Here is a 144179-nt window from a genome sequence, read left to right on the forward strand (position 1 = left end):
GCCAAGAAGCCATGTAATCATTCTTAGAGTCTGAAGGTGGGTAGCTACCACTGGCTTTGTGAAGATGTCAAAAAGGGAAAAAGAAAGACGAAAACTGCTGCGCATAAATATAGTTTCAACTACAATGCATGGTGCGTGTGTTTTTTTTTTTTTTTTTTAAAAAAAGAAGCTTCTGTAAATCTCATTGTGAGGGAGTATGCACCTTCTGTATCCAGTGGCGTAGCGTGGGGGGTGCAGGGGGGGCGAGCCGCACCGGGCGCAACATCTGGGGTTAGGGCAAATCCATGGGTTAGGGGGCGCAAATCCACGGGTTAGGGGGCGCAAATCCACGGGTTAGGGGGCGCAAATTACTTGCCTTGCCCCGGGTGCTGACAACCCACGCTACACCACTGTCTGTATCTACGGACACTGAAATAAGCCCCTTGTGAATCAGAAGCCACACAATATTCAAGGCTGCGTCAGATGCTGATAAAGTTAATCCCAGTTGTATTGGGCATCAGTGTAATAATGCGCGCAAAGGAGAAATTGCACTGTGAACTTCTTTTTTTATATATAAATATTTATTGAATTTTCCAATTTTATACAAACACAAAAAGAAAAAGAAAAAGAAAAATATTAAAAACAAATCAATTTCAATAACAGTTTTTCAATAACATGTTTCTTTGACTTCCTCATACCTCCCCTTCTTGTTTTCTAGTTCAAATTGTTAATCCAGCAAATCCTAATCTCTTAACATTCCTTTTAACTAACACCTTATTTTCCAATCAACTTTTTAAATTTTATGACTTAAACAATATTAATCCCAGTTATTTTTATTATAACAGCTAGAGACCACATAAGTTCAATCCAGCATCTTTCAGAGTTCATTAATTTTGTAATATTTCTGTAAATAGTCCTTAAATTTCTTCCAATCTTCTTCTGCCGACTCTTCTCCCTGGTCGCGGATTCTGCCGGTCATTTCTGCCAGTCCCATACAGTCAATCAACTTCATCTGCCATTCTTCCAGAGTGGGTAGATCTTGCGTCTTCCAGTGCTTTGCTATAAGTATTCTTGCTGCCGTTGTAGCATACATAAAGAAAGTTCTGTCCTTCTTTGGCACCAAATGGCCTACTATGCCCAGGAGAAAGGCCTCTGGTTTCTTCAAGAAGGTATACTTAAATACCTTTTTCATTTCATTATAAATCATTTCCCAGAAAGCCTTAATCTTTGGGCACGTCCACCAAAGGTGAAAGAATGTGCCTTCAACCTTCTTACATTTCCATCATTTATTATCAGGCAAATGGTATATTTTTGCAAGCTTGACTGGTGTCATGTACCACCTATATATCATTTTCATAATATTCTCTCTTAGGGCATTACATGCCGTAAATTTCATACCGGTGGTCCACAACTGTTCCCAGTCAGCAAACATAATGTTATGTCCAACATCTTGTGCCCATTTAATCATAGCTGACTTAACCGTTTCATCCTGTGTATTCCATTTCAGCAGCAAGTTATACATTTTTGACATGATCTTAGTTTTAGGTTCTAGTACTTCTGTTTCTAGTTTAGATTTTTCCACCTGGAAGCCAGGTGAACTTCATGCAGGCTACAAAAGATTTTTAAGAAGCCCCCTAGCAGCTCACCTGCCACTGTACCTTCTCATTGTTGTCGAGCCCCCCTGGCCTGTTGCCATTCTAAATCAGGGGTCAGCAAACATTTTCAGCAGGGAGCCTGTCCACTGTCCCTCAGACCTTGTGGGGGGCCATACTATATTTTGGAAAAAGAAATGAACAAATTCCTATACAGTGGTAACTCGGGATGAGAACGGGATCTGTTCCGGAGCCCCGTTTGCATCCCAAACGGAACGCAAGACACGACGGCGCTTCCACGCATGCACGTGATGTCATTTTGAGTGTCTGCGCATGCACGAGCGGCAAAACCCGGAAGTGACACGCTCCGTTACTTCCTAGTTGCCGCGGAGCACAACTCAAATGCGCTCAACCCAAAGCACATTCAACTCGAATACCCCACAAATAACCCAGAAATGCATTTTAAATAAAAGCACACATTCTACTCAAGTAAAAACACCAGGCAGGCCCCACAAATAACCCAGAGATGTATTTAAATAAAAGGACACATTCTACTCATGTAAAAACACGCTGATTCTTGGACCGTCTGCAGGCCGGATTTAGAAGGAGATTGGGCCGCATCCGGCCCCTGGGCCTTAGGTAGCCTACCCATGGTCTAAATGTTACACTCACCTTGCGATCTGCAATGTTCTCCAGCAATGCCTTTGCCACTTTGCTATATGTATCATGGGTGCTGTCACTCTTGTTTCCAGCTCCAGGAATTTCTTGATAGCTTGGTCCTATCCATATGATAAGTGAGAGATTCCGTTAGAGTTTGCATTAAGTTCACACGGGACGTGACTTGAGAATATGTTCTTCGTCACAACCACCTGTTAAGCTTTCGGACCCAGGCAAGGCACACTTTTGAGTTGTGCAGGAATGTCTCACCTGCGTGTGTGCATTGCATCTAAGTGAGTATGTCTCTTCCCAGTTTTGGAGTTAGTGCCTTGTCTTGGGACAGCATGCTGTGCCTTCCTCCCCTCTTCAAATCCTGCTCAGTCACCCCAGGCTGTGTAGTGTTATGAGTTTGGCAGAAGGGGAGGAATAGGCTGCATGCCAAGACTCTTCTAATTCAGGGATCCAGAATGTGCTAAAATATAATCCAGGATTCAGATTCCAGGAACAGCCAGGCTAACTTTCTGGTAAGGGGATAGCCTAGGCAATGGGCCAAGTAAGGGGACAAAGGAAGTGGGTGGGGACCCTCCTTCAATTCGCTGGTAGTTAAAAAGACAAAGGCCAGAGCCGAGGGTGATATGAGTCTGAAGCAAAGAGTTGAGGGGGGCAGAATGCTTGATTTCTGCTTGAATCCAAGCCTACATTTAGGGCCAAGCAAGTCCTTCTTGGGGTGGTAATGCTGTGTTAATGCTTCATCAAAGGCTTAGGTTGTATATAGCGTGTTCTCCTTCATGGAGAGCACGTGTTGCGGTGGGGGCCGCCAGGACACTCCAAAGTTGGGGGCGGGCTAATTGATCGTTGGCCACTGATGTGATTGGGGCTTCCCTTGTTGTTGGGAAGAAGTTAATGTTGCCATTTATTGATTGACAGCCAGAAATGCTAAAACTCCTTGCACGAGGCTAGGGCTTCCTCTTTTCGCCCGTGCAGCGGATTGCCCGTCCCCCCCCCCATAGTTAGGGTTGTTCGCTTTGACCTTGCTATGCCTGTCATGGGGTCGTCTGCTCTTGGGGCAGGGGCCCGGTAGGAATTTTGTCCATCTGGCTGATTGGTTGGGGCCATTTGGTTTTTGCCTACTGCGTAGCAAATCGTCGCAACTTGTAAGGTTGAGGTTAGGCATTGGTTTATGGTTTGGTTGGTTGAGGGGCATGGATTGGCTGTGCCTGCCCCTCTAATGCTGCTGCTGCGAGGGATTCCGTTAAAGGAATCGGGGGCTAACTATTGCTTGTCCACTCTGTCAAGGGGGCTCGGGCCATAGCAATGAGCTCCTGGTTGCATTTGGGCTGAGGGCAGGTTCCCTGCTCCGTCGCTACCCCCAAGTGTATTCCCCTTTTCTGACTTTCGCATCGTGCGGAATGTCAGTCTGTCCCCCATGGTGGGGGCAGATAGTCACAACCAATGCCTAAGCAACCACTCACATTTTTGTATTTTAATAAAGTTGTGGCCAAAATTATGCCAAAAACCCTAAACAAAAGATTCTGTGTGATGTGTGAGTTATTGGGGTGGCCCTGGGGACCTCGACACGCAAATGTGTAAATGTCAGACGGCAGTGGACCCAACCCCATGGTAGGTCGCCAGGAACGGATAAGATAAGGAAAAGCCCTTACCATCTGCCTTTTATTCAATATTTATAGAGAGAGGCTTGGAACACAGTCTCTTGGATAATGGCGTTGTCCCGATTGACTCTCCACCCCCTTTTTCTCCCACTTCCTCATTCATCATCATCTCCCCTACGGGTGGCGCTGAGGGCCCTTTGCTTCTGAGCTCTTTGCTCTCCTGTTTTCAATGCCCACCATGTTCTGGGAGAGGGGGGCATCTAGAATGCTTTCTAAAGACACTGTGTCCATCCGCTGTTGTCCTCCTGGTGGTTCCTCTTCCTTGCATGTTGAGGTCCCCAAGCCACCCCCTAAATAAATGACAATTCACACAGAATTTTTTGTTTAAGGTTTTTGGATATAATTTTGGCCACAACTTTATTAAAATACATAATGTGAGTGGTTGCTTAGGCATTGGTCACGACTATCTGTCTCCACCCAGGGACAGAACTGACTTCCGCAACCCTGTGAAAGTCAGTAAGGGAAAACATTTGGGGAGAGGATGGAGCTGGGCACCAGACCCTCACCTCTCCCCGCATGCTTGCGGGGCCCAAGCCCCTTACCAGGAATTCGGACAAAAGCATGGCGAGCCCCTGGATTCCTTTAATGGAATACCCTTGTAGCAGCAGCATTGGAGGGGCAGGCACAGCCAATCCTTACCCCGCCACCAACCAGTTTTAACCAATGCCTAACCGCAACCTTACAAGTTGTGACGATTTGCTACGCAGTAGGCAAAAACCAAATGGCACCAGCCAATCAGCCAAATGGACAAAATTCCTACCAGGTCCCTGCCCCAAAAGCAGACGACCCCATGACAGGCATAGCAAGGTCAGACACACAAGCCCTAACTTAGGGAGGGTGGGCGGGTGATCCGGTGCACGCAGCAAATGTAAAGGTAAAGGGACCCCTGACCATTAGGTCCAGTCGTGACTGAATCTGGGGTTGCGGTGCTCATCTCGCTTTATTAGCCGACGGAGCTGGCATACAGCTTCCGGGTCATGTGGCCAGCATGACTAAGCCGCTTCTGGCAAACCAGAGCAACGCACGGAAACACAGTTTACCTTTCCGCCAGAGCGGTACCTATTTATCTACTTGCACTTTGACGTGCTTTCGAACTGCTAGGTTGGCAGGAGCAGGGACCGAGCCACGGGAGCTCACCAAGTCACAGGGATTCGAACCGCCGACCTTCTGATCGGCAAGTCCTAGGCTCTGTGGTTTAACCCACAGCACCACCCGCGTCCGGCAAAAGGGAATGTTAAATGCTGTGTGCTAAGTATATAAACCCTCAAGCCATCCCACACATTGGCAACATCATAATTCGCCCAACAACCCAGAATAGCCAATCACAATCCTGGACATTGAAACTATCCCACCCAGCAACCCACTGCAACACGTGCTCTCTATGAAGGAGCACACGCTTTGTCCTCCTCTCCCATTATTTCCCAGCTTTCCCCCTCATCTGCCTCTGAGCTGTGACCTCCCTCAAACCCCTGTTGTAATTCTGAACTGTCTTCCTCTTCTCTGGAAGGGTCAGGCTGGGGAGGCGGTCTCCACCATTCCTCCTCTGCCCAGTCCTTGATAGTAAATAAACAACATATCATAAAGACACCACAGTCTCCTCTGTCCATCAAGGAAACATGAACCTTGGGTAAGCATTGGGAACCCCTGGAACCTCTCACTGCTTGGGGATTGGAGGTGGTGTGTAGCAATATCAAGTCCTTCTGCTGACTCCAGCGACAGCCAGGGACCAGTTGGGACTCCTGGCTCATCATTGAAGCCTGCTGAGATCAAGGAAAGGAGAGAGTCTCTACGTGTCAGATTTGGCTCCGGTCTGGGCCGAAGGTTGCCATGGGACTCGTGACATTTCAGGTGGGCAGCTGTTTAGTGAAGAAGTCTGGATTATAAGGTTAGCCACTGGATGTTTTTTCTCCAGGAGTTGATATCAGTCTCTGTGGATCCATCAACCTGCATATTATCACTCAAGCTCTCCATGATTTTGTAACATCAAGGAAGGTTTCAACATTTTTATGCTTTCAATTCCACAGCAATAAATGTTCCATATGTTTGAAATATGCTAATGTCCCCCTCCATTATTGTCTTTCATACAATTTTGTGATACTACTTGGATTAGTTTAAAAGACGAGTTGTGACTAAATGTTCAAGGTTTTAAAATAGTCTTCGTGCTTGAGACCCGGGGGTCTCAGGGCAGTTCACAGAATAAAATCAAGATATAAAACCACAAAATACATTATGAAAACAACAACAACAACCCAAAATCCACCCCCATATTTTTTAAAGGGCATAGGATGTAAATCAGATCAATTTTATTAAAACACTTGGCTTCCCATAAAGCATCCTGAGAGGTGTAGTTTATTAAGTTTCCCAAAAATTAGAGTTCTGTGAGGGGAAAACAGCAGTTCCCAATGTTCTTGGGAAAGTTTATAAAAATCTGTTAAATTCCTACCAGTTTCAAAGGTAGTAGACCCCTGTTTATCAGGTGTTGCAGGCAAACACATCTTTTTATCTCCATCATGTCTTGTTTGTGAGTTTCCTGTGGGCATTTGGTCTCTACTGGAGACAAAATGCTGGTCTAGCCTGGTAACATGTGGGAGTGTCTTTTGGGCTGTCCATAGACACATATTTACAGCGGTAACGTGCATGTCCCTTTTTAGAACAAAACTTTACCCTGAATGCTTAAAAAACTTCTTATGTAGTGCATTGGTATAATTCAATGGATTTTGAAACCTGCGGTCTCCCTGCCCCCACGGTTCTGTGTTTTACCCAGCAAGTTTATATATATATATATATATATATATATATATATATATATATATATATATACCTTTCACACATGTCACTGATAGATAGTGAAGTGCTGGCCAGCTGGGACCAAGGTATAATTTTGTGGCCATATGCTTTCAGTTTAGTTACTTTTGAGGTGTAATTGGTGCATTCACATCGAAGGGAAGTTTTTTCAGCTCAGCACTTTAAGCTGACTCATGTCAAGCAAATAGCATGTTGTTCCTACAACGTTTAACCAAACACGGCTATGGAAAAAACCAAAAAACCGCTCTATGGAATTTCCTGGCCTGCATATTCCTCTGCATCAGATGTGGCTCAGAATTTAATACGTGCAATCTGGGCTCAAGGTTTGCTAGATGCTGCTTCCTCAAAAGTTAGACATTTTTTGGGGGGAAGCTCCTTCTATGAGATATGCACCAATTCTCTCAGTAATTCCCTCACTGTATGCCAGGGCACTCTTGTCACCAGAGGAGGACTGCTGGTGTGCAATGATAATGCACTAATGAAATAATTAAAAGCTCATTGGGGCTCCCTTTATCCATTGATCTCTGCATGATCTCTGGCCACGAAGCCTTTCAATCTGCCTCCGCTGGGGTTATGCTGCAGTCCCTGTAACTGGATCATTCAATCACTCCCAATGTAGAGATGTAGCAGATTCAACTGGCCTCAGAGGAGACCCACCCAGCATAGTGACTTGTGCAAAAAACACCCACACCCCACAAACATGTGTGGTGTGTGTGTGTGGTTCTCTGGCACGACAATTTGTTCTTACTCTTAAACCTAATGTTTTAGGTGTGAGCACAAAATGTGGTCCTGATTTTAATTTAGGGGAGGAATAGAAGCCCTATGCAAGTATTACTCACATACAGACTAGAGGAGGACCAGTGCCGGATTTACATAGAAGCTAAACAAGCTATAGCCTAGGGCCCCACTCTTTTGCCCCCCCCCAAAAAAAAAATTAAAGGGAAAAACAAACTGGATGTACATTCCCAAAATATAAGATAAAAACAAATAAAATAAAACCTACATACAGCAACCATGTTTTGTGCTGTGTAGGCTCCTATGATGTAAGTAATGGGCCCCGCCTGCTAGCCTGCTCCCTAAAATATCACTGGTTCGCTCATTTCTATATATAGGGTGCCTACATTCTCAATATGCAGATGATACCCAGCTCTACCTCTCTTTCAAATCAGAACCAGTGAAGGCGATGAAAGTCCTGTGTGAGTGCCTGGAGGTGGTTGGAGGATGGATGGTGGCTAATGGATTGAGGTCGAATCCTGACAAGACAGAAGTACTGTTTTGGGGGACAGGGGGCGGGCTGGTGTGGAGGATTCCCTGGTCCTGAATGGGGTAACTGTGCCCCTGAAGGACCAGGTGCGTAGCCTGGGAGTCATTTTGGACTCACAGCTGTCCATGGAGGCGCAGGTCAATTCTGTATCCAGGGCAGCTGTCTACCAGCTCCACCTGGTACGCAGGCTGAGACCCTACCTGCCCGCGGACTGTCTCGCCAGAGTGGTGCATGCTCTAGTTATCTCCTGCTTGGACTACTGCAACGTGCTCTACGTGGGGCTACCTTTGAAGGTGACCAGGAAACTACAACTAATCCAGAATGTGGCAGCTAGACCGATGACTGGGAGCGGCCACCAAGGCCACATAACACCAGTCTTGAAAAAGCTACATTGGCTCCCAGCACGTTTCCGAGCACAATTCAAAGTGTTGGTGTTGACCTTTAAAGCTCTAAGTGGCCTCGGCCCAGTATACCTGAAGGAGCGTCTCCACCCCCATCATTCCACCTGCATACTGAGGTCCAGTGCCAAGGGCCTTCTGGCGGTTCCCTCATTGTGAGAAGCAAAGCAGAGGGCCTTCTCAGTAGTGGTGCCCGCCCTGTGGAACGCCCTCCCACCAGATGTCAAAGAGATAAACAACTACCTGACATTCAGAAGACATCTTAAGGCAACCCTGTTCAGGGAAGTTTTTAATGTATTTTTGGTCTTTATGGAAGCCGCCCAGAGTGGCTGGGGAAACCCAGCCAGATGGGCGGGTACAAATAAATTATTATTATTATTATTATTATTATTATTATTATTATTATTATTATTATTACATTCTGCATGGACTGGTTGCACTGCAACATGTGCAAATGGCTTTAGATACCTATTAGGTCCATAAATTACCATATAGCATATATTCAACACAAAAAACAGTGACAATTTGTTGTTGACAAAGGACAGCTGGACATATAAAGGGCCCCATTACCTTCAGTAGCTTAGGGCCTCATCAAACCTAAATCTGGCCCTGAGTAGGACTGTGACACCATTGGATCACTGCCTTTTTTAATAGCCATGCATTGCACATGAATTCGTATAGAAATGGCTGCCTTTCTCACATGTAGGAGGGGGGTGGTCTGTACAATCAAGATTATCTGATGGCTGAACTGGTACAGTCCTTTAAGAGTTTTACTACTTCGTCTTCTGTTCATGTAAATCAGGTCTCTGTGTCTAAATTCAAATCAGGGGACTCGTTTGCAAAATCTCTATTGCAATTAATCCTTGTGATTATTCCTGCATGTGTGTTTGTATTCATGAATTAGGGTTCAAAGTAGGCTAAGCCATTGACTATTGAATCCCTAATGGTCCTTTTAACCTTTCTTATTAATTTTAATTAGAAAGCTTTTCTATTTTGTGGTTATTGATTATTTGCAAAGGGCATATTTTGAAAGTATTGTTTAGATCGGGCATTGCTGACACAGCTATAACCATAAAGGGCCCTGTAATTTTTGAATGTAAAATAAAATTTGTTATTAATTGCAGCCATTAGGATTTTATTTTGCAATAAACCAAGCTGTAAGAGAACTTTAGAGGACTAATATTGCCATAAAATAAACGAACATATGGAAATAAATTGCAAAAAAAGGTCTAACAATGTACTTTGGCAAGATTTCACTCAGTGTGCCCACTGTTATGTGAAGAGTATCTCTTCTTGCTAACCAATTACTAGATTCAGTAGGAGATAACCTCTTGTAAGCTCATTGGTATCATCAAAGAAAATAATTCCATGGCCAGATCTTCACCCCTCCAATAATTCAGAGATGACAAGGAAGGCATAAGGTAAAGGTAAAGGGACCCCTGACCATTAGGTCCAGTCATGACCAACTCTGGGGTTGCAGCGCTCATCTCGCTTTATTGGCCGAGGGAGCTGGTGTACAGCTTCCAGGTCATGTGGCCAGCATGACAAAGCCGCTTCTGGCGAACCAGAGCAGTGCACGGAAATGCTGTTTACCTTCCCGCTGGAGAGGTACCTATTTATTTACTTGCACTTTGACATGCTTTCGAGCTGCTAGGTTGGCAGGAGCAGGGACCGAGCAACGGGAGCTCACCCTGTCGCGGGGATTCGAACCGCTGACTTTCTGATCGGCAAGACCTAGGCTCTGTGGTTTAACCCACAGCGCCACCCGTGTCCATTTTTCTTGCCTAGTTTTAATCAGCACTGACTGGCTCCAGAAGGGGGCAAGGTTGGGCATTTGCCAGAGTCCTAAGACCAACAGAAATCCCACTCTTATTTCCACTTTGCACAAGCCATCCTAGAAGATGAGAAATCACTGTTTTCGATGCCCCCATCTTTTTCATGTGCCATGCCCTGAAGCGCCACCCAATTCTGGCACCAATACTGCTTTTAGTGGCTCTGTTCCAGTAGCAGATCTTGGGGTCTCAAATTTCAGCGATGCCCCATGCGGTGCCAAAATTTGCCACCCTTCTGCCTCTCTAGCCCCATTCTAAATCACAGTAGCTATGTCCCTGGCGGTGCCCCCAAGACTCTGACTGAACTGGCCGTGCTCCCCTAAATCTGCCTTTGCCTGTTCTAACACCACTAGTTGTGCCCCACTTTGCACCCCACCACAGATGGCTGCAGTATGGTGTATTCATTCACTTTTGGGTAGCTTGCTTTGGACTCATTGAGAAAGACAATACAGTCATACCTCGGGTTGAATGTGCTTCGGGATGAGCGTGTTCGAGTTGCGCTCCGCAGCAACCCGGAAGTAACGGAGCGCGTTACTTCCAGGTTTTGCTGTTTGCGCATGCGCAGACGCTCAAAATGGCGTCACACGCATGCGCAGAAGTGCCGAAATGTGACCCATGCACACGCAGGTGCGCAGACACAGGTTATATTTGCTTCTAATGCGAACGGGGCTCCGGAACGGATCCCGCTCACATCTAGAGGTACCACTGTATTTTTTGGATTAAGTATGTACTGGGAGGAAAAAACAACAACACAATTGTCCTGGGGGTTTCCAACAATTCAAAGCAAATATAATCAATTTTAATGTGTAAAATGGCAGGTTGTGCAGCATTATTTATTAACATCATTTGTGTTAAACCAAAATGGTTAAAACATTACCAAAAATATCCTACAATAAACACAGCAAGAAAGCATTCCAACAGGACACTCCAAGAAAACAAAGGGTCAAAAAGCAGCATATACGGTAAATTCAATAAATAAATAAATTCACCCAGACCACTTCAAGGGTGATCAGGATGAAATGCCTCTATTCCCCCAGATGTCATGCTGACATGTGATTAACAAAAATAATAATAGAGTTGTGTCATGTGAGCTAGTCGTACTCCAGAACTGGTATCCACCTCCCAACATGTACACATACAATTTCATTTCGGTAGGAGTCGAGGTCTAACAGGTTAAGATGCATGCTTGCAGAAGCAGTCGGTTTTGAGGAATAGTTAGCATTTTTTATTTTTTTTTATTTTTTTGCAGTACTGCTCAATTACCATGAGCAACAATTAACCGTGCAAAGATTATGGGGGACAGAAAACGTCGACTGTTCTGCCAGGGCATTCCATTTATTTATTTATTTATGACTGCCTCACCTACGCTTTGGGGCTTTGCCAAAACCCCGCGGATTCCTCTGGGATGATGACGAGCTACATTTGTGGGATTTCAAATTACAGTAAAAGGAAATTGCACAGTGACCCTTCTTTACACTCGAGCAATTAGCAAACCGTATAATTTTCCGTTGGAAAGGGAATGTACGACCTGCCTTGGAGAAAAAGAAGCAGCCTTTGGCAGCTACAAATGATTCTTTTAAACCGAGCAGATTGATTTAGTTAGTAATTCATAGCAATCATTACTGAGTAGTCACTAAATCCCCGCTTTAACCCCCACCTCCTCCTCCGTAGCAAATGCTTGGGTTGAAAATGGCACATGCCTGTACATAACAAGATGAACTGTCTTCAACATGACCCAAGTTAATCCTTAAAAAAAGGCAAGGAAACCCCAGACCTCGACATAGGTTCTTTTAGAGGGCTAGAGGATGTTTAAAATTCCATTTGAGAACATTTTCCAGTGTGCCATTCAGGGCAAGTGGAAAACTGTCAACGGAGCTTTGCACTCAAAACAGTCACAAAGGGGCTGGTTTGAGAGGTGTGCATAACAGACTCCTATTCCACTATTCCTTTGTATACCAATTAATATTTCCTTAAAAGATTTCCTTTGTTCAACATATGCCATGGGCTAATTCTGCAAAGGATTATGAAATATCATGAAATATTTGTCTGTTCCTGAGCACTGAAATGATCTCCCTGAGGCACAGTGTGTATGGAGGTGCTGGGCTGGCCAGAAAAACAAGACCCCCCTCTCAGCCTCAGTGATGTGGTTCAAAGGAAAGCAGAGCAGTATGTTGGGCACCAGTTTGGCTGCAGGAGTTGCTAGAAGGAGGTGTATAAGATGCTATCCAACCATCTTACGGACTCCATTCTGGATTTGTGCAGGGTTTACTCCTCAAGCTTTTCTTTGAGAGCCAGTCTGGTGTAGTGGTTAAGAGCTGTAGACTCGTAGTCTGGGGAACCAGGTTCGCGTCTCTGCTCCTCCACATGCAGCTGCTGGGTGACCTTGGGCCAGTCACACTTCTCTGAAGTCTCTCAGCCCCACTCACCTCACAGAGTGTTTGTTGTGGGGAAGGAAGGGAAAGGAGAATGTTAGCCGCTTTTAGATTCCTTTGGGTAGTGATAAAGCGGGGTATCAAATCCAAACTCTTCTTTTTTTCTTCTCCTGAAGATGTCCTGCAAGGTTTAGAATCAGAGTTTTCCTTCTAGATGGGCTCCTTTCCCACCTGGTTGATGAGCCCCATCTGCCCCTCAATTTCCTCTTCAACACGTGCAGAAACTGCCTTCTTGATCGTTGGAACCACTACTGGTCTCATCTGCTCAATCTGCTGGAGCCTGTCTTTGAATGCAGGGGAAGTCCCTAATTCACCAAGGGGTTGAGACCCATTGGTTACCCTCATCTGGTTTAGCTGGCCAGTTGAAGCCGTTCCTGGAGTGTGGATGCTGTCACATACTGACAACTTTTAGGAGTCACAGGTATCAGGAGTCCAAGTTCCCAGCTTGATAACACAGTAAAGGTAAAGGGACCCCTGACCATAAGGTCCAGTGATGACCGACTCTAGGGTTGCGGCGCTCATCTCACTTTATTGGCCGAAGGAGCCAGCATACAGCTTCCGGGTCATGTGGCCAGCATGACTAAGCTGCTTCTGGCAAACCAGAGCAGCGCACGGAAACACCGTTTACCTTTCCGCCAGAGCGGTACCTATTTATCTACTTGCACTTTGACGGGCTTTTGAACTGCTAGGTTGCCAGGAGCAGGGACCGAACAACGGGAGCTCACCCCGTCGTGGGGATTCGAATCGCGACCTTCTGATTGGGAAGTCCTAGGCTCTGTGGCTTAACCCACAGCGCACCCGCATCCCTTAATAACACAGTAAGCATAGGTAATTAAAAAGGAGGATTTATTGCAAAAACAAACAGATAACTCCGGAAGACTCTAACAAAGCCTCCAGCATCATTACTCAAGATGACCCTTCTGAAGACTTATTCCACAATCGACAGAAGATATTGAACATACGACCCTTATGTCTCTTGTTTTGCTTCCTATCTAACAGCCCTTCCATTCAGTGACTCTTCGGACTTAGTGGGTCAGCTGCACCTCCTTCCTGTTCTGAGAGGCTGTCTCTGAGACTGTTTGCGCCTTTTTGTGCTTCCTGCGAGCCTTGGGTGTGTTCTAGCCTGTAATGGAATACTCCTACATGCCCCATGGCCTCCTCTGGCAACTGGAACAGCTACGCTGCATTCCCGGGAAGGGGTCCTGGTGTTCTGGGATTCACAGCTGCTCTCTTGTGAGCACCCGGTGTTTACAGAGTAAAAGCAGCACAGACGGAGGTGAGGAGGTATCTGGGCATACCTACTTTATTTCTACTAATTACAGATTAAAGAACATAACAAACAGGTATGAGAGGAGCAGCCCTCATCCTGTCTCGTCGCAAGACGGAGCAGAAAGAAAAAGTACAATAGTATCAGAGATGGAAGTCACACAGACAGGCTTCCTTTCTCACAGAACAGAAAGTAAACAATAGGATAAGATGATCCTTGCAATGGGAGGAGTGAAATACTAACAGCCTGCTCTCATCTACTGCCTTATCAGCCTGCCTGTCAAGGTTAGGAAGAGCCGAAGTCTGCAAATGCCTGCTCTCCCCTGCCTGACTAACATCTAAGGCTCTCTGTTCCTGGCTGCTTTCTGCAGTTGGCTGCAAACCTTCGCTTGGAGCTGGCTCATTCCTGACACCAGGTGAGAGCTGAGTGCAGGGTGGGGACCAGAGGCGCACAAACTACCCCAGAAGGAGCACAACATGTCCCTCACCTCTACTACCCCTAACCATCCCTCACCTAACACCCCTAACACCCCATGTATAATATAGATATTACAGTGGCATAAAATTGAGTACTGTGGTTTAAAGATGCCTGAACTGCATGTGATGAGCATGCATCAGGATGGAAATCCATGGCAGCTGGAGCAGAACAGGGTTGCAGGGGCAGACATTTAAAGCCATGCAACTCCTGGCGCCTCTTCCCAGGTTCTCAGTAGTGGTAGGATCCTCTGCAGACAGACTCCTCTGATAGACATGGGAAAGGGCCACAGCTCATTGGTGGAGCATCTGCTGTGCCTGCAGAAGCTCCCACATTTGTTCTTTGGTATCTCCATATAGATCTGGGAAAGAAGCCTGTCTAAAATACTGGAGAGCCATGGCCAGACATTGCGGACAATTTTGAGCTAGATGGACCAATGATCTGACTTACTATAAGGCAGCTTCCTATGATCCCCACTAAGGAAGTGTAACTTAATCACATGAGGGGCCCTAGGAAGTCACACAACCTTGGGAGCAGGGCTAAATGTGAACCCATGCAGACCCATCCAACTCAGATTGCTTCTTAGCACAGATAGTGGCCAAAGAAGACTAACCTTTCAACCTGGATAGAGAAGAAGCAATAGAAAACTATTGGATATGCAGTCCTTTGTAATAAAATTTCCGTGATTAATCGTATTTGTTAACATCTTGTATCTGTGGTTCGCTTATTTGGTAGGCACATATTTCTAAGAATTCTCTCTATCCGCCAGAGGTCACAGAATCGTCATCCTAATTCCTGTTGCCAATCTTGTTTTATCATGTTTTTAATATTCTGTTGGGAGCTGCCCAGAGTGGCTGGGGAAACCAAGTCAGATGGGCGGGGTATAAATAAAATAAATAAATAAATTATTATTATTATTATTATTATTATTAGTAGTAGTAGTAGTAGTATTAGTAGTATTAGTATTAGTATTAGTATTATTAGTATTAAAACCTGCTTCCAAGAAGAAGACTGAAGGAGAGAGAACATGCTTGGAAAAAACTACTCTCCTGGTAATCTGTGACGAGATTTGTGATATGAAGATGGGGAAATGCTACAAAAGTTTTTTATTTATTTTAGCCACCTTCCCATGACTTCATCCCATGACACTGCTAAGATGTTTAATGGTGTAGTACCATATGGCCCAGGCCAATCATGCATCTGTTTTCCATTGAATTGTTGCTTAGTAAGACTGGGGTGTCAGTCAGTTGGGCATGACATAGGAACATATGAAGCTACCTTAGACTGAGTCAGATCTAACTCAGTATTGTCTACACAGACTGGCAGCAGCTCTCCATGGGTGCAGACAGGAGGTGTTAAAGATATGAGTTTAATATGGATAAAATGTCATGCTTGAATACATTGCGTTCAAAAACTTTTTGCAAAGAGGAGTTTGCATTAGGCACAGGAGGTTTCACTCTGGAGAATGCGGCAGAAAAGGTTGAATGTTTTTATCCTAGTCTTTAGACTAATCGATCATCCCAGAAACTGGAGTTGCAGATCTCTCACTGCAGGATGATGAACTTACGATTTCTCTCTCTTTCTGGAAGCAGAGAGAAGACGGTTACTGAACTGTATTAAGGACTAAACAGAAGAAGGGACCACATTCTAGTTTGTTTAAGAACAATGTGTTATTCTGTATTTTGTAACATTTGTTTGTAACTATTTTGAGACTGTTTCCAGTAAAGCTTTGAAACTCATTCTTGTGGTGGAGAGCAGATGCTTTTCTACTCGAGCCAAGATCTAGATCAGGGATTCCATTGCAGCCTCTCTTAACAGAAGGCTTTTTTCCAACAATACCTGGATCTGCCAGGGATTGAACCTGGAACTCTCTGCTTCAGAGGCAAGTGATCTACCACTGAGTTACAGGTAAAGGCACTGTGACCACCATTAATATTGCCTAGTGAACCACCCCATTGGTCACCACTGCTCAGTAGAGTGGTTTGTAGCATATTTGTGGGGCAGTAGCATTTGTGGGACGCGGGTGGTGCTGTGGGTTAAACCACAGAGCCTAGGACTTGCCGATCGGAAGGTCGGCGCTTCGAATCCCCGCGACGGGGTGAGCTCCCATTGCTCGGTCCCTGCTCCTGCCAACCTAGCAGTTCGAAAGCACGTCAAAGTGCAAGTAGATAAATAGGTACTGATCTGGCGGGAAGGTAAACGGTGTTTCCGTGCGCTGCTCTGGTTCGCCAGAAGCGGCTTAGTCATGCTGGCCACATGACCCGGAAGCTGTACGCCGGCTGCCTCAGCCTATAGAGTGAGATGAGCGCCACAACCCCAGAGTTGGCCACGACTGGACCTAATGGCCAGAGGTCCCTTTACCTTTGCCTAGCATTTGTGGGTTGATTTATAAGGCTCTCTCTCACCCACACCCACACACCCATACACACACCCACACTCCTTACATTTAGAGGACAACCTTACAGTTCTTGCAAAAGGAAGCCAGCTAGAACTCTGATTCCTGCTAATTTTGTTAAACCATCTGACTTCTGTCTTCTTTGAGCCAGTTTGGTAAGCTCAGCTTTTATTCCAAATGCAAGCTTTTGTTTTCTCCTTCTCGGAAGAGTCTAATTGATTCAGCTGCCGTCTGGGTGCCCGGGATAAGTATTTGTTTTGCCGTTGCAATCAGTATGGGTAGGACACGACTGCATGGTGCATGTTGCATTATTCACTTTCATCTACATGCAGTTCAGGGATGGCAGGCTTCTCACTGCTACCTTTATGTTGGTTCATCCGATATCCTAGTCTGGCTGGTACAGTGGGAAGCCTAGGAGATCAGCTGTCATGCTGTCGGCCTCCTGCTGAATCCAGGGAGGAATACAGAATGGGGGCGTGCTATGTTTAACAGGGAATCTTTCAATGCGGGAAGTTTTTCGCCAACAAAGGGCTTCTTCCCTTTCTTCGGGGCTTCCTCCTATGACAACAGGGAGAGCATTGCAAATCCATGTGGTCAAAACAGGGTGAACCCCACAGAAGCGGATGGGGAAGGGAATAGGCATTGCGCTTTCGCTTGCTCTTGTCTGATGGGTCCCAAATTAGGTTTCGTTCCATTTTGTTAAAGAAGAACAGCAGCAAATGCCATGTTAAAATGAACTTGCAAAGCAGGACAGGGCACATTTTTGGCCCTGGGCACTGCATGCACTAAGGGGCAGGATGTTGTGAATTGCACACTCGCATGAGTGCACACGCAGTCTCCCAGCCTCCCTTTCTGTCTCTTCCACACACAAACACACACACACAAATGCTTTATCCTGAGGGAAACCACAAAATGGCACCTCCCTCCTTGCCAGTGAAGAAAGAGTGAGTGAATAATAATAATAATAATAATAATAATAATAATAATATTTCATTTATATCCCACCCTCCCCAGCCGAAGCCGGGCTCAGAGCGGCTAACAACAGTAAAATAATACAGCATTCTAAAATCAATTCATTATAAAATCAGTTTAAATCAAATTAATGGCAACCATTGGGCTAGAGTTCTGTGAGGATTAAAGATCTATACAGTGGTACCTCGGGTGAAGTACTTAATTCGTTCCGGAGGTCCTTTCTTAACCTGAAACTGTTCTTAACCTGAAGCACCACTTTAGCTAATGGGGGCCTCCCGCTGCCTCTGCGCCGCCGGAGCATGATTTCTGTTCTCATCCTGAAGCAAAGTTCTTAACCCAAGGTACTATTCCTGGGTTGGCGGATTCTGTAACTGAAGCGCATGTAACCTGAAGCGTATGTAACCCGAGGTACCACTGTACCGGAATCTGTCATCCCTGTGGATCCTGCTACCTGAGGCAATCACCTCACTTTGCCTCATGAGTGGGCCAGCACTGGATCCATATGCATCCACGTGCCATTTTGCATGCTACATCTGGAGACAGTCCCCACCCCCCACTAACTACAGCAACATATTATAGGATAAATAGATTTATCTCACGTTTTTCTGCTTCTGTATCATTTCAGCCCTCACAGTTCTGTTCACGATCTTTCTTTCCAAATATGGAATCTAAAAAAGGGGGGTGGGCATCTTACAAGATAAGCCACAATCATTCCCTTGAAGATTTCTGCTCCCCTTCAACTTTTGGAAGTCTAGGAGCTTCCAAAGCTTTGATGCATATAGCTTTCCCCTAATTATAGGTGACGCATGCCTTTGTTGGCCATCGGAAAGACACCACTAATACTATAAGCTTAACGGCTGGACATTGCACTAAATGCATGTGTTGTTTCTAAAATCTATATATGTATATCAGTGACTAGTGCCGAGATGGTAACTGCAGGCAGAGAAGAAAATTATAACATTAATGGTCACAAAAGAAGCAAAAGAAGAAAGGAAAGCAAAACCATCCTGGATCTCAAGAAAAGCCAAATTAGCTAGTAGCAATGGCCAAAATTCCAAAGTCATCATTGATCATGTTGCCACTGATCCCTTGACCAGGGTGGGATCGGATGGCTTTCTTTATGTGGCATACAAGAGAAAGCGGAATTTTTCATTGTGGTGCGTTTCAAAGAGTGTTTCTGAAATGCTATCTTGTTTCAGTCTCCTTTCAGGCACAGAAAAGCAGCGCAGCGCAGAGCTAAATGGGCTAATTACCTTTGCAACTCGGAAAAGAGGGGAAAATGCAAGAATCTCGTCTTTATCTCCTCTGATTTCAGAACCTGACATGGGGCTTTTCAGTTCCACACATCCCTTTAAATAAATGCCTAATTAGATAACTCACGGAGTCAACTGGTAAACGAGCAAAGGGCTGGCAAAGGGCTGCCTCCGTCCCCCCTCTGCCATTCATGCTCCTGGAAATTAAAAATGAAAGAACCCTTTGAACAAGTGTCAGGGGGATTTCCCCCCCCAATTTAAACCTAGTAGCTTTTTTTCTTCTTTGGCTTCAGATTTATTGTGCATAAATATTATTTTTGTGTGGGAAAGTGCACAAAACAAGCCTTCTCTACCCCTGACCTTCTGCAATGAGGCCATGTTGAAACTGAGATCCTGATTATAGGGAGGATTCGAAACATGCTCACCTGAACACACGGAGAATGCCCTTCAGACTTTCCTGCTCAATGTGAGAAGATGAGGAGTGGAGGTGGCAGGGACTGTCAGCATAGGCATGGAAGAATTCCTATTTTCCCCAGTTTTTCATTTTTCCAATCTTAAGTTCATTGCTCCACATTTTGACATTATGCATATTTTTTTTAAGTCCTTCTGAAGATTCATCAGCATTTCAGTTTGAATTTCTCCTAATAGACATGTTTGTATAAACTTTTGTCCAATATATACATTTTTGCAAAGTATGTTTCCCTAATATATATGCATCTGCATGTACGCTGTACCTTAGTATGCACATTTTTGTACACATTATATGGCGGGATAACTGCACTGCAAAATTCAGAGAAAAGCGAATCTTGAAGGCTGGCTTCGTTTGGGTCCATGTATGGCTTGGGGAGTTGGGGACGCGGGTGGCGCTGTGGTCTAAACCACAGAGCCTAGGGCTTGCTGATCAGAAGGTCAGCGGTTCAAATCTCCGTGATGGGGTGAGCTCTTGTTGCTCAGTCCCTGCTCCTGCCAACCTAGCAGTTTGAAAGCATGTCAAAGTGCAAGTAGATAAATAGGTACCACTCTGGCAGGAAGGTAAACGGCGTTTCCATGCGCTGCTCTGGTTTCGCCAGAAGCGGCTTAGTCATTCTGGCCACATGACCCAGAAGTGGACAAACGCTGGCTTCCTCGGCCAGTAAAGTGAGATGAACACTGCAACCCCAGAGTCGGCCATGAATGGACTTAATGGCCAGGGGTCCCTTTCCCTTTCCCCATGGCTTGGGGAAGTGCGAATTTTGTATATTAAAATTTAAATGCGAACTGAAGCAAACTTCTCCTCCATCTCTAGTTGGGGAAGAGGTAGGTGAGTCTGTCTTCACATTCCCTCCAGATTTTCTTCCCACCTGCGTTCTTTTAATGCCTGAATAGGACTACGGAGTCACCAAGATTGCAATCCGATATGCATTTGCTTTAGAGTAAATGACACTGAACTTAATGGAACTTACTTTGGAGAAATCATGAACAGGATTGCACAGTGAATTGTGAGTCACTTGGCTATGGAAGTAATAAAGGCATTTATCAAGTGAGTCACTGAGTAATAAGAAAGAGAGGAGTGGAAAAGAACATATGCATTATTCCTGGCTGTGCTTTTGCTTTCAGAGTAATACCTTTTCAGCACCCATTTTCCTTCCTCTTATTCATACATATTATCTTACCTAGAATCCTTTTCTGCAGTCTTCATCTATTTTATTTCCTTATTTTTAGTTATCTGTGTGACTTAAGGAAGTGCTTAAATTGGCAAAACCATTCTATGCTTTAATTTGATGTCTTACTTGCCTCTCTGACATTACAGAATGCCCTAAAAATTACCCAAAGTTGCCTTTGATATAACAAGTGTGTGGGTGTGGGTGTAAGATAGATAGATAGATATTTGTGTGAAATTCTGTACAGTACCGTGGACTGATCTGGCAGCAAAGGAGAGACTTATCAACACCAACACAGGCTTTACCAGTCCTATCCCAGATGATGTACTCTTTGCTTCAACCAATTATGTGAGTGTCTCAGGTGTGTGAAGGCAATTGCCAGAGGTGGAGAAAAGAATATTTCTGTGCCAAAGGGGACTGACAAAGCCATCCCCTCCCCTTTACTAGTAACCAGGAAAAGAAACACAAAATGAAAAATTGCAAGTGATATTCTAATGGTTGTCTTATATGAACAGTCACAAGAATGGGAGAACTGAGATATAATGCAATGCCCATAATAATGTGGTAGCATTGTTAAAGACATTAATTATATTTGAATTAGCAACACAGAGTTCCATTTCAATTCGCAGACTTTATTTAGCTATCTCCAAAGCAACCAGTGTCAGAATGGCTACAAGCCTGTCTTTTAGCTGCGAATAGTGGATATTTAGGTCTATTTTTTTTTAATAATAATTTTTTATTAGTTTTCAATGTGGGTATTTAAAAACACAGAGAAACATATATATTAATAATTAAAACTGACTGACCAAGGTTACAAGTTGCATCCTAAGTATGGAGCAGTAATTTATTATGAATACACACACACACACACACACAGTGGTACCTTGATTGTCAAACGGCTTGGCTCCCGAATGCCACAAACCCAGAAGTAAGTCTTCTGGTTTGCGAACGTTTTTTGGAAGCTGAATGTCCGACGCGGCTCCTGCAGTCAATTAGAAGCTGTGCCTTGGATGTCGAACGGTTCAGGGAGATGGACTCCCGGAACAGATTACGTTCAACATCCAAGGTACCACTGTGTGTGTACATACACACATACCCCACCTTTCCACCCACCAGGCTCCACAATGCACCTAAACATTGTATAGCAAAGCAAAGGGGGGAACCAAAAACATTATCATAGCAGGAAATCAAACTGCAGCGACAGCAGCAGCCCAATGCCAGAATCAAAAGAGAGAAACTTAGTTATTGCTTATGTTAAATGGAATTACTGTATTTTTCCATGTATAAGACTAGGTTTCCCCCCTAAAAAATAATGTCCAAAATTTGGGTGCGTCTCACACACAGAGAGATTCCCCTCCCATTTTCCTAAATTGGAGTCCCCCCAAATAGCGGGTGTCTTATACATGGGGGTGCCTTATAGACAGAAAAATAGGTAATATGCCATCTAAATCCCACAACTGAAGTGACCAAGAGTGCCTCCCTCAGGAAAGATGGCCATGATTTAGGCACTGCCCTTCTTCTAATAAGACAGCAGGAGGATACAGAGCAGGACTTCTGGAGACTACCTGTGCTCTTAGGTAAATTCATATGGGCAAATGGCTTTAAACAGCTGAGGCTCTTTCCCAGCAGACTTTTCTCATACAAGCATGTGATTGGATGCCAATGCTATTGTGTTCTACTATGAACAGCAAATTAAAGGAAGCGGGCCATGGAAAACAGGACTAACTATGCTGGCTGAACAAACCTTATGTGGGATGTACGAATCAGGTGCAGTCAAACACAACATTGCTAGAGTAGACGTGAAGGTTGTCTTAGTCCTCCAGCCAGAACTTCTTGCTTTCCAGGACTGAGACGAAACTTCCTATGCGTAACTTGAGACGGGCATGGCCTCTCCTGAAATGGAATGATCCAGAACCACAGGCTGGCAGCCATCTTGTCTTTCTTGTCTCTATCGATGCCATCTTAACAACAGCACTACTAAGATTCACCCTTGGCTCCAGGCCAAGAGAAGAATAGGGGGGCTTTCTCTCATAAGGAGATAGTCACCACATTTAAACTATGTTCTAACTTTTTAAGTCTGCCTTCTGAGAACCTTTGTGTGAACAGATGGTTACTTGTGAGTAAATGTTTTATACTTTACAGAAGACTGTGTAGCATCTTGTTTTAGGAGGGATTAAATGGGGAAAATACCAGGAAATATTTACAGAGACTCCAACAAGTCTGAGCAAGCTATCTGCTGTGAGTGTGTTTAAAAAGGGGAATGTTAACTCTGCTGATTTTGTTGAACTTGTAAAGACAAGTTGGGACATGGGTGGCACTGTGGGTTAAACCACAGAGCCTACGGCTTGCCGATCAGAAGGTCAGCAGTTTGAATCCCCGCGATGGGGTGAGCTCCCATTGTTCGGCCCCTGCTCCTGCCCACCTAGCAGTTCGAAAGCACGTCAAAGTGCAAGTAGATAAATAGGTACCACTCCAGCGGAAAGGTAAACGGCATTTCCGTGCGCTGCTCTGGTTCGCCAGAAGCGGCTTAGTCATGCTGGCCACATGACCCGGAAGCTGTACACCGGCTCCCTCGGCCAATAAAGTGAGATGAGCGCCACAACCCCAGAGTGAGTCACAACTGGACCTAATGGTCAGGGGTCTCTTTACCTTTTAAAGACAAGTTGGGATAGGATATCTTAGACAATATATCCTCCCCCACATCCCTAAACATTCCCACACCTTTTATGTAAGAGGCAATCAGGGTCAGATCCTGAGGGCCAGCCAAAGGATGGCCATTTTCTCTGTGGTCTGTTCGTGAGCTTCCCTGGGACCTCTGGCTAGTTATTGTGGGTAAGATTAGAAGGATTCAGGTGAACCCTCTCACACATTACAATTGTGCGCGAAGAAGCTATGCCCCCAAAGCACACAGAATCACAGAATTGTACCCCTGCAATGCAGGAATCTTTTGCCCAATGTGGGGCGCAAACCCAACCCCTGACCCTGAGATTAGACGTTTTATGCTCTACTGGCTGAGCTATCCCAGCTTCAGTACCGAGAGTGATACTCCAGATATGTGGCCTGTGTGTGTGTTATTGTGTAGCTGGTGGATACGTTGCTGACAGGGGCTGTGGCCACTGGGTGTGATCCTGCTCAGCCTTCAATATGTGAGGAGTGTTTCTCTCAACACTCCTAATCATGGACTAGGTAGTCCTTTGGCAAAATAGTTCCTATGGTCATCTTAAGATCACCACCATGCCATAGCATAGCTCATTTTTAAATAGCAGCTGCCAGCGTGGTGCCAGGGCTGAGGTTTGGAAAATAAAGCTTTAAAGATACCCTGTACTTCCCTGTACACGTCTCTTGACCTGATATATATAGGAGGGGCATGTGTGGTTTGGACCTTCTTTTGCGTGAAAAGTGCAAACCTACCAATACCCTCTCATTTTTAAAGAAGGAAAGAAGCACAGAATTATAGAACCACAAGTAGGACCTGCAATGAAATGTTGCAGTGTAGAATGCTCTTGCTCAGGGTTCCATCCATTCATCCATCCAGACTTTTTCTGGATACTACATTCTGTTCTTCCCAGGCCCAGTTTTCTATATTCTCACAACAACAGCCAGTTAGCATTCTATGACCAATGAGCTGTTCCCGCTCCCCAAAGTATTTTTCTGAAGGTTTTTTGTTTGTTTTTTGGTACTACTGAAAAACTTCTGTTTCTCCTCAAACCTGTTGATGCCTCCTTCTTGAGCATGTATGGTGCCATTTTGGCTACGTATGGATTGACAAAGTGTATGAGTTCCAGAATCTATGCTTCCAGGTGTCGTAAGAAAGCTGCAGAGATAGTGCAAGATAGTGCGCACCCCAGAAATGATCTCTTTCAGCTTCTGCCTTCTGGAAGAAGGTACAGGGTTATAAAGACTAGGACTAGCTGCCTGAGAAACAGTTTCTACCCAAATGCGATTTTGGTTTTAAATGCAGTGTAAGGAGTCTCTATGGGAGTATATTGTATTTAAAAATGGGGTATCAGAGTTTTTAGGGGGTTAACTAGGTTGGGATAGCTGGGATAGCTGGCTTGTTGGTTTTTGAATGTCTGATGTAGATTTTTTCAATTTTGTTGTTCTGTATGGGACAATGACAATAAAGATTATCATATCGTATCGTATCATACCGTATCGTATCATATCATATCATATCGAGTTTGCTATTAGCAATAGGATTATGAGGAGACAAATATATAACTAAGGGCAGATTCATTGCCTGTTTTCAAGCCCAGCCAATGCTCATTTAAAGCATATTACCTCTCTGGGCACTGCATTTTGCTAAATTTGGGAATTATAGCTCTATGAGGGGTACAGCACAGCACTTTAAATAAATGCGGATCAGGCTTGTTTGATCAGAACAAGTCACAGACATCACTGTGAACTAGGACAGGCTTCCTCAGCCTCGGCCCTCCAGATGTTTTGAGACTACAATTTCCATCATCCCTGCCCACTGGTCCTGCTAGCTAGGGATCATGGGAGTTGTAGGCCAAAAACATCTGGAGGGCTGGGGTTGAGGAAGCCTGAACTAGGATAGCCAATGATACTTCCCATTCCAGAGCCCAAAAGTTTAGCCTGCTATACAAAACCTACAAACGCTGTCTTGTAGCACTCCCTTGTGACCCACCAACGCAGCCTGCCAGGATTTTGGACTACAAAAATCGGGAGGGGAATTTCACATGTTCAGCGGGATGTCATGTATGACTGGTAGACTGTGTTCAGTATACTGGGTCACCAGTTCTACAAGCAAATGCTGCTCATATCATGACACAATATGCATGCCCACATTCATATTTTATGGAATCACCAATGAAATCTCATCCTGAGCTAACGGATCCCTGAAATCTCACCTTAAATGAAATGCTGGTGTGAGTTTGTAGGCCTGTATCACACAAAACATCTGAGGACTTTCAAGGGAAACAAAACTCTTTTTTGGTGCAAAAATCCCCACCTTAAGCTCTGGAAAATTCTATATTCATGTGTTCGTCATGTGACCATGATGACTGGAGCAATAAACGTGATATCTAATATTCATGCACTCAGGAATCTACAGGGCACAGGAAGCAATCTTTAAACTTTCAAATACCATCTTATGCTTATGAATGGCTGATGCACGCATCCAGTCCATTTGAGCTACAGTGGTACCTCGGGTTACATACGCTTCAGGTTACAGACTCCGCTAACCCAGAAATAATGCTTCAGGTTAAGAACTTTGCTTCAGGATAAGAACAGAAATCGTGCTCCGGCGGTGCGGCGGCAGCGGGAGGCCCCATTTGCTAAAGTGGTGCTCCAAGTTAAGAACAGTTTCAGGTTAAGTACGGACCTCCAGAACGAATTATGTACTTAACCTGAGGTACCACTGTACTACATTGCTATTCACACAAAGTTGTGCACTTATGTTTTTTTTTTTCTAATACAGCAGGCAGAGTGTTGGATTTGGGTCAAGAAAACTTGGGTCCAAGTCTTCACTCCTCGATGAAGTTCACTCATCAACCTTACAGAAGAAACAACAACAACTGGGGAGTTGTAATGTAGTATTAAAAATTATAGAACATCTAAAGTCAATGGGAATTTATAATCTCACTAAATTATGTGTAGCAAAATAGGTAAAGAATTGAAAAAAAAAATGGAAAGAAGAGGAAACCACCTGGAATTTCAGAATGGAAAGTAAGACTTCAGTGAGCTTCACCCCCAACCCCCCCAGCAGCAACTCAGAAGCAAGGAATACTTTGCAAGTGAGGCTAAATAAAGATTTCCCTTTGAGAGGTGTTGAGGATGACACAACAGAAACTTGGTCCTCTTTGTTCGCCATTGAAGATCTTCAGACCAAGGACACTCAGCCTTGTTTGGGGGATCTAATATCCGATGTGAAACAAGGAACGCTTCTATTGTGGCTGTCACCAGTGGCTCTATTAGAAACAATCAATGCTTTTCCAAAGCTACATGGTGCATGATGTAATTCCATTTTCTCTCTGACTGCAGGAAAGGGGAAATCAAGTAATTAAATGTGAGAAATCACAGAACAGAGAGGGGGGCCTTTTCTGCTTGGCTACATTCCCCAATACAGTTGCCCAGCCACAGAAGACAGAATTCAGGCGATGGAAAGACTTGCACAGCTTTGGACAATAGCGGACACTGCCCATGAATGCACCATGTAGCAAACACAGTTTGTTGTCAGGAACTAACAAGCCAGCCATGTCCTGCTCAAGTGGCACGACTTCCCATCAACTTGAATAGGCCTGACGGCTAGTAGGCCTCCGTCAAAGAGATATGCTTTATGCTCTCAGATCTCATTGTCTTTGCATTCAAGTGGCTAGGCAGGAGGCGTGCCCACCAAACCAAAAGTATGGGGCAAGAATAGCAAGGGGGAAAGGAAGACTAAAGATGGGCTTCTAAAAGACAGTTTGAAAGACAGCTGAAATTTGGAAACATTGGGCCTCCTCTCGGCTCCCCCCTCCCAAAAAAAAAGATTGTTCAAACTGCACAAAAACACATTTCCAATGAAAAGTGAAAGGTTGGGCTGGTAATCTGGGCTTTTGTCTTTCTGACTCCTCAATATTCCTTTTATTAAGCCACGAATAAGATAAAATCACATACTCAAAAATAAGGGTCTGGTGACTTATGTTTCAGTGTATCTGAAGAAGTGTGCATGCACACGGAAGCTCATACCAAGAACAAACTTAGCTGGTCTCTAAGGTGCTACTGGAAGGAATTTTTTTATTGTGTCAAAAATATTTAACTATACTTTGCTATATTTAATAAGCACTTTCCCACCCACCCAATTTTTACTGGAAATGTGCAGAACCCCTATGGAAATCTCATGAGTTGCCATCAGGTCTGCGGGGGGGGGGGGCAGCCAGGTACACTTGCCCCAGGCCTCGGAGGGCTAAGCTGACGGGGAGACATCACCAGGGGCATTCCACTCTTATGCCAAGAACACCCTGTGCCTTCCAGCCAACCAGGAACGAAACAGCCATGGGCAAATTAGTTTTGCAAGCATGGTTGAGAAGTGCACAATACTTGATAGATCAGTGTAGAGTCTAAAAAGCTTCTGAACTTTCGTTTTTCCTCTGAATTTAAATTTTAGCTGGTTTATCAGCGCTACCTTGCTATCTTGTATAACCGGACTGGCTGCTCTTTTGTTTGAGTTTCTAACTTTATTCAAACAAGAATCCTGCCCCAGGCCTCAGACAAGTTCTGCAGGGGCCTGGTTGCAATAATTGCTTTCCTCTTAATTCCTCAGTCGTTTCTCCCAAGCAGGAACCTCCAAACAAATTCACCTCTGAGTTTTGCTTTAGGGTAGATTTAAGGATACAACACAAGGCCCAAGTGTATGGAGAGTTTCTTCACAGCCACTGGACTCCCATGAATGTACCCTGCACTGGTGTATCTGGTTCATTTGATATGCTTTAGGTGAATTCCAGTAGCAATGCTAATTTCTACCAAAACCTTGCAGTAATTTGCACCAGCTGTTGTCGTGTATTTTCCAAATGCATTGGAAGAATATTGAATAGCTCCCAAATGCCCTCCAAAATAGCAAGGTCTTAACTTGCCACCTGAACCTGCTACTGAAGGAGCCAAGCAGTCCTGCTTCGGGAAGGAGTCATTCCAACATGGCAAAGGAGAACATTTTGCAGGAGAAAAAAAAGTTCACAAAACATTCCCTTCCTTTGTTTGTGATCAGAATTATACAAGCTTGGTCCACCCGCTCCTTTACATCAGATTCATTAAAAAAAAAAGATCCTTATCTACAACAAGAAGGGTTTAACTCAGGCATCCCCAAACTCGGCCCTCCAGATGTTTTGGGACTACAACTCCCATCATCCCTAGCTAACAGGACCAGTGGTCAGGGATGATGGGAATTGTAGTCCCAAAACATCTGGATGGCTGAGTTTGGGGATGCCTGGTTTAACTCATCCAACCCCAATGTACCATCCTTTATTTATTTGTTTGCCATGTGTCTATGTAGCACATCTTATGCTATGGCAGAAGTTTCAGGCCCCATAGGAAAGGACTCTGTTGTGTGGCTCCTTATGAAAGATTGGACATGTCATGCATCAGAATGAAAGTGATAATTCTTTTGGGCTTGAGTGGCGATTAGGCAATGGGTAAGCCTTTGTTTGGATGGAGAGGAGGTATCTGAAGGGATCTGAAGGTGTGGATTCTGCCCATTAAAGGGATCTGAAGGTGTGGATTCTGTCCAATGCCTGGACGTGGGCTAGGGCCATGTCACAACCCCAACAGGGACCCATCGGGAGCCCCCTATTTGATGTAAGTCAGCCTTTCTCAACCTGTGGGTCCCCAGATGTTGTTGAACTACAACTCCCATCACCCCTAACTAGCAAGGCCAGAGCTCAGGGATGATGGGAGCTGTAGTTCAACAACATCTGGGGACCCACAGGTTGAGAACCGCTGAAGTGATAGGGCTCACTATTGGTGGGTTTACCCTTAGACAGGCTCCCTGCAGACGGCCGTGAGTCAACATATAGCCTGGACTCCACCCAATGCCTAAGCCAAACCGCTCATATCTGTAAACAATGAAGTTGTGGCCTATTTGAGCCCATAAACCAAAATAATCATGTCCGTGTAATTATTGTCCATAAGGGAACTGTGGGTCATGGGGCCTTGGCACGCAGTTGGTATCTGAAGGGTGCGACAAAACCTAAGAGCAATACTAGTTCAGCATCCCATTCTAATAATGGCCAACCACTGGGACGCGGGTGGCGCTGTGGTCTAAACCACTGAGCCTCTTGGGCTTGCCGATCAGAAGGTCGGCAGTTCGAATCCCCGCAACGGGGTGAGCTCCCGTTGCTTGGTCCCTGCTCCTGCCAACCTAGCACGTCAAAGTGCAAGTAGATAAATAGGTACCGCTCCAGTGGGAAGGCAAACGGCGTTTCCGTGCGCTGCTCTGGTTCTCCAGAAGCGGCTTAGTCATGCTGGCCACATGACCCGGAAGCTGTACACCGGCTCCCTCGGCCAATAAAGCGAGATGAGCACCGCAACCCCAGAGTCGGCCACGACTGGACCTAATGGTCAGGGCTCCCTTTGCCTTTACCTTTATTGGGAAGCACAGAGGCAGGCTTAGCCCTTGAAGGACAGGAAGTATAGTTGGGACTCCACTTTAGGAACCAAAAGGTCTTGCGCTGGCCCTCCTTCCAGTGTCAGCATCTCCAGGTGCCGCACAACTTTGTTTTTGGAAGAGCTGCCTGACCTGACGAACCCTTCCCATCTCATTCTGAACATTACCTTGGCAGGGTGGGAGGGAGAGAGCCTGAAAATGAATGGACTAGAAAACAAATTAGTCTCATGCAATAGATCTGTTGCTGATTGTACTTCTTCAGACTGCTGGTACGGAATTAAGTCTTTTAAAGCTGAAAATGCCCCAAAAGTAGCATTGAAGTGGCTTTACAGGGCTGGATTTAAGTTTGATGAGGCCCTAAGCTACTGAAGGTAATGGGGCCCTTTATACATTCAGCTGTCCTTTGGTAACAACAACTTGCCACTGTTTTTTTGTGTTGAATATATGCTATATAGTAATTTATGTACCTAATAGGTATCTAAAGCTATTTGCACATGCAGAATGTAGGTACCCTATATATAGAAATGAGCAAACCAGTGATATTTTAGGGAGCAGGCTAGCAGGCGGGGCCCATTACTTACATCATAGAAGCCTACACAACACAAAACACTGCTGCTGTATGTAGGTTTTATTTTATTTGTTTTTTATCTTATATTTTGGAAATGTACACTCAGGTTTTTTTTTTCCTTTAATTTTTTTAGGGGGCCCCCAAGAGAGTGGGGTCCTAAGCTATAGCTTGTTTAAGGTAAAGGTAAAGGGACCCCTGACTATTAGGTCCAGTTGTGACCGACTCTGGGGTTGCAGCGCTCATCTTGCTTTATTGGCCGAGGGAACCAGCGTACAGCTTCTGGGTCATGTGGCCAGCATGACTGAGCTGCTTCTGGCGAACCAGAGCAGCACATGGAAACACCGTTTACCTTCCCGCCAGAGTGGTACCTATTTATCTACTTGCACTTTGATGTGCTTTCGAACTGCTAGGTGGGCAGGAGCAGGGACCGAGCAACGGGAGCTCACCCCGTCGTGGGGATTCGAACCGCTGACCTTCTGATCGGCAAGTCCTAGGCTCTGTGGTTTAACCCACAGTGCCACCCGTGTCCCTCTTAGCTTGTTTAGCTTATACATAAATCCAGCACTGATTTAGTGCCACCCTGACCCACCCGATCTGATAAGCTACCAAAATGCTGGTGAAGGGAAGATGGTTCTGCTAATGTTACTCCCCCCCCCCCCCCGGTTTCACTGTGGCATGGTACAGCCCAGAAACATAGATCCCGTGAAATTCTTGCTTGTCTTTTTTAATGCAGTTGTTGTTGTTGTTTAGTTGTTTAGTCGTGTCCGACTCTTCGTGACCCCATGGACACTTAATGCAGTTACAGAGCTGTATAATCTTATTTTTTCTTCTTTTTTTCAATGAAACATTGAGCACTGAGGAGCGGGGGAAGACTTCTGTAATTAGGTGGCAAAATCCTGTGAATCTGAGCCAGAACTATTGGTAGTAAAACTGAAGTCAGTCTAGCTCATTTTGATTACTCTTTTTTTTTTTTAAATAGATAGCTTACGAGGAGGCTATCACCTGCTTTTTTATATAAGTAACTATGTTTGACATTTCAATTTAGTTCTTACAGCTTCTAATACATTTTTTATCTTGTACTCTTCTGCAGATAATTTACTTCCCAGTGTTTCTGTGTAACAGCAGCTAGGATGAAGAAAATGTTCTCATTTATGTGTAAATTTTGTTAACAAACTCATCTGCATAATCACATTTCTGCCCAACTATTGTGTTGTACACTAGCCGGTTTTTAAACTTTGAAACAGGTCAGCTCAACGTCTTCACAAACCAAAGTGAGAACATCAAATAATAATCTCATTTGGCTGCAAGGGTACCGCTGTCATGGAACTAAGATGGCATATATGGCTTAGGCTTTGTGACAAATGATAATTTTTTAAGAGAGTTAAAGGTGACACGATAGAAGCAGCATATTCTGTAACGTACACGTGTATTTCTCCTGAACCACTGTCATCTCTATTCGAACAGCGTTTTGAAACAATAGGAAATCTTGCCAAACAGGTGAGCAGAGATGATAGGCATATATGGTCCATGAGCAATGACAGTTGTTTTAAGTGACCTTTGGTGCTCTGAAAAAACTGCTGCTGGTCTCCATCTTTCCTGTTCTATAAATGTTTAAGGTCTTGGCTACATGTTACACACATCACATGAAAAACAGCCACATGTAAGGCAGGTTCTTGACTATTCAGAATTCTGAAGAGTCCCCTGAAGGCAGGGAGAGACAGGTGAGATATTTCTCTACCTGTCTCACCTGTTGTTGTTGTTGTTGTTGTTGTTGTTATAATTATTAATATATATTTATTTATATCCCACCTTTTTACTGACAGGAACTCAAGGCAGCTTACATATAATAAGAATTGATAAAAACTTAGAAAAAGCAATCATTAAAGAAACTCTCTCACTCTATGTATATATTTATATACACATACAGTGGTACCTCGGGTTACATACGCTTCAGGTTAACAGACTCCGCTAACCCAGAAATAGTACCTCGGGTTAAGAACTTTGCTTCAGGATGAGAACAGAAATCATGCGGTGACAGCACAGCAGCAGCGGGAGGCCCCATTAGCTACAGTGGTGCTTCAGGTTAAGAACAGTTTCAGGTTAAGAACGGACCTCCGGAACGAATTAAGTACGTAACCAGAGGTACCACTGTACAGGGACGTGGGTGGCGCTGTGGTCTAAACCACTGAGCCTCTTGGGCTTGCCAATCAGAAGGTCGGCGGTTTGAATCACCGCGATGGGGTAAGCTCGGTCTCAGCTCCTGCCAACCTAGGAGTTCGAAAGCATGCCAAAAATTGCAAGTAGATAAATAGGTACTGCTCTGGCGGGAAGGTAAACAGCATTTCCATGCTCTGGTTTCGGTGTTCCATTGCGCCAGAAGCGGCTTAGTTATGCTGGCCACATGACCTGGAAAAACTGCGGTCAAACGCCGGCTCCCTCAGCCTATAAAGCAAGATGAGCGCCACAACCCCAGAGTCGTCTGCGACTGGACTTAAGTGCCAGGCATCCTTTACCTTTGCCTTTATATACACATACAAACATACACATACACATACACATACACATACATACATACATACATACATACATACATGGGAGTTGTGTACTCCCTATAACGAGCCCCAGTCAGCAATCTGGCTGCAGCACTTTGAGCCAGTTGAAGTTTCTTAGCCCTTTTCAAAAGCAGCCCCACACAGAGCATGTTACAGAAATCCAAACGGGATGTAATTAAGGTGTGTGTCACCTGTTGCTTATCAGTCTTTCTTTTGCTTATATTATTTTTGATATTCCTTATTTATTGTAATGCATTTCTATCATGCCTTTCTTCCATCATGGAACTCAAGACTGTGTGGTTCACTCATTGAGGTATGACCAGACCCTGCCTTGATGAGCTTCAGTAAGGAGTTGGTCTCAGACCATTTCTCCAGAGCTCTGCAGCCTCCTCAGCTGCCTGCGTTTTCTGCTCTGAAAAAAAGCGGGAGGAGTTACCTCATGATTTCTTCCCCTGGCCTTGACTGAGGCAAAGTGCAGACCAGCAACGAAATGATTTGTGGAATGCATGGCCAAACCACCTCTAAAATAAGCACAATTTCTCTGAAATGTTCTCTCCCCACTGATAATGTTTGAATGCAATTTCTTATTTGATTAACTGATGGTTGTGATGGCAGGGGTGGGGAAGAGAAATTCAGAGCAGCACTAACAGGAAAACACAGACTTTGTGACTGAGTCAAAGCCTAACACTTTATCTCTTATGCCACACTAACTTTCATTTTAGCACCATGGCAGAAGCCTGGAGTGGTCCAGTCCTACAGCATTCTGGGAACTTGGTTGTCATCTGTCTGCCTTGGGAGACAAAAGAGGGGCGTGCCTTTGAGGTTAAAGTCAAATGGTTGTAAGGTTACAGTGCCTGCTGTGGCTGTAGAGACTGATACAGGAGAGACATGTTTCATTGCAGGTGGGACAGATGAAGGTGTCCGGTTGTGCTCCTCCCAGTGGTCATTCCTCCTTTGGTCACTGTGGCGTTTGCCCATTCCTTGTGATTTTGTTGGCACAGGGGGATGGAAATGGTTAATGTAGATTGACCAATGAGAAAGCTCAGAGGCGGAGCCTACCTGGTTTTGAGGCTCAGCCCACGGGTTTTAGGAGATAGAGGAGTCAGAGTTAGACAGAGCCAGTAAAAGGCGAACATAGCGGTTGTGACAGCTAGAGTGAGAGACAGCGATAGAATTGAGAGAGAAGAGTGTGACAGTGTGAGATAGTGCCACATCTAGTTAAGGGCGTGCATTTGAGAAACTGTTCTGAATATATTTAAAACTTGTTTGTTCTTCAATGAACTTTAATCTTCCTTGTTGACTTTACAACCTGACTGAGACTCAGTATTTCACCAGAAGAAACCTGGTTGGTGGCAGCGGAAGAATAAAGCAGTGGTGTACAGGTCAATAGTCCGTGAAATGACCAGGGGCTCTGTATGAATGCCACATTTACCAACCCTTTTTTGCCATTTGTGCCACAAGTCAGCTCCACCATACGAGGGGGGCATTCTGGTGAACAGCACAGAACCTATTTGCCTTGTTTTTCATCTCTTAGAATCATAGAGTTCTAGAGTTGGAAGGGATGCTGAGGATCATCTGGTCCAACCCCCTGCAATGAAGAATATGCAGCTGCCCCACGTGGGGATCAAACCTGTGACCTTGGCATTATCAGCACCATGCTCTAACAAACTGAGCTAGATCTTGATTGCTGAAAACAAGCACTGGTGTGTCAGTTAGCAGGCGAGACAACAGAAACTTACAAATCTCTGCTGACTGTGTCTCTTGTGACACATCTGCAGCAGGTTAGCCAGCCATATAATCAGGGGTGCCAACTTGAATAAAATATTGTGGGGGGCAAGGAAGCCCTGCCTTGCATAATCAGTCACATGACATGGTGCACTGACACCATTTGAATAGCAGTGCCCATCAACTTGGGCTGTGTGTGTGTGTGTGTGTGTGTCCCTCAAATATTTTATGGAGGGGCAAAGACCCCTTGGCCCCTAGGAGTTGGCTCCTATACATATAATATTGTCTGGATTTTTTTTGCTCTAGAGCAGGGGCTGGCAACCTAAGGCCCGTGGGCCGGATGCGGCCCAATCGCCTTCTCAATCCGGCCCACGGATGGACTGGAAATCAGCGTGTTTTTACATGAGTTGAATGTGTGCTTTTATTTAAAATGCATCTCTGGGTTATTTGTGGGGCCTGCCTGGTGTTTCTACATGAGTAGAAGGTGTGCTTTTATTTAAAATGAATCTCTGGGTTATTTGTGGGGCATAGGAATTCGTTCATTATTATTTTTTCCAAAATATAGTCCGGCCCACCACATGATCCGAGGGACGGTGGACAGCTCAAAAAGTTTGCAGACCCCTGGTTTAAGGCTTCCTGAGCTTTTATTTTCTGACTTCATGGTGACTCTATGCAAGCAAATAATGTTTAAGGGATGGATAGATTACGAGGCTGCTGAAACAGAGGTGATAAATTTCATCAGGCCTCAGCCCTGTACGAATGCCACAGTCACTGCTGTGGATACAGGACCTGACTGTCTATCGCCAGTCACTTAGGTCATTTGCAAGGGATTCAACGGTGGGGTTAATGTCACAGTGGCAGACATCTTTGTAATGCAGAGTTGGTCCGCCAATGGGCCTGGTGTCCAAATCCAACTCCCCTTATAGAGCATGTCCTTGGGGATCCTGCCATCTTCCATTTTGTAGACATGCCCAAGCCAGCATAGATGTCACTAAGACATGCTGGGAATGTGGGAGAGCAAAGTGCTCTGGGAACTTATGGAAACAGGATGGGATAGGCAGTGCCGCCACTGGGAGTAGCCCAGAGACCACATTCGTCATGCCTGGTCCTGTTTCCATGGCTAGATTAAGGAATTGTTATCCTTCAAAGCAGTCCAAGACGTTTCTGTCACAAAATAGCGCTGAAACATATGGAGTAACAATTACATAAGGCATCGATGGCGTATTAGCTAGATTAAAGAATCACAAATTTCGCAGGTTTGGGGGCAAGAACAAGCTAAAAAGAAACACTCTGTGCTTATTTATTAACCAGTTGTCTACACACAGCATCTGTTTACATTAGTAACATAATTACTGTGATAATAAGCTCATTGATTTAGTATCTGAGGAAATAATCAATCAGGACATCACATTTGTCTTCCTTTACTTGACAGCCCATCTTCCACAGTGAATAGACAATGTTAATCCTTGCCATTGTTTCAGAGAAACAGAGTAGCAACTGAAAGAAGCCTTTAAAACAGGGACAGCAGATCCTGAAATGTAGTTTGTGACAGGGAGGAAGAACCATCAGGACCCGGGCAAAATGCTGTCCCTTAGGCATGGCACCATGAAACCCAGTATCAGTCATGCAGAAAGCATATGCAGTCCATCAGCAAGAACATGAGCAGCCACATGAGTTTAGCTTCTACTCAGTTCAGACTGAACAAAGGAGAGGAAATTTGTGGAGAATTACCCTGCTTTGTATGTGGAGAACCAGCTTCTATTTACCACTGCTGATTCGCCAAGTGTGGGGAGGAGTTCCTATTTTCCTCCCACTCCCAACATTGTCTTATATTTCAAAACCTTCTAACCACTACAACCATAAAACTATTCTATACAGTTTACCAATGCCTTTGAATATAAGCCAGCTGTGGTACTTCATACGTAGTGCATAACCAGCCCAACACACTTTGTAAGTAAATTAAAATATCACAATGTTCTTTATTTATTACTGTTTATGAATAATACTGTTTTTAGATAATAAATAAGGTAAATATGGTAATTGCGCATAAGAGTGATGTGGCTGAAGTAGTGCCTGAATTGGCTTTACATTTCTAAAAAGTAATCGGAAAAGGCTGTTGGTGGATAAACATTTTCTAAACTAGCACTATTAGAAGTAGAGTGTCACCTAATGAAAGAAAATCTATTATTCACATGACTTTTAATCCACAAATCGCTTACAGTGCAATCCTATCCATGTCTACTCAGAAGAATATCCCATCAAATACAATAGCATTTACTACTAAGTAAGTGGGTATAGGACTGCAGCCTAAATCAATTAAATCTGCATACATTTGCATACCAGTAGAAAGGCAGTCATTCTGGAAAAGGGGGGGGAGTACCTTGCTTTTAGATCACATATGTAATTGTAGACACATTGAATTAGGTGATATCTTAGAAGAGATATGTTTTCCATTGTGTGAGGAAAGAAGAATACGTCTTCTAAAATGTTGCCTGTTATCACAATTTTTTGTAAGCACCTCGATTTTAAAAATCTGAAGGCTCTTTAAAAAATAAAAAGTTCTACCCAAATAACTGGAGACATCTTTTAAATTGAGCAGAAGATTTTCAATTGACTAATCTGACCAATGAACTGACTAAACATTTCAGCCCTGCTAGTAAACTGTCATTCATTTATCAGCCTCTTTATGGTATAATTTAGAGGGAAATGCATTAAACTGAAGTGGTACTGATCATTCTGAGACATATAACATTGATTCATGTGGGATTCTAATGTGCTGTTGCATATATATATATTGGTTAAATTCTCCTTTCCTTTGGCCTTATAGCATCTCCTTAAAAATTCCACGCTTACAGGATCCTGTCAAGGCCACGTCTACGTACATGTGGTGCTCTGATGCGCAACACTCCCATCCCCCAAGATTTAGGATGCAGTTAGAGATTTTGAGAAGCTGTCTTATGGAAATGGAGTCATTCTCATGTGGTGAAGGGTCTCTCATGCCAGCATAACACCTCTTTAGTCTTGGGCTGTGACAGCCAGGCGCAGCCCCAGATTCCTAACAGTAGAGTTAAGGCATATAAATATAGACTTTGATATATGTTGACCAGAAAAGGCACATTACCGCAATGAGGAGGGAGGCAAACATTGAGGAATGGGGCAAGGCATGTTCTATGGTTTATATGTAGTCCATTGTGTTGGGACAACTCTACGATGCCCTCTCTTTAAAGGAGCATGGGAATGACCCTTTGTGCTGTAGAAGCATAAGCTCTCTTTGGTCTATGGTTCTAATCTCAGGCACTCTGTTTTTAGAACCCAAAAACACAACTACTGCTAATTGCTATTTAGCTCTCATGTAGCAAGCATCATCCATCATCCTCCAAGCGGTATATACACAAGAGGGTATCATTATTGCTATTTTAAGACATCGGCTCATCAATATGTTGACTCTGATATATACTATAAAGTTGGAGTCGGCACAAAAAGGAATTTCATTGAACCTACCAAGAAAGTGTAATTTCCCACATCTGGGAATTGCCTCTCAGAATGTATGGGGGAGCGGAAACACCTCCAATCAAATGGTTTTTCCTAAAGATGCCACGTTAGGAAGGGACACTGAAAGCTGACTTTCTGCCTTCCCAAATAAGCTGCACTTTTATCTGACATTGACTCAGGCCTTTCATTTCACTTGCTACCAGAACCTTTTAAAGATGGAGGGCCAGGGATTCAGCATAGCACTTCCTGTATGCATAGCTTGTGCTCCCATGAATACAGTCCCTGGAAAGAGAAGCCCATATCTTTAAGAGTGTTGATGACCTATGCTGCTATTGTACAATGGTACCTCGGGTTACAAACACTTCAGGTTACAGACTCCACTAACCTGAAATTAGTACCTTGGGTTAAGAACTTTACCTCAGGATGAGAACAGATATCTTGAGGCAGCAGTGAGAGGCCCCATTAGCTAAAATGGTACCTCAGGTTAAGAACAGTTTCAGGTTATGAACGGACCTCCGGAACAAATTAAGTTCGTAACCAGAGGTACCACTGTACTTACATTACGAGAGCGACCAAAGACAGGTTGTTCTTTGTTTCCTAACCAGATGCAGTCTTAACAGAAGTGTGGCCTCACAGCTAATCTAAATTCTAAATTCTGGAAGGCTGACAGCTGGCCTCTTTCTGCTGATCAAGAAACTCTGAAAAGCAGTGGTTTGTGCTGTTGGTTGTCCTCCTTGATTCTTCAAGAAGATTTTAGGCTTGCATACAAATGTTTTATATAGCTATATATTCCACTATCTCATTTTTTTTAACATTGAAAGAAAGGCCTTTTAAATCAAATAAAAGAGGGAGGGCTTGGGTGATGTGTTGCGTGGGCCTAATCATAAATCAGGTATTTATTGACATATGCCAGTGACAGCTGTAAAACATCCAATTTTCCCCCTTTAACTCCATTGGATAGAAATCTTGAAAGGTCTGTTCAAAGCCCAGTCTCTTCTCATCAGACAAATGAAGTTTATTCAGTTGTAATCCCTCAGCCACAAAGTTCCCAAGACCACTTCAGGTAAACAGAGGCTTGCAAAGTTTGCACCATCAACATCAAAGCTATTTTGATATCTCTTCTGTGCATGGCTTGTGGCCCTTGACATCGCGTAAGTGTTTACTGACACCTCTTCCACTGAATATTTTTAAGTGCTAAACATTAAGATGCTGGGCAGGGATCTTTTTATATGAAAAGTAGCTGCAGGTGGACAGAAGCATGATGCTTCTTAAGGAGTCATTCCTGAAATTTTATGGTGGTCAACAACCTTGGCCTTTTGTACTTTTTCTTTGCCAGTGACCCAGATCACACAAATTCCATTGCTACTTCTGTGGGGGGTTTTTGGGGGGTTTATTTTTACCACTGCCCAACTTTTTCTAATCTCACAGCTACCCACCAAACCTCAGGCTCCTGACATTTCCAAGCAAATCGTGTGGCAGCAGTGTTGGCTGACAAGTGTGGTAGCTCTGCATTTTCAGAACAGCTTGATTTACACACCGTAAGAGAATAACGTTTATCTCAAAGCTTCAAAAGACCCATTGGCTTCTGCATATGGACCTACTCTCAAAAGTACAACTAGATGAGGTCACCTAGCAGCTCTAGTTCCTCTTCCTCTGGCAAAATATCTGAGGAATTATTTGATAAGAATAGCAACATTTCTTAGTGGTCCCCCCCCCAGCCCATCCCCAATTATTATATATTTTGTACGTAATTTCAACATCAGTTAGCTGATGTCAGATTGTGATAACAGCTGTGAATGTGAAACAATAATTAGCTAGGTGAAAACACACTTCTTGTGGTTTTTGTTTCTTCTTTCTTTTTAATTTTTTTGCTGACTGACATTCCACCAGAGGCCTGGGCAGTCCCCCCTTTGCACCCTGCCCTCCTCATCTATTGAATGAAATCACAGCAACTGCTCCACCATTGGGATCAATATCCAGGCCATTATGTTGGCAAAAGAAGCAGCAAATCACATTTAGCTGGATTGTCAGGCTCATTATTATAAACAGATGGCAGCCCTTGCACTACAATGCGGCCGAGAAAAGACTGACATCATTTCACATTAAAATCTATAATGCTAATACACATCGCAGAGTCTTTGTAGAGGTCCTGAGTGCATTAATCTTCTGAATGATTTGCCAATGTGCATGCTGGTTGAGGTGTTTTCTCACTTGACTGGAATTAAAAAGATGGTTCTTTGACTGAGAATGGTTAACATTTATCCACACAGATTGAGCAAAGTTAACATGCAATCTTCTTTACCAGTTACGTCCTAATAGGATTGAATGGGTTGTTTTGTGGGAGCAAATGTTGCTGCATTCCACAGCTGAGCTTTTCTTTTCTTTCTGTCACAACAGTGATGCAAGGATCAGCTGATCCTTTGCTTAATTACAAAGTATGAACTTCAGCAAATGACTTCTTGGGAAACTTACGAAACAAAGGGCTTGGCAAGATGTGCTCTCACTTTCCTACGCATCAGGAAGAATCTCTGTTTTCTGGTAGAACACTGTCCTTGCATTGCTTTAGGGGCGATTATTCGGAGGATGCTTGTAAGGACAGCTTTGTGTATTTGCACACACGATATGTGCAATATAGTCTCTTTCCCATCTCCTGAGAAGTGGATTCATCTTGACTCTAGTGCACATCTGTAAAAATATATAGTCACTCTACGCTAGAACAGTTTCCCCCTTAAACTCCTGTCCAGATAATTAATGTTGTTAAGCATGTTTGAACTGCAGTATTCTTTCATATTCTGTCAGATCTAGCCCCAGCTGGTCTACCAGCTATGGGTTCTTTTGGGGAGATGTGACTTAGTGACTTTACTCCATTCTCTGGTGGCCACCAGACTGGACTTACTGCAATGACCTAAATGTGAGGTAGTGATGTATGGAAGTGAGAGCTGGACCATAAAGAAGGCTGAATAATTGATGCATTTGAATAATGGTGCTGGAGGAGACTCTTGAGAGTCCCATGGACTGCAAGAAGATCAAACCTATCCATTCTGAAGGAAATCAGCCCTGAGTGCTCACTGGAAGGACAGATCCTGAAGCTGAGGCTCCAATACTTTGGCCACCTCATGAGAAGAGAAGACTCCCTGGAAAAGACCCAGATGTTGGGAAAGATGGAGGGCAAAAGGAGAAGGGGACAACAGAGATGGTTGAACAGTGTTCTCAAAGCTACTAACATGAGTCTGACCAAACTGCGGGAGGCAGTGGAAGACAGGAGTGCCTGGAGTGCTCTGGTTCATGGGGTCCATGGACACGACTAAATGACTAAACAACAACAAAATGTGAAGTTGCCCTTGAAGACTGTTTCAGCTGGTACAGAATGCAGCAGCCAGACTACTGTTGGCATATAGAACACCTATCCTGTTCTAAAGCATCTGAACAGCTTTATTTCTGAGCCCAATCTTTGGCACTCAGGTCGGTGTTTAAAGCCCTACAGAACTTGAACCTCAAATATTTGAAAGACTGAAACGATCAAGGGGATGAAGTGGCCACAGTGTTAGTAGCCACAATGGCTATGCTCTGCCTCTATGGTCAGAGGCAGTAGTGCCCTGAATACCAGAGAGCCCTCCTTGGCTGGGGAGGTTGTTTTGCTTTCTTTCTTAGAGTCTGAGGACTTTCTCCTGGAAGCCGTGTCAGCCCTTCTTTTGCTGTTGGAGCCAATGTTTGTTTAATTGGGCACAACCCCTTTAATTTCAGAAGGTGTTCCCAGAAGGAGTAGGGCTAACCACCCAGCCTGAACCACATCCCTGTTTTAACAAATATTCTGGTGTCTTTTTTTAAAAAAAAGATATTTATTGAAGTTTTACAAAAACATAAATTTAAAAAGGTCATATAAAAAGAAAAAAATACAAAAAAACATAGAAAAATACATGAAAAAGAAAAAAGAAGAATAAAAACAAATCCATTTTTTGTAACCCTAACTCATTATCTTATTTCCTTGGCCTCCTCACCCCTCCCCTTTTTGTATTCCCATTTAAGTAATCAAATCAGCAAATCCTTACCCTCTTTCGTTTATCTTAACTCTGTATCTTAACATATTATAACTCTATATTTTCATCCATTATCAATTCAATTTTGCATACTCTTGTTAACTTTGTTGCTAATGCCACTTATTTTCAATCCAACATCATTTTAACATTCATTAATTTTACAGTGTTTCTGCAGATAGTCTTTAAATTTCTTCCAGTCTTCTTCCACCAACTCTTCTCCCAGGTCTCGGATTCTGCCAGTCATTTCCGCCAATTCCATATAGTCCATCACCTTCATCTGCCACTCTTCCAGGGTGGGTAAATCTTGTGTCTTCCAGTACTTTGCAATCAGTATTCTTGCTGCTGTTGTTGTGTACATAAAGAAAGTTCTGTCCTTCTTTAGCACCAATTGGCCGACAATGCCCAGAAGGAAGGCCTCTGGTTTCTTCAGAAAGGTATATTTAAATACCTTTTTCATTTCATTATATATCATCTCCCAGAAAGCCTTGATTCTTGGGCACATCCACCAAAGGTGAAAGAATGTACCTTCAGTTTCTTTACATTTCCAACATTTATTATCGGGCAAATGGTAAATTTTTGCAAGCTTGACTGGGGTCATGTACCACCTGTATATCATTTTCACAATATTCTCTCTTAAGGCATTACATGCCGAAATATTCTGGTGTCAAGCCATTTATTGTAAGTAATTACTTGCATCTTAAATTGGGCTCTGAAATGAATTGGAAGCCAGTGCAATCAGAGCAAGACCAGTGTAATATGGCTGGAAAAGTGAACACCAGAATTTTGTCTGTCTGCAGCATTTTATGCCAGCTTTAGTTTCTGAGCACTCTTTGCCCTTCACAGAGTGCATTGCAATAATTCTAATCTGGCTGTTTTGACATCTGTGACTAGTTCTGCTTTCTGCAGGAAAGAGCATAACTGGTGGACCAGATGAAGCTGGCCAAAGGCAACCAAGACAGCTGGGAGCCTTCAGAGGGAGGAGAGTACAGTCTTGTTCAGAATGACACCCAGATATCAGTTCTACTTAGTCCAAACTTTGTACATGAAGCAGTATTTACTTCTGACCATTGCCTGAAATAACACTGAATGAGACACACATTTCCAAATGTGTCCACCTCATTGACACTTTTACAATTTTTAGTACACTTAAAAAATACCAAAAACTTGGCTGCGCACCTAAAAATGTGATGCAGAACTGTTCAGTAAGCTGCAAGATTGAGAGACTGGCCATGGAAGAGTTATTTGTAATGGCTGAATAGATTCACACACAAACACACATACACACACAAAATAAAGCCAATTTCACTTGTGCAATCATGATTCAGAATTCTGACATGGAATTAAATTTTAAAATCACATATCTGCTTTTTTGGGATAAGTGTCGCAAGCATGTTTTGCTCCTGTTTGGGAAGGCGGAGATATCTGTGAAAATAAATGGGAAACTTTTTCGCATCCGTATCGTACCCTAGCACTACTTGCTATTAGCAGAGTTTCCCAGATGGCTCTGAGTGTTTCCATACTGTCAGTTTAAGTGAGAGCGTATACATGATATGCTATTCAGGCAGCTTGCCTTCCATTATTAGGTGATTGCTTGATGTGATAAGAGAGAATCCTCTGTAATAGTGGTTGCATATTAAAATAACCAAGCAATCACTGCAGCCAAATGTTACTTGTGAATTCACCTTTAAAGAACACACTCTTTAGGAAAGCGAACTAGTAAAAATGTAATTACATTTTTATTAATTTTTCCAGATTTCCCCCTCACACACACATTTTATTTTACAAAACATTTCCTGATTATTCTGCTCCGTGTTACATGGAAGAGAAGGAAAGGGAGCTATGAATGTAGGCTGACTGTCGGGTCGGGAGTGGAGGCGGGGAAGCAACCACATACTGACAACAAGATTTATTAGAATAATCTTCCCAAAGGTAATGCTGAAATCCCAATCAATTAACATATTTAAAACAAGATTGGACAAAGCACTAGTAGATGTATATTAGAGAACAATTCAACATTGCCATGGGACTAGGCTAGAAGACTTTAAAAGGTCCTGCCAGTCTCCAGAGAGATCTTTAAACTATTATGAACGATGAGAAACACCATTACATTTCAATTGTTCCTTCCTAAGGAACTGGCCCAATTCTGTACATATGAACGCATTAAAAGAAGCAACATGGGGAATGGAACATGAATAAAGGCATACTCCAAGACCCTGAGGCAAAATACAGGGCGCTCATCCTGAAATAATATCAAACCCTACCCCATACTTTGCAAGTTCCTTGCAATGATGTGACCAGCATCTTGTTCTCTTAACCCCTGTCCATCCCGGTTGGGGGAGGCCAGTCCAGGGTGGGTGGTTCCAAGGTGTGATGAATGCATCTTTATATGATGGAGGGGTACGTTCTTCCCTTAAAGAGGCTGCAGTGCATCCACTTCTGAACCCTACGGTTTGTAACAACTACTGTCTAGTCACAAATGTCCCCTTCTTGGGTAGGAGAGGTAGCAGAGCAGTTGCAGTTGCTAGGAGTTCCTGCAGGACAGAAATTATCTGGGCTCATTTCAAACTGTGCTGAGGCAGAGTTTGGGAATGAATCAGCCTTGGAAATGGGAGTTTCCTGTTCCCATTTCCTCTCAGTGGCTTCCAGTATCATAGACAACGGCAGCCTCCTAAACCGGCCCTGTGGACTGGGTATTTGAGGCACAAAGGGATGTGGGTGGTGCTGTGGGCTAAACCACTGAACCTCCTGGGCTTGCCAATTGGAAGGCTGGCAGTTTGAATCCGTGCGATGGGGTGAGCTCCCATTGCTCTGTCCCAGCTTCTGCCAACCTAGCAGATCGAAAGCACGCCAGTGCAAGTAGATAAATAGGTACCACTACGGCGGGAAGGTAAACAACGTTTCTGTGTGCTCTGGCTTCCCTCACGGTTTTCCGTTGCACCAGAAGCTGTTTAGTCATGCTGGCCACATGACCCAGAAAGCTGTCTGTGGACAAACGCTGGCTCCCTTGGTCTGAGAAGTGAGATGAGCGCCACACCCTATAGTCGCCTTTGATTGGACTTAACCATCCAGAGGTTCTTTCTTTTTGCCTTTTATTGGAGGCACAGCTTTACAGCAGTTCTGCTTCAACCTATTGGACCATGTCCAGATAATATCAATGGCAGACTGTGTTTTGGCCACATGATCTTCACACTATGGTGTCTCACGGGTCTTTGAACTTGTTCTCGGTTTTGTTCAATGATAAAGCCATTTAGGGGCAGTTCTATTTCTCCATAAGAGAGTCAGGAGAGGCTGTGCATGATCTCGATCATTGCCTGGGTGCAATAGACCAATAGACCAAGTTTGAACCCTGAGATGATGGAGGCACCATGGGCCAGTGGTTTCTAAGTTTGGGAGATTTGTCGGTTGCTTGTTCTGGACAGGGCTGCACTCTGAAAGAACAGGCTAGTAGTTTGAGGTGCTCCTGGATCCATCTTTGTTGCTGAAGGCTCTGGTTGCCTCACTATCTTTTACCAGCTATGACTCATACTCCAGCTATGGTCATTCTTAGATGGGGATAGTCTGGGCATCCAAGAATGAAGTTATAAGAAACAAAAACAAAACAAATCAGTGCAGTTTTGAAATAAGTGGTTAAAATCCCAGTCCGTTGGGTGGGGTACAAATAATAAAATTATTATTATGCAGTTTTCAACAATAGTGTCCAATTGTATCCAAACATAGATGAAAACCTGCTCTTTCATCTCAAGAGCCATTGTGCAAAATTTGGTTACAATATTTTAAGAGACATCCAAATGCATAATGAAAAGACAACTTCACAAAATATATATTGGACATTGCACAGGATGTCTGGAATTTGGTAAAGGCTGACATTCACATCTTCCAGAGCTAGGCGGCCATGCTAGTCTGTTGCTGAAAAACCACAGAGCATCACGTGGCACCTCAAAAGCTAACAAAATTATTATGAGATGGGCTTTCATGGGTCAGAGGTGAGTCAACTTTGTCAGAGGCTTGCGCCAAAAACATGAGAGCATGTCTCACAATAAAATCACTGTTATTTAAGGTGCATGTGACTCTTTTGTCCCCCACATAGACTCAGGTCAAATTTATGAATATCCCCAAACTCAGTGATACACTAGCAAATATTGAACATCTTTAGAATCGCTGACAAAATTCTCTCAAGCCACATTTTGATAAGAAGTTTTGGGGCTTGTAAAAGCCTACCTCAAAAGAAAGGCAAATTTTTAAGTCTGACACATGCACGAACGCACGCGCGCACAAACACACACACCGCAAATTCTTCTCCAGCTCAGAACCAGGTCTGCAGACCCCATTTTGCTCCCCATGGAAGTACCAGGAGCATGAAAGATCCTTAGTTTAGTGGCCAAACTCAAATCAGCTAAACTAGGACCCTGCATTGGATTACACTTGAATTCTGTCATCTTTGAGATGAACCCATTCCGAGTCAAGCCAGAACTTTTCCATTGCTAAGTGAAACGGTGAACAAACTTTGTAGCGAGCCTTCAATAAAAATTAGTAAGGCTGCTAGGGGACAGGTAAATTTGCCTCAAGATCCGAGCTGGCCTTCTCTGCATTACAACATAAGGCATGTTATAATAAGATGCAACATCCGTGTCATGCAGCCAAACACTCTAAACAATGAAGGAAAAATGTATTCTAGAGATATTGTGTAAACAATGCATTCCAAGCTGTTTGTGAGCCATTCACACCCATAATCCTCTCTTGTGTACCATTGACAGAGTGACCTTCACCCTCCCTGGCACATCCATCATCCCGTGAACTTTTCATGCAGTACCAACCTCATCTCATCCTTCCAAACAAACCTTTGTCCAGGTCCCAGCTTATCACTCATTGGGGGAATCTTGTGTTTGCACAAATATTTATCTGTGGTGGTGGGGAAATGGAAGAAAGATCGCAAGTTCAGCACCTTTGAATGTTAGTGCTGATGGTTAGGCTTTAAAGCTTATCTGTCATCCTAACCTTCACTGTATTTAATAAACCACTTTCATTTTTGCTTGACTACGCAATAGAAGTTGCCTTGGGAATTGGTTACATCTGAAATGAGCTTCGGTGATCTGTCTTTTGTGAAGGAATTCGACAATCTCTTTTTTAAAAAAAAATATTTATTGAAGTTTCAAAAAATTACAAAAATAAGAAAAAAATAATAAAACAAAAAATACAAAATACTGAAAAATAAAAACAATTAAAAACAAATCAATTTTTCCATAACTTATCTTTCATTTACTTATTTCCTTGACCTCCTCACACCTCCCTTTTTTGTATTCTAGTTCAGTTAGTTAATTCAGCAAATCCTTTCCATCTTTGTTTTTATCTTAATCATTTATCTTAATATATTGTAACTTTACATTCTCACCTGTTAACAACCCATTTTTACATACTCCTTTATAACATTGCTGCTAAAACCACATAACTTCATTCCAGCATCCTTCTAACATTCCTTAATTTTACAATGTTTCTGTAGATAGTCTTTAAATTTCTTCCAACCTTCTTCTACCTATTCTTCTCCCTGGTCTCGGATTCTGCCAGTCATTTCCGCCAGTTCCATCACCTTCATCTGCCATTCTTCCCTGGTGGGCAGATCTTGTGTCTTCCAATACTTTGCAATCAGTATTATTGCTGCTGCTGTAGCATACATAAAAAAAGTTCGGAATTCGACAATCTCACATATTTTCCTTATGCATATCCCCTCCCCCCATTGTGCCCATATTGTTGTCTACAGAATGTACTGAAGACACAAACTGAGAGCCCGTGTAGATAACTATATTGGCTGAAATGTTTGGAATGAGCAGACTTGAGCAGGTGAGACTAGTCTTTAAGCAGTTCTTGCTGGTCTATTATGAAATCAAACCTGCCTTGCAAACCACCACCTGCCATTAATCCAGTTAGAAGAACAAAAGGATGGTCCTTGTTTATGTTTCCGCTACAAGGAGTGGAAAGGGGATCACACCCCCAAGGACAGGATAGGGGAACTGGCTTTGTTAAAGGGGGCAACTGGGAATCCCTCCTCAGCTCCTTATAGGTCCACTAATAGTAGAAAAGAAAAGCAAGATGTCAGCCCAAGAGACGGAAGGGGGAAAGGGCTTGAACTCAACGTGACCTTGCATCCCACAGAAGCAAAAGCCAAGTGATGAGTCTATAGCAAAGGACCTACTGCAGGGATTTTTTTAAAAAAAATAATAATCCATAAATATATTGGCTAAAGTTACATTTTTAATCTGCTCTGCACAAACTGCGGGTTCAAAAAGCTGAATGGTGTTTCGGTGGGATGGAAAGCTCTTGGAAGTCACCTTCCAAAAGTGGGCAACAGATCATACATGCACGCACAATCAATCACACACACTTGACACAGGCATAATACAGAGACACACAGACTCAGCTCTCCCATCAGTGGACCCATCTCATCCTCCCTTATATTCTTCCCTCTTCTAGCTGGGTACATAATCCTTATAGGCTACTCCTTTCAAGTGTTGCCCAAAGTGAGTGCATTCTGTGCTTTTCTGTTTTCTTTGGAGGGAAAATGTAAACCATAAATATCTTCCAAGAAATTTTGCTGCAAGATGTGCAGCCCAGATGGCACCTACCTCCTCCCTGTTAGGACCAACTACAGTGGTACCTCGGGTTAAGTACTTAATTCGTTCTGGAGGTCCGTACTTAACCTAAAACTGTTCTTAACCTGAAGCACCACTTTAGCTAATGGGCCCCCCTGCTGCTGCCGTGCCGCTGGAGCACGATTTCTGTTCTCAACCTGAAGCAAAGTTCTTAACCTGAAGCACTATTTCTGGGTTAGCGGAGTATGTAACCTGAAGCGTATGTAACCTGAAGCATATGTAACCTGAGGTACCACTGTATTGAAAAACTGCTCCAACTCCTGTCTTCACCTATCTGTTCTCACTTCATGGTGCCACCTGAAGGAGGTCACTTCACCTTGATGCACAGCAAGGCCAGCCCTGATTCTGCATTGAGAAAAGCTGAATTCTGCCATATATGTCTAAGAGCCGTATATTAAGCAATCGTAGATGCTTGTGTTTATTTCTGCAATTCATGGTGCTTCTGCCAATAAGAGGGGAGGAAAAAAAGAACCAACATTATCAAGGGAATGAAGTGACTCTTCAGTAAAGAAAGGTTGCAGCATTTGGGACTTTTTTGTTTAGAGAGAAGGCTATAGGAAGTGACATTACAGAAGTTTATAAAAAAAGATTGTACACGGCCTGGAAACAGTGGATAGAGAAAAGTTCTTCTCGCACTGTCACAACACTGGAACTCGTCGACATCCAATGAAGCTGAAAGTTAATCATAATCATAATAATTTATTAATTATACCCTGCCCATCTGGCTGGCTTTCCCCAGCCACTCTGGGAGGCTCCCACCAGAAAATTAAAAACACGATAAAACATCAAACATTAAAAACTTCCCTAAACAGGGCTGCCTTCGGATGTCTGCTAAAAGACAGATAGGTTTATTTCCTTGACATCTGTTCCACAGGGCGGGTGCCACTACCGAGAAGGCCCTCTGCCTGGTTCCCTGTAACCTCACTTCTGGGAGTGAGGGAACTGCCAGAAGGCCCTCTGCACTGGACCTCAGTGTCTGGGCTGAACGGTGGAGGTGGAGACGCTCCTTCAGGTATACAGGACCGAGGCTGTTTAGGGCTTTAAAGGTCAGCACCAACACTTTGAATTGCACTCAGAAACGTACTGGGAGCCAATGTAGGTCTTTCAGGACTAGTGTTATGGTCTCGGCAGCCACTCCCAGTCACCAGTCTAGTTGGAAAATTCTGGACAGATAAAAGAAGGTACTTGTTCATGAAGCATGTAGTCAGACTATGGAACTTGTTTCCCTAGGAAGTGGTGATGACCACTGTTATGTACTAAAGTTCTCACCCTGGGCCAGCAGGGGGATACTGTAGATAGTTATGCAAATGAAGGATCGAAAGTGACGTTCAGTGATTGGATAGTTTTAGAAAGTTGCTACAGTAACGTGGTACTGGAGCTCTATATAAGCAGGCTGACTGAGCCCTTCAGTTCAGTTCTGTCCTGGCCTGTGAATAAACAAGAGCCAGTGTGGTGTAGTGGTTAAGAGCGGTAGTCTCGTAATCTGGAGAACCGGGTTCGCGTCTCCGCTCCTCCACATGCAGCTGCTGGGTGACCTTGGGCCAGTCACACTTCTCTGAAGTCTCTCAGCCTCACTCACCTCACAGAGTGTTTGTTGTGGGGGAGGAAGGGAAAGGAGAATGTTAGCCGCTTTGAGACTCCTTAAAGGGAGTGAAAGGCGGGATATCAAATTCAAACTCTTCTTCTTCTTCTGTTTGAAGAATCGCTGTGTCGTCTGATATGTTCACCCACAGCTTAACAACCACCAGCTTGGGTGGCTTTAAAAGAGGGTTAGACAAATTCATGGAGGAGAGGGCTGCCAGTGGCTACTAGCCATAATGGAGGCAGCAGTGCTTTCAAATGCCAGTTCGTGGAGACCATGGGAGGGAGAGTTCTCTTGTGCTCATGTTCTCTCCCTGGTTTCCCACAGCCATCTGACTGGCCATTGGGAGAACAGGATGCTGGTCTGGCCTGAACCAGCAGCAGGGGCGTCTTACCCACAGAGGCTGGTGGCGCATGGCACCAGGATGCCAAGTTCTGGAGGGCGCCAGGGAAGAGGCAGAGGCTGGATGCGGCGCCTCCCAGCATCAGCTCTAATGGAGGGCATTCTAAAAAGACTTTCCAAAATAACAATATAATAATGCATAAAAAGACACTGCATCCTACTGGTACAGACACAACTTCATACTGTGGTGTTGGTGGGTATGCACACACATTTTTGCAAGTCTTCTTAAATTAACACATTATGTAAGTGGCAGATATTTTTTAATGTTCCCAAAGCTGATTGCGAAAGACACTAATAAAAATGGTGCCCAGGTATATCAAATATAAATATCCTTCTAAAGGCCTCAATATTTCCAAATTTATTATTCTCTGTGCATCTAATAATAGCCAAGAATAACCTGTGCTCTAGGTAACGCATAATATTTGTTTTAATCTTAAAACAACACAGCCTGCCATTTCTAAATGATGTTTTCATTCAAATGAAACCAATTTTGGGAAGGCTGTATTTTAGATTGGATACAACTGGAATTCAGAAGTCATGACATTTACTATATTACATTTTTAGTTATTGCAAAATCTCATTCTGAAAGATTTTCCCTGAATCATTTGCCTTTAAAATGTTAATGTGTCACTTATCCAATAGTTTCCTTTAGAAAAGAGCAATAAAAATGAGAAAGATCCCAGGTGTGGGTGAAAATAGAGCATTAAAGACACCAAACCAACAATGAAGCTAGCACATATGTGCTTGCAACACTCAAATAATAAAGTCTGCCAGTGTTGATAAACTGAATCCAATTTTGTGATTCTTTATCACAGTAGTACATAGGATGGTGTCCTTTAAGCTAAGGTATCCTTTAACTGAGGTCTAGCAATGAGGTGGAAAACCTGTTTCTGGACTTCATCACTTCAGACTGGTCCTTTATTCCAAATAAAATGAAATAAAAATCCCTGCATGTAGAAAGCTAGTATCTCTGGGAGAACTCAGACTAGAATACTTCTCACTGGCATGTAGTTTTCTATTTGCAGAATCTGGCCTATTAACATTAATTGTAACAGTTTCTAAAATGTGCATTTTTTTTAAAAGCTGGGCAGAGCAATCCTAAACCCCAATCTGTGCTGCTGGGGGGAGGGGTAGGAGCCCAGATGAAGTTGGCACAACAAAAAATTGAAATAATATTCACAAACACACACCCTTTCTGCCCTGTCTGGCTTCAGGCCCATTCTTCCTCAGTCAGGAGTTCAGATTGCTGCCTAACTTTCGACTCAGTACTGTTACAGATGTTGCAGATGGAATCCCTGACCTGGACTTTGTTCAGAGCAGAAAAGAGTTTGCTCTGCACCATCAGAATGAGTTTCAAAGCTTTACCGGAAAAAGTATTTAAATGGTTACAAAGAAACTTTACTAAATACAAAATAGCACATTGCTCACAAACAGCAAGCAATGCAGTCCAGTCTTCTTTAAGTCTTCAATACAGTTCAAAAACTTTCCTCTCTCTGGTCCCAGAGAAAGTTCCCCAGCATCTGAACATCTATGCTGCTGCTGGCTCCACCTCCTGCAAAGATGCTCAGTTCTGAAGTTTCATCTCATTCTGAGAGAGATCTTTCCAGTTCATGAATCATCAGTCCGCATACTCCAGCTTCTTCTTGCTGCCTTTACCTAGAGACAAACCTCTCTGGCCTAATGCAAACCTCTATATAAGTTTGGTTTTTTAAAACTTCAGTGCATATAAAAATTACATTTTATGCATGTTAAACTTATATCTGTAACACTTATGACAAGCCTTAACTGCTTTTTATGTGGGTAAAGTCTTGGCAGTTGTATAAAGTATGCAAAATGAAGTATTTGCAAAGTCAGAAATGGAGAGCAGGAAAAGCAAAATGACCCTTTGCTGTCTGATAATGGTAAGATGATCCCGCCCCCCAAAGCAAAAGCTTTATGTATAAAGACTGCAGCAAGACATGCAATACCGTAATTAAGACACTAAGGCAGTGGGCCCCAAACACTCCCCCACCCCACGGATCACTTGAAAATTGCTAAGGGTCAGTTGATGTAGCAATTTTAGTGCACAGTGCTAGGTGCTGTATGATTCTTAATTGAATTTTTATTGCTTCTTTTATTTCTTGAATATTGTACAGTAGTCCATAGAATCATTCTGCCCAATAGATACCTTTTTGCAAGCACTTTTCTTTTAAATAATAGACTTGTTTATTTTATTTTCACTAAAGACTCTCCTCCCTGCAAGAGAGGGGAGTGGTTGTGGCCGGGAGCCGGACTCCGCCTCAAGCAGGGGGCGTTTGCCCCCTGCCTCCCACTCACCTGGCTGGCGCCCATGCCCTCGGCCAGGCACCCAACCAGGTCCTTCAAGGGGGTGTGTACAGCAGCCTAAATTGCTGCGGTGCCAGCCTCCAGCCCTCACTTTTCGTCGTCCTGTCGCGAGTCACCCACCCTCCACTCCCTTAGAGCAGGGTTTCCAGTTTTCTTTTGGCCTTGCTATGGACCTTAGGTTGGTCGCCCTGGTTGTCCGGGGGGCCTGGTAGGAATTTTCCCATTTGGCATTAGGCTTTTTGGTTTTTTCGCCTACCTTGTAGCAATCGTCACAACTTTCGTGGTATTGGTGGGTAGGTTAGGCATTGGAATATGTTGCGATGTGTGGAAGGGCTAGGTGTGGCCATCGCCTACGCCTTCAATTTTGGGGTATTCCGTTAAAGGAATCCGGTGGTCGTGTATTCTGTCCGATGCCTGCTTGGCGGGAGGCCATGGCACGACCCTCGGTGACATCAGGGGAGAGCTTATAGTTCCAACAGGCTCCACCTACTGATGAATAACCCCCCTTTGTTTTTTAGACTCACCCCTCTCTGAGTGGGTGGAGTCAGCTGACGTAATCCAATGCCTAAGCCAATACCTTTTCACTTGCTGTAATCAATAAAGTTGTGGCCTTTTCTTGCCCATTAACCATATATCACGTGTCCTTGTGTTTCATTCCACTGCGCGGGGTTCGGGTCCTCGAACCACAATATATGCATCCTTGCACATACTTTCGCCTAGTCTACATGCTATCTGCTTGGAGAAGCACATCACAAAATTTGGAAGAATGTGAATTTGTATGGATAGTGAAGGGAATTGATTTTCTCCCATATCCTTAGAGTGATCTGGTAGAGTGATCTGGCACTCCCCTGTTTTTTGCAGTCCAATGCAGGCAACCCAAAGTTTGTTATGTCACTGGCATAATAAAATGGCTGCTAGCCTACAATTGAAGAAGGTTGTTAGCCTGTAATCTGCTTGGGGGCTGAAAGGGTTACAACATATTAATGTTTCAATATTTTAATGTTGTATTTTAATCTTGTTTTTAAGTTGTATTCATTCAACTTGTTTTTATTATTGCTTGTTAGCCGCCCTTAGCCTGGCCTTGGCTGGGGAGGGAGGGGTATAAATAAAAATTATTATTATTAAACATATGCACTCTGATGTGCTCAGAAAAGGGGACTTGGGGAGATGAACTCTTTTTTTGCCCCTGAGACCATTGGTTCTGTATTTAGATTTCTTACGTCGGTCATCTCTTGAGTTTATTGTTGTTTTCCTATAATATGGCACTTTTTGTTATGGTTTTATTCTCTTTTTATTTGTAAACCTAGAGAAATTAGTTTATAAGGTGCCTCATAAATAAACAGAAGTTGGGCTGAAGTCCCACCAAAGTTTTGACCCGGTTCATAATAAGCTCATTCTGCCACCAGCTCTCTCTGCCATAATCACAGCCACTATCTGCTAGCAGAAGCATGTCCTGGCTATGGCGCACTATGGGAAATGTAGTTCCCAGGGGAACTACATATATCCCATCCATTATTTGCCTCTGACAGGGAAGGCACATTCTGAAGGAAGCCAAAGGCTAGCAAAATTTCTCAAGGAGGTTTTCCACAGGTCTGGAGACCTCTCAGTCAAATAAATGAGCTGTGGGAAGGGCATGCTATAGATCAGCCAGCTTTTACCTACACAATACTTTGTTTAGGGCAGAATCTTTTCCCGGAAGCTCTGGCAGGGTATTCAGAGAGCATAATGAAAGACAAATTCCATAACACCAAAGAGAAAAGAGTTTGCAAGGAGATCACAGTGTTGACCTCTGACCTCATTAGCATTCCCTCCACTTTCCCCTCTCGTCTCTTTTTCCCTACTTCACAATTGCAAGGTTGCTTATTGTATGCACTGATTTCAGCTGTGACCCAGAGAGTCACTTCTTAAAGTGGTTTTCTTCACCCCTTAAATAGTCCTTTAGAAAGATGCTTATGCATCCGAAAAGGAAAAGGTAAATGAGTAACACTTTGGGCTTGGGGGAGTACATTGAAGATGCGGGGGGGGGGGAGAGAGAGACACCCATGGTGTTTTCAGGGCTTATATTAGGAACAAATAAAAATAAATTAAATTTATTAGTGCCCCCCCTTCAAGCAGCATTGGTGTTTTGAGTATGTCATTTTTTTTAAAATGCAAACAATAATTGCACACAAAAAGTACATACAGTGGTACCTCGGGTTACATATGCTTCAGGTTACATACGCTTCAGGTTACAGACTCCGCTAACCCAGAAATAGTGTTTCAGGTTAAGAACTTTGCTTCAGGATAAGAACAGAAATTGTGCTTTGGCGGCGCAGCGGCAGCAGGAGGCCCCATTAGCTAAAGTGGTGCTTCAGGTTAAGAACAGTTTCAGGTTAAGAACGGACCTCCAGAACGAATTAAGTACTTAACCCGTGGTACCACTATATGTACATTTGTTTTAAGACTGAAGTACTTTTAAGGTTGGTCTAGATATAGGATAGTTTTTCAGACTGAGAACAATTGGTTTGACTTCACTTAGTGTTCTTTTTAAAGAGACACCACCCTTAAATGCAAAGTTAAGTTCCCTAACATAGAATTAAGTTTCCCATCAGCTGTTTATCAATATGCCCTCAAATTTGAGGGTGGGGGGATAATTTGGCATGTGAGTTTTCCTGAAAATTATAAGCTGGGACATTTTCAAGCCAAAACCCTCCAATTGATGGGGGGGCATTCTTCCCTGGCTCAGATAATAATCCAAGTTGGAGAACAAGTCTAAGACCTTGCCCCACTGCAGGGCTCTTCATATTTGGGAGGGTTGGGGGCCCCAATGTTAAAAAAAAAAATCAGATCCAAGCTCAGATCCAGCTTCAGTGGCCGCCTCTTCCTCCTTCTGGCATGGAGAAGAAGGAGGGGGAAGCAGTTCCCGGCATGCCACAAATGGGAAGCCATTGCAGAAAAGGCCCCTTCTTGTGTTACCACCTTCTGGTCCTCTCTCAGAGAGAGCACATGAAGAAGGGCCTCATAAGATGATCTCAGGGTCTGGGTAGGTACATATGGAAAGAGGTGGTCCTTCAGGTATTGCAGTCATGAGCCATTTAAGGCTTTCTAGGTCAAAACCAGCACTTGGACCCAGAAACAAATTGGTAGCCAGTGCAGTTGGATCAGGATTGGTGCAATATGCTCAAACTGTCTTGCCCCAGTGAGCAACCTGGCTGTTGAATTCTGCACATCATTTTAATATTTGTTTCTCTTGGCACACGAAATACTGGTAGTGGGAATCCATCACAAAATCGTTACTGGGTTTATCAGTTCTGTGCTCACAGTTTGTTTGGCATAAGCTGCTACAAAATGTAACACAACACAGTAAAATGTGTGAAATGAAAACCAGGGTTTTGTCACTTTTCCACTATACATATATCAACACATACTAGTTCAATTATCCAAATTAAAATAAATATTTTGCTGCTTTCCACCAGCATAGACTGATGAAAATAGACTATAATACTACCTTTCCAATTAAGTTTCCAAAGAAATCTACTCCAAAAATAGCTTGGAAATGTTATAGTAAACCACACATTGAACAGTAAATTTCAGAAAATAATCACACATATATGAAGAATATTTATTTTATAGGCAATATATTGCTTTTAAACGACTATCCTCAGTGTGTTATCTTGTTGACAGAGCAAAAAGCTGTTTAGGAAGAAAATGTCAGGGCATTTATCAAGTTCAAGCATGCTTTGTCTGGTTTGCAAAGGACTGCAAATCAAGTCAAATATCACAAAATACCCAGGGATCACTGTTGTTTATGGCAAATCTTATTTAGACAGCATCCAAAGTGTGAACATCGCCAACGATCAAAGTGCTATTCCTATGATGACCCAAGACCACTGGATTAGAAATAATGGTGAAGCTCTTCAGCAATTAACCTGAAAGGAAATAATGATCTCCAACATATTAGTTCAACACCAAATGCAATTTGCTCCAGAAAGAAGACAACAATTGAGAGGCTGATCTTAACTTTGCTTTTGCTTGGAGAAGATCAGCAGAGGAACTGACGGGCTGTAGCTCTCCTGAGGACCCCCGTTCCACTGATGTGGGGCTCTGGACGAAGCACCGGTGTTGTCTCTCACTACTGGGGCTTGTTAGGCTGCAAAAACTTGAAATAGAAAGAAAGGTGCACGGCGTGTATCCTCCCCTGGCATTTTTAAACAGATGAACCAAAAAGGATCTCCGTTTACCACTTGACTCCTGACACTATGCAGAGTCAAAAAGAATATGTCTCCCACAATGTCTCCCACAGGAGACTTATCCAGTGGTTTCGTCCATTGTCCATGATCAGAGATGGTCTTTACGTTAGGCAAGTTGGATCCTCCTAACAGAGGGTCCATGTTGTGCTCGGCCCTGGAACTCTTCCCCAACCGGCTTGTGGGTGGGGCTTTCCCTGCTCCAAGCCAGTGGTGCTACAGTTATGCCAATGGCCTTTAGCCAATCAGCAGCGTGGCAAGGTTGGGGGTATTTATTTGGCAGTGTGATGTAGGGACCTCCTTTTGCTTCACGCTGCCGAACAGAGCTGGGGATCTTCCTCATCTGCATCATTCGAGGCCATAGCTATACCCCTCCTTAGCTGATTAAGCTTACAAATTTCTTTGCCTTATTTATTTACTTCTTTTACCCTTCTTTTACCCTTCTTTTGACGCGGGTGGCGCTGTGGGTTAAACCACAGAGCCTAAGACTTGCCGATCAGAAGGTCGGTGGTTCGAATCCCCACCACAAGGTGAGCTCCCGTTGCTCGGTCCCTGCTCCTGCCAACCTAGCAGTTCGAAAGCACGTCAAAGTGCAAGTAGATAAATAGGTACCGCTCCGGCGGGAAAGTAAACGGCATTTCCGTGTGCTGCTCTGGTTCGCCAGAAGTGGCTTACTCATGCTGGCCACATGACCCGGAAGCTGTACGCCACGACTGGACCTAATGGTCAGGGGTCCCTTTACCTTTACCTTTTATTCACTTCTTTTACGCTTCTTTTATCTAGCCTTTCCTTCTGGTGCCTGATCCTTCCTCCCCGATCGCCCCACAGGCTCCACTGCCTGCGTGCTTTTGCTGTTTCTGCTTACCTCCTTTTACTTCATCAGTTTGCTCCTTATTGCCATGTTCTAAAACTCGACAACCCCACCCTACTTGATCGCCTTCCTCCATTCACTCTTAGCTTTGGCAACTTTAGCCTGATGCGGTAAATGCAGGTTGAATAGCAAACTGGCCAGAATTGGCCACATGCTGAAGCAGCTGCAAATGCCCATATTTTCTTCTCTGCAGTAGTTTCAAAACTACTTGAAAATGTAATGGAAGACAGTGATCCGGCTGCTTTACCCCAGGCCTTGAGGTTTTGTTTTTCTTGAGCTTTTTCTTTCTTTCAACATATCTTTTTAAAGTTAGGATAGCCAGGAGACAAACTACTTTTCACCTCTGGCGTTGGTGGAATGAATTATATACCACATACACTCTCAGTATAAAGGAAAGTCAGTAACGGTGCAATTCTATACATGTCTACTCAGAAGTAAGCCCCAGGAAATCGAGAAGGTGGCCTTTGCCAAATGGTTGTCATCCAGCCTCCTTGCCACTCCTTGAAGTATGGCGTTAATATCACTGATGGGTATTACAGGATTCTTGTAGGATCTACAGGTTAATGTGTATGAAGTGTTGCAAACACCCCAAAGCATGCATTTCCTTAATGACATTATTGCAATATATATAGAAAAAATCCTCAAATATTTATACTTTTATTTTTTACAGCTTCTCTGGTTCTATATGCTCAATTTGAATCTCCAAATAACATGTAATCTTCCTCTGCTCTTTTAAACCCAGCATTTCTTTCCCCATTCTCCTGAATTGCTGGAACTGTTCAAAATCTTTCTATAGTTCATGGTGCATGTGTGTTTTAAGTCAATTTGAGTATTTCAGTATCCCATATCTTTCATAGTAATTCTGCTTCTGTGAGACTTTGATTACTTTTCTATGTACTTGTGAAAGCTATTATTGCAATAGTGGGGATGCGTAGGACTAGGGTTTGTTTTTCAACTGACACACAATTCTGAGCAAAGTTTAGCAAACACACCACTGGGTCTAACTCTATTTTGTTGACTTGAAACAACTCTTCCATTATTCCTACCACTTTCTTGAGCCCCCACCACATGTAGGAGAAGCCTCTCTTCACTCTAAAATGAAATGCTAACTTGCACAGAGATTCAACACATGGGAATTGTTTGATAAGTAAGCAACATCTTATCTGGAATATCCTTTTTTCAGCCCTAGGTAGGGTCATATTTCAGCCAGCGGCCCCCTCCAACGCTGATGCAATCTTCTCCGAAATTGTTGGGGCTCCAAGTAGTAGATGAAGGACAGTACTCAGACTCTTAGTTCAGTTATTGCCAAAGGTTTTATTCCAAAATTCACTACAGTGCCCAAACAAAAATCAAACTACATGTTTACACTGTTCAGAAATTCATTGCAGAGCTCTAAAATACATGATTGGGGTAAGTTAAGATGTTGTCCCAACAGTTGACTTGCCCCCTGAGCTCACCGTTTGAAGAGCGGGGTTGGCACAGTCAATCACATGGTTGTTGTCCTAAGCCGTGGGACTGGGCAATAATAATAATAATTTATTATATATACAGTGGTATCTCGGGATAAGTACTTAATTCGTTCCGGAGGTCTGTTCTTAACCTGAAACTGTTCTTAACCTGAAGCACCACTTTAGCTAATGGGGCCTCCTGCTGCTGCCGCGTCGCCAGAGCACGATTTCTGTTCTCATCCTGAAGCAAAGTTCTTAACCTGAAGCACTATTTCTGGGTTAGCGGAGTCTGTAACCTGAAGCATATGTAACCCGAGTTGTTTATTTCCTTGACATCTGATGGGAGGCGTTCCACAGGTCAGGTGCCACTACCAAGAAGGCCCTCTGCTTGGTTCCCTGTAACCTCACTTCTCGCAGTGAGGGAAATGCCAGCAGGCCCTCAGCACTGGACCTCAGTGTCCGGGCAGAATGATGGGGGTGGAGATGCTCCTTCAGGCATACTGGGCTGAGTTGACACTCCTACAGGCAGGCTGAATCTGCTTACACTGCTGTTTCATCCTTGGTGAAGGAGACAAAGATGAGACTGCGAGCTCAAAATCCAACCGGGCTTCAGGTGCCTCCCTGGTGGAGGCAGAGTCAAGTCAGGTAGTTCTGCTGGTGCTTCAGGAATAGCCAATGGTATTGAGGTAGGACACCCTCCAGACAGCCAACTTGACCCCTCTGTAGCTTCCAGATCTTTACCTCCCAGACTGCTGGCCCCTTCCCTGGGATCCAACACCACACTCTTCTACAAGTCGTCCTCCCTCTCTGACTAGCCCTGCCAAGAAGGTGCCTCGTGGGTCACGAGAGAGATTGCACAGGGGTTGTTTGAGTCTGAGGATGGCAACCCGGTTTGTCTGGTGGAAATACTTCTGCAGGTGGTCCTGTGTGCCCTTCTGCTCTTGCTTCAGAGTCCTCACCACCATTCCCTGAAGATGAAGAATCTGACTTCAGCGTCTTGACTAGGGTTGGGGCACAAATTGGATCCAGTTTACATTTAAAGGCCAACTTACCTAATTCACACTTTCAGAAACAATGCATGTCCTTCAAAATTCATATTTCTCTGAATTTTGCAATTCACTTCTCCAGCCAAGTCATGCATACAAAAGTGCCACTGCTGGGGTAAACTGTACATTGAAATATATTATTATCATTTATTCATTTACAGCCTGCCTTTTTGTCCCTGACAGGGGCTCAATTGCTGAACAATTACTGAATATATCATGCAAAAATGCATTTCAGTAAGGAAAATATGTGATGATCAGGCAAAATTGCATATAAAAAAATGTGCATATTAGGGTAAATCCATGCTAAAAGGGCTCTAAAAAGAGAAGCAAAATGAGCTGGGAATGTGGATGACTGAACTTGGAATTGGGAAAACAAATGAGAAACTGAGGGAACTGCAGCTGAATAAATTTAACAGGTGACACTGTTCCAGGCATTGTTGTTTAGTCGTTTAGTTGTGTCCGCCTCTTCGTGACCCCATGGACCAGAGCACGCCAGGCACTCCTGTCTTCCACTGCCTCCCGCAGTTTGGTCAGACTCATGTTTGTAGCTTCGAGAACACTGTCCAACCATCTCGTCCTCTGTCGTCCCCTTCTCCTTGTGCCCTCCATCTTTCCCAGCATCAGGGTCTTTTCCAGGGAGTCTTCTCTTCTCATGAGGTGGTCAAAGTACTGGAGCCTCAGCTTCACGATCTGTCCTTCCAGTGAGCACTCAGGGCTGATTTCCTTAAGAATGGATACGTTTGATCTTCTTGCTGTTCCATGCACGGTGACAAACTAACATGGAGAGCTTTAACTTCTATATTTCAGACACAGGAATAGGGTCAGTTGAAAGCTGGTTATCCCAGCTGAAAATAGGGTTGCCAGCTGACCAGAAGAAATAACACCTAGCTTGCTCTTATGTCTTTCATCAACGCAGCCGAAATCTGTACACGAACCCCCTTGTAACATGAAGATAAACATTATTATCACCTGCTAATGTGAAGTTTTAAAGGTGCAGTAATACTGGCTGTCTAAAACTTTGTCAACCCCTACACACCAAGGCAATAGGTCTTATGATCATACCACAGACCTGACAAATTATCTGCAGAGGAAGTACTGTAACTGTATCACCAAATTAAATTTCTCAGCTGAAGCAATCTTTTTTATGGTTTTTATTAAAGCCAGCAACTGTTTTTTAATTGTGCTCAGACCACCCCTCAGTCCAAACTCCCTGAAATGCTGCGTGTTTTGATTTCGATGTGTAATAATTGTCAAGTTTTCAAAATATTTTTTATCTTTGGATACGAAAAGGTCATGCCTTAAAAGTTTGAGAATGTTTTGATAGAAATCAATACAGTGAAGGTCAAGCTCTCCAAAAAAACATATTTTGGATGTTTTATTTATTGGCCTTACAGAATTACAAATGACTCACATGGGATAAAAACGAAAATTGTAATCCGATGTCATGTCCTGTCTAGAATAGCAGCAGCCCAGAATTGTTGAGTTGAAAAGAGAGATTTAAATACATAATGAAAGCTGTAATATCCTTCAAACTAGTTAGCCAATTTGCTTCTTCTACGCTATGTTTAGGACTAGGTGAATTTTATCACAGACTTGCAAGTAACTCAAAGGTTTCAAGCATAAGGCTAGAGCTCTCCCTTCAGCTACAGAAGGAAACAGAAATGCACAATATTGCCTGTATAATTGGAATGCTATTTGAAACTTCAGGATTGGCTACATCTGGTATAAATGCCTGGATCATGCCTGGTCAACAGAACAGTACCTTTGTAACCTTAGCAGCATGTTGGATCACAGACACAAAGTCTGGAAGTGGGTGCAGCTGTAGTCTGGTCTTGACAGCAGTACACCCTGATAGCATATAGGCACATGATCGCATGCATCTGAATAAACCTTCTCCTGTGTGTGAGCAAATAAAGCGTACTATAACACCCACTCACCCCCTGAAAGCAAAACAGGAATCTTGTCATTACATCTAGCTGATAAAAACTTTGCACACATAAAGATTCAGGATTCATTATGTTTTGTACCAATGTGTGGGGGCACAACAAGAAAAGACAAAAGAAGAATCACAATGCAGTTATGAACAATGACAAAAAGTTTGTTGCCCTCACCGTGGTTGGTCAATGTGAACATGCTACCACCGCAACAATAAGTAATTGGTTGCAGGAGGAGTGGAACAAAGGAAGTGATAGAACTGAAAAACTGCAGGGGCAGACTTTGGTCATCTTTTGTTAAATGGTGGCGCTGTGGGTTAAACCACAGAGCCTAGGACTTGCCGATCAGAAGGTCGGCGGTTCAAATCCCTGTGACGGGGTGAGCTCCCGTTGCTCAGTCCCTGCTCCTGCCAACCTAGCAGTTCGAAAGCACATCAAAGTGCAAGTAGATAAATAGAAACCACTCCGGTGGGAAGGTAAATATTGAGAGATGCTAGTGAAGTTGTAAAGGTAAAGGTAAAGGGACCCCTGACCATTAGGTCCAGTCGTGGCCGACTCTGGGGTTGCGGTGCTCATCTCGCTTTATTGGCCGAGGGAGCCGGTGTACAGCTTCCGGGTCATGTGGCCAGCATGACTAAGCTGCTTCTGGCGAGCCAGAGCAGCGCACGGAAATGCCGTTTACCTTCCCGCCGGAGCGGTACCTATTTATCTACTTCCACTTTGACGTGCTTTCAAACTGCTAGGTTGGCAGGAGCAGGGACCGAGCAACGGGAGCTCACCCCGTCACGGGGATTTGAACTGCCAACCTTCTGATCGGCAAGTCCTAGGCTCTGTGGTTGAACCCAAAATGAAGTTGTAGACAGGGTGCAACTGTTGCGCCCTGGCAGTCCAAGTGAGGCCGCTTTGAGCATTTGAAAAATCCATACAAGGTTTTGTATTTTTCTTAGAAGATTGATAAAGAATGTATAATTATTGTGTGTTTACAGTAGTACCTCAGGTTAAGTACTTAATTCGTTCCGGAGGTCCATTCTTAACCTGAAACTGTTCTTAACCTGAAACACCACTTTAGCTAATGGGGCCTCCTGCTGCCGCCGCGCCGCCAGAGCACGATTTCTGTTCTCATCCTGAAGCAAAGTTCTTAACCCAAGGTAATATTTCTGGGTTAGCGGAGTCTGTAACCTGAAGCGTATGTAACCTGAAGCGTATGTAACCCGAGGTACCACTGTATTAGTCGCCAATGTGTTGCATGTGTCGTACTATTTCTATCAGCAACACAGGTTTCATTTTTCTATCATCTCCCCCAGTAAGCATCAGGGACTCAGCTGCAGGGAGGTACTGCTGTCAAGTAAGCCCATTATGGCCCACAAACTGGAGAGGGTGCCCACCAGAGGGAACTTTGTCCAGAATTTCCTCAGACTTGGTCGCAGCTCTGGGAGGTGGTAGTGGGGTCCTCCTGAACCCAAGGAACTAGAAATAAACTGTACTTCTATCCAGTTCTGTTCTTGAAAACACACACACACACACACACACACACACACACACACACGAAGGAGCTACGGTTCAAACAAACGCCTGGAGACTGAGCTGTGCACAGTGAATCACATTTGCCTATTTCCTCCTTTTAAAAGCCCCTTAAATTCCATTCAAATCATTCTCGCAAAACATTATGGGCATGGTATCCTATATCCTTTCCCCAAATGACCAGTTAACTAGGTCTGAATGTGTCTACACGTGCGAGCACACACACACACCAATGTACCCACATAGAGTAGCAGTAAAGTAATATTTTGAATAATGACATAATGTCTAAGATTAACAGAAACCCATAAACCTCTTGATTATTTTTTTTCTGTGCAGGGTTTGTAGCTAAAGCCTGGAGGCAAAGAACTCGTGAAATGATTTTGGGTTTGAACTTCGAAGTATAATTTGTTTTAGCACAAGCGATTTCTTTTTTTTCTTGGGCAGGAACAGTTAAGCTCATGTACTAATTGCTACAAATGATATAACCTCTTCCTTGTGGCATGCAGTGTATATAACTGGAACTTGGTCAGCCCCAAAGCAAAGGTCACTGGTCTCTAAAATTTGTAGGGGAGAAATTTATTTCATGAAGGCATCCTCTAGACATCGTGAGTTGCCATCTTACTGTTACTCTGTTGACACTGAGGGTCTCTCTCTCACACACCTCCTAAAGTGGAAACTGCATATGTACAGAACTGCATATGTACAGAACTCTCCAGAGGAGAGGACAGGATCGGTGCTTGAAATATGGGGGAATGGGTGGTGGCCACAGGCCCTATCCTGATTCACCCCGTTTACCCCCCACTCATCCCCCACAGTAAACTTTTAAGGACTAGATCAGTGAAGCATCACGAGCATCATGCGTATGGCTCCCCTCTGTTCCAAAGTGGTGCATGTTCTGGTTATCTCCCGCTTGGACTACTGCAATGCGCTCTACGTGGGGCTACCTTTGAAGGTGACCTGGAAACTATAACTAATCCAGAATGCGGCAGCTAGATGGTGACTGGGAGTGGCCACCGAGACAATATAACACCGGTCCTGAAAGACCTACATTGGCTCCCAGTATGCTTCTGTGCACAGTTCAAAGTGTTGGTGTTGACCTTTAAAGCCCTTAATGGCCTCGGCCCAGTATATCTGAAGGAGCGTCTCCACCCCCATTGTTCAGCCCAGACACTGAGGTCCAGCTCCGAGGGCCTTCTGGTAGTTTCCTCACTGCAAGAAGTGAGGTTACAGGGAACCAGGCAGAGGGCCTTCTCGGCAGTGGCACCCGCCCCGTGGAACGCCCTCCCACCAGATGTCAAGGAAATAAACAACTATCTGACTTTTAGAAGACATCTGAAGGCAGCCCTGTTTAGGGAAGTTTTTAATGACTGATGTTTTAATATATTTTTAATCCTTTGTTGGAAGCCGACCAGAGTGGCTGAGGAAACCCAGCCAGATGGGCATGGAAAAATAAATTGTTGTTGTTGTTGTTCCTTCCTCCGTGAAATTTGAGCACTGAATAGGATCTCCCTTCTCCAAGTGCCGAAGTAGGGATTATGGATTGAAATAACTTTTAGAAGTCATATCTCCTTCCTCCACTCTTACGGCCAGCACCTCTCTCAGTCCCATGGCTATAGGGTGCAGAAAGCGCCTTTTTGGTTTATATTTATTTTTTTCTTTTACCTTCAAGAGTCATTTGCTCACTCTGCTGATATCTGCTTTCCTAGGACACCTTCACAGAAAATGAGTGACAATGGCTTCTACAAATCACAGAAGGTCTGTAGCAATGGCAACAGTGCATACAAGGCCATGCATGGAGGAGCCCCATGCAGCTTAGGGGAAGAGGGCATGCTTTGATCTGGAAGGTCCCAGACGCAGCCCTTCCACCATCAGAGATGGGAAAGACCTCTGCCTGAGGTCTTCAAGAGCTGCTGTCAACACTACTGGACTAGAAGAATAAAGCACTAATGTTGAACTACATGAATTTTGGAGGCAGCTAAAGCTGCCCCAAATCACCCCCAAAGTTATATTCATTTTTGCTGAAGTGAGACATACAGTGGCTGCATTTGGATGTTTGTCCACAGCTTCATAAAACTTGGTTTGTGAAGCCATGGATAAGTGCTATGAGCACACCGTCTGCCCTCATCACCCCCACGGCTCAAGTTTCTGGTTTGTTCGCTGGCCCAGAGTTCCTCCTTTGGAGATAGCAGAAAACTGTGGCACATGAGAGAAAGAGAAGAAGAATGAGGGAGAAGCCTATGTCCGTGGTGCTTAGCTATGGCTTTATAAACCATGGTTTAAGAAGATCTGGAGGGTCTTCAGAAACAGAAAAATATTCTGATGAATTGCTAGTACATCACTAGTGTCAATGGAATGACTTAGACCTTCTACATCAGAATCTGCATTCATTCATTCATTAATGAAAGAGATCCTGTATGGCTTTCCCTGGAGGGCTTTCTTCACTTGACTTGACTTGACTTGTAGGAGTATCACAAGCTACATTCTGCTGAGAAGCAACAATACTATCAGTTTCCATCCAGGGAGAAAGAGGAAGTGTGACATCTTAGGTCCTGATAAACATGCACATCATTTCTTCAAACCACAGAATGTCCATCTTTTGGCTTTATTGGTTATTTTCTCATGCATTTTCACCTTTCTGAAATATGTTTACAGTCATACCTCGGGATACAGACACTTCAGGTTGCGTTTTTTCGGGTTAGGGACCCGCCGTAAATCATGCTTTGCTCATATGCAGAAGCGCCGAATCGCAATCTGCACGTGCGCGGATGCACCACTGCGGGTTGCAAATGTGCATCCCGCACAGATCACGTTCGCAACCCAAGCGTCCACTGTATTCATATATACAAGACATTTGTGAACTAAGGTGTTGTTTGTTGTTGTTTTTTGCATAAATTGACTCAAGTACATTGTGCAAATGAGAGTGGCTGCTTCTAAAATGATGGTCTCCTCTGCTGTCCCTGAGCGGTACAGCAGAGCTGAGGACTCACTGAGCAGTGATATCACACCATGGCTTTTCTACTACTAGATGTTACCAGGTGACAGAGGAAATGACAGAAGGGTGCTGATTCTTGTGGTAGCCATGTGTCTCCTAACCACCCCATTCTAGCCTGACAGCAAAAAAATTAGATATTCATGAGCATCATTATGAAAAAGTAAAACATGTGGAAATAATGTAACAGGAGTCTTTTTGCTTGTGTCTTAAATGCTGGGCTTCTCACACTATCCCCTTTGTAAGCTCCTGTAGGAAACTGTGACTTGTTTAGTTTTTCATATCTTTATAAAGCCTTAAATGATATTATGGCAAATAAATTAGAAACAGTGAGGGGGGTGGGTTAGAAAAAAATGGCTATAAAAAAGACTACTGTGCCAGGAAAAAAAGGTCTCCGTCTGGAATTGTTTATGAGGCAATACATCATACCCTTATCAACAATGCATCCTTCTCCCAGTTTCATAACTACAATGGGCGAGCTTCAAGTGCCTCTGGTTTCTTAAGCCAAGACCTGAGTGATGAATGGCTGCATTATTTGTTGCTATCCGACATGCATTCAATTCTCCCTCTAGTGAAATCAATGGGCAAACATGCATAGGTCGTAACACGACCAGGGACCCCGCCTTTCTGTCCACATGTCCGAAGCGTTGCTCTACAGCTAGCAAAATCTACATCTACCAAAACTAGTGTTGGAAATGCGGAATTGGGCTGCTACTTAAAGCACATATGCGGGCTTGTATATAATTGCAAGGCCGGATTTGATGAGGCCCTAAGCTACTGAAGGTAATGGGGCCCTTTATATGTCCAGCTGTCCTTTGTCAACAACAACTTGTCACTGTTTTTTGTGTTGAATATATGCTATATGGTAATTTATGGACCTAATAGGTGTCTAAAGCCATTTGCACATAACAAAATATGTATTTTATCAAAGTAATTGTTGAACTGAAATACAATTAAGAAGAAGTACAGTGGTACCTCGGGTCAAGTACGTAATTCGTTCCGGAGGTCCGTTCTTAACCTGAAACTGTTCTTAACCTGAAGCACCACTTTAGCTAAAGGGGCCTCCTGCTGCTGCCGTGCCGCTGAAGCACAATTTCTGTTCTCATCCTGAAGCAAAGTTCTTAACCTGAAGCACTATTTCTGGGTTAGCAGAGTCAGTAACCTGAAGCGTATGTAACCTGAGGTACCACTGTATATTAATAGTGTAGGCACCCTACATATAGAAATGAACAAACCAGTGATATTTTAGGGAGCAGGCTAGCAGGCGGGCCCCATTACTTACATCATAGGAGCCTACACAACACAAAACACTGTTGCTGTATGTAGGTTTTATTTTATTAGTTTTTTATCTTATATTTTGGAAATGTACATCCAGTGTTTTTTCCTTTAATTTTTTGGGGGGCCCTCAAGAGAGTGGGGCCTAAGCTACAGCTTGTTTAGCTTATACGTAAATCCGGCACTGTATAATTGGCAGGGGAGTGGAATACAACTTTCAGTTGCTGAAGATCCAGTGGAGTTCCAGACCAAGAGAGGGAGAGAGAAGGAGGGAGGGGTGGTCAGAAAGAAGTTATGTCTATAGTGCAATTTGGAAAGTGACAGAACCTGATTCAGTGGGAACTGTACATGATTCCCTGGGGCAGGTAGTCTACCCTCCCCCAGAATTCCCCCTGAGAGTGACAGAATGCCACCAAATTCTGTAGCATTCAAAGTACGTGGTGGCAAGGAGCTCTGTATACCAGCTGCACCATATTGTGGTCTGCTGGATGTCCTTTCTTGAAGAAGAAGAAGAAGAAGAAGAAGAAGAAGAAGAAGAAGAAGATAGCATTGAAACAATTGTCAGATTGCTCCACAAAAGCATCCACCAGACTGCAGCTTCTGAAGTGGGTCGTTGATCTGATCTGGTGAGTCTGCTCTGGGGTCCAAGTCGGGCAGATTCTTCCTCCACCCCAAGGCAGAATAGAGATGTCAATATGGACCCATCCATCCATCCATCCATCCATCCATCCATCCAGGATCTCCTCCTTTCTTGTCCCCTGTTGGCAGCCAACCAATGTTGGCTCCATGTTGGGCAAGGTGCACTCAACAAGCCCTTTCCTTGAATGGACCTACCTGCAGTGGCTGCAATCCATCTCCTTGCATAATCCATATAATTGCCCTGAGCACATTGCTAATGGAGGACAGAGTCTGTTATCTCTTGCTATTGCTTGCATGAGGACAAGAGAGACGGGGCAGTAACAGCAAGGAGGAGGAAAGGAAGACCAGGAGCCTCTAGGAGGTGATAGTGGGCCACCTGATGAGCTGTGAGCCTTGGCAGTTGCCCTCCAATGCCTACCCCGATAGCGGCTCTGCAGCCAACTGTCGGGCACTTCAGAAAAGGCCATTTGGGGGGTGTCTTTTCTCCTCCTCCATAAGCATATCATGAACTTTGGGAAGCTAGAAGGGTGAGCAGAGAACAAGGAAGACTTTATTTCAAAATAAATGACCAAATGTCAGGACTACAAGTCCCCAGTAGGATAGTATTTTTTATTATGTACCGTATATTGTCCATGTAGTAAATCTAACAAATAAATAAATGGTAATAAAAGTGAACGGTCAGTTGTTGTTGTTTAGTCGTTTAGTCATGTCCGCCTCTTCGTGACCCCATGGACCAGAGCACGCCAGCCACTCCTGTCTTCCAATGCCTCCCGCAGTTTGGTCAAATTCATGCTGGTAGCTTCGAGAACACTGTCCAACCATCTCGTCCTCTGTTGTCCCCTTCTTCTTGTGCCCTCAATCTTTCCCAACATCAGGGTCTTTTCCAGGGAGTCTTGTCTTCTCATGAGGTGGCCAAAGTATTGGAGCCTCAGCTTCAGGATCTGTCCTTCCAGTGAGCACTCAGGGCTGATTTCCTTCAGAATGGATAGGTTTGATCTTCTTGCAGTCCATGGGACTCTCAAGAGTCTCCTCCAGCACCATAATTCAAAAGCATCAATTCTTCGGCGATCAGCCTTCTTTATGGTCCAGCTCTCGCTTCCATACATCACTACTGGGAAAACCATGGCTTTTACAATACGGACCTTTGTTGGCAAGGTGATGTCTCTGCTTTTTAAGATGTTGTCTAGGTTTGCCATCGCCTTTCTCCCAAGGAACAGGCGTCTTTTAATTTTGTGACTACTGTCACCATCTGCAGTGATCATGGAGCCCAAGAAAGTAAAATCTCTCACTGCCTCCATTTCTTCCCCTTCTATTTGCCAGGAAGTGATGGGCCAAGTGGCCATGATCTTCGTTTTTTTGATGTTGAGCTTCAGACCATATTTTGCACTCTCCTCTTTCACCCTCATTAAAAGGTTCTTTAATTCCTCCTCACTTTCTGCCATCAAGGTTGTGTCATCTGCACAATGGTCAGTATCTGATCACAACTATTGCATGGAATAAATACCCATTGCCTTCACTTTCACAAGTCAAGTCATACTGCCTTCTTCTAGTGTATTTTTATAATATGGAAAAGAAAGGTATATTATTTTTAACCCCTCTGCCCCATCTATAGAAAGAATGTATAACAATATTGATAGCTTCTGTCAAAATTCAGGACAAATATCATTCTATGCTATTTTGAAAATAATTTTCTTGCTAAGTTTTTAGTGTGTGTTTTCTTTATTCTCTCCCTCCCTCCCTCCCTCCCTCTTTTTTTGCACTTAATGCCTGAGATATTAATTTTCAAGCTAAACATACCACTCTAATTGCAGATTTAAGCCTCGGATAATGAACTCAGTTTCATACAAATTTCATGTGACCTTTGATAAACAGTAAACTGATATGTATTATTCAAGAAATTGAAATTTAATAAAAAGAAGGGGAAATGACTTTGCTTTCCTTTGCATAAGACGTGGTTTTTATGAGTTGCTGGTTTTTATTTTTTAATGTAAGTATAGTGCTCGTTTGGCTTAAGAAAGACATTATTTTCCAGAGCTAATTCCACCAGTCTCTAATGCCGATTACCAAGTTTTATTGAATAGACCAATTCCTCAATTCACAATCATAGAATTATAACACTATTCAGGTTGCCAACTTTTTAACTGAACCGTGTAAATGTGCAATGTAGCACCAGCTTCTTTATTTACTATAAAAGTTTATATACCACTTTCTATAAAATACCCCATTCCGCTTAAATCTAATAAATAAATAAATGTAATAAAACAAACAACAATTACTATACTCCATTACATGGATTAAAAAATTTAATTGGAAAAGCAGGGTAAAAACAATTTAAGTGCAATACTCAGCAAAAGCTCTGATTTTTATTGCTAGGCAACTAGAACAAGAGCCTTCTTGGTGATGGCCCCACTGAGTTGTTGAATTCCTTCCCAAAGCATATCCGTTTTCCAGTTGCCTCCTGGCCTTGAAGAGATTAGTGAAACCTCCTCTTCTTAGGGAGGGTTTTGACTGTTGAAAAGATCTTGAATTTGGAGTGATGAAGTAAATAATCTTGACTGCTGCTGCTAAACATATACATCACAGGCCTTTAGCTTTTGTAAGCTGCTTCAAGAGTGCCCCCCTCCCCTTTTGTAATAAACAAAATAGTAAATGAAATCTATTAGGAATCAAAATCAGATGTCAGTACAGGGGAAGTCACACTATCAAGTTACTTAGCTGAGAAGAAAGCCATAGACTGGGACCAGCGTTCTCTCCTAGGCTGGACTGAACAGGAATTGGGATCGCAATACAGCTTTCCTTTAAAAGGGGTAGATTGCTGTTCCCAGCATGCTGACATTGTGTGTGTGTGTGTGTGTGTGTGTGTGTTGTGGGGGTGGGGCGGACACAAGGTCACTGTCTGCTCATTACTCCTATGCAGCTGGCCCTGTTTGTAATTGCTTGTCTGCAAGCCACTCCAATGTGATAACAGTCCCTTGGCATCGACTTTCTCCTGTCAAGTGATTATATCTTGCCTGGGGCGGCATCACTTTCCACTTCAGAATGAGCAGTTCTCATGAAAGCAATAGGGGGCGGTGACCATTTTGAGGAAGGCCACAGTCTAGGGAGACGAGGAGGCAGAAGCCAAAATATAAAAATAAGGGGAGTTGCGTACTAGCCATTTTGCCGCCTTCTTTCTGTGCTTACAGCGTCTGGGATCCAAAGAACTCCTTGAAGCGTGCCCAAGGGTTTGTGCTAACCCCATGCAATTCCTGATTTATTTTGCTGAACAGCAGACCGCACACACTACAGATTGCCATGTGAACAGGGGAATCATTCCAGTACATTGGTACCTCAGGTTACATACGCTTCAGGTTACAGACTCCGCTAACCCAGAAATAGTGCTTCAGGTTAAGAACTTTGCTTCAGGATGAGAACAGAAATCGTGCTCTGGCGGTGCGGCAGCAGCAGGAGGCCCCATTAGCTAAAGTGGTGCTTCAGGTTAAGAACAGTTTCAGGTTAATTACGGACCTCCGGAACAAATTAAGTACGTAACCAGAGGTACCAGTGTACCCGCCTCCATCCTGGAAGGGGATGTGAGGGAAGAGCAAAATGGAGATTTAAGGGGTGGCTCTTGAATATGTTCAGAATCAGACAGCTTTCTTGCAAACGATTGTGAGAATTTTCCTAGAGGCCGCTGTGCTTTGGGCACTGCGTAAATAGCAACGGTATCACCTCAGGACAGTCGCCCTCCTATTCTAAGCAAAGGGGTTTGTGCCTTTGCCATGCATACCCTGTACATAGAACCAGGAGCAGTTAAATGAGCCAGAAAGGTGGCAAAAGGATTAACATCACATGAACGGACAGTATTAATACTGTTTGCATTTTTTCCTTTTGTGAGCTTGGAAATTCCATGTTATTGAAGGCTTCCTTACAGCTCCTCCACACTAAAGTTGCATGGAGGAAAGTTCTTTCAAACAGGTATTAGGTGTGATAGCTAAATGGAACCTCCATCTTCAGAGACAGTACAGTGGTACCTCGGGTTAAGTACTTAATTCGTTCCAGAGGTCCGTACTTAACCTGAAACTGTTCTTAACCTGAAGTACCACTTTAGCTAATGGGGTCTCCTGCTGCCGCCGCACTGCTGGAGCACGATTTCTGTTCTCATCCTGAAGCAAAGTTCTTAACCTGAAGCACTATTTCTGGGTTAGCGGAGTCTGTAACCTGAAGCAGTATGTAACACGAGGTACTACTGTATACCTAAGAATCAGCAAGGTGGAGCTATTGCCTCTATTCCGTGATTGTGGACTGCCCAGAAGCAGATCAGATAACCCATAATAAATAAATAAATCCAAATTTAAAAGGAATGAATTTTCAACAAGATGCTGGACCAGTTGCAACTTCTTATGACACTTCCTATGAGCCTGGTTCTGTAGAATAACTGTGTTCTCGTAGACCCCCTCAGTGCTTCTGCCCCCTTTGTGTGGGTTTCCACAAGTGTGTGCGTTTTCTTTCCCATCCCCTTACAAATAAGACAACGGTCTCTTTCTGCTTGGTTTCCATTTAACCGGATGAAAAGCCAGTGTTGCTGGAACTGGAACCCAGCTCATTTGTATTGAATTATTAGTACAAATACTGGGGGTTTAAACTATTTTTGTTTTGATGACAGTTTACCACCGATACTACCTCTGGGACAAGGTCCTATCTCTTTTATGTGTGCTCCCTTTATCACTGACGGGTCAAAATGACGGATTGGTTTTGGCCTTCGCTCGAAATCCCTTGTCTTGCTTTGCTTTGGTGCATATGCTGCAACCATGAGATACCATGACGGAGCTCTGCGGTCTTCATTTAGCGGCCTGAACAGGCGCTGACAGACAAGGGAGGTGACAGGCCGCCCTACTGTCAAAGCAGGAAGATACAGTTACATGTGAATTTGCTGTCTTTTAAAAGGCCTGAATAACTGCAATTGTGTGCAAGGGGTCACCTCTGGACTCGGTTATCATTCTGAAGAAAAAAGAAACCAGGCCTTTGTACAATTCAGGCATTTGGGCCTTTGGCAAACTGATTTCCTAGGAATGTCTGGCCAGTGGAAGTCTAAACCGTTGTCATGAAAGGGCAAAGGCAAACCAGTACTAACACCTCTTACACTGCAGCTGCACGCTGGCTTGGCCTTTGAAGTTTTAAATTATTGGGGAGCAGATTTACCTCCATGAGACCCTGGTCCTACCTAAACTCATTGCTTGGAAGGAAGTTCACACAAAATCAATAGGCCATGCATGTCCCATAGCTGTCAACTTACAGATTTGAAAATAAGGGACCAGCAGCCTTGATAATAAGGGACCAGCAGCCAAAATAAGGGACCTGCAGCCTCACTTGTTCCAGGCACTCCAGTCTTCCTGTCCTCCTGCAGTCTGGTCAAACTCATGCTGGTAGCTTCGAGAACACTGTCCAACCAACTTTGTAACCAGAGGTTCAACTGAATAGAATCTGAATCACATGCACCACAAGGCCTATGCAGCCTCAACTTAAGATGGCTCCCTGGCCTGGCTTTGAACTGCAAAGTTTGCAGCAGCACGTGCAACAAAATGGCGTCCTGCATTCAAAAACCCCCTCAGCTTGCATTAACTAGCCACACACAAGGCATGCAAGCTCCACCCCCCCAGTCGTTCTTAGACTTCTTATTGGGTGAGCAACACAGCCAAGCAACACAGTTGGAGCCTCCCTCCTCCCTGGCCAGCAGGGAGGGAGGGAGAGGAGCTGCTTCCTTTGAAATTTAAGGGACATCATTTAAGGGACATTTAAGGGACATCCATCAATAAGGGACAGCAGCGGGACATGGCGCTGGAATAAGGGACTGTCCCTTCAAATAAGGGACACTTGACAGCTATGGCATGTCCATGCAATGTGTTCAGGATCAGGCTGCTGTTTTCATGTAAAAAATTCATTACCAAGCTGCACAGTGGTACCTCAGGTTACAGATGCTTCAGGTTACAGACGCTTCAGGTTACAGACTCCGCTAACCCAGAAATAGTACCTCGGGTTAAGAACTTTGCTTCAGCATGAGAACAGAAATCGGACCTCAAGAATGAATTAAGTTCTTAACCCGAGGTACCACTGTATATGCAACACCTTTTGGGGTCACTAAGTTTCTCTTGTTGGGCTAGAAGAACACTCATGCAACTGAAGTCAGGTTATTGCAGTTTCAGTGATACATATCCCTATTCACCCACTGTCGTTCTCATCAAAATGCAACCCCATATTTAATCTGGATTTGCCATTTCCACAGGAAAAAAATCCTGTAACCTCCCCACCCATAAAGCTGGAAAAACAATGGTTGCTTTGATGAGGATGCTGCGAAAAAACCTGTGTGCATGATCAGCCCTGAGTTCACAATCGGCTGTTGTGTAGGAAGAGCCCTAACTGAAGCAGAAAACAGTAGCAGCCAGTGGAGAAAATTGCAGCAAATAGCATAAATAATGCCTCCAACAGGAATGAAAAATGTGAAGAACCACACAGAAGTAGACTGTCATAAAACTTAGGGAACAAGCTGTGCTACCGTAATGACTAAGGCCTTAAATGACAATTTTAGGTTATATTTTAGTGATTAAGAATTAACTTACATGTTTTTAACTGTTTCTATAGGAAATAGGTTGCTTATTTTAAAGTTATGTTTTATAATAATAATAATAATAATAATAATAATAATAATAATAATAATTTATTATTTATACCCCGCCCATCTGGCTGGGCCTCCCCAGCCACTCTGGGCGGCTTCCATAAAAACCAAAAATACAGTAAAATATCACACGTTAAAAACTTCCCTGAACAGGGCTGCCTTAAGATGTCTTCTGAATGTCAGGTAGTTGTTTATCGCTTTGACATCCGATGGGAGGGCGTTCCACAGGGCAGGCGCCACTACCGAGAAGGCCCTCTGCCTGGTTCCCTGTAGCTTTGCTTCTCGCAATGAGGGAACCGCCAGAAGGCCCTCGGTGCTGGACCTCAGCGTCCGGGCAGAATGATGGGGGTGGAGACGCTCCTTCAGGTATACTGGACCGAGGCCGTTTAGGGCTTTAAAGGTCAGCACCAACACTTTGAATTGTGCTCGGAAACGTACTGGGAGCCAATGTAGGTCTTTCAAGACCGGTGTTATATGGTCTCGGCGGCCGCCCCCAGTCACCAGTCTAGCTGCCGCATTCTGGATTAGTTGTAGTTTCTGAGTCACCTTCAAAGGTAGCCCCACGTAGAGTGCATTGCAGTAGTCCAAGCGGGAGATAACCAGAGCATGCACCACTCTGGCGAGACAGTCCGCAGGCAGATAGAGTCTCAGCCTACGTACCAGATGGAGCTGGTAAACAGCTGCCCTGGACACAGATTTGACCTGTGCCTCCATGGACAGCTGTGAGTCCAAAATGACTCCCAGGCTGCGCACCTGGTCCTTCAGGGGCACAGTTACCCCATTCAGGACCAGAGAATCCTCCACACCTGCCCGCCTCCTGTCCCCCAAAAACAGTACTTCTGTCTTGTCAGGATTCAACCTCAATCTTTTATTATCACATTTTTGTATTGCATTAGATTGTTGCATTAGATTTTGTTTCTTTAGCTTGTAAACCGCTTTGAGTACTGTGAGGTAGAAAGATGGTATACAAATTAAAAATGATGATGATGTATTGTCCCTGTTATACCCAATTGCAAATTCCAATGTATTCCTATCGTGTTTTAGGACTTCCCTGATATTGTATGTGAGCTGGTCTGTAACCGAAATAATAAATTCACACAGAAGTCCAATCCAACAGAACTTAATCACTTGTGGAAATTTTTTTTTAAAGGAATTAGGATGATGTTTGAATATGTTCTAGCTCCTATTTCCACTTTGAAAAAATGTATTTTTCAATGGGGTGAACACATTTCCGGGAAAGCAAGTGCCATTCCCATAGACCTGCTCTGCAGCACAGGAAACCATTTTCCATTGTGGAATGGGCAGGCACGCAGATAGCAGAACTATGGCAAGACACAGACAATTATGTCAGTCTTTCTCACATAGCCAACACCCTCTTTGTGTATGTATGAATTGCACATTAAAGGCCCAGTTGATCCGTCCTGCCCATGTGTATATTGGAGCTGCATCCTGGTAAATCAGCTCTCCCATTGCCAGGTGTGTGTGTGTGTGTGTGTGTTTGTGTGTGCATGCGGGAACCGACAATGTTTACCTAGAAATAATATTCATCTGGAAATATTTATACTCCACCAGAATAGACATTTTCAACTTCAGAATAGAAACTGGAGAATATTTGACACCTTCCTTTAATCCTTTTAAGTAATATAGCATTTTGCTAAAATTATATATGAGCTTTGAACAGAGTGTCTCTCTGCCCACCACCTGCTCCCTGTGCTGTTTTCCTGTGATTTGTCCAACACTTTCCTTTCCTTTCTTCTTTTTCCATGTTAAATACTTTCAAAAATGAGGAGGGAGGGGAGCGACTCAAGGTTCACTTGAACATCCAATACCATACATTAGTGCTTTCAGGAATTTTAAAATTATATTAATGCTTTCCAACTCATTTCCTATTTCCATCCCAAAAAGCACTCTGGGGTGGATTGTAAAGTATTTGTGATACCAGATATTTGCTCTCCAAGTGTGTGTGTGTGTTTCCTAGAGTTTGGATACTTTTATACATATTGTAATTTGTATTGTGTTTATTGACTGTAAATATCTGCCACTTCAATAAGATATGGACAATTTTTGAACCTATGTTTTTAATATCCAAAGTGTGCAAAATTATACTTTTAACAGAACATTTGAAATGCAGTGGCACGTTCTTGTAACTTTGTGATATAAACAGCCCGCTGTGTTTCTGATACAAACACAGAGATGCATCACTGAGAAAGATGGATGATTTCATTGGCATCATTATCTGTGCATGACTAATACAAAAGAGCCAGCTTTTGTGTGGTTGCCTGTTTCTTTGACTTTCCCCTCCCCCTCCCCCATCAGCAATATCCCTCTGACATCAAAAGAGCTTATTCTCAGATAAATGCTGTAGGATTGCTGCCTTAATGTGTTTCACATTGTTAGGCTATAAGCAAGTAGCCAAAGAAATGCTATAAAGGTGCTACTCTGCCTAGCCTTCTGCCCCCACTAATCCTCTGAAGCTAGGATATGGAGGGCCATCTGCCATCTTGAGAAGATGCTCGGTAATACCATTCTGAAAGTAAACCACAATATGTCAATCTATATTTTACATGCCATATTGGATTAAAACCTAAATTATACCCCTGGCTGTTGCACTGGGGGCAGGCATGTCTACAGTCACCCCACTCTAGCTAGATTGCTGCTGTAAATAAGCCAGAAATGGCTTTTAAGGTGTGTAAGAACCTGTGGATTAAAAACATTTAACAAGGATCAAACATTTTTAGTATAAAACATACACGGCAGGCCAAGTCCAGGGTATACTCAAAATGCATCAACTACTGACTACTGCTGTAAAACAGACTTTTTCCGCCCTAGGGGAATATGTTTTTGCTGCCCATAGTGAGTTGATCAGATGGACCTCCTTTGTGGGGAAATTCTACAGCTCACAAAGTTTTTAGCCAGGGCAATTAGAGTAAGATCCATTATTTGACAATAATCCAAACCCCCAAAATGTATTTTATATAATTGACTTTTTACCTTCATCCACTGTATGCTTGCATTTTGCTTGTTTTATTGCTGTGGATGGTGGCTGATGCAAATAAAGATTAATTCATTGGAAGAAGCAGTCCTTCAGCTGTTACAGAGCTGAACCATTTGTGGCTTTGCTGGTGAAAACCAAGATGTCTTTGGGGGGGGGGGAATGGAAGATGTTCCCCAGAGACATCTTAGTGATGACTCTTAGCTCGTTTTTTCTGTTAATTCTAGCTATGGCTGTACAAGTCCTGAATAACCATCTGAAATCAGTAACGGGCTGAAGCTGAGTCCAGATAAAACAGGGGTATCAATGGAATGTCACTGGTGGGAAACTGGCCTAGTGGGTTTTTCTTCTTACATGCAGGCAAGAACACAAGAACACACTCTGTCAACCCTTGTCCGCTCCAGCAAATTGGCTTTACCCAGTTTACTGCCTTCCATGAGTTCAAGGGACAAATGTCTGAGGCTGTGATGAAGTTGGTGTGGGACAGTCTTCTTGAATTTGAGCATGGAGTGTACAGTCCCTCCCAACTCTACAATTCTATGATCCTGCAACCTTTCTTTTGCAACATTTCAGTACAATGTCTTTGAAAAGGAGGTTTCTTCTACATATGCCGTGCTCAAGAACGCACATGTGTGTGTACACACACAGAAAGTGACAACCTTTCCAAACTCTCTCCTACCTGTAAGGGGATGGGGGTGTGGGAATGTTAAGGATTGTAGGAAAGGATATCTTGAATAAATATTATCCTTCCTTCACTCATGCTAGTCGAGTGATGTAGCAGAGCAAATTCCCGTCAATATAGCTGGAAGCGAGTTTGCCGATTCGTTTGAATCTCTTAGTTAAGTTTGTTCCTGGTGTCCCCTTTTATGCCTCTTAAAAGAATAAAGACACGAGAGTCTTTCTGAGTAAAGCAACAAAAAGTTTACTCACATTTCAGTTCACGATTTGATCCCTGAAAGGCAGGCTTTTCTTAGTAGTTACATAATGAACAGAGTGTGGAGACTGAACTCATGTGCAAAATTATGCTAAAACAACAAAATGGCTGCAGGAGAGCAGCACGGCAGCAAAAGAACAGCAAGACAATAGAAAGGCAAAACTAGACTGTGGGTGAGAAAATGGCTGCATTACTTGGCTCTTTTATAGAGTCAACCAGAGCCATGACCATCTCCCAGATGGCATGCAGGGGGAAGATGGTGGGTTGCTTGTGGTGGCTTACCTTGACTTCACTTAGCAACTCTCAACATTGGTCAATGTTTTTCCCTCCACAATGCCTCAGGAGTTATTGCTTGGGGGGAAATGGTGGCAGCCACCTTTAGGGCTTGGGCTTTGCTGAAAATAAAAGATACCAACTGCCAGGATCTAGTATGACAGCTGTTATTTTACCTGGGGCAGACATTGGTGGTAGGTTCTGTGGGGTGCTGTCGCCCGAGCAGCTGTTTGAGGAAGGTACACACCGGTGCCTGGCCTTACTGTGTGAAGTTCGTTTATTACATGCAACCTCTTACACCAACGAAAAATAGAGCCGGCTTAGTTTTAAGACCAAATTCCACTTATCACTTAAGGTATAAAACAAATACATATGTGCTCTTAAACACACTGTTTCTGTTGCAGTGCATTAAACATCTGTCTCTCTCAGCGAGCCGAGTCCCTTACATAGCAAGCCCTTTTACAATCCACATTCTTTTTGGTGCTTTTGATTAAAATTTAATAAAAAGGTTTCAGTGAGGTGAAGACTTGTCAGGAGCAGGTGAGGAAAGATCAACATTTACTCAGTCCAAGTCTAATCCAGTCACTTCCCACCCAGCCACCCTTCTCATATTCCTCATTCATACCAAAGGGGCAGCCTTAAAAAGAAAAAAAGAAAACCTAGCCGTATGACACAGTCTCTCACTAAGTCAGAGATGGGAACAGGTTCTGGAGTGTGAGGAAGGGCAATGGCTCCTATTTGAAAGACCTGGAGGGACTGAAAACTCGCTGTGCCACTCACAACTCAGCTATAAAACCTGGGGCTTTTCTTTGAAACTGAAAATATAACAGTCCATTAGGGTTATGTTGCATCTTTTTAAAATGTGCTCTCTCTCTCTCTCTCTCTCTCTCTCTCACACACACACACACACACACACACACAACTGACACACAGAGGCCGCTGCTGTAAAAATACAAGAAGGCAGGGTTCAACGATGATCAATTTTGAGCCAAAGCAAACCAAGAAATTCAGTACCAAACAAAGTCCCAGAGAGACTGTACAGTTCAAGGCGAAGCAGATTGTTTTGGCCAGACAAATTTCTGCACTTATTTTTTGTCTCAGGGTGCTCTTTACTTCATAGGAAGGAAGGCTGATGAAATTATCACATTAACATTTTACAGGAACTCAAGGAGAGGGGAGTGAAACAGAAAGCATGAGCAGCTGAGAGGAAACTGTTTTCAAGAAGGGCAACTGTTTCCTCAGCAGAATTGACAGTGGCTCAGGGCCAGCCCAAGGCATGTTGCCGGACTGGCAACTGAATCCTATTTCAGTACTGGCAATGGGAAAGTGCCCTCCACTCCAGCTGAGGGCAATAGGCTAGATATTGGGGTGTAGGGCAGCTTGAGTGGCACATACACAGCACTGAATTCCAGCAGGTGGGTTGCCTCACTCAGCCTAACAGCTTGCCACTGAGTTTCTGTTATTTACTGAGTTGATTGGCTAATTCCGGGATTCTCCTGTAGGCCAATCAGGTTGTGGATTCACTTCTACCTGGAGCTGGATTGGGTGGCTCCTGCGGACCAGTCATACTGCTGCATTGTTCTAGGACCAATCAGACTGCTGCATTTTGGATCCTATTGTTCTAGGACCAATCAGACTGCTGCATTTTGGATCCTATTGTTCTAGGACCAATCAGACTGCTGCATTTTGGATCCTATTGTTCTAGGACCAATCAGACTGCTGCATTTTGGATCCTATTGTTCTAGGACCAATCAGACTGCTGCATTTTGGATCCTATTGTTCTAGGACCAATCAGACTGCTGCATTTTGGATCCTATTGTTCTAGGACCAATCAGACTGCTGCATTTTGGATCCCATTCAACTCAGCACAGAACAGTTTCCAACTTTAATCTTTATTTTATTTCTTAAATGTGTTGGTTGCTTTTTCTTGCCCAGGGCAACCCAAAGTGACTTACAGCCAGCCAGCCAGCCAACACCTCAACCTCTAGATTCATCCAAATCAAAGGAGGGTGCGGAAAATACATTAAAAAAAAATCATACCTCTTCTAAAAGGCCACAGATAGTTAAATACCTGGTTATAAAGTTTTTGCCTGGTGCCTAAACTTACTGAAAAGTGGTGTGAAGCTGGAGGGGGAAAAAACTAGCAAATAATTTTGTTAGTATAGAGAACTTAACACAATACTGCGCACTATTAATATATTTAGTTGTGCTCAAGATGGCCATCTGCTATCCGTAGGACAGTTCTTGATTTGAAAGTGCTTTCTGTTTGAAGGGCTGTCCAGTCTGGTTTAAAGATCAAGGACTTCAAGAAAGCAAAGCAGTGGCCTCAGCGTTGCCCATCAAGAGTTAGCACCTGGGCAGCAGGCTGAGCAGGTAGGGTTAGAGGAAGGGGGGTGCGGTGGGGGTGGACCGACCCGCGTGTCTTCACTGAGGGGGTGACATTTGACGCACCGCCCGCCCACGATTCCCAAGCCTACCCCGAGCCATCGGGGGAAGGGGGGAGGTGCGTTGGTTTCCTGGTGGCATTCCCCCCTTCCCCCTTCATTTTGACAGCTGGGTGAGGCTTGGGAGTCACAGGCGGGTGGCGTGTCAAATGTCCACAATTGGTGGCTTGCTCCACACCCCTTGGGTGGCTTGCTCCACCCCCGACTGCAGGGCACACACACCGCTCCATGCACCCAAGCGGCTATCCCCCCCCTCGGGAGCATGCCCGCCATGGGCAGCGCAGGCATATGCTCCTCCGCTGTGAGCAGGATCCCACCTCCTTAGCCTTCCCTGCTATGGTGTAACGTAATGTACTTACCTATAAGTACAGGTAAAGGGACCCCTGACCATTAGGTCCAGTCGTGGCCGACTCTGGGGTTGCGGCGCTCATCTCACTTTATTGGCCGAGGGAGCCGGCGTACAGCTTCCGGGTCATGTGGCCGGCATGACTAAGTCGCTTCTGGTGAACCACAGCAGCGCACAGAAACGCCATTTACCTTCCCGCTGGAGCGGTACCTATTTATCTACTTGCACTTTGACGTGCTTTCGAACTGCTAGGTTGGCAGGAGCAGGGACCAAGCAACGGGAGCTCACCCCGTCATGGGGATTCGAACTGCCAACCTTCTGATTGGCAAGTCTTAGGCTCTGTGGTTTAACCCACAGCGCCACACAAGCAATTGTTTCCAAGTTTATAATCTGTACATATAAACTAGCAAATGCACATCGAATGCAAGTCTCCATCCCCTTTTCTCCTCTTCATTGATCATGTTAGGAGACACCCTAAGTGGCTGCAGCTCAGTGGTAGAGCTGAATGCAAAAGGCCCCGGATCCCTGGCATCTCCAGGTAGGGCTGTGGGGGACTCAGAGACACTGCCAATTGGCATAGAGAATGTTAAGCTGGCAGCTCTAATATGCTTAATATTTCTGATTTGGAGTTCTGACTGCACCTCCTGTTTGCATCTCAGGTGACTTTCAAACGTTTCTACAAGGGCCACGTTGAAAGTTTGAACTTTTGGCTTGAAATACAAGAGCGGTTTGAGGAAGCAAGGAAGGGTGCCTAAAATTGGCAGGAAGTTTGGGGGAGGTATTTTAAAGATCTGAGGACTCACTCTGTAGGTGGGAGCAGCTGAAACTTTTATTTTCTTTTAAACCTTAAAGGACCCATGGACAGTTAAGTCCAGTCAAAGGCGACTCTGGGGTTGCGGCGCTCACATCGCCTCAGGGCAAGGCAGCCAGCATTTGTCCGCTTTTCCGGATCATGTGGCCAGCATGACTAAACCGCTTCTGGTGCAAAGGGACACTGTGACAAGTCCCAGAGCACACGGAAACACAATTTACCTTCCCGCCGCAGCTGTACCTATTTATCTACTTGCACTAATGTGCTTTTGAACTGCTAGGTTGGCAGGAGCTGGGAGAGAGCAACAGGAGCTCACTCTGTCGTGTGGATTCAATATTATTGTCACCATTGGTAGAATCTCTGTTATAAAATGTCAGGAGTTCAGCCTACACTCGAGTAGGACCCTGGCAGAGACACATGCCTGACTGGCATGTTCCCTCCCTCCTGGTCAATTGTTCGGGAGCTTCATAAGCTTTCTTCAGCCCAAAGATCACAGCAGCCGATGCCAACCGACACCGACACACTTAGGGATCCACAGAGTTTGCGCATCATGCGTGACAGACCTCAGCAACTCAGCATTTTGGCTAATCTACTTTATTTACATATAAACACACGCGGAGCACTGCAACATGGCTCCCCCCTTCTCTCTAGCTTCAGACAGCAAAGAGAGAAAGAACAAAGGACAATAGTCCCACTTCACAGAACACAATAACACAAACATCCTGTCTCCGTCACTTCCCACTCTGTGGAGTCAAAACATATACCGTCATGTGAAAGACAGCAATCCCGTGACTGCGATCATGGAACAGGAATTCTAACACAAACCACATGCCCTCATGTACCGTGTTTTACAATGGGTCCAGGTTACATACTCAGTTGCCAGTCTTCAGGTGCATAGTAACATTGCGTAGTAAAATTGAGTGATGTATGTGTATATGCGAACCAGGGAAATATATGGGGGGGAGGGGAACATGTTAAAGAAAATCACATCCAACCAACTTATTGAAACAGAGTGCCATGAGAGAAATTGCCAAGGGCCTTGCAGTGCTCATGGCCCTGGTTGGAGATCTAGTAAAGAACCTCCGGGTATGACACATGCAGGAACTAGTGATCTTGGAAGGTTTCTGAGCCCATAGAAGAAATGAAACCTTGAGAACTGAGAAGTGCATTTTTTGAGGATGCGCTGCATTCTCTGACATCAGGGAAATAACATGAAATGTAAGCCGAGTATGATACGAGGCAGTTTAGGAATCAGATGTGAGCTTGACTTAAAAAACAACTTGCCTTCTTTTCGGTTTCCTTTATGTGTGCTTGCATGAGAGAGGTAAGCTGACAAAGCAGAAGAATGGGTTGTCTTCACAGATCACTGAAGGAGCTCTGGTGCCACACTTGACACGTGAAACAGCAGACTTCCCAAGAACTTCGATGATATATGAGATAAGAATTCTGAGAAAGGAAAGGTGTGCCCCCCCCTTAGTGGCCATGGAAAATCTTAACCATTCAATACTTGATCAATAAGGGAATTCTCTGTGAGAAACAGGTATCTGCTTCCAAAAATATTAACAAAGTTTAGATAAAGTATTAGTCATTTGACATTGACAACATTATTTAAGTTCTGTCTAGAGCAATGTGGTCTTATTTTAAAAAGAGGGCAATAAAGGATTGTTTGTTTATTATGTTAGCAGACATGTCTTCTGGACAGAACACAGTTCCTAAAGAGGAACTGACAACATCGTATTTCATCCAGAGACATTCTTTCTGCATCCTTTTCCATGTGTACCTCAAATCCATTTCCTTTACCTTCCTCTTCCCTTACAGTGGTTCTCAACCTGTAGGTCCCCAGATGTTGTAGGACTACAACTCCCATCATCCCTGAGCTCTAGCCTTGCTAGCTAGGGGTGATGGGAGTTGTAGTTCAACAACATCTGGGGACCCACAGGTTGACAAAGGCTGCCTTAGAATAATGTCTGGTCTTCTTGCCAGTTTGTAGTCTGTTTATCATTCCAGACCCTCCAAATGTTGCTATTTTCCAGGGACAGTCCCAGTTTTACAGAAGCTGTCCCAGTTTCTTATTTAATCTTGCTTTTCCTTGGGTGGTCCCTATTTTCACTGGAGAAATGCTGGAGGATATGGAATAGGACATCCATGTTTTCATTGGAGAAATGTTGGAGGTTATGGAAAAGGATGTCCTTATTTTCATCAGGGAAATGTTGGAGGGTATGCCATTGGCTTCTCCCTTATCCAACTGCACCAGCTATATGAGAATGATGTACCCTGGTGCCTCTTTACCCTCAGTTATTCCCTGAAAAGAAATTAGCAAGTGCTACAACAGCATATTTCATACTCAGTTCTACAGAACCAGGAAGGTAGGAGCAGAGGGGACCTGTCCCAGGACCGATGGAGTATGCCAAACTTTGTTAAGAAAAAGTTACATGCTGCATATTGTGCACTAGACAGAGACAGAGGGTGAACAAATACTGAGCTCTTAGAGCCAATCTATTACCCGGCAGCCATTATAATTTGTCATATATGCTTCACCTAGCATCAGCTGCAAGACGAAAAGCTTTCAGCTGAGTTTATCAGTCTACCTGGATGTGTCAGGTCAACTTCCATTTAACCCACTGTTCTGGTTCATGGACTTCTGGAAAAATATGGCAGAGCCAATCAAACTGAACAGGTGTTGTTTTTTTTAAACCTCCTTGCAGTATAAAGCTGAAGTTCTCTTACATACAAAGATCTTCACCCTTACCCAAACTATTGCGATCCAATTTATTCACAATCAATAGCTCTGTTTTGAGTCTATACTTAAGAAAAGGTGTGTGTGTGTAGATTAAAGAAATCTGTGCCTCGTTTAAATTTAAAATATATGCATTTATTATTCTCAAACAAAGATCCAAACTGTATACCACTGCAAATATTAAAGGCACATACAGATGTTTGTTATTTTCTTAGCCATCGACTTGCACCCCAGCTAAGGGGCTATGTAATTGAGAAAAACATTAAGTTAGCACTTACTCTAAGTGCACCCATAGAAGATTACATTTACAGATTGAGGCGTGATTCATACTTCTATTCAGCAGTTTTATGACGGTCTCTTATTTATGAAAACATATGGATGCAAACACAATAAGCATTTTCCAGTGCATATTGTTGACTTTGCTTATTCTCTTAGACAGAGAAATAGGGGATTTCTTAAAAAAGCAAAACAAAAAAGCAATAACAGTATTTCTTGAAATGATAGCTTTTGAAATGACAGCCTAATGAATATGTGATCTTGGAGAGATGGCACTTTATCCGTCTCCTATCTTTTTTTCAAGTGCACTTTCTCCTCTCTCTCCCCTTATCAGCATTAAGCATGGCACAATTGTGGCTTACTTTTACACCTGCTCTAGTGGCGCTGTGGTCTAAACCACAGAGCCTAGGACCTGCTGATCAGAAGGTCGGCAGTTCGAATCCCCGTGATGGGGTGAGCTCCCATTGCTCGGTCCCTGCTCCTGCCAACCTAGCAGTTCAAAAGCATGTCAAAGTGCAAGTAGATAAATAGGCACCGCTCTGGCGGGAAGGTAAACGGCATTTCCGTGCGCTGCTCTGGTTCACCAGAAGCAGCTTAGTCATGCTGTCCACATGACCCAGAAGCTGTATGCCGGCTCCCTCATCCAATAAAGCGAGATGAGCGCCGCAACCCCAGAGTCATCCATGACTGGACCTAACGGTCAGGGGTCCCTTTACCTAATGCTAATCATGGTAAGCATCATTTTTAGCCAGCATTTGCAAAACTGCTTCAAGTCCTGGCTTCATTTCCTTCCTGCTTAAGCTGAGAGTCAATATTCGTGTCAGTCAGAAGCCCATTTCATGTGTTAGTCATATGTACAGGGTACGTTGAATGCAGCATGGAGCCATGTATTTAGTCCGCCCCCCTCCCAGTCATTCTGCTACTCCTGCCTCCACTGTTTCCACGGCCATGTTCCTCCACAGTGAGGAGCCCTCTTTTCGCACGGATGTGCCCCAAGCAACATGGAACATTTGCTGGTTATGGCATATAACTTGTGTGTCCATGGAGGCGCAGGTCAATTCTGTGTCCAGGGCAGCTGTTTACCAGCTCCATCTGGTACACAGGCTGAGACCCTATCTGCCTGCAGACTGTCTCACCAGAGTGGTGCATGCTCTAGTTATCTCTCGCTTGGACTACTGCAATGCGCTGTACGTGGGGCTACCTTTGAAGGTGACCCAGAAACTATAACTAATCCAGAATGCTGCAGTTAGACTGGTGACTGGGAGCAGCCGCCGAGACCACATAACACCGATCTACATTGGCTCCCAGTACATTTCCAGGCACAATTCCAAAGACCTTTAAAGCCCTAAACGGCCTTGGTCCAGTATACCTGAAGGAGCCTCTCCACCGCCATCGTATACGGAACATTATTTAAATGTTTTATATATGTTGGTAGCTGCCCAGAGTGGCTGGGGCAACCCAGCGAGAAGTGTGGAGTATAAATAGTAAAATTATCATTATGGAATGGGACGTCCCTATTTTCATCAGAGAAGTTTTGGAGGATATGGGCTACTTCCAATGAGGAGGCGCTCTGAACTCTACAGGTGAAAGAGGAGGCAAAATTAGATAGTTTACTTATTTCCAGTGCTTTTTTTCTGGGGGAGACGCATGGGTACGCATACCCCTAAACATTTTGTGAATCTACGTTTGGCCTCATTGAGGGGCAGTATTTCAATATGAGTAGGAAAATGAGAGTACCCCAAAACATTTTTTTTGAAAAAAAGCACTGCTTATTTCTATAATGTGTGGTCTGTGACACACTAGATAAGCTTAGAACATGGGTAGGCCTGGGGGCCGGATCCGGCCCAATCACCTTCTAAATCCGGCCCGCAGATGGTCCAGGAATCAGCGTGTTTTTACATGAGTAGAATGTGTCCTTTTTAAAAAAAGGCATCTCTGGGTTATTTGTGGGGCCTGCCTGGTGTTTTTACATGAGTAGAATGTGTCCTTTTATTTAAAAGGCATCTCTGGGTTATTTGTGGGGCATAGGAATTCGTTCATATTTTTTTTTCCAAAATATAGTCTGGCCCCCCACAAGGCCTGAGGGACAGTGGACCGGCCCCCTGCTGAAAAAGTTTGCTGACCCCTGGCTTAGAATTTATACAGGTCTCTGTCCAAATTGTTCTGCGTATGCTATCATATTGTGATTCTTACAATCACCTTAGAGACGAGTATTATCTTGATGACGCTTATATGGCACACTACGTGCCATAAGTGGCTTGTTTAAGGCTACCTCAGTGAGACTGAGGTCCTGATTTGTAGCTTAAGCCACTATGCTACAAAATTCTGTTCTTCTCTCAGCAGGTTTGCAAAAGTTGGCTCAGTTCTGTAAGTTGCAATACAGCGGTACCTCAGGTTACATATGCTTCAGGTTACAGGCTCCACTAACCCAGAAATATTACCTCAGGTTAAGAACTTTGCTTCAGGATGAGAACAGAAATCGTGCTCTGGCAGCGCAGCGGCAGCGGGAGGCCCCATTAGCTAAAGTGGTGCTTCAGATTAAGAACAGTTTCAGGTTAAGAACAGACCTCCGGAACGAATTAAGTACTTAACCTGAGGTACCACTGTATACCTGTGATCACAGCAAAAAACCTAAATTACTGACTCCTTTGGATGTTATTTCATCTTCCTGCATACAATCTCCTGAATAGTAATGCCAGGACAAGCAAGGCTCACCCATCCTTTATCCACAAACTTTTATGAGAATTATCCTGAGATTCCAAAACTCAGGTGTCATGTGCCAGTCACCCTTATTTATTATGTATGTGATCTCCTTTCCCCTAAATGAAAGACTGAGCCAGTGGCAGCTTTAAGGCCAATAGATCATGCCTCTACAGGCTTACAAACAGAGAGCCCTATATATCAAAAAATGGAAAGCAGAGAGGATAGAATTCTGAGTTTCCAAAGGAAGACGTGGCCCAAAATCTCCCGAGGTTATTCGCTTTAAATACTGCAAATGTGAAAGAGTGATGCAAGAATGATAGATAATGGACATCAAATTTCCTGTAAATCATTTTAATGGAAATTTGAACACACATAAATGCCACTTTTATACCTTCTGATAACATTACCCTCTCTAAAACGGTGCATCTCTAGATACACAGGTGACTAGAATGCCTTTTAACAAAGCTGGGATCCTTTACACACTTACTTGAGAACATGAGCCTTACTGAATTCCCTGCGGGATAAAATCCTAAGGAAATCTTTTTAGGATTGTAGTATGACTGCGGTCCCTAATTCATTTACAGGAAGTAATTTTTGGGAATAAGTGGAGCACAGGAGATGATCTAATAAAGGACTGAATTAATATGAACATATTTATGTGCAATAACTACATTCAAATGATGTGTCGTTTGGTCTGATCACCCAGCACAACAGTTCCTGTAGTCTCATGCTCTTCCCTTCACACCCGTGCCTCATTTATGAATCAGCATAATACATTATGGTAATGTTACTTATCGTGATTCTTGCTACCCTTCTATAAACAACCTGTTTTCCAATGCAAATTGGGCTGTTAATAAGAAATTTGTTGCACGGCTAATTGAAGGATATTCAATTTGTTTTCTATATCAGAATCACCTGATGATCTCAAGAGGTCCTTTCACTTGGGGAACTGGAGAGCGTATAAATAACTGCAGGCTTTCACAGTGGAAATGATTTAAACTGGTGCATGATCTATTGTGTCTATATATTCTTCTGAAACAGAATATTAAGTTAAATGAAGTAGCATGAAAGTATTGAAGTGTGGTAGAAGATGTATTGTTGTATATGGCTTATTGGCTTTATTAGATTTATGCACAGCTTAAGGAAACAAACCAAACCTCACTTCCAATATGATAAATAGGAGAATGTTTAAAAGTAACCTGGAGCCAAGCAAGTCTGCCTCAGCTCTGTAAATGTACTGAGCTGAATGTCATGAAAGCCTGAAGCAATTAGCTTAAGGACCTATCCCTGTTGGTTCCTAGAAGTTTCTCTGTCGATGGTATGAGCTGCTTTATCCAAGCTGTCCCTTCTGCTAAAGATTAATAAGCTTCTAAGGAGATGAGAAACAGTGAGATATAGCAGCTAGGATGTGAGGTTTGAATGCTGAAAATCCAGGTTCTGCAAATCAGGGCTGAGTAGGGATGCCAACAAACTGCATTGGAAGGGTGAAGCATGAAGGAATATGTGTGACTAGCAACATTTATCCAGGAGATTCCAGCCATTCCCGCCAGCCAGCTATAAAACTTATAAGATGCCCTGGGCAGCCTAGCTCGCTTTCTTAACATTTTGTTGTTGTTTAGTTGTTTAGTCGTGTCTGACTCTTCGTGACCCCATGGACCAGAGCACGCCAGGCACTCCTGTCTTCCACTGCCTCCTGCAGTTTGGTCAAACTCATGCTGGTAGCTTCGAGAACACTGCCCAACCATCTCATCCTCTGTCGTCCCCTTCTCCTTTTGCCCTCCATCTTTCCCAATATCAGGGGCTTTTCCAGGGAGTCTTCTCTTTTCATGAGGTGGCCAAAGTATTGGAGCCTCAGCTTCAGGATCTGTCCTTCCAGTGAGTACTCAGGGCTGATTTCCTTCAGAATGGATAGGTTTGATCTTCTTGCAGTCCATGGGACTCTCAAGAGTCTCCTCCAGCACCACAATTCAAAAGCATCAATTCTTCGGCGATCAGCCTTCTTTATGGTCCAGCTCTCACTTCCCTACATCACTACTGGGGAAACCATAGTTTTTACTATACGGACCTTTGTTGGCAAGGTGATGTCTCTATAGAAATATATAATGAAAACTTATGCTGGCCACTTTGAATGCCTTGGTGGAAAGCAGCACACAACTGACGGTGAACCCAAAGGAGAGGTGAGCTTTATAAGCCCCAAACTTCTTCTCTGGCTTGGATTAAAATCTGAGCCAAAGAAGACATCCTCACCTTCCCTCCCACCCTCCTCACCAGCTATTCCTGATCCCCCAAGCACTCCTGCCACTAGCTCCTCACTCCAACAACACCTTCCTAAACACCTTCCCCTTTCCCCTTAAAGCCTTAGTTTCAGGCGGCAGGAGAAAGAGCAGTGCATGGAGATGGAGGAGGAGTGAGGGTGCCCTGCCTCGTGGGCATCTTGTGCCACAGCTGCTTCCACCTGCCAGTATGATAAGGATTTAAGGGGAGGCAAAGGGTGTTTGGGGAATTGCTGATTGGCTCGGAAGAGGAACTAAGTGGCTTCCTAGTTTTTGGGAAATAACTCGGCTCATTTCTGAATGAACCCAAGATGAGTTGGGACAAACTCACAGCTGCCTGCTCACAAAAAAACAGTTATAACCTCTGAGGCGTTTCAGAACTGGGTGTGGTGCCTCCGATCACAAAAGAATTAATATTTGGTACTACCTTTCGGAGTGTGAATCTGTTGGTAATGGTGAGAATATATATGTTGACTATTGACTGTTTATAATTCCACTTAACTTTATTATAAAGATGATTGTTCACCCATCAGTAAAATTGATTGCATGACCAAAGTATTTAAAACGTGGCAAAAGAACAATTTTTAAAAACTCAGCATGTACCAGGTATGTGTGTGTGTGTGTGTGTGTGTGCGCGCACACACACACACACACACACACACACATTTCCCATGATGCAGCAATCTTCCCTTGTACGTTTTGGAAGCCGGGGTGATGCTGGAATAGCGGCTTTTCTGCCTGACACATATTGTCTGTTTCTGGACCTGCCTTGTCAGACTGCATGCTTGCCAACACTGATATATCAAAGGGGTCAGGTCAATAATGCTTCAACATAAAGTGAGCAGGACAGGTTCAAATGGCTGTACAGAGAATTCTGCACTAAGAAGTACTGGGAAAATACGAAGTAAATTCAATGGCAGACAAATTGATTTTCTGACTCTATCCTAGACAGCTGTTTGTTTATTTCTTGATTTGGAAGAAGCTTGTATCACAGTCAAGGCATAAGATGAATGGAAAGTAAATATGGGCACAATCCGACACAATGCTCTTCTGGGAAACTGTATTGGACTGAACAGATTTCTTTGCAAAGCCCCCACATATTTGAATGGAGGTCAAATAACACAAGAGATAAGGCAGCAATGGAACTTGCCAATAGATCACATCAAAGTATAGGGCTTGGAACCGCCCACCCTCCTCACTCCATTTTTGAAGTGGTCCTTCAGGGCAACCATTATTTATCATTAATAATATTTACTTTATGGGGTGTATGGTAACACATGAATTTGACTTCACTCCCAGAGGTGCATTCCATTGTCTCTCGAGACAAACAGATGCCTATAACCCACAAAATTTACTTCATGTATGTATTCAAATTGAGCACGTTCAAATTAGCAGTGCTTTCTTAAATTCAAATATTCCACAGAGGTAATTTAATCCAACCCAACTCAGTAGATGAGCTACGGAGCAGGATGCAACTACAGCAGGGGTAGGCAAACTAAGGCCCGGGGGCCGGATGCGGCCCAATCGCCTTCTCAATGCGGCCCACAGACGGTCCAGGAATCAGCGAGTTTTTACATGAGTAGAATGTGTCCTTTTATTTAAAAGGCATCTCTGGGTTATTTGTGGGGCATAGGAATTCGTTCATCTCCCCCCCCCCAAAAAAAATAGTCCGGCCCACCACATGGTCTGAGGGATAGTGGACCGGTCCACGGCTGAAAAAGGTTGCTGACCCCTGAACTACGGCATTTCTGAAAGACGGCTGTCCAGGCTCTGCTCAAATATCTCCAGTAAAGAAAGACCTTCAGCAGAGCGTTCTGAACAGCTGTTACCATTAGGAAGCTTTCCTGATATTTAGCTGAAATCTGCCTCCTTGCAATTTCCACCCATTAGAGCACAAACATCAAGTCCAAGTTTCGACCCTTGACATCCTCTGGCAGGGCTGGGAAAGACCTAGGCCTAAAACCTCGGAAAGTCTAGATGAACAGAGCTAGATGAACCAATGGGCTGACTTAGGATAAAACTACTTCCTATGTTCCCATGTGCTGAGAAAGTCTGATTCTTGTAGCCGAAGAGGCTGCAACCCTCTGAATGGCGTCTCTGATCTAAGATGCTGATCTAACTATTTGCCGGCCAAGGGCATTATCATTACGGTCAGGCATGAAAACAGAAATTTTATGAAATGGCCTGGGGGTACACTGGGAGAGGGTACCATAAGTTAGCATGAAAGAGATAAAACCAAAAACCAAAGTCACTTTATTTATTGCTTTGAACTGAATTGTTATTATTTTTAAATGCAACATACCCATGATCTGTGTTCCTTCATCCTCAACTGGCTTTTAAAGGTAAAGGTAAAGGGACCCCTGACCATTAGGTCCAGTCGTGGCCGACTCTGGGGTTGTGGCGCTCATCTCGCTCTATAGGCTGAGGGAACCGGCGTACAGCTTCCGGGTCATGTGGCCAGCATGACTAAGCCGCTTCTGGCGAACCAGAGCAGCGCACGGAAATGCCGTTTACCTTCCTGCCAGAGTGGTACCTATTTATCTACTTGCACTGGTGTGCTTTTGAACTGCTAGGTTGGCAGGAGCAGGGACCGAGCAACGGGAGCTCACCCCATTGCGGGGATTCGAACCACCGACCTTCTGATCGGCAAGTCTTAGGTTCTGTGGTTTTACCCACAGTGCCACCAGCGTCCCTTAATTGGCTTTTAGAAAGGGTTAAAACAAATTCATGAAGGAAAAGGCTTCTGTGAACCTCTGAGGTGAAGGGGGGAACCTCAGTCTGTAGAAGCAGCCTTAAACTAAGTGCAGGGAACAAATCCTAGGAGATTCTCATATGCTGTTCTGTAACTTCCAAGGGTATCTGACTGGCCACTGATGGAAACAGAGGGTGGTAGCCAACTTCATGTCCTTTCTATTGTTCTGTCTGTGCACGCATTGCAGCTTGCCAGGTAGAAAAATTCATCCTCTCCTCCCCTGTACACTGTTCTTGGGGTTCTCCTGACCACCACCAGCCCCAAGATAGGAGAAGCAGGGAAAAGCCCTTGGGGCATCTTAGAGCAGACTTCCAAATGGATTTATTTCGAAATAAAGGAAATGAGAATGGCAAACATTCACTGCTCCCCACGTGCAGTCCAGACAACAAACAGGGTGCCGTTTGCCAAAAGCTATCGAGATCTGTGTGGTACTGGTTTACAAGGTTGTTATTATGTCCAAAGCTCCCACCCACTTGTCCTGTTCCCCCTACGCAATGATTATTTTCTTTGTCACAAGAACAATCGGCAATCGCTCCACCCGCCCCCCATGGATTCCTGCTAAGGTCAGCTGTTTTTCAGAGTCCACTGGTTTTCCAGTGTTTGTGATATCTTTATCGAGCCCGAAGAATATTGCTATCTCGGGTGAGTCTTACCACTCACCAAGAAGAAATTCAGAGCATTTAAATGGTGAAGGGTTGTAGCAAATCAGTCTGCAAGAACATCAAAGCTTACACACATGCACACACACACACAAAACAGACACACACAGAGAGAGAGATTCTAAAGAATGTAAGCAAGACAAATAGTCTTGATACTTTGCTTCACTGTCAGTAGCACTCTGGGGTTATTAGAAGCTCTTCTTTATGCGCCGTAAGCAGAACAATAGTGTAGAAGGAATGATTAAATACCAGCTCTCTGAGAAATAGACATCTCATTGTGGCAGACCCAGCCTCACCACTGGGTGGTTTTGATAAAGGCAATATGAGTTGATAACTGATACAGTTTGCCAGGGAAGTCATCTGGGGATACTGACAGCTACTATGGTTTAATAAAATCATTAGAATGTAAATGTTTTTATTGCAAAATAAAGAGCCTCCAGCAAAGTTGACACTATCAGAGCTCCCACCGCTGAATGAAAGCGCCGATTAGCATTCAAATGATATAATGATAGTCTGGTTATCTTTATTAAAATTTTTCAAATCGAGTCTTCATTTTGCATGATTGAGTTTTAAACAAATGCAATATCCAGTAGTATGGTAAGCTGGTTGGGACACTCTTGAAATAATTAAAGCATGTCTTTTATTTTATTTTACTTTATTTTTTTAAAAAAACAACATGCATTTCATAAGCCGTGGATTGAATTTGCTGTTTTTAATATGACAATATCTTGTTAGCTTTGCATAAAAACAGAGATGTCAGACTATAATTATTGAAAGTTTACAAGTTTTAGACATATGTTTCGTGGTGCTGATTTCAATTTTCTGAAATGTGACGATATGCGTCAGTTAGTAAAATATAATCAAAGGATGTATTGATGGTCTCCCTTAATTTCACAGTTGACTCTTACCCCATAATTGATGGTAAATAATATGTTTGATTCCAAGAAAAATGATGTTTCACTCCCCTAATGTTTCACCAGTACTCAGAAGTTCAAAATTGTTCGTTGTTAACAAAGCAGAGAAACAAAGGGGAAAAGGAATCTCTTAGACACCCATTATTTTTGGGTAGCTTTGTGGAAGTATCTTTCAGTTTGAGGCTGGGCTTACCTGGAAACATATGCACTCAGACCTCAGTGTCATCTTGAGATACCAGGAAGAATAAAAAAATTGTATGTGAGTGATAGGCGATATGGAACTGCCTAAGCCCAGAATAAATTTCAAGGAATCTGGTTTTGGGCCTTTTCCTGGTCAATAAAGTTGTATCTTCTGCTACCACCAGCAGAAGAAATCTGGGGTTGGAACTTGCCTTTCATTATGGCCAATGCAGTATTTGTGAGAAGAACTGTGAGAAAGCTTAGACTTTAAAAATCCAGTAGATGAGAAATTAAAAGTTGATATTGCAACAAAATGTTGTTGTGGGAATCACTCCTGATCCAAGGTATCAGCCAGTCAGGCATGTGCCATTTTCCAGGATACTCCATTCCATTTCCCTTACTTCCTGCCCCCAGTCTTCATTTGGCATTTGGGGGAAGCCTACTGGCTCTTCAGCTTTCTCCTCAAAGTTATTTTTGTACTTCAGGAAACTTGAAATTTTGTACTTATCCAAACATGCAGAAACTTTTCTCTCGTATGTGAGTGGTGGTGTTGTGGCTGCATCAGGCTCCATGCTCTGGGAATGAGTTGAGTAGGAAACGGTTTCGGTTTCATGGGTCAGATTTTTATTAGGGTCTGCTTTGTGGACCAAATTTAGTTGGGGGAGGCGCATGCGAGGCCACCCATTTGTTGATCACATGATGATGTAACAGGTAGGTTGGCCAGACCACCTGTCAAAACCCAGCCAGTGCGGGGAGCACTGAGTAAAGGGTGGCAAAGCACTTCTTTCTCTCCTTATCAATGCTGTTGAACCCGAGGATCTAGACATCTGTGCCCCAGGCCTGAAAGCTGCCTCAGTTCCTGGACAGATCCTTGATTCTCAGGTCTATAGCAGTAGAAGAAACACCAAGCCAGGCAAGAGCATCAATGTTTGTGGTGCTCATGATTAGCTGTAGGTGAGACTACACTTTTTAAAATAATAATTTTTATTGAGTTTTCCATATTTATCATAATCACATTCTGTTACATAATTCTATAACCTAAAACATTGCTCAAACTGAGCATCGACCTCCTTCCCTCCCTCTTTCTGACTTCCAAAGGTCTTTACTAAATTCTTAGCATTTCAATAGCCACTTTTTTTTACCTTCTATCTTCTTTTTATATTTCACCTCATTATATGTAAATCAGTTCCTCGTATTCACATTAGAAAACATTTCAGTTCAAGCCTACAAACGTTTTCAGGTGTTTACAATGTTCTTTCATATAAAATATAAATTTGCTCCAGTCCTTTTGAAATAGTTTGTTGCGTTGATTCCGGATCTTCCCTGTCAACTTTGCCAACTCTACGTATTCCACCATCTTGATCTGCCATTCTTCCAATGTTGGAAATTCCTGCTGCTTCCATTTCTGAGCCAGAAGTATCCTCGCAGTTGTTGTGGCATACATAAATGTAGGTGAGACTACACTGAAGAAAGAGGGACCAGAACCATAACAACATAACAGCTTGCTGATCAGGCATAGGCATAGCCTTATCTTCCATGAATTTGTCCAATCCTAAATGTATAAATTGCTGCTTGAATGGCATTTGAAAGACGAAGAGGTAAAGTCAGTTATGATACATTGGGCCAAAGATTTTGGGTATTACATGCAGTTTAAAGACTCAGGGAAACTGTGGAAAGAAGGATTAAAATTTACAGCATGCAATGCTTTGAAAGAAAATGTGATGAAAATGATGTATGGGTGGTATATCACCCCTGTGAAATTAGCTAAAATGTATAAAGTAAGTAGTAAATGTTGGAAATGTAAAGAAAAGGAAGGAACTTTCTATCACACATGGTGGGAATGTAAAAAAGTGAAAAACTTCTGGGAAATAATATATAATGAGATGAAAAAGATGTTGAAATATACATTTATTAAGAAACCAGAAGCATTTTTACTTGGCATTGTAGGAGATGATATTAATAGACAGGATTGTAAGTTGTTTTTATATGCAATGACTGCAGCAAGAATATTATTGGCACAAAAATGGAAGCAAGAAGAATTACCGACGAAAGAAGAATGGCAGATGAAATTAATGGACTATGCAGACTTAGATAAATTAACAGGAAGGATTCGAAACCTGCGGCACCAGAGATTCTTAGAAGACTGGAGTAAACATATGAACTATTTGAAAAGCAATTGTAATGAGCAGATTACGCTTGTAGGACTGCAAGAAGTTCTGTAAGGAGGATTATGTGAAATATTGCAAGAAAGACTATGAAGAGAATGATTAGTTAATGATAATTAAGAGTAACAGAAAAATTAAGAAATGCAGAATAAGTGATAAAGAATGGAAAATCATCTGAGTTTGTTGACGGAAGTCTAAAATATTGTATAAGATAAGAAGTTGTGTTAAACGATTGTTGGAAATGATATGTAAAAAAACCAATAAAAGTGTGTGTGTGTGTGTGTGTGTGTGTGTGTGTGTGTGTAATTTGTCCAATCCTCTTTTAAAGCCATTCAAGTTGGTCGCCATTGCTGCTTCTTGTGGGAGTGAGTTTATATTTTAGCTATTTGCTGCATGAAGCAATACTTTCTTTCCACCATCCTAATTCTCCCAACATACAGCTGCATCGGAGGTCCACGAGGTCTAGTGTTATGAGTGAGAGTGAAAAGCTTTTGCATGTCGAGGTCCCCAAGCCACCCCTCAAAATAACTCACAACTCACACATAATTTTTGTTTAAGGTTTTTGGCATAATTTTGGCCACAACTTTATTAAAATACATAATGTGAGTGGTTGTTTAGGCATTGGTTAAGACTATCTGTCCTCCCGCCTGGGGACAGAACTGACTTCCGTACTCCCTCGGAAGCCAGTGAAGGGATAATAATATTGGGGAGCAATGGAGCTGAGTCACAGGCCCTCACCGCTCACCCACATGCACCCCAGGGCTTGCCAGCCCTAGCCCCATTCCAGGGATGTGGACGAAATCGTGGCAAGCCCCTGGGTTCCTTTAACGGAATTCCCTTCCACACAAGCATTGGAGGGGCAGGCCCAGCCAATCCTAACCCCTCCTCCAACCAATTTATAATCAATGCCTAACCGCAACCTTACAAGTTGTGACGATTTGCTACGTAGTAGGCAAAAACCAAATGGCTCAGCCAATCAGCCAGATGGACAAAATTCCTACCAGGCCCCTGCCCCAACGGCAGACGACCCCATGACAGGCATAGCAAGGTCAACCAAAACACCCAGAATTCAGGGCGGGCGGGCGGGCGATCCGATACACTCAGCGAAAGAGAAAGCTTAGTGCCCCAGTATTTAAAACCTTCGATCCCACCCACCACATTGCGACATGCAATTTGCCCCAGCAACCCAGCCATCCAATCAATTGCCCCAGGTCATTATATTCAACCCTGCCTGGCAACAGAGGGATGGCTCGGCGGACCCCACTGCAACACGTGCTCTCATTTCAGGGAGAACACGCTTTCTCTACACACTTTCTCAATGCCCTACATAATTGTGTAAACTTCTACATAGTCAAAACAAAACAAAAAAAAATTTCTTCCAGTAGCACCTTAAAGACCAACTAAGTTAGTTCTTGGTATGAGCTTTCGTGTGCATGCACACTTCTTCAGATACACTGAAACAAAAGTTGCCAGATCCTTCTATATAGTGAGAAGGTGGGGAGGGGTATTACTCAGAAGGGTGGTGGGAATGGGTGATTGGCAGATAGCTGTGATGAGCCTGTTGACGACTCTTAACGACTGCAATAGGTCTTACAGGAAAAAGCAAGGGGTGAGAAGATGAAAAATGGCTTCACCCTTCTGAGTAATACCCCTCCCCATCTTCTCACTATATAGAAGGATCTGGCAACTTCTGTTTCAGTGTATCTGAAGAAGTGTGCATGCACACAAAAGCTCATACCAAGAACTAACTTAGTTGGTCTTTAAGGTGCTACTGGAAGAAATTTTTTTTTTTGTTTTGACTATGGCAGACCAACACGGCTACCTATCTGTAACTGAAACTTCTACATAGTGCAACTTCTGACTGTTTTGCTAAACTGAAAAGCCCTGAGTGCTGCAACCTTTACTTTGAAAGGGACTGCTCCAACCCTGATCATTTTTGTTGTCTTTTTCTGAACCATAGCAGATAAAGCTTCTGGCTCCTACGTCTGAGTTGATTTCCTGCTGAAGCAACAGCTCCATTAGATTTATAGCCTCTGTGGACTTCCCCCATATTCCTCCTCACTGCAACAGGTCCTGGGGGGCCTTCTCAGTGTACCCCTGCTGCTGTGTGGACCCTCAACAGGCACCCACCATACTGCCCCATGACACCAGCTGTGTTGAAGCCCTTCTGAATTCGGAAAATGGACAAAAAGATGAAAAACACTACTGGAATGCTGGGGTAAATGTACCTTAGCTTGATCTTGGCAAGGCAACTTTTAATGCTCCAGTAACAGAGATTATATGCACAACAACAAAAATGAATACTTTCAACGTGCCAGATTTTTTCAGGGAGCAAATTGCACTGTGTTACCCTTATAATAAATATAGAGGGTTGGAGGGAAACCCCAAATCTCATTTATAACTTCTTCTGACAATCAAACCTTTCAAGATTTAATAATTGGAGCAAGGTTGGGCTGTTACAAAGTTTTAGCAGTTTATAAAGCAGAGCTTAAAATGGAAAAGTAATAAATGTTTACCAAATGGGTCGTTCTGCATTAGCGAGCATGTGGCGTATCGTGGTAATTTGTAGTCGTTTGCGTTCCATAAGTTACATTAAAATACGTTTATACAGGATGGCATGAACTAGTAAAATGTATATACACACACACACACATACACAGGCAGGAAAGGCATACATTCCAGTGCTTACATTGTAAAGCTATTTTACGGAATATACTGTGCTTTTATTCGTGCTCTAGGAGAGGTCAGAAAGCAATATGAAAGAAAAGTTCGAGGGGGGAAAGATTTCCTTTTTTTGAAAAATAAGTGAAAAAATTCCTTGGTTTGCTCTCACTGGTGCATTTGTCTTTGTTAACAGCACAAGTTATGTTTTCTCTCTTTTACCTTTTATATCTGGGGTCCCCAGTGCACTGTCCATGGGCACCAACATGCCCCCAGATACCCTTCTTAGGATCTGCCAATGTCCCCTGCCCCTCCTATGTTTAAAGAGTGTTTTTGGCTTTGTTGTTGTTATTTGGGAGATTTTCTTTTGCGGGGGGGGGGGTGTCCTCCTTTTTGTCTATACAGTGGTACCTCTAGTTATGAACTTAATTTGTTCTTAACCTGAAACTGTTCTTAACTAGAGACGTGCTTTCGCTAATGGGGCCTCTTGCTGCCGCTGTGCCGCCGGCACATGATTTCCATTCTCATCCTGGGGCAAATTTCTCAACTTGTGGTAACTCTTCCAGGTTAGTGGAGTTTGTAACCTGAAACATTTGTAACCTGAGGCGTTTGTAACTCGAGGTACCACTGTATATTGTTTGCTTTTGGTGTGTGTACGTTTTTGCCACAGTTTGTTGGGTGAGTTTTAAGCATCGCCAGCTTTCCCTTTGTGAAATTGATATTTTGTGATGCCCATTACAGTTTCTTACATTTCCCCCCAGGCCTCCCAAAAATAACGTTCCAATAATAATAATAATAATAATAATAATAATAATAATAACAACAATACGTTTCCGAGCACAATTCAAAGTGTTGGAGCTGACCTTTAAAGCCCTAAACAGCCTCGGTCCAGTATACCTGAAGGAGCGTCTCCACCCCCATCATTCTGCCCGGACACTGAGGTCCAGCGCTGAGGGCCTTCTGGCGGTTCCCTCATTGCGAGAAGCAAAGCTACAGGGAAGCAGGCAGAGGGCCTTCTCGGTAGTGGCGCCCACCCTGTGGAACGCCCTTCCAGCAGATGTCAAAGCGATAAACAACTACCTGACATTCAGAAGACATCTTAAGGCAGCCCTGTTCAGGGAAGTTTTTAACGTGTGATATTTTACTGTATTTTTGGTTTCTATGGAAGCCGCCCAGAGTGGCTGGGGAGGCCCAGCCAGATGGGCGGGGTATAAATAATAAATTATTATTATTATTATTATTATTATTATTATTATTATTATTAATGTACTCCGCCCATCTGGCTGGGTTTCCCCAGCCACTCTGGGCAGCTCCCAACAGAATATTAAAACAGAGTAAAACATCAAACATTAAAAACGTCCCTAAACAGGGCTGCCTTCAGATGTCTTCTAAAAGTCAGATAGTTGTTTACAGTGGTACCTCGGATTACATACGCTTCAGGTTACAGACACTTCAGGTTACAGACTCTGCTAACCCAGAAATAGTACCTCGGGTTAAGAACTTTGCTTCAGGATGAGAACAGAAATTGTGCTCCGGCGGCGCGGCGGCAGCTGGAGGCCCCATTAGCTAAAGTGGTGCTTCAGGTTAAGAACAGTTTCAGGTTAAGAACGGACCTCCGGAATGAATTAAGTACTTAACCCGAGGTACCACTGTATTTCCTTGACATCTGATGGGAGGGCGTTCCACAGGGTGGGCGCCACAGCCAAGAAGGCCATCTGCCTGGTTCCCTGTAACCTCATTTCTCACAGTGAGGGAACCTGGACGCTGGACGTCAGTGTCCGGGTTGAACGATGGGAGTGGAGACGCTCCTTAAGGTATACTGAGATGAGGCTGTTTAGGGCTTTAAAGGTCAACACCAGCACTTTGAACTGTGCTCGGAAACGTACTGGGAGCCAATGTAGGTCTTTCAGGACTGGTGTTATATGGTCTCTGTGTCCACTCCCAATCACCAGTCTAGCTGCCACATTCTGGATTAGTTGCAGTTTCCGGGTCACCTTCAAAGGTAGCCCTACATAGAGCACATTGCAGTAGTCCAAGCAGGAGATAACTAGAGCATGCACCACTCTGGTGAGACAGTCTTCAGGCAGGTAGGGTCTCAGCCTGCGTATCTGATGGAGCTGGTAGACAGCTGCCCTGGACACAGAATTGACCTGCACCTCCATGGACAGCTGTGAGCCCAAAATGACTCCCAGGCTGTGCACCTGCTCCTTCAGGGGCACAGTTACCCCATTCAGGACCCTATGATTTATGGATTTTCAGTAGACATTATTGCACATCCTACCTGGACACACACACAAACGGTGAAACAGGTAGGCACTGAGGTTTGTGTCTATATATGCCAGAGCCATGTGGTTTTTCCCCCAGTTAGTAACCTCTACTTCTTCACACTGGTCATGGCTACTGGTCCCATCACCTCCTGGCAAATAGAAGGGGAAGAAATGGAGGCAGTGAAAGATTTTACTTTCTTGGGCTCCATGATTACTGCGGATGGTGACAGCAGCCACGAAATTAAAAGACACCTGCTTCTTGGGAGAAAAGCAATGACAAACCTAGACAGCATCTTAAAAAGCAGAGACATCACCTTGCCGACAAAGGTACGTATAGTTAAAGCTATGGTTTTCCCAGTAGTGATGTATGGAAGTGAGAGCTGGACCATAAAGAAGGCTGATCGCCAAAGAATTGATGCTTTTGAATTGTGGTGCTGGAGGAGACTCTTGAGAGTCCCATGGACTGCAAGAAGATCAAACGTATCCATTCTTAAGGAAATTCTTAAGCAAGACCATAAATCTGAAAAAACAATTGCTATGAACTTTAAAATATTTATTTATAAAAATATTTATATGCCGCTAATTTTTTTTTAAAAAAAAATACCCCACAACAAAGCCATTCTTATTTTGAAGAATTTTCTATAGTGCAACCAAATCTGATATCGGATCCTAAAACTATGGAACTCCTTTCCACTGGACTCATGCTTGCCCCTTAGATTCTGGAATTTAGGCATCCCCCAAAGGCTTCTTCCTTCATTACTGCCTTTTATCTGATACAACAAATGGCTTGTGTCTCCAGAGAAACATCTCATATTAATTTGAGCATCTGTTCTGTCCATTGCCTTGCCAATCAGAAGGTCGGTGGTTCGAATCCCCGCAACGGGGTGAGCTCCCGTTGCTCGGTCCCTGCTCCTGCCAACCTAGCAGTTCGAAAGCACGTCAAAATGCAAGTAGATAAATAGGTACTGCTCCGGCGGGAAGGTAAATGGCATTTCCGTGCGCTGCTCTGGTTCACCAGAAGCGGCTTAGTCATGCTGGCCACATGACCCGGAAGCTCTATGCCGGCTCCCTCGGCCAATAAAGCGAGATGAGCGCCGTAACCCCAGAGTCGGCCACGACTGGACCTAATGGTCAGGGGTCCCTTTACCTTTACCTTTTCTGTCCATTGCACCTTTTCTAATAGACCCAACTCTTTGTGAGGATCACTTTTTGGCAATGATGTACCTCTGAAAAGTAGTTTCAAATAATGAATAGAGGAATAAAATGAAGAGGTGGGAGCCCAGAACAGATTGATACCATTGCAGAGTCTCTTTTGAGTTCCACGTGTGCAGCCTTGACACCTAGCTTTTCAGCTTGGAGGAAATGCACTGTTTTCAACTCCATGTCCAGTTCCTCCTGCATGTATGATTAGGAGGAGCAGCTACAGTCTAGCACATGTTTAAGACGACTGCCTTCGGTAGAATTGGGTGCATCTGACACCGTGCTTGATTGCTTTCCTGGGTATAAGGAATGGCCCAGCATTGGGATAAACAAATAGATCTCTCGGGAGCATTCTGGAAAAGCAGCAAATAATTCTCTCTTTGCATGCGTATAGAAAGGCAATTGTCTTGTTCGGATGATGTCTTGTTAGAATATCTTGCATCACCGGAGGAATTCCCTGATGACATGGGGTGGGAAAAGGGAGGGATATAGTTACCTCTCTAAGCAATGGCACCTATTTTTTTCAATAGCCACTTGGAAGGTGGGAGAGGAGGAAACCAACTATCTTCAAAACGCGGTCATGTTCATAAAACATAAAAATGGGCATGAATTGCCGAGGGGGTGGGGGACACCACCTCAGAGCAGACCCATTTATATTGTGCTCGGGGGACTTCGAGGACCTGGCCAATCCATGCAAAAACTTGTGTGAGCTCAAAGGGGCCCTGCAAGATTAATCACCACTGTGATGCAGATCCGGTGCATTAGGTGAAAAGATAAATGTGTAAACCCCTGTGTCAAAACCCATGGTGTGGCCCACATGGTAATTCAGGGTCAGTAATTGAACTTCACTCTAATTATTCTGGAGAGATAATATTAACTTACAGTTGAGTGTGTGAGAGAAGAGTCCATAATTCATCACTCGATGGGGCTCCTCATCGCATTGTGTTATTGAAATATGATGGCTCCCCTTTTATCCTGTCATAATGACAACTGATGTGCTTATTTTCTTTCTCTGTGCCTCCAGGGGATGATGAAATAGTAAGCAAACATTTCTTTCTCAGGAAGGAACAGCACTTTATCACACTGGCTTCGACTCTGAAAAAGCGCTTGCAAAAAATCACAGTTACCAGAACCTAAATTTCTTTCTTCACCCCAGCCTTCTGTGATGGATTATTTATCGACAGTCGTATCAAAAATAGCAAGATATCTTCATCTAAGACAGCCAGGCTTCTTGGTATTTTTTGAAAAAGAGTGCTTTAACTTTTACTTAGTTCAGTCAATAGTTCACCCAGCTGTAGCTGGTTAATCGGTGGGTCTGAGCATTATACAAACATTTTCGATGCCAGTGTGTCACTGGAAACAGGAAACAGTAAATATAACCTTTCTTTCTGAGTAGTAGCTTTTGATTATTCAGTTGTATATAATCTCCTACTTCACTATCTCAAAAAGCCCTAGTATTTTTCTATTTTCTATCCTTATTCCATTTTTAACTGCTCAGTTGCCTTTTTTAGACTGCCAATGTGCCCACTGTCCTCAAAAAATGTGAAGGCCTCCGTCATATGTTACTACAGCAATACAACTACTTATTTAGAGCTTTTTCCATACTGTTATTCCAATATTATGGGCAGGGCCAATTACATGGCTCCTTCCTATTTGACCATTGACTGGACTGGAGGGAGGGTAACGATTTGATGAGAAATTACCCTGAGATGAAGCCATTGAGAAGTGGTACAATATGGCGGGGTTGTAATGAAGCCATTTGTAACATCTAGGAGCTTAGGAGGCTGTACAAAGTGAAATAAATAGAATATAGCCAACTACTCAGGTGGGGTTATTGCCACCAACCCCTGTTTTGTTATATTTCTCTGGTTGGGCCAAGAGCACCCTTAAACTTTATAAGTCTTCTCATGTAGGCTCTGTTGAGGGTAAGGGTGTTATGGGGCATGGCAGCAGGGGATGGTTTCTCCAATAAGCACACACAACCACAGCTTTGCTAAATTTCCCAAATGGAATTTGCTTGATTCTTCTTTTTAGGAGTTAGAGCGGCAAGACGAAAAACTACCTTATAAAGTTAAGCAAGGTAAGTGCTGTCATTCACACACCCCACCAAGCTCCCAAAATTGAGGGGGCTATTTCCCACTCTTCCAAAAATTCCTTCCCGCCACTTTTGTGGTGGGTGGAACAAACGGATCCCTGAATATATTTCTGTGTGCGTGGGTGTGATTTTTATTCCTTTGTTAATTTAGTTTAACAAAATGTATCAAGCACTTGTTTGCAATAAAACCTCTAAGAGGCCCACCACAAATATAAATAGTGGCTCCAAGCTACTTCGGTCATGTTGTGTTGTGCATCTCCCCCCATCAGATGCAATGGGGGGGCACAGCCTGACCCCCTCCTTTGGCAATCCTCACAGAACTTCTAGCCCAATGGATGCCATTAATTTGATTGGAATTAATTTTATAATGAAAATATTTTAAAACGTTTTATCGTTTTACTGTTGTTAGCCGCTCTGAGCCCGGCTTTGGCTGGGGAGGGCAGGATATAAATAAAATTTATTATTATTATTATTGAAAAAGCATTGCATATCCACATCAGCAACAAGATTGGCAGCCTTTTGCTGGATCAAGACAACTGATGTCTGGTTTGGAAACAGGAACTGTTATCATCCCCTCAAATGCAGTGCTTCCCAATGGAATCTGCCTGCCTATTCAACTGTCAGGCTGGATCTAGACATGTCAAAGAAGTGTTTCAGTTTTACGTGTTGTAAACTCATACAGGGAAATCCGGTAGGGAAAGACGGGACTCCACAGCGCCATTTGGTGTCACGGTGTTATATCACATTTGCAACGCATATAAAATGCTTTTTTCTTTACCAATCTAGCCAAGTCCCCAGTCATCACATGTACAGAGGTCAAGTGTGCATGCTTATAGTCGTCAAATGATCCAGAACATTTTAAACTCCATGAGGAACGATTGGCTCAGAAGTTTAGGGAACACAGGGAAAGGAGAGGGTGGGGAATCTAGCTTCTTTAAAACATTTCTGCTTCCTAAATATTGGAGGGATCTTATCAAGTTCACTTCAATTTTGCCTGCAGCAAATGTGGAGGTTCCACATTAATACTTCTGAAGATTTTCAGAGGGAAGCCAAAAGACTACTGAATTTCCCCGAGGTGGTTGCTGCACATGCCTAGGTTAAGACGGCTCAAATCGCGGACTTGTTTAACAAAGGTGAGAGGTGAATAATTACTTTGGTTTCTTCACTGTCTTTCTTAATTATTGCATTTGACCCTGTTGTCCGTAGGAAGCATTATAAATTCTGATAAAGTTCCATGAGTGGGACATTTTAATGAACTACTCACAGCAGTCACCTGTCAGCAGCAAATATAGTGGCGAGAGCGAGCGAAAATTTATCTCCCCGGCACAATACGTAGCACTGATTTTTCACAGGGACCCAGACTAATTTAACTCTGCTGTTTTCTGAATTAACAAGGCTTGTCCTCAAACCTTTTGACATAGGAGCATTCTGTCCTGGTATTATTCTCTTGCTCACCTCCCCACCCCCCCTCAGGACACACTTTATTTAATCCATCTGGAGCCTGGGTAACCAAGTTCTTTTGCTTTCCCTGACCTCTGTGATTTATGTTTCATATTTCATGCTGTGGTTGGTCCTTCCCCCTTAAATCCCCCTTCTCTCTATTGTCAGGGCTTCCCCCTCCTTCTTTGGCCCCCCACTTCCCCCCCCCACCACCCCGCCTCAAGAACGAAGGATAAATACTTGACAAGTTGTTTGTTGTCATGCAAGCCCTGACACAGTTGGAGAGGAATATAATTCAATATGCCAGAACCTAAATGCTGATAGATCATTGGTTGCTGGTAGGCCAAAGGGCTGTGCCACTCATAATTTTCCCCCACTGTTACAACCTTTTGCAGAATTTGATGCATCTTTAGGTGGTAAATCATGCCTGGCACAATTTGTCTTTCACAAAATGCAAAAAGTGTAAGCGTACGTGAAGAAGAAAGTCAAATTCTGTGTTTTGTACCTGCCCACACGTGTTCCCCTTTATCGATCTGTTTGTACATGTATGTCCGAAAGAAAAAAAAATTATGGAATTGGGGGCAGGTGGAGGAAAAGAAAATGGAACTGAAGGGGGGGGAATAATTTTTAAAAGACCATGTTGGAAATGCAATCTATCTTATTTGACTCAATGTTTATATCCTTCTTATCAGATTCCTTGTTTAATGCCACACACCCCCATCCCATAAATCTGATGGAACACAATAGCATTGATAAAACGGAAGTAAATTCCTTCTATTAGTGACTGACAGCAATTGGAGCAAAATTAAGTTGCACTATGATATCGTTTTATACTACACACACACACACACACACACACACACACACACACGGTGCAAATAACCTAGTTTGAATAATCACAGCCCATGTCCTTTTTAAATGATTTTTTTCTCCCCCATTTAAAGGGAGGCCTTTGATGTGATAATATTAATTCCCTCTGTGCTGGGAGAAAGGTGGGGGGAAACCTAGGAGAAACGGAAATTAAATGAGTAATGCACTGTCAGTCAATCTTTTAAACCGGCTCCTTATTAACAGCTAATCATTTTGTCATTTTGTCGCTCAAAGAAATGAATTTGATAGGAGGCGAAGGGAATGTTTTATGTTTATTTTCATTAAGCAGAAACAGTTGTGGAAATATTATATTATTATCGAGACACAGTGCATTTTAAGTGGTCTCTGTTCAGTGTGTCGCTATTTTTCTTCCCTGAATGGTATCTGATTGCTATAATTTTGAATAATCCCTGTATATTATATATTTATATAATTTGAAATGGATATGCATCTGGGGGTCTATTGTAGGATTCTAGCACTGGAGGATCATTAAGGTTTCGTTAGCCTGTTTCTTTTCAACATGTTTATTCAGAAGTAATCAGTGTAAGTTAGCTGGCCATGCAGTGTAAAAAGCAAAGGCTTTGTGCCTCAATTTTAGGAGTGGCCAGACCTAAAGGTTTGTGGACACATTTGGAATATTAACAGAGTACTGTGGGCATCTTCACTTCAGTTACTTCTTTCCTCCTTCACCTGGTATATTTGGGTTGGCCTCAAACATCTGAAAGTGGTACACATGTGTGAGCAGCCATCTGTGTGTAAGGACACCTCAGTGACTGAGGTGACTTCATCACCCAATGAAGTTGGTTGGCAATGGGTGCAGGCAAGAAAGTACTTCTTCACACAACATATAATTTCCTTAAGGATTTCATAAGATGTTGTGCGGACCCAACCTGGTACAGTGCTACCTCGGGTTACAGGCGCTTCAGGTTACAGACGCTTCAGTTACAGATGCTGCTAACCCAGAAATAGTACCTAGGGTTAAGAACTTTGCTTCAGGATGAGAACAGAAATCGTGCAGTGGCGGGAGGCCCCAGTAGCCAGTGGCGTAGCGTGGGTTGTCAGCACCCAGGGCAAGGCAAGTAATTTGCGCCCCCTAACCCGTGGATTTACGCCCCCTAACCCTAACCCCGGTGTTGTGCCCGGTGCGGCCGGCCCCCCCTGCACCCCCCACGCTACGCCACTGCCAGTAGCTAAAGTGGTGCTTCAGGTTAAGAACAGTTTTAGGTTGAGAACGGACCTCCAGAACGAATTAAGTTCTTAACCCGAGGTACCACTGTATACACATTAGGGGTGGTAGGATCTGCCAATTTTGGTTCTCTCAGTTTCTTATTTCTTCAAGCTTAAATTCAGTTCTGCACATCTTTACAGCAAGTTGTAATAATAATAATAATAATAATAATAATAATAATGATGATGATGAATAATAATAATAATAATAATAATAATAATAATAATAATCAGAAACATTCTCCAGCATTTTAGCATCAGTTTCCCCCAAACAAACACATTTTTGTATACAGGTGTGACTACCATGCAAGTGATTTCTCCTAATATACAGGTGGCGACCATTTTACATTTCATTCCTGACCCCCACACATGACAGCAAAACACACATAAGCCCACCCGGTCGCATTCCACCCCATTTTCGGACCACTTCCAGGTCGGCAGCGATCATGAGCCAATCAGACATACGTAAGATGGTCACTGCCTGACAATGCATTTTTGTATATTAGTTGCATTGATCTGTTCATTTTGGGAGAAATGGAAAGAGTGGCCTCATTGGCCCAGAGGCCCAGTTAACCCCATGAGCATGTGGTGGGCATCTTAGCAAGAGGCAGAAAAAGGCCTTGCAGAAAAGGGGGGGGGGAGAGAGGAAAATCTCACAAGGGGGGGCGCGGATTTTAAAACTGCTCTCTATAGTATGGTTACCAGATTTTTTTCAATGAATCAGGGGACACTTTTTTTTGGGTGGGGGGAGGTTGAATAGCAACAGGGAGTCAGTAGTGGGGATGGTGAGGCAAAAGACCCTGGGTCCACACATGCATATAGTATAAAGGTGCAAAGCCTTTCTTTCGCACCCTGTGAAACATAAATGCGCAGAGTTTTTTAAAAAACTGGGCAATGGCGCGCCGCTCACCCATGACTCCCGAGCCTCCCCCGATATCCTCCACCTCCCCCCCTTGTTTTGACTGATTCGGGGAGGCTCGGGAGTTGTGGACAGGCAGCCGTTGCCCAGTTTTTTTTTAAAAAAAACTCTGTGCATTTATGTTTCACAGGGTGCACAAGAAGGGCTTTGCACCTTGCCTGGCAGAGAAACTGTGCACCATGCGCCCCTTCTGGGCACCGGCCACCCACTTACAACTCCCGAGCCTCCCCTGATCTGTCAAAACAAAGGGGGAAGCGGGCAGGAGATCTGTACTGCCGGATGTCCCCGGTTCCCCTTTGGCAGTGGCGGCGGCAGCGAGCAGCTCCTGAAGCCATCCAGAGCCAACTGCACTACCAGGCTGGCTCCAGGCTGCTGAGTCTGCCGCTGCCACATTTCCTGGGGACAGATGTGCAAACCTGGGGACATTCTGGGGACAGAATTTGTCCAGGGACAAATCTGCAAATCTGGGGACTGTCCCCGGGAACTGGGGACATCTGGTAACCCTACTCTATTTCCTAGAGTCCGTCCCAACACAAGTATCTCCTGAGTTACCCCCCCCCCCCCCAAAAAATTAGCAACCTACCTGTACTCAGCCGCCACTACTCTGTCTCTGCCGAGTGCTGTCCCTCCTTCACCCCTGTATTTTTCCTTCTCAGAATGGAAAGGAGAGAGGCTGTCATCCTAATCACAGAAGATTTTGGAAAGGGCTGTGCTCAGTCTACATGGGTGGCCCAAACTCTGAAGCCTGGTTTTTGGCTGGGTTTTCAAATGTGGTTATTGGGTCCCCTCAAAAGTGTTTATTTGTGACCCATTGGGTCCTTTTTGTAGGCACCGGAGGGAGTATTTGCAGGTGCACTTGACACCCATGGGTGCTGCACTGGCAATCCCCACTATAGAGAGTGTGGTGAAGAAACTGCTTCTTGTTATAGCCGTGGAGTTGCAGGACGGTTGTGAATATTATGCACTCACCTGATCAAAGCCCTCTTGTGTTCCTTTGTCACATTCAGGACAGTTTTAACAGACTTCAACACTGTGAGCTGGTCCTAAAAGGAATAGCTGACACTTGCTTTGCTGTTTGATATGCTGCACTGGCTCACAAGCTTGGATGGCCCATTTTTACTCTCAAAGAAAATTCTTGCACCAGCTTTCCTTTGCTCTGCAGAAAATACTATTTGGAAGTTTGGGTTGTAGGGAAGCATTTTGCAGTTCATGCAAAAAGTTGAAACCTTTCCCAAACATAGGGAATACAGCAAAATGGGAATGCTTCGTCATAAATTTTCCCCTAAAGATTCTAAACGTGGTTGGGTGTTTCTTCTGTGGGTTTAAGGGAGGTCAAAAGAGATAGGATTATGACCATGATTTGTTAGTCACCTGACACAGGAAAGTCTCTAGGAAACTTACAACCAAGTTAAAAACATACAAAAGCAATTAAAACATAGCAACCGTCAATAATGAACAAGAAGTCTGGTAAAAAATTCTCAGTTGGTGGCACACCAGCAACAGCGAATTTAGAAGCACGTTTTGTGGTTCCTTATCAAGTGAAATATTTTAAGAATTCTAAGAGAAATCAAAAGAGTTTCAGAAAAACTAGAACAACTCTTTGATGTGTGGAAGATTTTAGCAGTCAAACACAACAATGCGTATTTGTTTGTTAGTGTATGAAGGGGTTAAGGACCACAGAGTTCTAATTGCTAGAGTAGACTCAGTGAAGTCACGTGTCTGTGTTGTGCATCCCTAATTTTTAAATCATAAGTGCATAAGGGTTATTATATGTGCACAGCCCCAGCTTTTCTTCATGCTCTCTACTGGATTCAAGGCAAAGGATATGAGGTGCACCCAACTGGCAGTCACAAGTGATTACTCTGTATAGGAAGAACTATGTGGTTAACTTCTCAAGTAGGGCAGCTGGTTTCGGTACCCCAGTTGGCTGGCATCCATCTGTCTCTGGAGACAATGGAAGAGGGTGCCTTTAGGTGTGAAGTCAAACCATTGGAGATTTACAGTGCCTGCTGTGGCAGTAGAGACTGATACAGGAGAGATATATTTTGTTGCAGCTAGGGCAGATGAAGGTGTCTGGTTGTGCTACCGCAGATGCACCATGGTGTTTCTTCTTATTGCACTCCTCCCATCAGTCATTCTTTCTCTGGTCACTGTCTACTGGCCAGTAGCAAATATCTCCTTTTTGGGTGAGGTGCTTGAGAGGTTGGTGGTGGTACAGCTTCAGCCATGCTTGGGAGATCATTCACCACCTTGGTTGGTGATATTTGTTGGGAGTGAAATTGGGGGAATGCAATCCTCTTTGTTCTCGTTGATTTCTTGGCAGCTTTTGTGACTTGTTCACCATGGTATTCTTCAGGAGGATCTCAGGGAGATGCTATGGGAGATGCTGAGTGATTCTGCTTGTATCTTCAGAAAATAGTAATGGGAGGCTACTTTCAATGCCATGAGAATTGTCTTGTAGGGTTCCACCCCCCCCCCACCCCACTTGGTTATTTAACAGGGACATCAAGTTGCTGAGAGCTGTCCTTGGGAGATTTGATGTGTCCCGGAATTAAGATTGCCGGAAGAAATATCAACAACTTCAGATATGCAGATGACACAACCTTGATGGCAGAAAGTGAGGAGGAATTAAAGAACCTTTTATTGAGGGTGAAAGAGGAGAGCACAAAATATGGTCTGAAGCTCAACATCAAAAAAAAAACACGAAGATCATGGCCACTGGTCCCATCACCTCCTGGCAAATAGAAGGGGAAGAAATGGAGGCAGTGAGCAATTTTACTTTCTTGGGCTCCATGATCACTGCAGATGGTAACAGCAGCCACGGAATTAAAAGACGCCTGCTTCTTGGGAGAAAAGCAATGACAAACCTATACAACATCTTAAAAAGTAGAGACATCACCTTGCCAACAAAGGTCCGTATAGTTAAAGCTATGGTTTTCCCAGTAGTGATGTATGGAAGCGAGAGCTGGACCATAAAGAAGGTTGATCGCCGAAGAATTGATGCTTTTGAATTATGGTGCTGGAGGAGACTCTTGAGAGTCCCATGGACTGCAAGAAGAACAAACCTATCCATTCTTAAGGAAATCAGCCCTGAGTGGTCACTGGAAGGACAGATCGTGAAGCTGAGGCTCCAATACTTTGGCCACCTCATGAGAAGAGAAGACTCCCTGGAAAAGACCCTGATGTTGGGAAAGATGGAGGGCACAAGGAGAAGGGGACGACAGAGGACGAGATGGTTGGACAGTGTTCTCGAAGCTACCAACATGAATTTGACCAAACTGCGAGAGGCAGTGGAAGACAGGACTCCCTGGCGTGCTCTGGTCCATGGGGTCACGAAGAGTCGGACACGACTAAACGACTAAACAACAACAGTCCCTAATATGTGGATGACACTCAGCTTTATCTCTCTGTTCCATCTGAATCAGGAGAGCACAGGCCAATTTTATGCCACCCTGCTGTATTTCCTCTTTTTTGGGGGGGTGAAGTCTAGGTGGCCACCTTACATCCATTTCAGTGGGGCATATGCAGGAGAACATCCCAGCATGAGCTGCACAGAGATATTAACCATTTTTAGAAACTCACCAGATTGATGAAAGAGATTGCGTCTTGGACTTAACAAGCCTATTTCCCACTATCTTTGTTGTCCTTGTTGCTGCAGTTCATCTTAAGAATTCGTCTGTGTTTATGAGGAAGGAGCATGTGAAGTTTCTTTTCATATTACCGGCTCATTTACATTAATCACCGGCCGTGTTGTGTCTGTGTCATCTCTGTGCCACAGTACTTCATTAACTTCTAACTTCATTACAGACTAGGTTAAAAAGGAAAACGTGCCAGCCGCAGCGGCATCTTTATTCAAATGTGTGACCTTCATGCTTTATGATTTATTAGAGTAATATAGTCGGGGGCAATATCATCTAAACATAACATATTTATCAAGCGGATCTGCTCAGTAACTAGAGGTGATCATGAAGAAATTGAATCCCCATCGCTCATGTTTGGTTCGAAGGGGACTACCGCTTGTATGTTACTGATGAAAATTTGGGTGGTGGGTTCATTTATTTATTTTGACAAATGGTTGGTTTCGTCTCAGATGCCAATTTCTGGGTTGCAGGCCTGCTCTTGGTGAATGTTCAGATTAGCAGAAAAATGATACCACAACGAAGTTAAATTTACCAAAAAGAAAAAAAAGACCGCTAACAGGCGACAAATATAGAGAAAGTTTACAAAATGATGAACAGTTTGGAAAGAGTGAATGGGAAGATTCCCCCTGCTGTCATCATTGTGAAACTGTAAGCGAAAAAGGTAAAGTAGTTCTTATCTAAAAAATGGAAATCATCACTACAAGATGTGGTGATGACCACTTATTCTGCTTTTCAAAAGAATTAAGCACATTCATGGCATTTAGCAGAGCAATCTGAACCCACTTTTTGATGGGCTTGGGGGAAGGTTGGATTAGACAGAGGTGTCTCTGAGGTATCTGAGGTATCCTGTTACTGAACAAGTGATGTAAGTGAATATTCCTTTTTATCCCCCCCCCCCCAAACACCATAGCCTTCCTTGATCTGCCTGTCCCCATTTCACCATGGAAGTGGTGGCTCTGACCCTAAAGGAGTGAGTCAAACTCATTTGGTGGCAGGTCCTCCTCTTCCAAGTATCACTGCAAAACCTTGACAATTTGATTCTGTGTAAGGCATAGCATGCTGGTGGATGAAGAATTGCCCTGATCCAGGGAATCTCATTGTTAAGGGCAGGGTACAGCTGCTGAGAGGATTAGTGTGATTCCCTATCTGCTCTGATCAGGTTTTGAGTGGTGGATAGTGAACCTCATGTTCTCTGCATGGATAACTAGTGCATCCTGTGAGCTGAGTGCCTGACCTGAGCCATCAGTCTTAGCTGCCACCATGAATTCTACCATCCAGAGGGCCCTGGAAAAAAGTTAAGGAAAAGGCTGCCCTGAGCAGGCTTCATAATTAGACCAGCACACCAGCTCCACTCATCCCAACAAGCAGGAGAGTATGGTATATGTGCGCAATTCGATGGCGGTCTTGGTGAGGCAGATCCTGGCCTCTCCATCTCTCTCCTGCCCCTGTGGGCCTGGTATGAATTGCATGGGTCTGCAAATCCTGGGCTTTACTGAAGAAAGATGTAGCCACTAGGTGTATACTGTATTGCAACAGAGCTTGTTTCTATACCCCACCTCCTGGCTCAAGACAGGTAATGACAGGCTCCCAGTGTTTTCCATGCCCCAGAAAAACACTGTTTCCTGAAGAACTGAAAGAATGACTCTTCTGTGTGCATCTATGTGTGAAAAGTGGCTGAGGCAATTGAATTCCACACTCTCTTCAATGTGTCATCGTCTCAAGTTCCCACAGGCCCTCTGGGAATGGTTCTGGGTCAGCGGCTGGTATTGGGGCCCAGGCACTAGGAGTCTTCTTGATCATCCCCCCAAGAAGTGATACCTTCTAAGTGGGCAGAGAAGGAGCCACAAAGGGGACTGCTACTCAACCCAGCTTGCATTACTTGTCTTGGCTATAAGAGCTGAACAACTACCTAACATTTAGAAGACATCTGAAGGCAGCCCTGTTCAGGGAAGCTTTTAAAGTGTGACATTCTAATGTATTTTTGATCTTTGCTGGAAGCCGCCCAGAGTGGCTGGGGAAGCCCAGCAAGATGGGTGGGGTACAAATAATAAATTATTATTATTATTATTATTATTATTATTATTATTATTATTATTATTATTGGCTACTGCATCTTAAAAAGCAGAGACATCACCTTGCCAACAAAGGTCCGTATAGTTAAAGCTATGGTTTTCCCAGTAGTGATGTATGGAAGTGAGAGCTGGACCATAAAGAAGGCTGATCGCCGAAGAATTGATGCTTTTGAATTATAGTGCTGGAGGAGACTATTGAGATTCCCGTGGATTGCAAGAAGATCAAACCTATCCATTCTTAAGGAAATCAGCCCTGAGTGCTCACTGGAAGGACAGATCGTGAAGCTGAGGCTCCAATACTTTGGCCACCTCATGAGAAGAGAAGACTCCTTGGAAAAGACCCTGGTGTTGGGAAAGATTGAGGGCACAAGGAGAAGGGGACAACAGAGGACAAGATGGTTGGACAGTGTTCTCGAAGCTACCAGCATGAGTTTGACCATACTGCGGGAGGCAGTGGAAGACTGGAGTGCCTGGTGTGCTCTGGTCCATGGGGTCACGAAGAGTCGGACACGACTAAATGACTAAGCAACAACAACAAACAACAACGTTGGCTACTGCAACACCCAGCATGGCTAAAACAGACTTTTGATTGGGGTGATCTCATGCAAGGATTGCCCCCTCCCTCCAGCCATGGCAGCCACTGCGCTGCCCCACACGTCAGTTGATGGTTTTAATAGGTTTGCTAGTCTGTGACTAATGAATGTGGATGTGATTAAAAAGATAACCTTCCCCCTTAAACAGGGAGAAGTAATGACTGTTTCTAGGACAGAGGATGCTTGGGAGAAGCTTCCCCCAGACAAAAATCTGAAGGTTTTCCAAACCCAGCCTATTACCCTCCCCATCCTCGCACTTTTCTGACTACCTTTGCTACCCACAAAATAACATAGTCAGAGTAAATGGTCAAATAAAGAGAAAGAAGGGTAGGACATTATTGCATTGTTTAAAACCTTCACAACACATGTCAAACAACACTAAAGCAAGTTTACCATGTTTTGAAGTTGCATTAATGTTCTTCCTCCTTCAGTTCTGAGAACCTGCTTTATCTTAATTTGGTGTGGATTTCATATTCAGAAATTGCATGTGTATTGTTTCAACCTTTCTCTCTCCCTTTTGTTGTTGTTCCCCAAAGTAGTTTGCACCTTGCAGCACGTATCACAATTACTAATTGCTTCTGAGGCCCCTGGCTGGAAACCTACACCCAGCTCCAACCCAGGCTTTTCCTATATTTATAAATGCTGTTTGGCATATTTCTGACATCAGTTTCTCATTTGCAGTGTAAACTAATAACGTAAGATGGAATGGGAAAGACACCGAGATAATCCTCAGTGACCTTTCAGGTCATTCTCTGCTGTGCTAAGAAGATGAAAAGGAATGAGCAGTTGCTCGGTCCTTTAAATTAACAGGGAAAGATATCAAATCCTTAAACCATTTAACAACTTAATTTAACATCCTTTTGTTTTCTTTTTTCTGGTGGGAGTAGGAAATAGGGAAGCTCAGTATGAGTGGGGGGGATCTGTTCTTTCCTATCCAATTACTCCTGGCCTTTGAACTAATATTTGCAAGTGTTGCTTTGGTGTTTAAACAGATTTATTGTACAGTGATGTGACCAGACATTTGATATATACACAAGGCACTTAAATCAGAGGTGGACAGAAGGTAGACAACAGTGACCAATTTCCCAGTGGACCACCTAGTACCTTCCAGTTGCTAGGCTTCTTGCAAATAATTCCAGACTGCACGATCCTTCGTGGGATCCATTAAGGAATTATTGCAACTTCAGTAAAAGGTCAGATTCTGGCTTACCAGCCATATAGGTTCATCATTCAGGAAGTCTGCAAGGGCTTATTAAAACCCTTTTAGCTACTCACCTGGGAATGCAAAAACACGAAGTCTATGGGTGGCGGGTTGCATATGGCCTCATCCACACTTCCACTTATTCCATGCCTAGAAAGCATGAGTCCAATAGGTAGACCTGCCACAACTTAATACAGTGGTGGCCAACTGGTTTTTCCTGTGGCCACCATGTACCTAAATCACGGTCAGGTGAATTGTTGTTGTTGTTGTTTAGTCGTTTAGTCGTCTCCGACTTTTCGTGACCCCATGGACCAGAGCATGCCAGGCACTCCTGTCTTCCACTGCCTCCCGCAGTTTGGTCAAATTCATGTTAGTAGCTTCAAGAACACTGTCCAACCATCTCGTCCTCTGTCGTCCCCTTCTCCTTCTGCCCTCAATCTTTCCCAGCATCAGGGTCTTTTCCAGGGAGCCTAGTCTTCTCATGAGGTGGCCAAAGTATTGGAGCCTCAGCTTCAGGAGCCCATCATTATTGCTAACTCATTGTTCTAATGGATGAAGAATACCTGATGTGAACACAGTCAGTGGCATCCAAAGCTCAAGTGGATCTGGATGCTAACCTGTGCATCTAGTCTTCCATTAAAAAAGAAAAGCACAGGAGCAGTATTAATCCAGTTGTGCATCATCAGCTTCAGCATCCAGTCACCCTGTTGATACTGGTCCACTGGCCTTGTTTGCAAACCTGCTGGCTGCTTATGACATTTACTTGCAGCAGTGCACAATGGGTAGGTTCTGAGCTGGTACAACATACTATACTAATTCAAACTGCAGGTTTGCAATCATATTTTTTCAAATACTCCCCCCATATATAGATGATAGATAGATAGATAGATAGATAGATAGATAGATCCCTGCAAAGTTGAAAATGAGCATGGAGGGGGCTGCATTGGAATCTTTCTCCTCAATGTATTTTTTTTTTCTGGTAGGATTTTTTTTTTAATTAAAGGCAACATTCAATTATTATTTTTTTGTTTTTGTTCCCCCCACTTAGCCCTGAAGTGGCACAGCCCACTTCTGGATTCTACCACTTCATTCTGCTTCATGTGTAGGCCAGGGAAAAGTCACCTATATTTAGTTCTGACATTTTCCTGTTTATCAATACTACATCCATCTTTACATTTCAATACCTAACATGGATGTCATTATGTCTGGTATATGAACTGTCTAGTGTAGTTTTAGAATAGGAGGCATGGTTGAATATCAGCCAGTTTAAGGGGAAGCCAACTGTTTCCTTGCCAAAGTGGGCGTTACTTTGAAGTCACCTACCAACATGAGGCAAATGCCCAATGTTCCAGATGCAAAGTATTTAAAAAGAAGGAAATAACAAGTCCTCCCGAGATAATTGTAATGTGTGTGCATTTGATGAATTTGTGTGCATGCTCAGACACACAATATGCTGGTACAATGTCTGATCAAAAGGAATTCAAATGTTAAAAGAATTGATCAGCACTCATCCCCATTCAACCTTTTGCCTTCTGTTTTATCAATACATTGGAAACATAATTTGTATCAGCTGTTGTTCCTTTAATTAAGATCTCGCCCAAATCTTTCTCATTGATTCATGCCATTAACTTATTGACTCGCCTCTACTTTTGCTGAGACAGTGTTTTTCACTGAGGGGCTGTGTCTCCTGGTTCATTTTAAGACTGCAGCAAATGTATTACTCCTGCTGGTAGTTGGAGGATGGTATGGTCACTCCCTCTCTCCATTGGAAAAGGTTGTTGTTGTTTAGTCGTTTAGTCGTGTCTGACTCTTTGTGACCCCATGGACCAGAGCACGCCAGGCACTCCTGTCTTCCACTGCCTCCCGCAGTTTGGTCAAACTCATGCTGGTAGCTTCGAGAACACTGTCCAACCATCTCGTCCTCTGTCGTCCCCTTCTCCTTGTGCCCTCAATCTTTCCCCACATCAGGGTCTTTTCCAGGGAGTCTTCTCTTTTCATGATGTGGCCAAAGTTCCTTCCAGTGAGCATTGGAAAAGGTACAAGACATGAATACATTTTTTTAAAGCGCTTTTGGAAATGCACCTCAAATCATGCTAAGAGAAACAAAGAAAGGAGCAAAGTCTGAATTCTGATGGATAAGACTAAAAATCTACCTAGGATAGCATCACGTTTCCAACAGTAGCCACCCAACTAACTTCTGGGCCACGAAGACATCCACCTGCCTTAGCTGTTTGCCCCATGTATCAGTGCACGGCCTCTGAGCATGGAGGTTCTGTGTAGCTACTATTTTTTTAATCATTCAGTATTGATTCTTCAACTTTTCTGTGTAAAACACCAGAAGCGACTAAAAAAGTGGAACAATGGAAACATCAAAAAGACATAAAGTAACAACATAGCACACTGAAAGTTGCAATCCACTGAAAACAGCAAACTACTAAACCTTAAAATGTGTGTTGAAATAAAATGGTCTTTTGTTGATGCCTAAAAGTGAGAGACTGGTGTATCACCAGGGAGAGAGAATCCATCTTGTAGAAGGCCAAAAACATGAAACTAGATTGGGATAGTGCATCCCTGCTGATTTTGGTGCATCTCTTGGCAGCTTTTGGTAATATCAGTTGTGACGTCCTCCTAAACTATATGGGTGAGAAGGGAATAGGTAGCTTCATGTGGTGCTAGCTTCAGTCCTACCTCAAAGGTAGCTTCAGAAAGTGGTGCTCTTGTTTGATTCCTTGGTCTGTAAAGTCCTACGAAGTTCCATCATCTTGTTCCCTGATGCTTTTTAGCATTGCAGATACATTTTCCACAAAAAGACAAATTTCTGAGGGAAAGGTTTGTTTTCATGTATAAGGGAGTTTACACTACTGGATGTAGAGGGCTAACCAGCTATAAAATGTCTTGACTTCTCTATACAAAAGATCAGCAGGTGATCTGAATGTTTAACTGTCATATTACATTTCTTCAAAACATAGGTTGCCCTGGGAGAGAGGTTCTGTCTTCGCAGTCAGGCACAGGTGTTGAAAACTGGTGGAACTTGATGGCCAAATCGGTGGACATTCTGTTTCATCCTACTGGGCTAGAGTAGTGGTCATACGAGGGGAGATAATTCCACCCAGATCTGAAGTGTTTGGCTAGGGAGGAACCAGCAGCAAACAACATGGTGGAGCTGAGCTGCTTATCTGGAACAGCAACCAGGTTAAATTTGGCATATAGTAACCATACAAAGCTAACATCATCATCTGTTTACATTAACAGTTATTTCAAATATAATAAATATGGTTGTGATGTTAAAGTGTTACCTGTGCTGGGTTTCTTTCTTTCTTTCTTTCTTTCTTTCTTTCTTTCTTTCTTTCTTTCTTTCTTTCTTTCTTTCTTCTCTCTCTCTCTCTCTCTCTCTCTCTCTCTCTCTCTCTCTCTCTGCATGCTTATCCAAAGATGCGGGTGAATGAACTGGAGTAGATGATATACTTGGTATTTAGATACATGTTGGCAGCAGTAAAAGGATTGGGTGAATAAAAGGTTTTAGTCTAAAGTTGTTGTTGTTTAGTCGTTTAATCGTGTCCGACTCTTCGTGACCCATGGACCAGAGAACGCCAGGCACTTCTGTCTTCCACTGCCTCCCGCAGTTTGGTCAGACTCATGATTGTGGCTTCGAGAACACTGTCCAACCATCTCATCCTCTGTCGTCCCCTTCTCCTTGTGCCCTCAATCTTTCCCAACATCAGGGTCTTTTCCAGGGAGTCTTCTCTTCTCATGAGGTGGCCAAAGTATTGGAGCCTCGGCTTCACGATCTGTCCTTCCAGTGACCACTCAGGGCTGATTTCCTTAAGAATGGATAGGTTTGATCTTCTTGCAGTCCATGGGACTCTCAAGAGTCTCCTCCAGCACCATAATTCAAAAGCATCAATTCTTCGGCGATCAGCCTTCTTTATGGTCCAGCTCTCGCTTCCATACATCACTACTGGGAAAACCATGGCTTTAACTATACGGACCTTTGTTGGCAAGGTGATATCTCTGCTTTTTAAGATGCCGTCTAGGTTTGCCATCGCCTTTCTCCCAAGGAGCAAGCGTCTTTTAATTTCGTGACTGCTGTCACCATCTGCAGTGATCATGGAGCCCAAGAAAGTAAAATCTCTCACTGCCTCCATTTCTTTCCCTTATATTTGCCAGGAGGTGATGGGCCCAGTGGCCGTGATCTTCGTTTTTTTGATGTTGAGCTTCAGACCATATTTTGCACTCTCCTCTTTCACCCTCATTAAAAGGTTCTTTAATTCCTCTTCACTTTCTGCCATCAAGGTTGTGTCATCTGCATATCTGAGGTTGTTGATATTTCTTCCGGCGATCTTAATTCCGGCTTGGGATTCATCCAGCCCAGCCTAAAGTCTAAAGTAGGCAGGTCCAAAGTCCATTTTGGGGCCTAATCTGGCCTGCTAGTTGGTTTAATCCAGCTCCTGTGGCAGTTTATTTCCTGGGGTAAAATCCTAAAAATAAAATCCCAACAACTCCAACCCTAAAAAAAGCTCAAAAACTTCAATCCTATAAAAAGCTCAAGAACTTTGGGGTAAAATCATAAAAAAGGTCAACAACTTTGGTCGGGCCTTTGGATAGCCTCCATGGCCCTTCACTTCATCAGATCTGGCCCTCTTTGAGAAAAGCTTGGACACCACTGCTCTAAAGTAAAGAAAACAAAGCTTTTAAGGTGAAGTGATTGTGTTGGAGGTGATCTCATGACTACAGCCACCAGATGGATATCCAGGAACAAAGCAGGACCTTAACAGTGCACTTCATTCTTCCGAAGGTGTGCTACCCCGTCCGTAACAGGAGAAATATCGTTACCTTGGTCAGGTCTCCTGCTGACACCGTATGCTGGTGTTGCTGTGGTCTAAACCACTGAGCCTCTTGGGCTTGCCAATCAGAAGGTCAGTGGTTTGAATCCCTGCAACGGGGTGAGCTCCCATTGCTCTGTCCCAGCTCCTGCCAACCTAGCAGTTCAAAAGCACGCAGTGCAAGTAGATAAATAGGTACCACTGCAGCAGGAAGGTAAACGGCATTTCCGTGTGCTGCTCTGGTTTGCCAGAAGCAGTTTAGTCATGCTGGCCACATTACCTGGAAAGCTGTCTGTGGACAAACGCCTTCTCCCTCGGCCTGATAGCAAGATGAGTGCTGTAATCCTATAGTCACCTTTGACTGGACTTAACTGTCCAGGGCTCCTTTACCTTTTACTCTGCTGACCAAGCTTGAGTTTCATTTTTTGTTAGCCTACATCCAATCTTCTTAGAGTCTGTTGGAAAAAGAAAATAGAGTGGGATTTCATCCACATTCTGTTCAGTGTGCACACCCTACTCCAAATCTACAGATTAATCCCTCTAGCACACCCATCTCAGGACTTCAGAGCACCTTGAAAGACACAGCTCAAATGAAGTTCTGCTGTCTTGCTAATTTTATATTATCTTTTAAGATTCCAATTGGCTGTTTTTCCACCATTGTATTTTAATGTGTTGTTCCCTGCCTTGCATGTCATTTGGAGTTGAAAAATAAACAGCAGCAGCAGCTACTTAAATTTGGAACTTGGCTTAATAGCTCAAATGAAAACTGAATTCAAATGTAGAGTTTGCTTTCAAACTTTTTGAAAGCGTAAGGTATAGGAGGAAAGGTAGGGTGCTATTAATAGTTATGCAACTGATTTCTGACCCCCCCCCAAAACACACACCTGTCCCAAATTATGTTCCCACTAAAACAATGAATAAGAAGGTCATTGCAAAAAAAAATTAGCGGGTTGGGACCCCTCTGCCCCACCACATTTACTTTCAGGCCTTAAAACCTGAAATAATTTCACCCTGCACAATTTAGCTGAAGAACAAGAGAAAGCTAGTTTTTAAGAACTAAATTTTCAGAACTAAAAACCTCCTGTAAATCCAGTGTGTGTGGCCTTTGATTGAGATTACATCCTTTAAAACTTTCTTAGAATGTTATTACCTCATTCTGTAGAAATCCTACCACTGTGGACCAGATTTATAGCACATCTATAGGAAACTTGATCTACAGTTAGCTGTAAAAAATTAGGTTAAACTTTAGTCTCCCTCTCTATTTGTGTGAGTTTAGCATTCGATATAAGAGGATGTAAATGGGTAGCTAAATGGCATTAAACTTTCCTCCCAGGAATTTAACTCTGATACCTTCTTAGAGTACATATTGTTGTGGTTCTAAAGCTCCATCCGTTCAAGGGGGGAGGCATTCTTTCTCTAAAAAGTTGAAAAATGTGACCCAGTTTATTTTCATACATGACACTGACCTGGCCAAGCTTAAAATGTGCAGAGAAGTCTATTTTCACAATCACCTGCCATATTTAATCTATAATGTGAATGATTCACAGCCAGGAATGCTCATATATAGTTTTGCAAGGCAGTGTCATAGATACAGTGTTCACATTCAAAAAGAGTGGAGGGGGGCAGAGTCTAGACTTAAATAAATTAGAATACAAACATTTGCTATTTCCCCAGCTGTGTGTCTGTAGAGGCCTCTGACTTAGGTGTGGCTGGAATGAAGCCTACTGCATAAGAGATTGCTGATAAGGGAATTTCACCCTTGGGCTGAAAATGCTTCCTGAAACCTAGAATGAATGGTCCCATCATACCTGGCACCAACACAGGACAGAATTACCCCTTTCCCAAAGGAAGTTGATTGAAAGACACAAAAGCCAGAGCTATGAATTATGCAGTGATGCAATGGATGATTTGGGCTCATGGGAGCCTTTTGTTCAGGCATTGGCAAACTCAGCCCTCCAGATATTTTGGGACTACAATTCCCATCATCCCTGACCACTGGTCCTGTTAGCTAGGGATCATGGGTGTTGTAGGCCAAAAACATCTGGAGGGCCGAGTTTGCCTATGCCTGCTTTAGTTATTCAATTCATATCTTTCTTGCGGAACATTAGCATCCTTGGCTCTTGCGATATCTCTTTACCATAGGCCCTGCTGGTTACCCTTTATTGTTGTTTAGTTGTTTAGTTGTGTTCGACTCTTTGTGACCCCATGGACCAGAGCACGCCAGGCACTCCTGTCTTCCGCTGCCTCCCGCAGTTTGGTCAAACTCATATTCATAGCTTTGAGAACACTATCCAACCATCTCGTCCTCTGTTGTCCTCTTCTCCTTGTGCCCTCAATCTTTCCCAACACCAGGGTCTTTTCCAGGAAGTCTTCTCTTCTCATGAGGTGGCCAAAGTACTGGAGCCTCAGCTTTAGGATCTGTCCTTCCAGTGAGCACTCAGGGCTGATTTCCTTCAGAATGGATAGGTTTGATCTTCTTGCAGTCCATGGGACTCTCAAGAGTCTCCTCCAGCACCATAATTCAAAAGGATCAATTCTTCGGTAATCAGCCTTCTTTATGGTCCAGCTCTCAGTTCCATACATCACTACTGGGGAAACCATAGCTGTAACTATACGGACCCTTGTCGGCAAGGTGATGTCTCTGCTTTTTAAGATGCTGCCTAGAAGAAGAAGAAGAAGAGTTTGGATTTGATATCCCGCCTTTCACTCCCTTTAAGGAGTCTCAAAGCGGCTAACATTCTCCTTTCCCTTCCTCCCCCACAACAAACACTCTGTGAGGTGAGTGGGGCTGAGAGACTTCAAAGAAGTGTGACTGGCCCAAGGTCACCCAGCAGCTGCATGTGGAGGAGCGGAGACGTGAACCTGGTTCCCCAGATTACGAGACTACCGCTCTTAACCACTACACCACACTGGCTCTAGGTTTGTCATTGCTTTTCTCACAAGAAGCAGGCGTCTTTTAATTTCGTGACTGCGGTCACCATCTGCAGTGATCATGGAACCCAAGAAAATAAAATCTCTCCCTGCCTCCATTTCTTCCCCTTCTATTTGCCAGGAGGTGTGCTATCCAAGGTCCTGATAGTTCCTTCTTGTCTGCCTGCCATTCCGCAGGCATCTTTTCTAACTAGGATTGCTGGTGCTCATGTAATGGCCTCATCACATGTGCACAGATTCTTCAGCTACAAAAATGAGCCACTACCAAGGAATTTTTCAATCTGGTGTTCAGTTTTCCCATCAAGAATTGTGTGGGTCCATGCATTTCACTGAAATGACTGAGGATGCTATCCAGTATACGTTTACTTGAATGAGTTCAACAGAGCTTACCTCTAAGCAGATGTGTATAGGATTACACTGTTAGTTTGTATAACATTTCCTTACATGCACAGATCTGGCTCCCCAATTAACATGAAATTCCTACACCACATTGATCAGCCAAAGTAATACATGCATCTCTTATTTTGCATGGGGGGAAAGTGCATGCAGCCTCACCACACCTCAATAATAATAATAATAATAATGATGATGATGATGATGATGATGATGATGTATTTATACCCCGCCCATCTGGCTGAGTTTCCCCAGCCACTCTGGGCGGCTTCCAATCAAGTGTTTAAAAACAATACAGCATTAAATATTAAAAACTTCCCTAAACAGGGCTGCCTTCAGATGTCTTTTAAAAAGAAGATAGCTGCTTATTTCCTTCACATCTGAAGGGAGGGCGTTCCACAGGACAGGCACCACTACTGAGAAGGCCCTTTGTCTGGTTCCCTGTAACCTCACTTGAGGGAACTAGGCCTCGGTGCTAGACCTCAATGTCCGGGCTGAACGATGGGGGTAGAGATTCTCCTTCAGGTATACAGGACCGAGGCCGTTTAGGGCTTTAAAGGTCAGCACCAACACTTTGAATTGTGCTCGGAAACGTACTGGGAGCCAATGCAGATCTCTCAGGACCGGTGTTATGTGGTCCCGGCAGCCACTCCTAGTCACCAGTCTAGCTGCCGCATTCTGGAATAATTGCAGTTTCCAGGTCACCTTCAAAGGTAGCCCCACGTAGAGTGCATTGCAGTAGTCCAGTAGTCCATGTGTGATCCAGGCACGTGAAGAAACATTTCTCATGTTCCCCCACTTTATTGGAGGGAAAGTGTTATATAAACCATCTCTCAATACGGCTGAATCACCAGTTATACTGCTAAGTTGGTGGCTGCATGAGAGTGTTTATGTTTCTCTACAGCACCCATGAGCGGCTGCTGAGCAACATAAATAGCAATAAAATTTTGTGCACAGGGGGTCAGAGGAGTGGGTCTTTCAGCAGTGTGAGCAGCGTCAACACAGTCGGGAACATCAACCATTGTCGGTGGACTCCTGACACCCATATCTCCTGGGCAATATGGCTAGAGCTTACCTTGGTCAGGCCAGAAAATATCATTAAGATTTGGGGCGAGGAGCATGAGTGGCTGGCATAAAGGTAAAGGTAAAGGGACCCCTGACCATTAGGTCCAGTTGTGGCCAACTCTGGGGCTGTGGCGCTCATCTCGCTTTATTGGCCGAGGGAGCCAGCATACAGCTTCTGGGTCATGTGGCCAGCATGACTAAGCTGCTTCTGGCGAACCAGAGCAGCGCACAGAAACGCCGTTTACCTTCCCGCCAGAGCGGTACCTATTGATCTACTTGTACTTTCGAACTGCTAGGTTGGCAGGAGCAGGGACCGAGCAACGGGAGCTCACCCCGTCGCGGGGATTCGAACCGCTGACCTTCTGATCGGCAAGTCCTAGGCTCTGTGGTTTAACCCACAGTGACACCGTGTCCCAGTGGCTGGCATAGGCAGACAATAAAGGGTCATCCAGAGAAATGTTGGAAAGAACTACAGTCAGTTCTGCCTTAGCTGAAGGGTTAAGCTTGGTGAAGGAATTTAGTTCTTGCAGAACTCCCTCCTCACTGAGGTCCTTGCTGCTGGGTAGTTTATGGTCCCTAACGCATTCCTTTTTTTAAATGTTATTTCCAATTTAACAATGGCAAGTTTTAGCTGCTTATTGTTTGTCAGAAATGTGGACGGTCTTTTGCATCAAGTGTTCCATTAAGGCTGTGTTCCCTTTTTTGCTTATGTAGCACGACCGTCAACTTTGTTCCCATTTACACTACTTTGACAAGCCGGGCAGCTCTTCCATATAATTTTTGGAAAATAATATTTCTGACCTTCCTATAAATGGCATTCATCTCAGAGAAGCCTGAAAGCATTTTCAGAAGGGGCATGAAAATATGCAAAAAGGGGGTGGAAATGGCTTAACTGCCTGGAAAGAGAACTGTGACCAATTGGAAAAAATCAGGCATGGAAGTTAAAGCTGACCTTGTGTGGCTTTAAATAACACAATTTGGCTTTAAATAACACAGTTCTCATTTGTACAGGACGTGGCTTCCCACCAATAATGTTCTCTTCCTTGAGAGGTCCCACTGCAGACATATTTAATTGTATGAATATTCATATATGTATTCTAAGTTCCAGTTATAAACATGAAATAAAAATAGGCATACGAGAGCATTGGAGCTCTGCTTTTCATTTTTAGTACCTTTTGATATGAAAGTATAGGGTCAAGCTAATAGAGGTGAAATAGGTTTCTGTAAATATTCAAAATGTATCTAATTTCCAATTTAATCATTAAGAATTTGAGAACAAAAAAAAAATCAATATGCATTTGAATATGGAATTTTGACCTAACAATTGGCATTCAAATGCTTTAGATTTTTTTTTTGGGGGGGGGACGACGACTCTTGATTGTTTGGATTTTGGTAAGCTTTGAATACAAAATTACATAAACTGTCATCTGTCAAACACTAATTACCATTGCATGTTATCTATTGGCCATGATCCAATATGAATTAGTGTGCATTCTGATGTTAGCTTTTAGATGCCAGAACGTAAACCAATGCATCCTGAATAAGGGCATCTGTGTTTGTGAATGAGAGAAAAAGAGAGAAACACACAAATGCACCCACAAACTTACTTTCTGCATTACTTTCTATTTTTTTAAAAATGTAATCTATTTATCATACCACATCATCTAGTTATAGCTTCCCTAGTATTAAATTAATGTTAATTTAATCAACTCATGAAAACACACAGCTGATAGCTTATCTTTTGTGCTGGTACAATCAATTGCCCCAGTTGCTAGGGGCAATGGGAACATGGAAGCATCCTTCTTTATTTAAGTTCCTAGCTGGATGGGGAATTCCATGCGCAGATGAGTGCTGCATACAAAAGGACCCAACAAGTGAGGCTACATGTACAGAAAAAGAAATAAAGTAAAGAAACTTGTAATCCTGCCAACCGGCTGTTTGGTAGGGAAAGCAGAGGGCTGTATTCAGCCCCTCCCTACTGCCACGCATCTGATTGGAGGGAAATCATTTCTTGTAAAGGGGTTACACACACACACACACACACACACACACACACACACACCTTCAGCTGCTCCAAGCATGCTCTGTTGGATCAGAGCCAAAGTATATCAGAGGACTAAATTCTTCCTTATCAAGGAATGACGCAATTTGCATTGGCTGCCCTGGGGAGCTCACTTCCTTGCTCCCCAATCATTGCAGTTGGTCTGTCGTATATATATTTTTCCACAATCTGGCCCACAGACACCATTCAGATGCCTGGAGATAGCAGATATAGTCAACAGAGATTTTCTTTATCTGCTGCTGCTGAAGATTCTACACAGGGCAAAGACGGCATGATTGAATACCAAGAGAAATGTTACCTTTTGATCCAAGCTCTGATGTTTTTAAAGGCCCCTTGAAATCCTTCTGCCCACTAGATACCCCCCTTGTGAGGTCTGAATTGCTAACTGCTAACCCCATCTCCTAGGAAGATGACTTTAAATGTCTAAAGGGGATCGGCGTAGGTTGAGTGGTGAGGGAGATGGAACAGATAGAACAATATCTGTATCTCTGTATGTTTAAAATAAGTAAATGTTGAGAGGGATAAGAGTTGGGGGAAATGGGGGGAGGCTGTAGATGGCTTAAATCTCCATAGGCCCCTGAATCCAGCCTGCTCTAGTTAGATTGTGGCCCTGCTTTTAAAAAATCCAATACAAGTTAATCTGATCATCTGCTCTCTAGTTTCCATGCTGTGTTTTCTTCAGAGTTCCTACTCCTGGTTCGAGCCTGTGACAGTGTGATAAGACACAAGAAATTTAGTCATCATTGCTGCTGTAAAGGAGCTCAGAGAAGGGATTATGATATTCCATAACCCTTACATTAGACACGGACAGGGGCAGCAACTGCCGTGATGACAGGCCTGAACGCCACTGTTACGTTTCCCCCTCCCTCCCATTCCTTTTTGCAATTTATTTTATTTTATTTTATTTGGACTTTCCCCCTCTCCCATCCCTCCATTGAAAGCTTTAAAAGATTAGCCTAGAAATAGTTCATCGGCACAATCGCCAGCCTCCATCTCATTGTGAGGAACTCAGAAGCTGTGCAGCTCTGAAGGCCATTCCGTGTCTAACCAACACACTCGCAAGATAACTCTCAAGTAACTTATCGAAAACATTCATCCGCTATTCAGTCCTTATTAGGAAATTCAAACAGTGTAAGCGGAACAAATCAACATGGAGTCTGGAGACGATGCTACAGGGAGACCTGATTTAGGGAGGGAAAATATCATTTGCTGGGGCTGAAGCAAGGGCCAGAGAAAGCTTCTGCTGCCTTCTCTCTTTTCCTCATGTGGCAAGATATTGACAAGAGAGCACTGCCTTATGCTTCTGGGCATTAGGTAAGGGCTTTAATACCATCCTTGAACTAACCGCGATAAAATATGGGAATCCGCAGTGCAACGTAGAATAGGGCTATTTATACTGCCTGTGGCTCCAGCCGTACATAAAGAGGCCACTCCTGTGTAGCAAAACTGCAAGGAATGAACACCATGTTGAAAATGATTTTTTGCTCAGAAACCATGAACATAGGATAATTTTTTAATATGTGCACAGGAGACGAACTAAAATAAATGCTTTCCCCTTCTTCAACATTTTGAATCGGGGGCAGGGAAAACTGCCATAATTTTTTGTTGTTGTTGTGTGGGGGTTTTTTGTTTTGTTTTCTGAGGTTTCAGAAAGTGGACAGTAAGTTGTTTTAATATTGTGTTTTACTGTTGTAACCCACCCTGGAACCTTAGGATAATGGGTCACTAATTACTGACAAACAAACAAACAATATACAGTATTTGAATATATTTGGTATATGCTCTTCCTTGTGACTGAACAGATGGAACTCTCACCTTTGCTGCTGCATTTATCAGTAATAATGATAATGATAATATTTGTACCCTGTCCATCTGACTGTTCACTTTGAACCCAAAGTCAAATTAGACATTGTTCCCTGATGGTCCTTTTATTAATGCATTGCAAGCCCTCGTGTGATAAAGGAGATGGGCACAAACATTGTAGCACAGCCTCCCCTAGTCAAAATCCCTGTCGCCTTCCTATTGATTTTGATTGAGTTAGCTTTTGTTCCAATTTTAGTATATGTGCTGATGGAGTTAACTTTCAAGTACCGGGAAGTATGCTTAAGAAGAGTGTGGCCATGTTCTATTTTAAGTTTCCAGCTATTCACTTATTAATTTCATGTGAAAAATGCCTTGCCTTCAGTTTACCACAGGAGTCCAACAAAGTGTGTGTGTGTGCTTGTGTGCTAATTTGTGGTTTCTTCTCCCCTCTCTCCAGATTTGCTCAGGTGACACAAGAAGCCAATAGGGTTTCAAAGCTCCATTGAAAACAATATTTGCCAGGATTCAGGAGGCTATGCTTAAAGTTCTCTTGAGATAGCATTTGACACACTCCAGCTTTCCAGAATTATATAGCTGTTTCCCCCCTTTGCTGGTAGGGTTGTGGTCTTAGAGGCAACTTCCTTCATATGTGGTGGGAATGTGGGGGAGATTCAGGGTTTCTAGTCTTGAGCCTTCCTCTTTAGCTTTGCTGTCTCCATAATTTGTTTGAAGTCAAACAAAAAATAGTATCATTGCTCTTGGTGGCCACCTGAATAGCAAAGGCTATACACTGGAAATCTGTTACTTCCCCTTTGCAAGCAGTCTGGTTTCAAGTGGTGTGGGATATAGTACTCTCAAAGCGTCTCACCCACCATAAAGTCCTTTGGAGGGGCACTAAAATGATCATTTCGATTGAGTGAAGTATCAACTTAACAATTCATCATAACAAAATGGAGGAAGTGCTCCGCCCTCAAGCCACTCAAATGTCAATGTGGCGGGGGGTATCTTGGTACAGATTATATAAGAGAGAATATGCTCATCCTCTTTTTTTCATTTGTTTATGATGTATTTATACCAATATATCTGTTTTGTGCCACAAGCCTATTTCAGCTCTGTAAGCTGCACTTCTTTTTGGAAAGTGGTTAATTCATTTTGTATTTTTGTCCATTTTGAGGAGTGTGTGTGTTTTGTTTTTGTTTTTAAATGTTGCTGGCTCTGTCTTGGCATCTCTCTAAACCTTTTGGTACTCAGGCCCAAACTAGGTCTGAATGAAAATGGTGCCTCCAAACTCCCCACACTATTTGTTGGTGATGAAATGTTGTGAGGGGCAGGGGTGACAAATATTATTGTGGGGAGATGAAATCATCCAACAGTTCCCTCTTCACCAGAAAATGCTCTTCTGAAATATTTTGCTCACTTAATGATGAACAAAACCTGACTTGACGGTAGTTCAAGTTGGTGAATGATGGAAGCAGTGAACTAAACTGGAAGGTCTATTCCAATACTTCCTTCATCAATATTCAAATAATATTAAAGCCAGAGCCACAGTTGAACTAAAATTCTTGAATGGTGATAGTAAGAAATTTTACTGGAGGATTTTTTAAAAGAACCTTATAAAAAAATGTCAAAAAAAAATTATATGGAAAATTTTAGCTCGTCACTAGCCCAAACTGAGCTGCTCTTGAATTACCCATCCACACTAGCCTGCCTGACCTCCTGTTTGCTTCTACATCACTAATTCTGTTAAGTGCAGACAAAAATGAAGGGGGTGAGGAATTATTCAACATAGCAAATGGACAATGTCAATGGTTTTAAAATATGAATATATAAAATCACATATTTTTTCCATTTTAAACCTTGATCTCCTAAAGAAGCTGTGTCAAAATGTGTCAGGATTTCACTGTGTAATTTGCCTTTATCATCTTGTGTATCTTTTTTGAGTTTTTGTTGTTGCTTGTTGGCATTTTTAAGCACCACCCTTCTTTGTTAACACTATGCATACAAAAGCTGAAGGCAAAATATCCTCTGTGTCTCTGCTGTCTTGAAATGAATGTTAGTTTACACACTTTATATAAGATATATCCAGTTTGCTTTCCTGCATTGCAGAGAAATTTCATACAAAGCAAAATATTCTAAAAATCCTTTGATATCTCAGGCCCTAATTTGGTGAATACTTTAAACTAATCAAATTGGGGACTCGTTCTGTCAAAGGTCAAGGCTGGAGTCCATTTTCTGTTTTTCTTAGCAGTAGGAGAAACATAAAAAAGCTCTCAAACTTTTGAGGCATCACCAAAGGGATTTCAAGAGGCGATTGAGGCTGGAACAAAAGCAAACCCTTTTGCTTCTGGGTATCAGGAAGGACTTTAATAGTATCATGACATTGATCTGTAAATTCAAGGTCACAGTCATGTCAATGTTAATGAATTCCAAGTAGATATATGATTGCATAGCCTATTAGTACACTGTAGGCAGGGAACAGTACATAAAATAAATGGTTTTTCAAAACATTATTTATTGCAAGCCATAGGAAAAGCTTTTGCTACCCAAGTGTACTAAGTTCAGGCAAGTAATTGTTAATTTCATGCAAGGTGCATTCACATGAACTAACAACAGATTTCCATTTCCGGTTTAAAATTCTTGACAGTCAGCATTGCACTTACAAACTTCTATAATTCAGAGTTCAAATTCTTGGAAACCAATGTCCTGCATTTTGGAAGATGTTAGATGTTTAGTCATCCAGGCTTAGTAAAATATTGATAAGGATGCAATTTGAAAATGATTTTCTGTCTTTGTTGGTTTTCTCAGTCTGGAGTCAGTTCATATTTCCCTGTGATTTGCACACATTCAAAGTCAAATGAAATTAGGCCAGAGCTGTCTCAGTGAAACCCACAGTGATGGAGATGTCCACAGTTACAAGAATTCGCCGTTACAAATTCCCCCCACCCCACCTTATCTGTCCACTATTAATATTGCATTAGGTTAACATAGGAGACAACAGCACTGTTTACAATTATAATGCTTCAGGTGGCCTTGTTTCCAGCTTATGAGAATAAACCAACTTGTTTTTGTTTCATACTTCATCCCCATCTTCCACCTTGAATCTCCTTTTATGTCGTAACCAATTTAGATGATAATTCAGATGGAAGGTATGGGCGTCTCAACTTGGAAACACATTTTTGAGATAGGTAAATCTGAAAATGAAGAGACACATGTTCCAAACATTCACGGCCAAACACAAACAGAGCAGCATTTTATAAGAAAAATGCATGAAATTATGATGTATTTGGTGTATTTAGGGTGTATTTACCAGGGATGCAGGTGGTGCTGTGGTCTAAATCACAGAGCTTAGGGCTTGCTGATCAGAAGGTTGGTGGTTCGAATCCCCATGACGGGGTGAGCTCCCATTGTTCTGTCCCCGCTCCTGCCCACCTAGCAGTTCGAAAGCACATCAAAAGTGCAAGTAGATAAATAGGTATCGCTCCGGCGGAAAGGTAAACGGTGTTTCTGTGCGCTGCTCTGGTTCACCAGAAGCGGCTAAGTCATGCTGGCCACATGACCCGGAAGCAGTTCGTGGACAAACGCCGGCTCCCTCGGCCTATAGAGTGAGATTAGCGCTGCAACCCCAGAGTCGTCCGCGGCTGGACCTAATAGTCAGGGGGTACCTTTACTTTTATGGTATATTTGGAGAAACAGTCTATATATTGCAGGAACTCATGAGGGTGTGATGCATTTCTGTATATGAAGCTACATCGTTTCCTTCTTGGCGGAGAACACGTCATGCTGTGTCAGAATTGACTGGCAAGTTTTCCCCTTCCCACAATATCAGGAGCAGTTGAACTTACAAACTTCTGTAATTCTGGGAACTTATTTAAAAATAATTATGAGAAATGCTGGTCAGAAGTGAAAAAAGATCTCGAAATATGGTCAAATTTGAAGCTTTCCTTGATGGGTCGAATAGCAGCTATAAAGATGAATGTATTGCCTAAAATGTTATTTTTGTTTCAAACATTACAAATTGTGGACAAAATGGACTGTTTTAAGAAGTGGCAGAAAGATATTTCTAAATTTGTCTGGCAGGGCAAGAAGCCCAGGATAAAATATAAGATTTTAACTGATGCAAAAGAAAGGGGTGGCTTTGCCCTGCCAGACTTCAGACTGTACTATGAATCAGCAGCATTCTGCTGGTTGAAAGACTGGCTGCTTCTTGAAAACACAGACATTTTGGATTTAGAAGGTTCTAGCAACGTTTTTGGATGGCATGCATATTTGTGGTATGATAAGGTTAAAACTCATAAAGCATTTAAAAATCACATTGTTAGGAGATCTTTGTTTAATGTTTGGATCAAATACAAGGATTTACTGGAAAATAAGACCCCAAGGTGGTTGTCACCAATGGAAGCGAAAGCCCAGAAAAAGCTCAATGTGGAGGCCAAGTGGCCAAAATATTGGGAAATTTTGGAACAAGAAGGAGATAGACTGAAATTGCAGAGTTTTGAGAAACTAAAAAATAAAGTGTGAGACTGGCTCCATTATTTTCAGATAATGGAGGCTTACAATTTGGACAAGAAAATTGGCTTCCAGGTGGAAAAATCTAAATTAGAAACAGAAGTGCTAGAACCTAAAACTAAGATTATGTCAAAAATGTATAACTTGCTGCTGAAATGGAATACACAGGATGAAACGGTTAAGTCAGCTATGATTAAATGGGCACAAGATGTTGGACACAATATAATGTTTGCTGACTGGGAACAGTTATGGACCACAGGTATGAAATTTACGGCATGTAATGCCTTAAGAGAGAATATTATGAAAATGATATACAGGTGGTACATGACCCCAGTCAAGCTTGCAAAAATATATCATTTGCCCGATAATAAATGTTGGAAATGTAAGGAGGTTGAAGGTACATTCTTTCACCTTTGGTGGACGTGCCCAAAGATTAAGGCTTTCTGGGAAATGATTTATAATGAAATGAAAAAGGTATTTAAGTATACCTTCTTGAAAAAACCAGAGGCTTTTCTCTTGGGCATAGTCGGCCATTTGGTGCCAAAGAAGGACAGAACTTTTTTTATGTATGCTACAACGGCAGCAAGAATACTTATAGCAAAGCACTGGAAGACTCAAGATCTACACACTCTGGAGGAATGGCAGATGAAGTTGATCGACTGTATGGGACTGGCAGAAATGACTGGCAGAATCCGCGACCAGGGAGAAGAGTCGGCAGAAGAAGATGGGAAGAAATTTAAGGATTATTTACAGAAATATTACAAAATTAATGAACTCTGAAAAGATGCTGGATTGAATTTTTGTGGTTTCTAGCTGTTATGATAAAGATAACAGGGATTAAAATTGTTTAAGTTATAAAATTTTAAAAGTTGATTGGAAAATAAGGTGTTAATTAAAAGGAATGTTAAGAGATTAGGATTTGCTGGATGAACAATTTGAAATAGAAAACAAGAAGGGGAGGTATGAGGAAGTCAAAGAAACATGTTATTGAAAAATTGTTACTGAAATTGACTTGTTTTAATATTTTTCTTTTTCTTTTTCTTTTTGTGTTTGTATAAAATTGGAAAACCTAATAAATATTTATATATATATAAAAAACAAACTTCTGTAATTCACAGCTCAAATTCTTGGAAACCAACGTGGACTCAAGAATATCCTGATAGGACATGGGGCTGGACCTACCCCAGCAGACCCGAATGTCTGGGGTCATAGTTAAGATTTGCCCCATGTCAACTCTAGGTCAGACTGCAACAATGGCAATCTGGTGGGCAACTGGGCTACCTTCCCGAAACTGGTGCTGCTGCCACTTACCAGGATGGGGTAGGATGAGGGTGAGGGCAGGGTTGTGTGGGTTGTGTGGTGGAGCCAATCCAACACTTCTACTGGTGTGCCCACACAGCTTCAACTTGGTCACCCCCTTTTCCTGCCCCCTCCACCCTGGTAAGTGGCAGTGATGCCAGACTTGGAAGGCTGGTGCCACTCCACTACTCTACGTGCTTTAGGACTGAACTGTTTCCTACCTGCATAAGCTGATCCCTGGACTATTGGTTTTGTTTTGTTTAGTGCTCCTTGGGTTGAGACCAACAATGTCTGGGACAGAGCCAGATGGAATACTGAGAATCTGGTACAGTGGTACCTCAGGTTACAGATGCTTCAGATTACAGACTCTGCTAACCCAGAAATAGTACCTCGGCTTAAGATCTTTGCTTCAGGATGAGAACAGAAATTGTGCTCTGGCGGCAGCGGGAGGCCCTATTAGCTAAAGTGATACCTCAGGTTAAGAACAGTTTCAGGTTAAGAACAGACCTCCAGAACGAATTAAGTTCTTAACCCGAGGTACCACTGTATATATGTTTCTCTCTCTTGGTTCCACAGAGCTGCATTCAGAAATGTAAGATATTTCTGCTCCACTTTCCAATTATTTAGCCCAATTATTTCTCTTTGATTTGGGGTGAGTTCACAAGTATCTACTCTCACTTAGTGGTACAGATGCAATTTGGGAAATCACCTTAATTTGTGTGCAATTTTGAAAGTTAGACCTGGCCAATCCTTTGCAAATACTGAATACTGGTGAGGCATAGACTCCACATTCTATCTTCCTGTTGTCTTTATCACTGATATAGGTAACTGGAACCCACTTTTCCCCCCGAAAGCTTCTCTACATTTCCATAATAGCTGTTTTATGCCTGATAGTTACTTGCTTTGTTTTTCATTCCCATTTTATGGCAACATGTCTAAGGCCCATCAGTATTCAAGTTAGCACTCTAAAATGAAACTATAAATTTCAATTTAGAAGAAATAAGCCCTTATTCGGGCTCATAAGTTTTAAATAACACATTACCATGGGCTACATTAAGTTTGCATTTCTAATGTTATTTTATGCATTTGACAATAGATGTTCCACTCTGCACAGGAGTAGGGAGCAAATGCATGTGAAATGTAAGACTGCTTAAAATGTAGGAATTTATTAGAGCTGTCAGTCAGCAGTGACAAGAGAGCTAAATTATTTCTGCAGATATTTTTTTTTAGTGGATTTTTTTGCAGCCTTCCCTATCTTCTTGTTCCAAAGTTTCAGAGATGTGACTAAATTGGTTCTGTCTTCAAGATTTATTCCCATTTTGAGGAAACTCCAGCTTTAAAAAAATAGTAATAAAGAGATAATTTTTGAAAAGACACCATTATGGTGGTTACAGTTGACTTCATTGATTCCAGTAGTCCATTTCCCTATTGGTTGGTGGACAGGCAGGAACGCACTTGTAGCAAGAGATGTGTAAATGGTTGACCTAGAATGTATGGCCTGTGTGCTGTCGGTCTATGAAAGCAAGGTTAGCATTGTCACTAAATCTTACCTAACAGAAAAGTTTGTGATGTATTTGAAGGAGGATTTGAAACTAGGCAAGAGATCCATCAAATATGGCCAACTGGCCCAGTCATTTGACCACCTTTCCTTTCGTTGTGTGTGGAGGTCCCCAAGCCACCCCTCAAAATAATTCACAAATCACACATAATTTTTGTTTAAGGTTTTTGGCATAATTTTGGCCACAACTTTATTAAAATACATAATCTGTGAGTGGTTGCTTAGGCATTGGTTATGACTATCTGTGCCCCCGCCTGGGACAGAACTGACTTTCCAAACTCCCTTGGAAGCCAGTGAAGGGAAAACAATATTGGGGATCAGTTGAGCTGAGTGACAGTCCCTCACCGCTCACCCAACCAGCTCCCCAAGGCTTGCCGGCCCTGGTCCCATTTCAGGGATTGGACGAAATCGTGGCAAGCCCCAGGATTCCTTTAACGGAATTCCCTTCCACACCACCATTGGAGGGGCAGGCCCAGCCTATCCTGACCCCTCCTCCACCAATTTTTATAACCAATGCCTAACCACAACCTTACAAGTTGTGACGAATTGCTAAGTAGTAGGCAAAAACCAAATGGCACCAGCCAATCAGCCAAATGGAGAAAATTCCTACTAGGCCCCTGCCCCAATGGCAGACGACCCCATGACAGGCATAGCAAGGTCAACCGGAACACAGGGTGGGCGGGCGGGTGATCCGATGCATTCAGCGAAAGAGAAAGCAAAAGCTGAGTGCCCCAATATTTAAAGCCTTTGGTCCCACCCACCCAATTGCAACATAAAATTTGCCCCAGCAACCCGGCCATCCAATTGTTGCTCCAGGCAATGCCCTTTAACCTGCCTGGCAACAGAGGGTTGGCCTGGCAGACCCCACCGCAACACGTGCTCTCATTTCAGGGAGAACAGGCTTTGTCATTATTGCTCATTGAAGTCAGTAAGTTCTTGTGGACCTGACAGCCTTTGTTTCATATTACACCACACAGCCACCTGAAAGTTTGCTGATCCCTAATCCTATAGGAAAAAGACTGACACCTCATGCACCATCATGGGAAGGGTGTTTCCATCTACCCCACCCTTCATAACGCATCCCTGTTTCTTTGTTGTAAGCCATTTTGAGATGATTATTTTGTGTGTGTGGAAGAGCAGCATTCAAATAAAATGAACGGGTGACATATGCCCACACCCCTCATTTCAACCACAATCTGATATATGCCTACTGAGGAGAATTAAGCCTCTCCTCCTTCCAGAGGGGAGGGATTGTGATTCCTGCGTCACGCTTTCTTGGTATTTGGCGGTTAGGCATTGGAATGTGTTGTTGGTGTATGGAAGGGCAAGGTGTGGCCATCGCCTACCCCTTCACTTATGGGTATTCCGTTAAAGGGGTCGTGGATCCTGTCCGATGCCCTGTGTGGCGGGGGGCCATGGCACGACCCCCGGTGAGATCAGGGGAGAGCTTATAGTTGTATTTGCATCAACAGGCTCCCCCTACTGGTGGTTAACCCTCGTCAGACTCACCCCTCTCCAAGTAGGTGGAGTCAAATTTTGCTGTTGTCCAACGCCTAAGCCAATACCTCTGACATGCTGTAATCAATAAAGTTGTGGCCTTTTCTAGCCCATTAACCTTATATACTGTGTCCATGTGTCTTTAGTATTCCCAAGCGGGGGATGGGTCCTCGAATCACAACTTATATTTGCATTGAGTTAAATGAGACTTACTCCCAGGTAGGTGTATAAAGCAGAGGTAAGTAGCCGATGGCCTCCCATATGTGAGCCTTGGGAACAGCTGCCTCCTGCAGACAATGTCTCTCCTTTCTCACAGTTAAACTACCTGGCCTAGATTTTCCTGCTGGCTACATCAGGGATGGGGAATGTGAAGCTCTCTGAGTGTTGATGGACTACAACTCCCATCAGCAGTCCAATAAGTTATGGAGGACAACAGGTTGCCTGTGTAGTACAACTGCAGCTGATCTTTGTCATTGTTCGAATTAGTGAGTAATTTAGATACTCAATTCTTGTCAATGGTTTAACCGCCATAACTTCTAAGATATTTCCAGAGGAGTTCAAACAATTATAAGACACTAAGTTTTTTCTTTTTTTGTGGGGGAGGGCATTCTGAACATTCCTGAACAGTGTCTTTTGGATCCCTGTGAACAAAGAATAGAAACATCCATCTTTCTTTCTTTTTCCTTCCTTCCTTCCTTCCTTCCTTCCTTCCTTCCTTCCTTCCTTCCTTCTTTCCTTCCTTCCTTCCGAATGTATGTTCTTCCTCCCAAAGGAGTCTTTTTAATGTTGGGCTTTGGGGAGAAGTACTCTCAATTTGTTTCAAAATCCTGTTGGTACATTTATAGTATTGTTATTGAACTTTCCTGGATACAAATTCTGGTGATCATCTCAAACCCTCCAAGTGTCCCAGTTTTCCAGGAACGTCCCCAATTTAGAGAAGCTGTCCCAGTTTCTGATTTGATCTTGAAATGTCCCACTTTTCCTTCCCTATTTTCATTGGATAAACGTTGAAGGGTATGGAGTTATCTGACCCCTGAGCCGTCTGAAGGCAATCCTGTATAGGAAAGTTTTTTAAATGTTTAATGTTTTATTGTGTTTTTATATATGTTAGAAGCTGCCCAGAGAGGCTGGGGCAACCCAGTAAGATGTGTGGGGTATAAATAGTAAAAAAAATCATTACAGAATGGGACATCCCTATTTTCACTGGACAAATATTGGAGGATATGTAATCTGTTTCCAAATCTCAGAATTAGGAGGATGTTACCCCAAATCTCCTCATACAGTGGTACCTCGGGCTAAGTACTTAATTCGTTCCGGAGGTCCGTTCTTAACCTGAAACTGTTCTTAACCTGAAGCACCACTTTAGCTAATGGCGCCTCCTGCTGCCGCCGTGCTGCCGGAGCACGATTTCTGTTCTTATCCTGAAGCAAAGTTCTTAACCTGAAGCACTATTTCTGGGTTAGCGGAGTGTGTAACCTGAAGCGTATGTAACCTGAAGCGTATGTAACCCGAGGTACCACTGTAGTTTGTCAGTAACTGAAGTGTACTTCTTCAAATTAGAGATCAAAGAGCCCAAGTCTTGGAATATATGATTTCTTAAATTCCTATTAATTGAAGCTGGAAACCATCTCATGAAGTATCTCTACAATCTACACATGCCGCCTTTATTCAATGTCAAATTTCAAACAAATCCTCCTCACAAACCTTTCTCCGTGCTTTACTTTGTTATTGTTTTGTCCTCTCTCATTTCTTCCCGTGAGCTTGCTTACCCACTGTCTTCCTTCTGCTCAGTTCGCTCTGACTTTCTCCATCAATATTTCATTTTTGCCCCTTTTTTTCCCTTGTAGGCCCTTATGCTTAGAAGTTGCTTCCTCTCACTGGCAGGGGGTTATCAATAGAACAGACTTAAATGGTTTAACAGCTATTCCCTCTCCACCGAAAACATTGAGAACGGTTGTTCTGCGAGGGGGCCTCCAAATCTCTAACAATTCCCAGGAATCTTTGCGGGAAGCCATGAAAGTGAAACAGAAATAAAAGTGACATGTGTAGATTGTAGATTCTGCCTCACCTTCTATTTTCTCTTCTTCTTAAAAATGTATGGAGTGCTGTTTCCCCCCTTAACCTTTATTACCTGATTAACTCCCATTTCCTTTCTCTTTAAAAATATTTTTTTAAACACCCACAAATCTATCGGCTGAAAAATTGTGTGAGGTGTATTGAATCCTTTAAAAAAGAAAGAAAGAAAATCTTATCATTGCATATTTTCTTCCCAATGGTTCCCCCACATACCCATTCTTCAACGTGTGGTGTAAATTCTTTATTTATTTTGGGGATCGTCCAGGCAAAATGGAGCCCTGCTTACCTGGGAGTATGCCCCATTGAATTCTGTAGCACTTGCTTCTGAGTAGACATGGTTAGAATTATGTTGTGACTCTCATTGACTGCAAAGTCAATTGTTTAACTTTCCACACATGTGCTGCTATACCCAGACATGTATATTATATAATGTATATAATGGTGTGCATGTATTTTTATTGATATGTGCTTTCAGTGCTTTTTTCCCCTTAAAAAATGTTTAGGGGTGCTCTCATTTTGACTCGAGGAAATCACCATTTTGTAGTTCAGATCGGGGAAAATAAATACAGTAAATGGACAAAAGTACAAAGATTCACAGAATGTTTAGGGTTCCCCCCTAAAAAAAAGCACTGCATGCTTTCGTTTTAAATAAATGCATGCATAGATTAATAGATATTATGATACAGACAGTGAATGTCTGAACACTGATCACTATCAGCACGTCAGTATTAGTGATCCCTTTGTGAACGTCCCAAATCACAGATATACCAGCCAATGATGACTGACACTTAAGTGAGATGGCTCTGGTCATGCATTAAAAAGGGTTTTTACTTGTGGCATGTGCACCAACACCGGGATGTGCCTTTGAAAGGAGAGCCCATTGAAACCAATACATAATAGAAAGGTCATCTGCAATTAGCTGTACATTATGCACAAATGTGTGTGGGGTTTTTTTTAACACCTATTAAAAAAATTCAAGAAAGCAGCAGGATTCAAGAAAAAAATCACTTGGTATTCTCAGTATTCGTGTGAGAATGTTGCCATTCACCAAACGTTGGGCGTTCATGATCACATATGTATTTCAGCTGATAAGAACAATAAATAGTAATATTAATATGTCCTAAATACATTCCAGAAATATTACTGTCATTCTTATTTTATTGCATTGTCTGCTTTCATTCTCTTATGCTCCTCTACTTTATTAACAGCATCAAGATAGCAAAGGCAGATGTGCCTCTGGCCCCCACCCGCCTGAACAACATTTGGCATGGAAACTAATCTAAAAATAATCCCAAAGCATGCACATGAAATTCAATTATAGAACAAAAGGCATCCTGTATGAAATTATGCCGGCTTATATTCAGGGTTCTGGTGCTGTCAGATGTTAAAGAGATTTTATTTTTTGTTTGCCAATACAATTTCAAAAAAGCCGACGTAGCCAGCAGCACCACTTATGGCCGGAATCTGAAACTTCTCTCTTCCATGTAAAATAAAATAAAATAAAACCCCGCGGAAAACAAGTTGCTTTCGTATACAGCAATTAGTTGTCAAGTACATTAAGACCATCGCTGTTCAGCGGAAATCTATCATATGGGAAGATTTGGGGCTGGGTTCGCGGAAAGAACCTAGCGGGAGCTTTTTGTCTCTCCTTGTCTGTATCAGCCACTAGGAAGCTGTTAACACAAACCGTATGCAGTCAAATGTGTTTGCATGACACAGGCATCAAGTGCTCTCCCCCCTTTGTTTGTTTTAATGTTTGACCGTGCACATCTCGAAAGTTCCATCCCATTGGGCTTTGCCAAGAAGATACTATGCAAATCAGCTACCTCTTGACAAAGGAACACAGTAATTCACTTTTTTGTT

The sequence above is a fragment of the Podarcis filfolensis genome (genome assembly GCF_964270895.1).
Source record: "Podarcis filfolensis genome assembly, chromosome: 7".
Lineage (NCBI taxonomy): Eukaryota > Metazoa > Chordata > Lepidosauria > Squamata > Lacertidae > Podarcis > Podarcis filfolensis.